This window comes from Triticum urartu, chromosome 7A, assembly GCF_056163025.1.
Source record: "Triticum urartu cultivar PI428250 chromosome 7A, HENAU_Tu73, whole genome shotgun sequence".
NCBI lineage: Eukaryota > Viridiplantae > Streptophyta > Magnoliopsida > Poales > Poaceae > Triticum > Triticum urartu.
The window spans coordinates 101,247,446-101,391,624 of NC_141879.1; the positions used below are offsets into that span (position 1 = coordinate 101,247,446).

The 144,179-nt window shown below is 46.7% G+C and overlaps 5 protein-coding genes across 5 annotated transcripts; 2 read left to right on the plus strand and 3 right to left on the minus strand.

The window, feature by feature from the left end:
* Positions 1-16,914: 16,914 nt before the first annotated feature.
* Positions 16,915-20,410, plus strand: LOC147958269 (alpha/beta-Hydrolases superfamily protein). The gene is made up of 10 exons (XM_087535760.1): positions 16,915-17,337; positions 17,870-18,006; positions 18,098-18,271; positions 18,385-18,621; positions 18,701-18,801; positions 18,885-18,957; positions 19,047-19,115; positions 19,197-19,304; positions 19,836-19,961; positions 20,060-20,410. The coding sequence occupies exons 1-10, from the start codon at positions 17,019-17,021 to the stop codon at positions 20,252-20,254; spliced, it is 1,539 nt and encodes a 512-aa protein (XP_087391886.1). The 5' UTR covers positions 16,915-17,018; the 3' UTR covers positions 20,255-20,410.
* Positions 20,411-23,295: 2,885 nt separating this feature from the next.
* On the minus strand, positions 23,296-24,490 carry LOC147958270 (uncharacterized). The gene has a single exon (XM_087537079.1). The coding sequence runs from the start codon at positions 24,301-24,303 to the stop codon at positions 23,446-23,448; it is 858 nt and encodes a 285-aa protein (XP_087393205.1). The 5' UTR covers positions 24,304-24,490; the 3' UTR covers positions 23,296-23,445.
* Positions 24,491-35,111: 10,621 nt separating this feature from the next.
* Positions 35,112-52,598, plus strand: LOC147958271 (uncharacterized). The gene is made up of 3 exons (XM_087532021.1): positions 35,112-35,999; positions 37,478-37,562; positions 52,540-52,598. Exons 1-3 carry the CDS (start codon positions 35,112-35,114, stop codon positions 52,596-52,598), a joined length of 1,032 nt encoding a protein of 343 aa, XP_087388147.1.
* A 1,185-nt stretch (positions 52,599-53,783) lies between these two features.
* On the minus strand, positions 53,784-54,432 carry LOC147958272 (uncharacterized). Its single transcript, XM_087532022.1, has one exon. It carries the CDS (start codon positions 54,300-54,302, stop codon positions 53,784-53,786), a length of 519 nt encoding a protein of 172 aa, XP_087388148.1. The 5' UTR covers positions 54,303-54,432.
* Positions 54,433-66,609: 12,177 nt separating this feature from the next.
* Positions 66,610-75,771, minus strand: LOC125518269 (uncharacterized). Its single transcript, XM_048683166.2, has 16 exons — positions 75,378-75,771; positions 75,160-75,232; positions 73,702-73,767; positions 73,112-73,177; positions 72,912-72,994; positions 72,658-72,709; positions 72,400-72,465; positions 71,242-71,309; positions 71,118-71,166; positions 70,863-70,947; positions 70,671-70,769; positions 70,500-70,560; positions 69,635-69,686; positions 69,433-69,549; positions 68,520-69,347; positions 66,610-67,568 (listed from the first exon to the last, which is right to left on the minus strand). The coding sequence occupies exons 1-16, from the start codon at positions 75,614-75,616 to the stop codon at positions 66,867-66,869; spliced, it is 2,706 nt and encodes a 901-aa protein (XP_048539123.2). The 5' UTR covers positions 75,617-75,771; the 3' UTR covers positions 66,610-66,866.
* Between the last annotated feature and the right edge of the window lie 68,408 nt (positions 75,772-144,179).

Here is a 144,179-nt window from a genome sequence, read left to right on the forward strand (position 1 = left end):
GAGTATTCTAATAAATTCCAATTCATGTGTGTCTCTCCCAAAAAGTGTGTACAGAAAGGATGATTGTGTTAAACTAAAAAGCAAAGACTCAAATCATACAAGACGCTCCAAGCAAAACACATATCATGTGGTGAATAAAAATATAGCTCCAAGTAAAGTTACCGATGGACGAAGACAAAAGAGGGGAGGCCTTCCAGGGCATCCCCAAGCTTAGGCTTTTTCTTGTCCTTGGATTTTACCTTGGGGTGCCTTGGTCATCCCCAATCTTAGGCTCTTTCCACTCCTTGTTCCATAATCCATCAAATCCTTACCCAAAACTTGAAAACTTCACAACACAAAACTCAAATAGAAAATCTCATGAGCTCCGTTAGTAAAAGAAAACAAACTACCACTTCAAGGTACTGTAATGAACTCATTCTTTATTTATATTGGTGTTAAACCTACTGTATTCCAACTTCTCTATGGTTCATACCCTCCGATACTACTCATAGATTCATCAAAATAAGCAAACAACACATGAAAAACAGAATCTGTCAAAAACAGAACAGTCTGTAGTAATCTGTAGGTTTAGACTACTTATGGAACCCCAAAAATTCTAAAATAAATTTCTGGACATGAGTAATTTATCTATTAATCATCTTCAAAAAGAATTAACTAAATATCACTCTCCAATAAAAATAGCAGCAATTCTCGTGAGCGCTAAAGTTTCTGTTTTTTACAGCAAGATCACAAAGACTTTCCCCAAGTCTTCCCAAAGGTTCTACTTGGCACAAACACTAATTAAAAGCATAAAACCACATCTAAACAGAGGCTAGATGAATTATTTGTTACTAAACAGAATCAAAAAGCAAGGAACAAAAATAAAATTGGGTTGCCTCCCAACAAGCGCTATCGTTTAACGCCCCTAGCTAGGCATAAAAGCAAGGATAGATCTAGGTATTGCCATCTTTGGTAGGCAATCCATAAGTGGCTCTCATAATAGATTCATAAGGTGATTTAATTTTCTTTCTAGGAAAGTGTTCCATGCCTTTCCATAATGGAAATTGGAATCTAATATTCCCTTCTTTCATATCAATAATTGCACCAATCGTTCTAAGGAAAGGTCTACCAAGAATAATAGGACATGAAGGATTGCAATCTGTATCAAGGACAATGAAATATACGGGCACATGATTACTATTTGCAACAATAAGAACATCATTAATTCTTCCCATAGGTTTCTTAATGGTAGAATCCGCAAGATGAAAGTTTAAAGAACAATCATCAAATTCACGAAAACCTAGCAAATCACACAAAGTTTTTCGAATCATGGAAGCACTAGCACCCAAATCACACAAAGCAAAGCATTCATGATCTTTAATTTTAATTTTAATATTATATTCCCACTCATCATAAAGTTTTCCAGGATAGAAACTTCCAATTCAAGTTTTTCTTCATAAGATTGCATCAAAGCATCAACGATATGTTTGGTAAAAGCGTTATTTTGACTATAAGAATGCGGAGAATTTAGCACGGATTGCAACAAGGAAATACAATATATCAAAGGGAACTTATCATAATTAAATTCCTTGAAATCCAAAATAGTGGGTTCATTGCTATCTAAAGTTTTGACCTCTCCAATCCCACTTTTATTAATTTTTGCTTCAAGATCTAAAAACTCCGAATCATTGGGACGCCTTCTAACTAAAGTTTACTCATATCCAGTCCCATCATTATCAAGATTCATATTGCAAAACAAAGATTTAATGTGAGACACATCAAAAACTTTTAGATCTTCATCATTATTATCATGGAAACTAGAAGAACACGCTTTAACAAAGCAATCTTTCTTAGCACGCATCCTAGCGGTTCTTTCTTTGCACTCATCAATGGAAATTCTCATGGCTTTGAGAGACTCATTTATACCATGCTTAGGTGGGATAGATCTAAGTTTCAAAGAATCAACATCAAGAGAAATCCTATCCACGTTCCTAGCCAACTCATCAATCTTAGACAATTTTTCTTCAATCAAAGCATTGAAACTCTTTTGCGAACTAATAAATTCTTTAATATTAGATTCAAAATCAGAGGCTATCTTATTATAATTTCCATAAGAGTTGTTGTAGGAATTACCATAATTATTAGAGGAATTGCTAGGAAACGGCCTAGGATTAAAATTACCTCTATACTCATTATTACCAAAATTATTCCTACCAACAAAATTCACATCCATAGATTCATTATTATTCTCAATCAAAGTAGACAAAGGAACATCATTAGGATCAGAAGAAACACTCTTATTAGCAAACAACTTCATAAGTTCATCCATCTTTCCACTGAAAACGTTAATCTCTTCAATTGCATGCACCTTTTTATTAGTAGATCTTTCAGTGTGCCATTGAGAATAATTAACCATAATATTATCTAGGAGTTTAGTAGCTTCTCCTAAAGTGATTTCCATAAAAGTGCCTCCCGCGGCCGAGTCTAAAATATTTCTAGAAGCAAAATTCAACCCGGCATAAAATTTTTGTATAATCATCCAAAGATTCAAACCATGAGTAGGGCAATTACGGATCATTAATTTGATCATTCCCCAAGATTGTGCAACATGCTCATGATCTAGTTGTTTAAAGTTCATAATATCGTTCCTAAGAGAGATGATCTTAGCGGGAGGAAAATACTTAGAGATAAAAGCATCTTTGCACTTATTCCATGAATCAATACTATTTTTAGGCAAAGACGAAAACCAAGATTTAGCACGATCTCTAAGCGAAAACGGAAATAGCTTCAGTTTAACAATATCATTGTCCACATCTTTCTTATTTTGCATATCACATAAATCAACAAAGTTATTTAGATGGGTGGCAGCATCTTCACTAGGAAGGTCGGTAAATTGATCTTTCGTGACAAGATTCAGCAAAGCAGCATTAATTTCACAACATTCGGCATCGGTAAGAGGAGCAATCGGAGTGCTAATAAAATCATTGTTGTTGGTATTGGAAAAGTCACACAATTTAGTACTATCTTGAGCTATCGTGACAAACAAGCAATCCAACACACAAGCAAACAACAAGCGAGCAAAAAAAGACGAACTAGAAAAGAGAAGGGGAACGGAAAAAGAGGGCGAATAAAATGGCAAGGGTGAAGTGGGGAAGAGGAAAACGAGAGGCAAATGGCAAATAATGTAATGCGAGGGATAAGAGTTTGTGATGGGTACTTGGTATGTCTTGAGTTGTGTGTAGACTCCCCGGCAACGGCTCCAGAGATCCTTCTTGCTACCTCTTGAGCACTGTGTTGGTTTTCCCTTGAAGAGGAAAGGGTGATGCAGCAAAGTAGCGTAAGTATTTCCCTCAATTTTTGAGAACCAAGGTATCAATCCAGTAGGAGGCCACACGCAAGTCCCTCGTACCTACACAAACAAATAAGAACCTCGCAACCAACGGTATAAAGGGGTTTTCAATCCCTTCATGGTCACTTACGAGAGTGAGATATGATAGATATAGTAATGATAAGATAAATATTTTTTGTATTTTTATGATATAGATTGAAAGTAAAGATTGCAAAATAAAATAGGTTGGAAACTTATATGATGGACAATAGACCCGGGGGGCCATAGGTTTCACTAGTGGCTTCTCTCAAGATAGCATAAGTATTACGGTAGGTGAAAAAATTACTGTCAAGCAATTGATAGAATTGAGCATAGTTATGAGAATATCTAGGCGTGATCATGAATATAGGCATCACGTTCGTGACAAGTAGACCGACTCCTGCCTGCATCTACTACTATTACTCCACATATCGACCGTTATCCAGCATGCATCTAGAGTATTAAGTTCATAAGAACAGAGTAACGCATTAGGTAAGATGACATGATGTAGAGGGATAAACTCAAGCAATATGATATAAACCCCATCTTTTTATCCTCGATGGCAACAATATAATATGTGTCGTTTCCCTTTCTGTCACTGGGATCGAGCACCGCAAGATTGAACACAAAGCTAAGCACTTCTCCATTGCAAGAAAGATCAATCTAGTAGGCCAAACCAAACTGATAATTCTAAGAGACTTGCAAAGATAACAATCATGCATAAAAGAATTCAGAGAAGATTCAAATACTGTTCATATATAGACTTGATCATAAACCCACAATTCATTGGATCTTGATAAACACACTGCAAAAAGAGTTACATCAAATAGATCTCCAAGAAGATCGAGGAGAACATTGTATTGAGATCCAAAGAGAAAGAAGAAGCCATCTAGCTACTAGCTATGGACCCGAAGGTCTGAAGTAAACTACTCACACATCATCGGAGGGGCCATGGAGTTGATGTAGAGGCCCTCCGTGATCGATTCCCCCTCCGGCAGAGCTCCGGAAAAGGCCCCAAGATGGGATCTCTTGGGTACAGAAGGTTGTGGCGGTGGAAATATGGTTTTGTGGTGCTCCTGGATGTTTTCGGGTATATGAATATATATATATATAGGAGAAAGAAGTAGGTCGGTGGAGCAACGAGGGGCCCATGAGGGTGAAGGGCGCGCCCCCCTGCCTCGTGGACTCCTCGATTGTTTCTTGACGTCCACTCCAAGTCCCCTGGATCACGTTTGTTCCAAAAATAACTCTCCCGAAGGTTTCATTCCGTTTGGATTCCGTTTGATATTCCTTTTCTGCGAAACACTGAAATAGGCAAAAAAACAGCAATTTGCACTGGGCCTTGGGTTAATAGGTTAGTCCCAAAAATAATATAAAAGTGTAAAGTAAAGCCCATTAACATCCAAAACAGAATATATAATAGCTTGGGACAATAAAAAATTATAGATACATTGGAGACGTATCAGATCACACCATATCTAATAAAGTACGGTTATGACGTTCAGACACACCATTACGCTGTGGTGTTCCAGGTGGCGTGAATTGTGAAAATTATTCCACATTGTTTTAGATGAAGGTCAAACTCGTAACTCAAATATTCGCCTTCACGATCTGATCGTAGAAACTTTATTTTCTTGTTACGATGATTCTCCACTTCACTCTGAAATTCTTTGAACTTTTCAAACGTTTCAGACTTGTGTTTCATTAAGTAGATATACTCATATGTTCTCAAATCATCTGTGAAGGTCAGAAAATAACGATGCCCGCCGCGAGCCTCAACACTCATTGGATCGCATACATCGGTATGTATTATTTTCAATAAGTTATTGGCTTGCTCCATTGTTCCGGAGAACGGAGTCTTAGTCATCTTGCCCATGAGGCATGGTTCATAAGCACCAAATGATTCATAATCAAGTGATTCCAAAAGTCCATCCGCATGGAGTTTATTCATGCGCTTTACACTAATATGACCTAAACGGCAGTGCCACAAATATGTTGCACTATCATTATCAACTTTGCATCTTTTGGCATCAATATTATGAATATGTGTATCACTACCATCGAGATTCAATAAACCATTTACATTGGGTGTATGACCATAGAAGGTTTTATTCATGTAAACAGAACAACAATTATTCTCTGACTTAAATGAATAACCGTATCGCAATAAACATGATCCAATCATATTCATGCTCAACGCAAACACCAAATAACATTTATCTAGGTTCAACACTAATCCCGAAGGTAGAGTGAGTATGTGATGGTGATCTTATCAACCTTGGAATCTCTTCCAACACACATCGTCACTTCGCCCTCAACTAGCCTCTGTTCATTCTGTAACTCCTGTTTTGAGTTACTAATATTAGCAACTAAACCGGTATCAAATACCTAGGGATTACTATGAACACTAGTAAAGTACACATCAATAATCTATATATCAAATATACCTTTGTTCACTTTGCCATCCTTCTTATCCGCCAAAGGTTTGGGGCAGTTCCGCTTCCAGTGACCATTTCCTTTGTAGTAGAAGCACTCAGTTTCAGGCTTGGGTCTACCTTTGGGCTTCTTCATGGGAGTAGCAACTTGCTTGCCATTCTTCTTAAAGTTCCCTTTCTTTCCCTTGCCCTTTTACTTGAAACTAGTGGTCTTGTCAACCATCAACACTTGATGCTTTTCTTGATTTCTACCTTCGCCGATTTCAGCATCGCGAAGAGCTCGGGGAATCATTTTCGTCATCCCTTGCATATTATAGTTCATCACGAAGTTCCAGTAACTTGGTGATGGTGACTAGAGAACTCTGTCAATCACTATCTTATCTGGAAGATTAACTCCCACTTGATTCAAGCGATTGTAGTACTCAGACATTCTGAGCACATGCTCACTGGTTGAGCTATTCTCCTCCATCTTGTAGGCAAAATACTTGTCAGAGGTCTCATACCTCTTAACATGGGCATGAGTCTAAAATATCATTTCCAGCTCTTGGAACATCTCATATGCTCCGTGGCATTCAAAACATTTTTGAAGTCCCGGTTCTAAGCCGTAAAGCATGGTGCACTAAACTACCAAGTAGTCATCATACCGAGCTTGTCAAATGCTCATAACATCTGCATCTGCTCCTGCATTAGGTCTGTCACCTAGCGGTGCATCAAGGACATAATTCTTCTATGCAACAATGAGGATAATCCTCAGATCACGGACCTAGTCCGCATCATTGCTACTATCATCCTTCAACTCATTTTTCTCTAGGAACATATCAAAAATAAACAAGGAGCTATCGCGGAAGCTATTGATCTACAGCATAAATTTGCAAATACTATCAGGACTAAGTTCATGATAAATTAAATTCCAATTAATCATACTCCCTCTGTTCCGAATTACTTGCCGCAGGTATGGATGTATCTAGATGTATTTTAGTTCTAGATACATCCATTTCTACGACGAGTAATTTGGAACGGAGGGAGTATTACTTAAGAACTCCCACTTAGATAGACATCCCTCTAGTCATCTAAATGATCACGTGATCCATATCTACTAAACCATGTCCGATCATCACGTGAGATGAAGTAGTTTTCAATGGTGAACATCACTATGTTGATCATATCTATTATATGATTCATGCTCAACCTTTCTGTCTCAGTGTTCCGAGGCCATATCTGCATATGCTAGGCTCATCAAGTTTAACCAGAGTATTCTGCATGTGCAAAACTGGCTTGCACCATTGTATGTGAACGTAGAGCTTATCACATCCGATCATCACGTGGTGTCTCAGCACGAAGAACTGCCGCAACGGTGCATACTCAGGGAGAACACTTATACCTTGAAATTTAGTGAGGGATCATCTTATAATGCTACCGTCGTACTAAGCAAAATAAGATGCATAAATGATGAACATCACATGCAATCATAATAAGTGAAATGATATGGCCATCATCATCTTGTGCCTTTGATCTCCATCTCCAAAGCACCGTCATGATCACCATCGTCACCGGCTTGACACCTTGATCTCCATCGTAACATCGTTGTCGTCTCGCGAACTATTGCTTCTACGACTACTGCTACCACTTAGAGATAAAGTAAAGCAATTACATGGCGATTGCATTTCATACAATAAAGCGACAACCATATGGCTCCTGCCAGTTGCCGATAACTGTTACAAAACATGATCATCTCAAACAACAATTTATATATCATCACGTCTTGACCATATCACATCACAACAAGCCCTGCAAAAACAAGTTAGACGTCCTCTACTTTGTTGTTGCAAGTTTTACGTGGCTGCTACGAGCTTCTAGCAAGAAGTGTTCTTACCTACGCATCAAAACCACAATGATTTTTCGTCAAGTGTGTTGTTTTAACCTTCAACAAGGATCGGGCGTAGTCAAACTCGATTCAACTAAAGTTGGAGAAACAGACACCCGCTAGTCACCTGTGTGCGAAGCACGTCGGTAGAACCAGTCTCATAAACGCGGTCATGTAATGTTGGTCTGGGCTGCTTCATCCAACAATACCGCCGAATCAAAGTAAGACGTTGCTGGTAAGCAGTATGACTATTATCGCCCACAACTCATTGTGTTCTACTTATGCATATAACATCTACGCATAGACCTGGCTCTGATACCACTGTTGGAGAACGCAGTATTTCAAAAAAATTCCTACGATCACGCAAGATCTATCTAGGAGATGCATAGCAACGAGAGGGGAGAGTGTGTCTACGTACCCTCGTAGACCGAAAGCGGAAGCGTTTATCAACGCGGTTGATGTAGTCGTACACCTTCACGATCTGTCCCGATCAAGTACCGAGCGTACGGCACCTCCGCGTTCAGCACACGTTCAGCTCGATGACGTCCTCGCCTTCTTGATCCAGCAAGAGGGGCGAAGTAGTAGATGAGTTCCGGCAGCACGACGGCGTGGTGACGGTGTTGGTGAAGAACAATCTCCGCAGGGCTTCGCCTAAGCACTACGAAAACTATGACGGAGGATAAACTAGAGGGGACGGGGTTGCCGGCACACGTCTTGGTGTTTCTTGATGTGTCTTGGGTGCTAGCCCTGCCCTTCTATTTATATGTTGAGCCTTGGGGTCGAAACTTGGAGTAAAAGCCTCCACAAAGTCGGTTTCACCCGAAAGGCAAGAGTCCTTCTCGGACTCCAGGGCCAGACGCCAAGGTTCCCGGTGTCAGGACCCAGACGTGGACTCCACAAAAATTCCTTTTGTGCTTTCCAAAAACCTTGTGGGCTTTCCCTTTTGGCCCAACTAAAGTGTTCTCGTACCCAAACATTTCGGGGAACATCCGGAACCCCTTCCGGTGAATTCCGGAACCCTTTCGAAGACCAAACACCATTATCACATATATCAATCTTTATCTCCGGACCATTCCGGAGTTCCTCGTCATCTCCGTGATCTTATCCGGAACTCCAAACAACATTCGATCACCAACATACATAACTCATATAATACTATATCGTCAACGAACGTTAAGCAAGCGGACCCTACGGGTTCGAGAACTATGTAGACATGACCGAGACATTTCTATAGTCAATAACCAATAGCAGAACCTGGATGCCCATATTGGTTTCTACATATTCTACGAAGATCTTTATCGGTTGAACCTTAATGACAACACACATTGTTCCCTCTGTCATCGGTATGTTACTTGCCTGAGATCTATCGTCGGTATCTTCATACCTAGTTCAATCTCGTTACCGGCAAGTCTCTTTACTCGTTCTGTAATGCATCATCCCGTAACTAACTCATTAGTCACATTGCTTGCAAGGCTTATAGTGATGTGCATTATCGAGATGGCCCAAAGATACCTCTCCGATACACGAAGTGACAAATCCTAATCTCAATCTATGCCAACCCAACAAACACCTTCGGAGACACCTGTAGAGCATCTTTATAATCACCCAGTTACGTTGTGACGTTTGATAGCACACAAGGTGTTCCTCCGGTATTCAGGAGTTGCATAATCTCATAGTCAGAAGAACATGTATAAGTCATGAAGAAAGCAATAGCAATAAAACTTAACGATCATTATGCTAAGCTAACGGATGGGTCTTGTCCATCACACATTCTCTAAGGATGTGATCCCGTTCATCAAATGACAACACATGTATATGGTTAGGAAACTTAACCATCTTTGATTAACGAGCTAGTCTAGTAGAGGCATACTAGGGACACTCTGTTTGTCTATGTATTCACATATGTACTAAGTTTCCGGTTAATACAATTCTAGCATGAATAATAAACATTTATCATGATATAAATAAATATAAATAACAACTTTATTATTGCCTCTAGGGCATATATATTTCCTTCAATCCAATGATAATCCTGTTTGGAGCAAGATCTGGAAGCTATGTTGTCCGGCAAAGGTAAAAATCTTCATCTCGCGTACATTGCATAGAACACTCCCATGTCGTGTTACGCTCGCCAATAGACATGTGAAGGTCCCTCCCATCTGCCCAGCATGTTCAAATGGGCTAGAAGACACGAAACACATCTTGTTTCTGTGTCAGAAGGCGAAAGAGGTCTGGGATAAGTTAGGTTTGTATGAGGTGATCAACAGAGCTTGTGTTGTTGACCGGGCGGAAGAGGCAGTTCTTGAATTTTTAATACTTATGCCAGAGGAAGAAATATCTGTTTTGGGATTTCAGAATACACGTGAATTGATCATTATAACAGCTTGGTATTTATGGTGGGATAGATGTAAACTGGTTTATGAAGGAAATTCTCAAGATGCATATCAATCTGCGATGGGGGCCGTGCTATAGCGGAAAATTATGTTAAAGAAAAATCCCCTAAGGCAATCAGTAAGAAAGGGGGTTGGCTTAGACCTCCTATGGGTTTTGTGAAGCTAAACATTGATGCTTCTTTTGACCATGATCTGCTTAGAGGCACGGCGGGGGAAGTCCTGAGAGATGAGAAGGAAGGTTCATTGTTGGCGGAAGTTGGCGACTTGGCTGGTGTGCGGATGTTCTGACGACACAAGCATTGGCACTGAGGTTTGGCCTTACCCTAGCACAGAAGGCGGGGTGCAACCACCTTATTGTTAACTCTGATAATACGGAAGTGATTGACACGATGAAGAACGGAGGCCAATCGGCGGGAGCGGCGACGGCAGTGTTCGATGATTGCTATTTTATGGCTTGCGAATTTACTATTACTAGGTTTAAACATTGTAATAGAGAAGCAAATAAAGGTGCTCATGAAATTGCTAGGCTAGCGAAATTCTCTGCGACTAGGGATTGGTTTGAGGAGCCCATGGTTGATATTGTATCTCTCCTTATTGATAATGTAAATGTTATCTCTAATTAATAAAGCTTAATGTTTTTAAAAAAAAAGGTTGACATTGTTGATGTTCAAACATTGTCACGTGTCAAAGGATCACAGATAAAAACATTTATGTGCCAAAATATTTCAGTTTGTTGGAGATAATGTCGAGCTCGAAGCTTTGGTTACCACCACTACTAAATATGCATCTCCAGCAAAAGAGATGCGTTTGTTTGAGCCTTGGAGGTACAACGTCTGGTGTTCATGCACGTATGCATTGGAGGGTCAAGGAGGATGATGTACACATGCAATGCAAGTGGGTCCAGCCAGGGATTAATTAGCATCCACCAAGCCATGTACTTCCTCCGTTCCTAAATGTAAGTGTTTTTAGAGATTACTCTATGAACTATATACAAAGCAAAATGAGTGAATCTGCATTTTAAAATATGTCTATATATATTTCTATATAGTTTGTAGTGAAATCTCTAAAAAAACTTATATTTAGAAACAAAGGGAGTAAACAACTCCACGCGCAGCCGTCTACTTTTTAGGCCACATGTTCCATGGACCCGAGCAACCCATCCTTATCTTATCTTTTTATACGCCGGATGTACGCCACACATTCCCCGAGCTGTCCCTCTCCTTTTTCCTCTCTCTAGCTTTCTTCACCCTTGATTGAGGGGGTGTTTGGTTCCAAGGACTTTTTTGTGTTGGGATTAGAAAAAGTCCCTAGCAAACCAAACAGGGTGGAATTTTTTTGAGACTTTTACTAAAAGTCCTTAGAAGCACCTACTTGAGAGTCTTTTTCAAAAAGTCCTAGGACTAGAGAACCAAACACCACCTCAGTCTCTCGCCGGCGAGGGATTTCCCCAAGCTTTGCAGCAGCCTGCCATGGATTCGCCTCTTCCAATCTCTGCTATGCAACTAGCGCCACCCCCCAAGTGAACCCGACAAGAGAGCCTCTGCCGCTGCGAGACGGGGCGACCGCTACTGCGACAGCGGCATAGGTGCTTCGACGCTCAACGGCGAAGATGATGCGACAGTCTGCGGCGGAGTTGCTCCGAGTCCACCGGAGTTGCTACAACGGTGGCGTTGTTGCGAGCCGCTATTGCGAGTGGCGCCGGCCGATGATGCTTGTAGGGGTTGCGGATCTGTGAGAGGTGCATGCGCGAGGGGCTGTCAGTGATGATGCAACCACTATTGCAAGGTCGACGGAGCTGCTACGAGCAGTGCTGCGATGGGCGGTCTCGCAGGAGGTGGTGTGGCGAGGAGCCGAGGATGTCGGTGTGCCGCACGCAGATGTTGTGAAGGCGCCGCTGTGCTGCGACAGCAACTCGGAGAGGACGATGTTGCTGCGACGGCGGCTCGAGCTGGCCGGGGATGTTGCCACTGCGCCCCGACAACAGCGATGGATGCTGCGACGGCTACTCGAGCTGCCCGGCGATGTTGCGACAGCGGCTCGGGTTGCTCCGGTGATGCTGCAACGACGGCTGGGTCTGTTTTGGTGATGCTGCGATGACAGCTGGGGCTGCTCCGGCGATGTTGTGACAGCTTCGCCATGCTGCGAGCCCGTGCTAAGAGGCCACCGGAGTTGTCGCGAACTGGTGTTGTCGGATGTGTGTGCGGTGTTCTGCAATTAGAACAAAGAAGAGTGTAGGTTACGTTGAGCTCCCATGTAAGCATTGGGGTTAATTGACCCTAATGAATTTAGGTAATCCTAAATTAGTTTAGCATTAATTACTATTCATTTATTAAAGATGACATCATTGTCATAAGCATGATCCCATCAAACTTTTTTTCTAGCTTCGTTTGCGTTGCGACTTGCATCGAACGGTTGAGAGCATGGTTAATAGCACGGTCAACGATCGGCTATAAGGAGTTGTCATGTCATCTAGAGCTAACATTGTATCCAACATGTACAATAGTACTCCCTCCATTCCAAAATATAGTGCGCCCGCGATTCCCGAGGTCTAACTTTGACCATAAATTTAACCAACGAGACCGACTGCGGCGGGAGAAAAAATTGTATAATTGAAAACTTATTTCGAATACGAATTCGCTGATATAACTTTTGCTTCCGCCGCAATCGGTCTTGATAGTTAAATTTACGGTCAAAGTTGAAACACGAGGATAGAGAAAGCACTACATTGTGGAATGAAGGGAGTAAGTTTTATATGTGTATTACTTTATTAGTAGTCGGCCCATCTTACAATCTCATAAAGCGTCTTGGAGCTCGTGCTAGAGCCGGCTACTAACCAAGAGCCCGCTTCTTTTCTCTCTTCTCTTCTCTTTACTCCAACTAAACAAAGATATAATATACTAGTCCTTATAACCTGCTTACGTTACCTTATTGTACTTGCTCTAAGGCGTCCATATCGTATGGTTCAGAAGACGGATGTTGTTTTGCTTTTCTGCATCCGCATGACGCCTAACAGTCGCCGTCATTAACTCATACACTAGCATGTTTGATATCCAAAAAAGGAGAGATATGGTTATCCAGGGAGCAAGCAACAGATTGAATGGCAAGGAAAGTGCTGATGGTTTCGTTACAGATATAAAGGGTCCATGCTGGTTTAAAAAGGAAGCGATGAAGATTAAATCCCTATTTCTTTTCTTGCCTCACAAGGAAAATATCGATGTGATCAGTGTGGCCAGATCATGGGACTTGCTTTCCCTTTTTACAAACTTGCTTTGCTTATGTGCGACAAGATGGGGGGCCAACGTGATTAGAGTCGAGAGGGTTATTTCAATTTATTTATTTTAATTATTAGTAGCTTCTTCGGTCGGTGCCTAGTTAACTTTTTATTCTATATATAAGTCGGTTATTTATTTCCAATCCAGATCGGTGCAAGTCATGTAAGACTATAAATAGTCGAGTACAGTCAATGTAAAAGAGTACCGTCAACTTAAAAGTCCGCTTATTTTATGATGAGTTAGACATTATGTGTGTTTCGGCCATCGGTCATTATCGAACTTAGAGAATTCTTGTCAAAAACATCTACCAACGTGTGAGTTCCCGCAACGCGACGCGTAGAAGATTACAAGCCGAGCGGTTCATCCACGTCATTCCTTCACACCGAGGGGTTCGCGTGTTGTTTCTGCGGAGTTTGTGAACAACTTCGTAAACCACAACTAGTTCTTATTGTAATGGAGGTTTGTGTCATGAAAGATCGGACCAACAACGGACCGATCCTCATCCCAAGGATTGCTCCACATCAAGTATGGAGTGTTAAACTATCTGGATCTTCTTGATGCGGTTGATCTTTTGCGATTGTGATTTTCAAGCTTCTCGACCAGCTTGGGATGTCGGCAAAATATGACACAGATACTTACTGCAGGCGGAGCTTCATTGGCGGCAATTGTGACCTGCTCAACACAATAACGTCCAACTCAAACCCGAACTATTGACTATTACAGTGGCGTTGCTATATGTATGTGGGCGCCCCACTATTGACTGTTATAGTGGCGTTGATATATGTATGTCGGCGCGGGGCGCGGGGAGGGGGGAGGGGGGCAATTGCCCCCAGCCCTGAGAAAACTAGTAGGGATTCGATGGGATTTTTATTGGCCTCCACTTATGAGAACCAAAGTTCACAGTGATTCAACATAGGGCCTTGAGCACCGATCCAAACGGAAACAACCCCATGATGTAGCCCGTCATAGTGGATGCAGTGTGGCACATCATCATTACACCTCTATCAATTGTGTTTGCTCACATCCCCGTATTTTCATGCCTGTGCGTGTAGTTAGGGGAGAGCGGATCTTTGGCCCCCGAGCGACAGGGCACCAGCATTTTGATTTTCGGTTTGTGATTTTTCTCGTCCTACGCCGAGATGGACGAATTTCGGTCGTTTTTAAAAATTTTGGCCGAAATTAATCTCTCAAATTTGACCAATTTCGGCGGAAGACAGATTTCGCCCTAGGCCGAGATGGCCGAAATTCGGCTGAAATCCGTTTTTTTCGGCCGAAATTCAAAACACAGAAGGGCACTCGTTATCTTGGAAAACCCTATTTGGCACTTAGGTTGCCGAATAGACGCTTGCGCGTATGAGGCGCACTCCCCTCTCCCAGCGATATTCCTAAACGGCCGGCCCATTTAGGGGCACTAAATTTCCGGAAGCTCCCAACTAGTTTTGGGAAGCTTCCAGAAACTTCCAGTTGATTTTCCCTTTTCTTTAATCTATGTGTTTTTGCCCTCTTTTAATTCTGATTTCTCCATGGGTTTTTATTTATCTTTTATTTTATTTTTTGGTTCATTTAAAAAATGTGAATATTTTAAAATTCAAAAATGTTTTAATATTTTTCCACCTTTTCTGAAAAGATAGAATATTTTTTTCAAATGCACGATCTTTTAGAATCCCCAAAGAGTTTTTAAAATTAAAAAAATCATGTATGAATATTTTTTTTTCCAAAGAGGCGCCCCGAAGGTGAGGCTAGGGTTATTGTCAAAAGCGTATGAAAAAAAAGTTGACATCCAAAAAAAAGTTTAGAAGAATGTTAATTATGTATTTGAAATTGTTAAACGTGCATACAAAAAGTATTTTAGATATATAAGAAAAATGTTGAATGTGACTTGAAATAAAGGTAACACGTGTTGAACAAAAAGGAAAATCGATGAAAATCAACAAAAAAATACGAATAAAGCCAATGAAAACAAAAAGGGAAAACAAAGAAAATGAACACAAAAGAATGAACAAGCAAGGAAACCAATGCAAAAGAATGAAACCAAGAGAACAGAGAAATAAACAAAGCAAAAATGATGTAACCAAAATAATAATGAAGAAAGATAGAAAACAAAAAATCAGTGAAAACCAAAATGAATAAAAATTAAATAAAAATCAAACTCAGTGAAAATCGAGAAAGACACGAAGAAAACCAATGAAAACCAAAGAAAACCGAAATAAAATAAAGAAAACCAGTGAAAAATCCAAGGAAAAGAAAAACACTGAAGAAAACCGGAGAAGAAACAAAAGAAAAGAAAGATAAAAAACCCCAGATTTGAACCAGCGAAACGGTCGCTCATGAGTGTCATGTGGCAGTGATAAAAACAAAGATAAACGGGTCGGCCCAGTTCTATGCGAGATAAATATTTCCTTCAGCCTTCAGGTGAGAGAAGCTATGGTCCCGCTATAAGCGAGCATTGGCAGCTCTCGCGTCACCTTTGCCGCGGTGGCGCTCTCGCGTTACTGGGACCGACTATCTAAGTGGTTTTGTGAAGGTTCTGTAGACATGTTTGGACCGAATTCAGAACCTTCCATGTGTTTTTTTTGCTTTTCTTTTGTGTTTCTTTGTTCTTTTTTTTAAAACTGCATGTCAATTTTGTAATACATGTTGAACATTTTGTGTATACACGTGTAATAGTTTTTTATACACATTGAACATTGCTCAAATCCATTATGTTTCTTTAGTTATATATTAAAAAATCAAACAAAATTGAAATATGCGCATCCACAATTTTTAATTGTTTTAATCCTTTTTTATAAACTACGTGAACATAGTTACACTGTAGAAATATTTTTAAAATTAAAAATATTTTCGAAACATGTAAGTTTTTTTAAATGTCACAAACATTTTTAATGATATAAAAAATTTCCAAAGAAATACGCAAAAGTTTTGTATGTTGTATAAAACATTTTTACAAATTTGGCAACCAATTTGTGAACAGTTTTTGAATGGTATGGAACATTTTCTAAATTTATGTGAACATCTTTTACATTGTGTAAACATTTAAAAAAATCATGGACCATTTTTTTTAAACACGTGAACTTTTCACGGAACACATTTTTTTAGTGCTATCAACAATTTTGAAAAGTTGTGCAGTTCTTCTTTTTTTTGCACTGCATGAACATTTTTATGCGAGACAGATGCTCCTCTTGCTGTGGGCGAGACATATCCCCTCTCACCCACTCCGTTATCTTGTTTGCGCATGTGCTCATATGATTTAGAGAAAATTGTCTTTTAAGTCAGAAGGAATCAGAGAAAACTGTCTTGTAGGCCAGAGATACGAGAATGAACAATGGATTTGTGTAGGCCACCGCACATGCTCGGCGAAATGCTGCAACGGGATTTATTTTCTTCGTCTTTTTTTACTGATATAAGTAGTTGTGATGTGTAGTGATATAACAGCCGAAAATGGGTAATTTTATATTGAATTGTAATGCCATGGATATGAGCCGAAATTAGCACATCCTTCCATTTATGGGTACTCAGTTTTAGGCGTAAAAGCAGAAACAATTTTGGCTACACCTAAATCTTCTCTCTTCTAAATTAAAACAGATAGTGCACTCTAGTAGCATCCCACTCGAAACCAACCACCAGAGTCCACGTTTGGGATGGTTGGTCCGTTATCGGGAAAAAAGCAAACGAATCGCGGCCGTTAATTAACGGATCGACGGCCGCGGCATGGCCGTCGTCACATCGTCCCTCCGCTGCGCGACCGCCGCCGCGCTCGCCCTCCACCACCACCACCACCACCAACCGGCCTCCCTCGCCGTCCGCCTCCGCTTCCCGCGCCACCGGATCCCGACGAGCAGGGCCATGTCGTCGTCCTCGCCGGCCGCCGACGCCGCGGCCGCGCCCGCGCCGCACCAGGCCGGGCCGTGGTACGCGGTGCCGGACCTCAGCCTCCGCGACCACCGCTTCGCCGTCCCGCTCGACCACTCCTCCCCCGCCTCCCCCTCCGCGCCATGCATCACCGTCTTCGCCCGCGAGGTCGTCGCAGGTACATCCCGCTTGCTCCCTCCTCGCATCTAACGGCTACCCCCCTCTCCGCTCGCGGTCACGGGGTTAGGGGATAAGATGGCCCTGCACATCCGCTGAGGGATCGATGGGCAGGTTTCGCTCCCTCTTTTTTTTCCAATTCTCTTTCAGAGGCACAATACATCCTGCGATTTTCCTGGAGACCAGGAATCTGTAGTATATAGCTTAGGAAGTACTCCCTCTGTAAACTTTTGCATTGTCCACTGACATACTAGTAGAAGTTTAAAACGCACAATTCAGTAAACTTTTGCTTTGTTTACTGAATCCTCGGTAAGGCGCGGTGGTTGTTTACTGAATCCCGGGATGCTGGGCCAAGGGTATGGATACAATGTCCATGCGTGGAAGAACTAAAATTTAAGTTAATGCAGTGTATCCAACATCATAGGCCTGGAACGCTTCATGCTAATTTCATGTTGAGGGAGCGTGCTTAACTTACTACTGTGCTGTTCTTTTATGTTCTGCATCCACATGACTGTTTAAGTGTATCACTACAGCTGGAAAAGAAGAGACCCTTTTGCCTTATCTGGTGTACCTACAAGGGGGGCCTGGATATGAAAGTCCTCGCCCCACCGAAGCGAGTGGTTGGGTGAAGAAGGCATGCGAAGAATACCGTGTGCTATTGCTCGATCAGGTACATTCCAATTTCTTCGGCAGATGCTCTGTACAATTCGTTTTTGCACCCATCTTGCTCTTACTTTGCTGATATTCTTTTTACTTTTCAGCGAGGAACAGGATTGTCAACACCGTTGACAACATCATCTCTTTCTCAAATAACATCTGCAGCAGAGCAGGTGGAGTATTTGAAGCATTTCAGGGCAGATAACATAGTCAAGGACGCAGAGTTTATTCGCCGGCATCTTGTACCAGATGCCAAGCCTTGGACAATTCTGGGACAGGTATAGTATGTAACGTCATGTGACCTTGATGCACTTGTTTGTCTTGCATTTCTTATTTATTGTTGCTAATGCAATATTGTTATTTATACCGTCTACCATTTCCTCCTTTACAGAGTTATGGTGGATTTTGTGCTGTTACGTATTTGAGTTTTGCTCCAGAGGGCCTGAAAGCTGTCCTTTTAACCGGAGGGCTTCCACCACTAGGAAAGCCCTGCACTGCAGAAACTGTGTACAGAGCCTGCTTTAAGCAGGTTCAGCAGCAAAATGAGAAGTACTATAAGAGGTTTCCTCAAGATGTACAAGTCGTTCATGAAGTTGTGAGATACTTAAGTGAATCTGAAGGTGGAGGAGTAAGTCATTCTCAATATTTTGCGCTTTCTCTCACATGTGAATTTGAAACTTGTATCTTATGCAACATATTTTTATCAGGTTCTTCTTCCATCAGGTGGCAGGTTAACCCCTAAGATGCTGCAGTGCCTTGGACTAGCTGGTTTAGGTTTCAGTGGAGGATTTGAAAGACTGCATTATCTGTAAGACTTTGCATTTTCTTCATTACTTGATAAAATAATGTAACTTTCTGATCTGTGCCACTCCTTGCTATTGTCTGGGACAGACTCGAGAGAGTGTGGGATCCTGTACTGGTTCCTGGTGCAAAAAAGAATATAAGCTATTACTTCTTGAAAGAGGTACTAAGCATCACCAATATAATGTTGATCTTTAAAATTACCATGTTCCATGTCTCTAATGGGTAACCTAACATTATATTTTCCTGCAGTTTGACATGTGGGTAGGTTTTGATCAAAATCCTCTTTATGCTCTCTTGCATGAGTCTATCTACTGTGAGGTAACTTTTGATACCTTTTTTTATCTGTTTAGCTGGTACTGCAACTCTTTTTCTTAAGTCTAGTGTAATTCCTGGATCCAGGGATCCTCATCAAAATGGTCAGCTGACAAGATTTTCAATGAAAATGGAAGTTTGTTTGACCCTATTAAGGCTACAGAAGAAGGCCGTCCTGTGTTTCTTACTGGAGAGGTATGCCCAGATCTTTATGTGAAGCGTCATTCGTTATAGTCATGTTCCTGCTAAATTTGAGCTCTATCATGCGGTGAGAGTAGACTTTGTAGCATTTGGGGCTGTCTGGCAAGTTTGTAACTTGTAACTCTTTAATTAATGAAAAGAGGCAAAGCTTTTGCCTTTGTTTAAAGAAATGATTCCTTACTAAATTAGTAACCCATGATGTGAAAAGATAACATTGCAGGCTGTTTTAAGTCTATGAATTGTCTGTAGTTACCAAAGTCTGGCAATTGGAATTTTCAAAGCTGCATTTTATTTGCTATGATCTTACCAATGTTAACTTAGGTTGACAATGCTCCTTTTAGGAAGGGATGGTATTCAGGGCAAAGGACTCTTCTAGTTTAGCTATTAAAGGGAGTCTGGCACTACCCTTTTCAGTACCTGGGTAACCTTGGGGACACTACTTAGCAGCACCCTATTGCATACTGAGATATTCCTTGCTTATGATTTGTCATGAATTCCTAACATGTGTTTGTTTCCTTAACGCAGATGGTGTTTCCCTGTTTTTTCGATGAGATCAATGCTCTACGGCCCCTAAAGGAGGCTGCACATTTGCTAGCTGAGAAGGAGGACTGGCCTCCGTTGTATGATATCAGCGTGTTGAACAACAACAAGGTTTGATCTTCTTCCCAACAAGATTAGAGCCTCCTCCATGGTATGCATGCTTGTTTCATCTGACGCATGGCGATATATGGCACGCCGATTGCATGCAGGTCCCAGTGGCCGCTGCGGTGTACTATGAGGACATGTACGTCAACTTCAACATCGCCAAGGAGACGGCGTCCCAGATCGCCGGGATCCGGCTGTGGGTGACCAACGAGTACCCGCACTCCGGCCTTCGCGACGGCGGCCCCCACGTCTTTGAGCATCTCATGGGTCTCTTGAAGGGCAAGAGGCCTCTGTTTTAGCCTTTTAGCTCATCCATAACTATGACAATAAAGCCTTCATTTTCTCCTAGTTGAGAAATGAATTACAATATACCCCTGGTTAAATACCTTTGAATGTCTGCACATATATCCTGGGGCACAAATTTTGGCACTCCAGCCATGCTTGCATGCTTAGAATTGCGCTATGTTATGCACAGCTCGTTTGGATCCTTCTGAATTCATGCTCCAGTATAAAGAACTTCAGACAAAGAGGAAGAAGAAAAAGTTTAGAAGCCCAAGAAAGGGTATCTGAATTCTGATGGAGCTGGATTGTTCAACACACCAAAGGTGTACTAGTTCAGACTTCATGTATACATGTATACATCAAGCCCAAGATTGGGTATATGTTTCATATATTCGTAACAAGATCTGAAGACGAGCTGTGATCACAGCAAAGTAAATTGTGAAGGATCATCTGCCAGTTCTGCTTGCACGTTACAGATTTGCTTCGAAGCTTCAGTATACTACAGTTTCAAAGTATCTCAGTGTCAGCCAATTGCACAAGTTTTGCTGTCAAGGACAGGACTCTGTTCTTCTCAGAGGTCGGAGCCGAAGGACAGCTTGCAAATTTGTAGGTGAATAAAAGATTGACTGACGTATACTTTCTCCGTCCGGTGAAGGGTGTACATATATAGTGGGGAGTAACATGGACTAGTAACATGTCCATGTTATTAGTTTATGTTACTACCTTTATAGTGGGGAGTAACATATGTGTGTTACATGAAGCCCTTCATTTATTAGGCTATAGACACATTTTGTCAAAATATGTGTGATGTTACTCATACTAGTAGTAACTAGCTATGTTATTACTTTCATCTTTTTCTTCATTTATTGCATGCCACCTCACCTATTTAACCTAAATATGTGTGATGTTACTACCTATGTTACTCCCACTATGGGTAGTCTAACTTCAAATTTTGTCCATAAAAGAGTGTACTTCTATCTTCCCAATGCACTTTAAAGTGGGAAAAAATACTTCTCTCTCATCACACAGTAATCAAGACCAATAGCAATCTACACATGATCTTCTTAATTTCTGCATGCACTTAGCTCATTGGTGATTGGGTAATTAAAGAGGAGAGAGATGGTGTTTTGCACCTTTCTAATGCATTTTTTTACTCAACTCCATAATTTATCCTAAAATTTCTAGATGTACACTCTTTACCGAACGGAGGGAGTACATGTAAAGAAAATGGATTGGCGTATACACGCATGTAGAGAAAATTTGCAGGAAGGTCACAGTATGTAGAGAAAATGGAGTGCTCCAAGCCCGTTTGCAGGTGAACAAGCACACTATGGGGTTGGAGCATGCCAAATGCACTCTCGACATCGATTCTAACTCCTTGTCTTTGCGAAAGTGGGATTTTTTCTCTGCCATGGCTCAAGGATGGTCTTGACGAAGGTCGTCCATGGTGGATAAATACCATCACAAAGTTAAAAAGCCCATGTTATAGTCATGACCATTGATGGTATAGTTGCACAAAGGAGCTTCTCCCACACACAACCTTGCAAACAATGGAGGAAGCTGTAACACGGTGATGTCGTTGTGACACCCAAGCATCCCAAAGAAATAGTGCCAAATCTAGAGGTCTTGTGATGCAACTGCTTTAAGAATCATGGTGAGCTCATATTCATCCTCATTTGACGAAGACGTATAAGTGTTCGCATCTATCGTGTTTGCTTCAAAGTAACCAACAAAAACGCCAATAAATTTGGCTATGACATTTGGTCGAACACTTTGCAAGGTATGGTGTGTCAGCAGATGGACGGAATTGTGCAGCGGCATCAGCCTCGGACTACGTGATACAGTGCAAGGGGTAGGGACAAAAGTGAGAAAATCGTGGCTCATAGTGTGGTTTTTGGGTGGGTTGGGGGCCTGCGTGGCGGAGGCCCGAATGCCCGCAAACCTCCTCCAACTTTGCTTCCGGTTCGTGGGATTTCAAACGTCCGGCGCCTCGTTTGGTGCACGGTGTTGGATGGCCTAAAGGGTTCGGACCGCGCGGTCCCGACATTTGGAGGTTGTTTTGGTGCATGAAGTTGGAGTTTCCCAAGGAATAGAGATCGAAGTGTTCTTCACTAGCAGTGGCGAAGGTGGGTTAACACCCTCAACTTCTAGGGGCTGTAGAAAAACAATTGGTCGAGAAACTAAAAAGGTTGGGATAGACTGTCTGCGAAAATTGCACTACGAGAAGTTTCAACTTCCTAAGGAGTTGGTTTGCTGAAATATTTAGCACATTTAGGGTTTTATTCAAATCTTCACACTACTTTATTTCGAGCAAAGAGACCCCGCAGTAACGCGCGGGATATCACCTAGTTGCTCTAGTGCATATGAGCAAAGGACCAGGGCAAGGAAATAGCTCCTTCACGGCGTGGTTGTTTATCTGAATCTAATAAGCATGTGTTTGGATTGAAAGAAAGAAAAATACTAATGGTACTGAGATCTGTTTGATAATCCATATGTGCATTTGCCACATTTTGGCATGAAAGCAATCATGCTCTAAATGCCTAAAATGGCATTGTTAATGATAAACGTATCACTTACAATAGGGCTTCACCATTGTACTATAAGTTTGTATCTCCACAATTTGACAATATATAGAAGTTACGTGAACAACAATTGGAAGCTTCCCGTATGCAATTTGTGAATCGAATATGAGTTGTTATTGTTCAGATTATAACATTTGAGATCTGAGTTCTGCATCTTTAAAAGCGTGCCATGCAAACATGGAGGGATAGGTTGTTTGATCAATAATTCTGGGAACTTAAAATCCCTTGGTGATTTTCACTAGTTCAAAAATGATGCGGCATTGTTTCCAGCAATAGCTCTTTGTTATTGGCGTATACTCACTCCATTCCAAAATAAGTGTCTCAAGTAGACGGAGGGGGTATGTTTATGAACATCTTTGGGATGACAATCAGTAGTTAACGAAAGTATGGCGAGGTGTGTTAGCAGCTAAGAGCAATTCTCAGTTTAACACCAAAGGGGAGATAAGGCGAGGCTGAAAAAAAGAAAGGATTGGGAGCTCGAATACCAAACAAACAAATTTGCAAATTTATTACAGATGATCAAAGACCACAGGTCGAGCGTCGCTCGGTCTTTCCAAGAAATTTTCTATTTCTTCTAGCAATACGCTTTGCATATATAAGCATATATATTGCCCTATTGGCCCTTTCTAGAATATTTGAGTAGGTTTTGACTTTTGACGACGATACTCGCGCATAGACGCGGCGAACTTGGCGTCTTCTCGTCTCTCTTTGCACCACAGCTTCATCCAAGTCGTCCCGGACGCGTCGTCGGCCATGGGGGACTTGTCGTTCCATCTCCGCCAGAACGAGGCCTTATACCTGTGCTTCCAGAGCTCGCTGTCATGGTCGGCCACGAGGCGGCCCAGTCCGGCGCAAGTGCTCGCCACCCTAAAGAGGTCCACGCCGTCTGTGAGCCTCGCCAGGATGTCCAGCATGACGTCGACGGGGAGCGACAAGAGGGTATTGCCAGGGCACACGGCGACGAGGGTAGACCGGCATAGCTTCTCGGTGAGCTCCCTCCATAGCGCGGCCACCGGGCGGTCGCCGTCGTCGTCGGTCAGAGCGCGCGCGGTGTCGTCCAGGCCGCCTGACAGGAGCGGCGCCGCGGCGCGTGCGTCCACGCACACCCAGTGCGTGCCCGGCCGTGGGTCTTGGGCAAACCTGGGCACCCACACGTAGAAGACGACGTGCGTGCCGTGCGCGCGCATGTGCAGCGGGACGGCTGCGTCCCGCCGGCGCGGCGCGGCGTACACGAGGGAAAGAGTCGAGGCCGTCCGGCCCGCCCGACGCGGGACCCGCCCGGACTTGAGGACGCTGTCGGCGTGGAACACGAAGCCGGCATCGAGGAAGGCGGCGTGGACGAGGATTATGAGGCGGCCGAGGAGGCGCTCTTTGTCCCAGCGGGCGGCGTCGATCACCCGGTGGAGGGGCGACATCTCTGCCATGGCTGGCTGTGGCGCGCTCGATCGATCGAGGAGTTCTGCGCGACGGCGCGCTGGTTGCATGCATGGAACTGGAGCGGCGGGTGGCTAGGTCAAAGGTGTCTCTTGATCAGGCAAAGTTAGGGGAGCCCTGAAACTTATCGCACCGCGCTCCTGGGCTCACGCGATCAACGAGGACCTGAGCCAGGCCGTCTGGACTTTGGACTGGGCGCCAGGCCGACCCTTTGGACATGTAACCTTTTTTTTTAACGAACCCTCTTGGCACTTTAATTATTGCAAACTTGAGAGCGTTACATCATGCCGTACATGTGGTAATAGAAAATTAGGGAAACATCATCCCACCAGATCATTTTTTTAATCAATGTTGCAGCTTTATTTAACCAAATGCATTCGGAATCGCATCCGAGATTACATCTACAGTCTGGGGTAGCTCCCAACCAAACCTTACACAATTCATCACCGATGCCGACTCCAGCTAATTTATCCACGGCAACATTAGCCGAACAACGAACCCATGACATTTTAAATTAAGAGAAAGATGCAAGGATGAACTTGATTTCCTTTATCCACGGCCCCGCATAGGATCTATCCTTGTGCGGACTCTGCAGCCTGTGTACAACACCTTGAGAATCAAGCTCGACGTGAACCTTGTCAGCGTTGATCTCCCGCGCCACTTGAAGACGGCGTCTGCACGCTGAAATTTTCAATGATTCTGGGTCCACAATGCTGTGAAAAACGTGACAAAGCCTAGCTCGAAACACGCCCATATGGTCTCGAATGACCGCTCCAGCTGTAACACCCCGGATATGATTTACCCAATTTGTACTCCAATTCTTGTCGTTTCCGGCGTTACGTTATTTTATTTTCTCGGATTCGGATTTTTGTCTCCGTGTGTTGTTATCGTTGTCATGCATCTCATAGCATGTCATCATGTGCATTGCATTTGCATACGTGTTCATCTCATGCTTCCGAGCATTTTCCCCGTTGTCCGTTTTGCATTCCGGCGTTTCGTTCTTCTCCGGTGGTCATTTCTACCTTTCTTTTGTGTGTGGGGATTAAACATTTTCGGATTGGACCAAGACTTGCCAAGCGGCCTTGGTTTACTACCGGTAGACCGCCTGTCAAGTTTCGTACCATTTGGACTTCGTTTGATGCTCCAACGGTTAACCGAGGGACCGAAAAGGCCTGGTGTGTGTTGCAGCCCAACACCCCTCCAATTTGGGACAAAACCCACCAAAACCCTCTCCATCACCTAGAGCGTTCGATCACGATCGCGTGGCCGAAAACCGCACCTCATATGGAGTCTCCTAGCTCCTCCTATGCCTATATAAAGACCCCTCCGAAATTCTCCTTCTCCTCCCCCCCCCCCCGAGACCCTAGATCCATTCCATCCGCCGCCGACGGACAAAAAAGCCGCCGACGGACGTGTCCGGTCCGCTCGCCGCCGCCACGTGTCAACGTCCGGTTTGCCGTCGCCCACGCGCCCACATCGCCGTGCCGGCCCGCCGCGGCCCAGGCGGGGCCCTCCCGGCCCGGAGCCGCCGCCGCCCGAGAGCCGCTCGCCCTCCTCGCGTCCGATCGCCGCCTCCGCCGCCCAGGTCGCCGTCCGCCGCCCCGCTCTCCGTTCGCCGGCGGGAGCTCGTCGCCGGCCGCCCCCGCGCCTCCTCGCCTCCCCGCGGTGGCCGGAGCCCTCCCCGCCGCCGGATCCGGCCGGGAGAGGCCGGATCTACCTCTCCCTCGCCTCCCCGCCGCTCCATCGACCTCGCCGGAGCCGCGGCGACCTCGCCGGACTTACCTCGGTTCGCGTGCCGAGGAACCCTAGATCTTGCGCGGTTGACTTTCTCCCTCTCTTTTATATTTTTTTGCATACTTCACAGCATCATAACTCCTCATCTGTAGCTCCGTTTTGGGCATATAGCATATCAAAATGTTCGCCTCAGAGAGCACATCATTTCTTCTCATTGCATCATTTTAATTTTAGTTCATCTTGATGCCCGAAATGCTGTTGGAAGAGTGCTATTTGAGATAATTATCAGATCTGCTGCTCCAATTAGATATTTTTCATTTTTGCCATGATTATTGTGTGCATGATATGCCCCTGAGCTCTACATGTGTTTTGTTATATGCTTTGCCATCTTTCCAGAGATGCAACCCATGTATTTTGTGATGTGTGTGGTGACTAGCACAAGCTTGCAAAGTGGGGTATTCGTTAATGCTGATTTCAGGGACTTAGCATTTCCACTAAGTCCTTGATCTGTTTAACTCATTATGCCATATGTTCATGTTGTTTCCTAGTGATCCGTGCCTTTTTGAGGATGATCAGTAAGGATGATTTGTTAATCTTGTAGTGATCTATCCATCCATGTCTTTGTTTGCAATTATGGAGCACCATAGCTTGAGTCAATCGAGCTCTACTTTTGCTATTTCGTGAATCTGGGCAGATTGTCTACTTAGCGATTTTGCCGAGGATGTTGTAGTTGATCCGTGTATGCTATGTTATTGTTCTTGCCATGTCTAGCTTGTATAATGTGTATTCTTGATGGGTGTATGCTTAGATTGTCATGACTTGCTCTGTAGTGAGTGCATCGAGCTCGTAAACATGCCTACTTGATATCTGATTTTGCATGCTCCAGTTTTCACTAAGTCTGAGAACTGATTATGTTTTTGCCATGTTCACATGCTTGCAAATGTATTCTCTGATCCCTTTTGGCTCAAGGTCACTAAGGGACTTTTGTTAAGCTCTTTCAGTAGCTCCATGCCATGCTTTACTTTGCCATGTTCAGGTCATGTAGCATATAATTTTCATGCTCCAAAGTGTGCTACCTGATCTGAAATTCCAAACAAGTGTTAATTTCACCAAGTCTGAAATCTGTTTACCAAATGCATTTTTGCCATGCTTGTTTGAACCTGTTAATGGATGGATTGGCCGTAGCTCAGTGCTAGTATTTTGTTAAGCATCATGAGTGGATCCCTTCCATGTATTTTGTTGTCATGTTTGGGTGCTGTAGCATGTTCATCTTGTTGCATTTAGATGGCTACTTGCTGTAAATCGCAGACCGGTGTCATATTTGAATTGCTTGCCATTTCCAAACCGTAACTCCGATTCCGGTGATCTTTATATCGTTTTCAAGCGATTTCATCTCCCCTTTCCAGTGGCACACTTGGATTTCCAAGTTGAGGCCAGGTTCATGCATTCCTTGTCAAATCTTGCATATGCATCGCATATCGCATCCCGCATAGCATACCATGTTTGCATCATATTGTTTGAGCTTTGCACGTGGTTGATTGTGTTCCGTTTGCTTGTTTGTCTTGTTTGGGTAGATCCGAGAGATGAGTTCGCTAACGAGGAGCCCGTTGAGTGTGCTTTCGAGGATCCAGTCAACTCTGACAACTTTGCAGGCAAGATGATCATACCCTCGAAATCACTACTATCTTTGCTTTACTAGATGCTCGCTCTTTTGCTATGCCTATGCTACGATGCCTACCACTTTCTTATCATGCCTTCCAAATTTCCATGTCAAACTTCTAACTCACCATGTCCTAGCAAACTGTTGATTGGCTATGTTACCGCTTTGCCCAGCCCCTCTTATAGCGTTGCTAGTTGCAGGTGAAGATTGGAGACCGTTCCTTGTTGGAACATTATTTACTTGTTGGGATATCATTATATTGCCTTGTTATCTCAATGCACCTATATACTTGGTAAAGGGTGGAAGGCTCGGCCTCTCGCCTAGTGTTTTGTTCCACTCTTGCCGCCCTAGTTTCCGTCATATCGGTGTTATGTTCCCGAATTTTGCGTTCCTTACGTGGTTGGGTGATAATGGGAACCCCTTGATAGTTCGCCTTGATTAAAGCTTTTCCAGCAATGCCCAACCTTGGTTTTACCATTTGCCACCTTGCCTCTTTTTCCTTTGAGTTTCCGGAGCCCGAGGGTCATCTTATTTTAAACGCCCCCCCCCCCGGGCCAGTGCTCCTCTGAGTGTTGGTCCAAACAGAGCCACTTGCAGCGCCACCTCGGGGCAACTCGAGGGTTGGTTTTAGTTGTATGTAGTGTTCATTTGAGTGTGCCCTGAGAACGAGATATGTGCAACTCCTATCGGGATTTGTCGGCACATTCGGGCGGTGTTGCTGGATTTGTTTTAACTGGTCGAAGTGTCTTGTAGAACCGGGTTACCGAGTCTGATCGGAATGTCTCGGGAGGAGGTCTATTCCTTCGTTGACCGTGAGAGCTTGTCATGGGCTAAGTTGGGACTCCCCTGCAGGGATTTGAACTTTCGAAAGCCGTGCCCGCGGTTATGGGCAGATGGGAATTTGTTAACGTCCGGTTGTAGATAACTTGAACCTTAACTTAATTAAAATAAATCAACCGTGTGAGTTACCGTGATGGTCTCTTCTCGGCGGAGTCCGGGAAGTGAACACGGTGTTGGAGTAATGCTTGCCGCAGGTTGTTCTCTAGTTATTCGTTCGCGCTTTGCCCTCTCTTCTCGCTCTCTTTTGCGAACAGGTTAGCCACCATATATGCTAGTCGCTTGCCGCAGCTCCACATATATTTTACCTTGCCTTACCTATAAGCTTAAATAGTCTTGATCGCAAGGGTGCGAGATTGCTGAGTCCCTGTGGCTCACAGATTACTTCCAAACCAGATGCAGGGCCTGATGATTCCGTTCCAGATGACGCGCTTGAGCTCAAGTGGGAGTTCGACGAGGACTCACGCCGATATTACATGTCTTTCCCTGATGATCAGTAGTGGCGCCCAGTTGGGGCGATCGGGACCGTGTCGCATGTTGGGTTTATCTTTCATTTTGGCGCCGTAGTCGGGCCATGAGTGTTTGAATGTTGTAATGCTATTTATGTACTTTGATTGACGTGGCGAGTGTAAGCCAACTATGTATCTCCCCTTTTATTATCTATATTACATGGGATGTTGTGAAGATTGCCTAACTTGCGACATTGCTTTCAATGCGGTTATGCCTCTAAGTCCTGCCTCGACACGTGGGAGCTATAGCCGCATCGAGGGCGTTACAAGTTGGTATCAGAGCCTTCCCCGACCTTAGGAGTCCCCATTGCTTGATCGTTTTTAGCAGCCGTTGTTGAGTCTAGAAAAATGTTTTGAGTCATTTAGGAATTATATATCGGAGAGTTTAGGAATTCTTTTTACTCCCCAGTCTCCTCATCGCTCTGGTAAGACATCTTTACGTAGAGTTTTGACTATTCTCTTCTCAAATTTCACTAAAAAAAATTTAGGATCACGTGGGTATCTTGGAATCGTTCCGATGGTTTTGTGACGAGAACATTGTTCTTGGTGCCTCCTGTCTTTAGGGGTTGTGGCAATGTCCCGGGGAGTTGAGCTCCGAGGTGTTGTCGTCACAATTTTATCGTTGCAGTTCTGGAATACCTGAGTTTAGTACGCCGACATCGAATATCTCTTTTATGCAGTTCGTTGGTGAGATAACCTCGACGCCACCCAGTACTAGGGCGGGAGTTCGGGAGTATCGCCATAACTTGTATAACGGATGCTTTTCGAAGGTTGAGGTAGATGGTTTCCGAAGTTTTCTTGGTTATGTGTTGAAGGATGGATACAGCTGGATGTAGGATTTGCTAGATTTGGGTGAGATATTATGCTTCCCCTGTATCCCCAACACCTGATTGCATAACCGGAAAGGTTCGGGAGTTTCATAGGTGGGAATTCTTGTAGCTCTAGTTCTTCTTCCACGGATATTTGGTTTGAGATTGGGATTTCTTACCGAGTATTCGTTCTTGATCCGTACCTTGTTGATTTATTCCTCTACCTAAATTCTAAGTGGCTTCTCAATTTATGGATATGTGACCATTTCAAGTGGAATGCATTCGTTCTTATGTTCGGATGTGAAGACTATATGTTGCAATTTCAACCCATTTGATTCAGCTTCATTTTATCTGTCAATGTGCTAACGGTTGTCACCCTCTTCAGGATGGCTCCCGCTAAGAGAACCAATCAGAATCAGAATCAGGATCCGCCACCACCTCCACCTCCTCCGGAGGCATGGCAAGCTGTGATGGCCGCAACCAATGCAAACACGCAGTTGATCATGCAAATTCTTCAAGAGCGCAATCAAGCGAACCAAGGCAACCAAGGCAACAATCAGAATCACTTTGCTACACTCAACCAGTTCCTTGCTAACGGGCCAAAGACTTTCAGCAATAGTGTTGAGGCAACTGATGCTGACGATTGGCTCGTGGATCTGTGCAAGCATTTCGAGTGCAGTAACGCCAGGCCTGAGGACTTCGTCAAGTTCGCTTCCTTCCAACTCAAAGACCAAGCTGCAAAATGGTTCTAGCAGTACAAGGATTCCAGAGGAGGCCGTGTGATTACCTAGGATGAATTCCGTCAAGATTTCAAAGCTCATCATATCCCTCAGAGCGTGGTTGAAAGCAAGCGTGAGGAATTCCGCAACCTGAAGCAAGGCTCTTTGTCTGTCTATGACTACAACAAGTTGTTTCAGAAGCTCGCCCGCTTTGCTAAGCAGGACGTCCCTGACGAGAAGACCATGATATACCAGTTCAGGGGTGGTCTCAGAGAAGAAATTCAGCTAGCTCTTGTTCTCTTTGAGCCCTTGAGGTACGATGAGTTCTACAACATGGCATTGAAGCAAGAGGCCGCTCAACTGAGGTGTGATGCTTCCAAGAAACGAGTCAGAGATGCTACTCCTTCTTCCTCTACTCAAGTGGCCAAGCAGCAGAAGTATTGGCTTCCTCCTCCTCCGTTCCGTCAGCCGTACCAGCAGAAGAGCAAAGGTGGCAGTGGATCTTCCCACCCACCCAACCCTGGCTTTCAGAACAAGACTTCGTCTCAAGCTCCAAGATCGAGTGCTCCGTATCACCGTCCGCTTTCAGAGGTCACGTGCAACAAGTGCCAACAGAAGGGTCACTATGCCAACAAATGCTTCAATCAGAGGCGTCTCCCTCCTCCTCCTCCTGTGAGATCAGCAAGTACAGTTGTAGTCAAGCATAACCCCAAGCACGCCAAGGTCAACTTGCTGAATGCAGCTCAGGCAGAGGATTCGCCAGATGTCATCATGGGTAACCTTCCTGTTAACGATATTCTAGCTAAAGTTCTTTTTGACACTGGTGCATCGCTTTCTTTTATTTCAACACCATTTGTTGCCAAGCATGATTTTGTGACCGAGAGGATTCCTTTCCCGTTGAAGATTGTGTCTCCGGGCAAGCAAATGACTTCTAACAATTGCATCCAGGATGTCTCTATCATGTTGGGCGATTACAAGTTTCTTTCTTCTCCAGTGGTTCTTGGTAACTTGGATATCGATCTTTATTCTCAGAATGGATTGGCTTACTAAGCACAAGGCGCATCTTGATTGTGCAGCCAGGCAGATTCAATTGACTCATTCGTCTGAGGATGTAATTGTCTTTGCCGCTCGTGATGATACCATCCGTCTATTTTCTCTCAATGAGAAGGGTGAACTGGATGCTATCTCGCAAATTCCAGTCGTTTGCGAATATCAAGACGTCTTTCCAGAAGAGCTTCCAAGAATGCCTCCGCACCAACCAGTTGAATTCGTCATCGATCTTGAGCCTGGCACGGAACCAGTGTGCAAGCGTCCTTAGAAGCTCGGACCTGAAGAGTTGAAGGAGCTGAAGAAGCAACTCGATATTCAAGAGAGAATGGGTCTCATCCGGCCTAGTTCTTCTCCGTGGGGTTGTGGTGTTCTTTTTGTGAAGAAGAAGGATGGAACGGACCGACTTTGTGTTGATTACCGTCCATTGAACAAGAAGACTCAAAGGTGCCCAAGTATTCTCCAAGCTTGATCTCCGTATGGCTTATCACCAGATTCGAATCCGTGAGCAAGATATTCCCAAGACGGCCTTCAGGACAAGCTTTGGTTCATATGAATACACTGTCATGTCTTTTGGCCTCGTCAACGCTCCTCCGACGTTCTCTCGCATGATGAACTTCATCTTCAACGCCTACACCAATGACTTCGTTTTGGTCTATCTCGACGACATTCTGGTCTTTTCGAAGAACAAGGAAGATCATGCCAAGCACTTGTGTTTGGTACTCGATAAGCTCAGGGAACACAAGTTCTACGCCAAGTTCTCCAAGTGTGAATTTTGGCTCGATGAGGTTCTTTATCTTGGTCATATCATCTCTGCCAAGGGCATTGCGGTGAATCCTGAGAAGGTGTCTGCAATTGTAAATTGGGAACCACCTCAGAACGTGAAGCAACTCCGTAGCTTCCTCGGTCTCGCAAGCTACTGTCGAAGATTTGTTGAAAACTTTTCTAAGATCGCGAAGCCTCTCTCAAATCTTCTCCAGAAGCACGTCAAGTACGTTTGGTCTCCGGAATGTGACATCGCTTTCAACACTTTGAAAGAGAAATTGGTCATTGCTCCAGTTCTGACTCCTCCTGATGAATCCAAACCGTACGAGGTCTTTTGCGATGCCTCTCTCCAAGGTCTTGGCGCAGTGTTGATGCAAGAGAAGAAAGTTGTGACTTATACCTCTCGCCAGTTAAAGCCCAATGAGAAGAACTACCCCACTCATGACCTCGAGTTGGCGGCAGTTGTGCATGCTCTTTTGACTTGGAGACATCTCTTATTGGGAAGAAAAGTGGACATTTTCACTGACCACAAGAGTCTCAAGTACATCTTCACTCAGCCTAATCTCAACCTCAGGCAAACTCTATGGGTCGAAATGATTCAAGAGTATAATCCGAGTATCGAGTATACTCTAGGCAAGGCCAATGTGGTCGCTGACGCATTGAGCAGGAAGGCTTATTGCAACAGTCTGATTCTCAAGCATTATCAACCCGAGCTTTGTGAAGCTTTCCGCAAACTTAATCTGCAAGTTGTTCCTCAAGGTTTCCTCGCCAACCTTCAAGTCTCTCCTACCTTGGAAGACCAGATTCGCCAAGCCCGGCTTCTTGATGCTATGGTGAAAAAGGTGAAGATTGGGATTGCCAAGAGTCAACCCAAGTACAAGTGCTACCGCCTTGATGACAAGGATACTCTTTTCTTCGAGAATCATATTGTTGTGCCCAAAGGTGACCTTCGTAAAGTGATCATGAACGAGGCTCACAATTCTCTCCTCTCCATCCACCCTGGGAGCACGAAGATGTATCAGGACCTCAAGCAGGCTTATTGGTGGACTCGAATGAAGCGCGAGATTGCTCAGTTCGTGAATGAATGTGATGTCTGCAGAAGAGTGTCGGGTGGTGGGTGCGACATATGCCAACGGGTGGCTTATCTTTGTGGGAACCAATAAGACATCGCCGGTGCCTGGAAGCGGGATGAGGCGAAGACATGCACGCCGGCGGATCTTACCCAGCTTCGGGGCTCTCCGAGGAGATAACACCCCTACTGCTGCTCTGCGGGATCTCCGCATGCTCACTAGATGAATCGAGTAGCTACACGACGCTCCTTGAGCTGTTTTGGGGGGGGGAAGGAAGAAAGGGCACTGCTAGCCTGCTTCTTCTCCTTGTATGGTGTCTAGAACTAGCAGGGGGTCCAACCCTTTGCATGGGTGCCCCGGGGGGTTTATATAGGCCTACCCCCCGGGGGTACAATGGTAATCCGGCTGGGCGCGGGGCCCAGCCGTCTATGACTGCACTCGCCGGCTTCTGCGCCGACTGCTGGGGCCCGCCAGCTGGTGGGTCCCGCCGGCTACCAACTCCTTGGTCACTGTGGCTTCATCTTGCTGACGTGAGCTTCATCGTGGTAAGCGCGGCTACAGTACCGCCGCCTGCCGGGCGATCGCTGTAGCCTTACCGCGTCTTGTCTCCTTAATGGGGCGTCTTCTTCGAGGGAGGCGGCAAGCCGGCCGCGGGGAGCCGGCTCCGTCTCGGGCCGGCTGGTCGGAAGCGTGGCCGCCTTCGGCCGTCCCTCCGTGCAAAGGGGCCCACCGCCTGTGGGCCGCGCTGGTGGCCCGTCGTGGGTGACGCCAGGGTCAACGTGGCTACAGTGCTGCGCCGGACGGGTCGTGCCTACCTCGTACGGCGCACTGTGCCAAGCGTGCCCCGGGATTCGGGGGTGGCAGGCTCTCCTGTAGCCACGCCCCGTCGCACCACCGTTAGGTGGGTGCAAAATTTGTGGGTACGGTCTTGACTGCTTTATGGCGAGCCGGCTCGAAGGAGTCGGCCTTCTCACAGCCGGCTTCTTGGAGTCGGCCCTTTCATGAGGGCTAAAGTCGGACCGCCTTCCGAAAGCCGGCCTTGATCTCTGCCAGCTAGTGGAAGGCGGCCCCAGGTCTTGGGTTCTCGAGAGCCGGGCAAGCTCGTAATTTTTGCAGAAGGGCCAGGGGAAGCCGGCTAGGCTACCCATGGCTATTTCCTCCGACAGTAGTCCCCGAAGCTGATCGAGCTCCGAGGCGAACAAGGGGACGAGAAGCTTGGTCAGCTTCCTATCCTGAAGGGCCGGCTTCGCGGGCGTACGCCGACTTCTGATAACCCGCGTAAGCGGGAGGAGAGGGGGCCTGCATGCTGACCACGGGCCCTCTCGCGGCCACGTGGCGGCAGGATTCTGCGAGCGCACGCGCACGATGGGACGCCGCCGCAGGCCCGGGCCCGCCACTCGCGAGCCTCGGTCCGGGCACGGATCTCCCGTGGCCCACAGGGCCGCTTGCCTTCTCAAGGCAGTTTCGCCTCGCCATTAAGGATCGGTAATCGTGGGGCGTGGGAAGTGGGCACGATCGACCCCCACGCTTCCCCACGCCACGCCTCCTCGACTCCGTCACGTGAGCCTATAAGTAGGGGGAGGAGAGGGAGCGACAGAGGTTCGCGCGCTCCCTCCCACTCCGTCCCTCCTAGCCCTCGTATCCTTACTCTCGCTGCCGCCGCAGCCTCCTCCTCAACGCCGTCGCGCCTCCGCGCCACCTCGTCGCCATGGCATTGTCAAGCTCTTGGGACGGCTCCAACGTCCATGAAGATCACGTGGAGTTCCTTCGCCAGACCCGGCGCCTGCCCGGCGCCAACCGCGTTCAGGTCCGTCTGGCGCCCGAGAGGGAGATCTCGCCGGCGCCGGAGGAGGGCGAGCGGGTCGTCTTCCGCTCGCACTGCCTGCGCGGCTTCGGCCTCCCGGCGAGCGGGTTTCTTCGTTTCTTCCTCGACTTCTACAACCTCCAGCCGCATCACCTCACGCCCAATGCGGTGATGCTGCTGTCGGCCTTCGTCTCCCTATGCGAAGGCTTCTTGGGGCTGCTCCCCACGCTGGAGCTCTGGGGAGAATTCTTCCAGAGCAAGCTCAGCACGGTCGTCGCCGGCGTGCCCGCCCCCTGCGGAGCCTTCATCGCCATGAGGAGGGCGAGCGAGAACAATCCGTTCCCGCCCATCCCCCTGATCCAGTCGGTGAAGGTCTGGCAGAGATCTTACTTCTATGTGAAGAACGTCGCCGAGCAAGAAGACTACATCAACTTGCCGGCTTACGTAGCCGGCCCGCCGGCTAGGAGGCAGCCCTCGTGGAGCTTCCGATCCCGGTCGTTGTCTCCGGCCGGGAACGCCGCCATCTCCCGGCTTCGGGTGCTCATTCAGTCGGAAGGCCTGCGCGGGGCCGACTTGGTGGCCGCCTTCGTGGAGCGCCGGATCCTTCCTCTCCAGAGCCGGCCCCACATGATGTGTCAGATGAGCGGCCGGTTCGACCCAAGCCGGCTCAGCACATGGGAGATGCCCCACGCGGAGGTGGCGCTTATGGTCAACTACATCGCCAATTGCAAGCTCAGCGGGGACTGGCAGTACGGCAAGGCGCCGTACTCTCGCGCGAATCCTCCACCCGTGGTAAGCTTCTCTCTTTATCCTCTTTTTCGTCGTCAGCCGGCTTCGCGACGGTCGGCTTCTGACCTTCCGGCTCTCTGTGCAGAACCCTCTTCTCCCGCCGCCGGCCAGGGCGGCAGGGATCGAGCGCCAGTACGTCCCCGACCGCACGGTGGATGATGTTGACGACCCGGACTTGGGGGCGGCCGCCATGGAAGACGCCGTCGTGGGGGACAGCGCCGAGACCGGAGGCTCGAAGTTCACCGCGAGCTTCGAGGACTGGCCGGACGACTTTGAAGCCGAAGTCGTTCCGCGCCGCCAGCCGGCGGCCGACCAACAGGGCGCCGGCTCGTCCGTCGCGCCGGCTGCCGGCGGCGCGCAGAAACGTCGGGCCGCTCTAGGCCTCTTCGGCAGTCGGCCGAAGAAGTCCAAGCCCTCCGCCGCGGCGACGAAGCGAGAAGAGGCGGCCGCGAAGGAGGCCCGCTTCCGCAAAGCCGTGAAACAGCCCCAGGCGGTCTCGGCGTAAGTTTTTAACCGCTTGCCGTAGTCTCGTCGTTGTTCTTTTTTCTTCAAATGCACTCTTAGCTTTCTTCGTTTGCTGGACAGGGCGCCGCTTTCTCTCGAGCGGGGCCTAGGCGGCTCCGTCGTGGGGCCGGCTGTAGGTTCTTCGAGCTCCCGCCGCGTGGACCCCCGCGCCGATCTTAGGGAGGCCACGGAGCGGAACGCCCGCGAAGCGCGGGAGGAGCGCGAGGTGGCGGAGAAGGCGGCCGCCCAGGCGGCAAAGGGGCAGGCTGAAGCCATAGCCAAGGCCCAGAAGGAGGCGGCTCCTGCAGAGACGGAGGCGGAAAGCTCGCGCAGCCAGCCTCCGCTGCTCGCCGTTCCCCTCCGAGCCGTGGCCCCCAACACCCTGTTGCCCATGGCGGAGGAGATCATCCAAGACCCGCCGCTGTTGGAGAGGGAGGAGGAGCCCGTGGTCTTGGCCGGGAGAACACCGCCTGCGGCGCCAACCGGGGCGGGCCAAGGCAGTCGATCGCCAGCGGCGCCGGAGGAGCCGGCCGGAGGTGAGCCAGGGAGCCGGGCCGGCCTCAAGGTGCAGCTGGCGACGGGCCGGCGTGCTGAAGGAGGCGCCGCTCCGCCGGAGTTGCGCCGAGCCGCGGGCGCAGGCCAGTCGGCAGGAGATCTGGAGGTGGCCAGCTCCGCCGTGTCCGAGTGGACTCCCATCGGGGGGACCGGCGAGCTAGAAGCAGCGGCTCAAGGGGTCCGGAGCCGGCTACGAGCTCAAGCCACCCTGCTGCAGTAGCTCAACCAAGAGTTCTCGTCGACACGAACCTCTGTCCGGGTAAGTCCTTCGCTCTTGGCTGCTTTGCTTTCTTGATTTCTTCCGTGGGGGCGCGTCAGCGCACCCACTGGGTGTAGTCCCCGAGATTCGGGCCGACTGCTGCGCAGTCGGGTCGGATCTTTCTCGACGGCCACCTTACTTTGCTTTCTTTCTAAACTTTCAGGAATACCACAACCTTCGTGTTGCCGCCTTCGACTCCCAGGCTCGAGAGCTGAGCCGGCGGACCAACGACCTGGCCGACAGCCGAAGTAAGTACTTGGTTTGTTTGTCTCCTGTGGGGGCGCGCCAGCGCACCCACTGGGTGTAGTCCCCGAGATTCGGGCCGACTGCCGCGCAGTCGGGTCGAATCTTTCTTGACGACTCCTTTCTTATTGATTTTTCTTCTTCTTTGTCTTCAGGGGCCAACGCCGACTTGAGGAAGGAGCTTGGCGAAGCGAAGGCCGCCCTTTTCGCCAAAGAGGCCGAGTGCACTGCCTTGGCCCAGGAACGGGATCGCCTGGCCAAGAAGCTGGCCGACCAAGAGGAGAGCCACAAAATGGCCCTTTAGGCGGCGAAGGAGAGCGAAGCCGCCGTGCTGGCGGAGTATGAGATAGCGGCGGCGACCTGGTCCGAGACCCGGCGAGGCCTGGAGGAAGGCTACGGCCGGATTGAAGACTTGATCGACGGTAAGCTGCTTTCCACGGCCTTCCCCCATCCCTTGCCGTCTGGGTTTTTTGACTTATCTTGGACTGCTGCTTGTTGTTTCTTGCAGATTACTTCCCGGGCTACTCCGTCTTCGCTGCCCAAACCATCGAGGCTCATCGCGAAGCGCGCCGTCAAGCGGGGGCCGACATTGCGCCGGATGCAAACCGGACCCTTGAGGAGCAGCTTCTGGCTGTCCAGGCGCGGCTGCAGCCGGCCCACCGGATGCTCCGCCGGCTCCAACGTGCCGGGGCGCAAGTGCTGGCCGCCCTCTGGACTGGCGAGACGATCCCCCGCACCCCGAGCCGAACTGCCGACTGGCTGGAAGTCGCAGTCGGACGCTTCGAGGCTTGGAAGGCGTCAGCGGCCCGCCTCGGAGCCGGGCGGGCGTTGGAATTCGTACGGGCTTGGTACCCAGGACTAAGCCTGGACCAGCTGCGTACTTGGCGGATGGAGGCCGACGCGGAGCTGGAGGAGGTGAGGCCGGCTATCGCCCAGCGAGCTTCAACGATCACCGAGTGCACCGACATCAGCGTTTTCGCACCCGAAATCGATGATGACGGTGTCGCGCAGCCGGAGGAGTGGTTCGGGCTGAACCCGGCGGTGGGCGAGGACTCGGCGGAGGAGATCGCCTCCAGCGACGAGGACGAAGAGGACGAAGACGACGATGGCGGAGACGTCGAGCCGGCTGGTGGAACAACCAGCCGACCTCAGGCCGACCGTGCCTCCAGCAACGAGGCGCGTGGAAGCACGCCCTCTGCGGGAGGCGGCGACCAAGCCGAAGTTCGTCAGCCGGCCGCTCCTTCAGCCGGCGCGACCGTCTCCGCCAACCAGTCGGCCGCTCCGCCAGCCTGACCTGCCGTCTTTATCTTTCCTGCTTTGTTGTCTTTGAACAATCTTTTGTTAAGTTTCGCAGTTCCACCCACTGGGGGTGTATCCAAACTATGTTGAATGCTGGCTTCTTGGAGGTCTTTTTATGTAAATATTATCATGTGCATGTTTGGTTTCCATTCACGTATGCTTGTTTGTCCTTAGGCTTTTCCTTTGCCGCCTTCCCTCTTTGGGGAGGCAAGTACTTGAGCTTTCTTGGATTTAAAGTAAAGTGAATGGAAACCGGCCGACCGGCTGCTCTGGTAGCCGGTCGACGGTGTGGGAGAAACCGGCTTTGTTATATTAGTCCGTTAGTCCCTAGCCGTTTTTCGTGTGGGCGGTCGTTCCTACCTTTGACCCTTGCCAGTCGGACAGCCGATTCTTCGAACTGCGACTTTGGCAAGGGAAGGCTTGAGAGCCGGCACACTACTTGTCTGACTGCAGGTAGGACTTCTAATATAACTTCAGTCGGCCAGTCCCCGAGCCGACTAATCGGACTCGGTGCCGGACAGAATAATTAAATGATACGACAAGCATGATATTTTCATTCCTAAATAAGGGATGGCAGTCCCCGAGCCTTCCTCGGGGAGCCTATTGTCTTGTACTTAATACAAAAGTTGGCGTGATACATACTGCCTTTCAACTGTAAAATCTTCGAAGGAGGTTGGCGTTCCATGGCCGTTCCGACTCCTTGCCGGAGTCGTCTCTCTTGCGTGCCTTCGGCTTCTGCGCGTCGATCAGGTAGTAGGAGTCGTTGCCTAGAGCTCTGCTGATGACGAAGGGGCCTTCCCAAGGGGCTGAGAGCTTGTGCTGGCCGGCTGTTCGCTGAATCAGCCGGAGCACAAGGTCGCCCTCCTGGAAGGATCTTGGCCTGACCTTCCGGCTGTTGTAGCGGCGTAAACCCTACTGGTAAATGGCAGACCGGCTGAGGGCTAACAGCCGGCTTTCTTCCAGCAGGTCGACGCCGTCTTCTCGTGCTTCCTTGGCCTCCGCTTCCGTGTACATGGTTATTCGAGGCGAGTCGAATTCGATGTCAGTTGGGATGACCGCCTCGGCACCGTACACAAGGAAGAAGGGGGTGAAGACGGTTGACTTGTTGGGTGTAGTGCGCAGACTCCAGAGGACAGCCGGCAGCTCATCGAGCCAACAGCCGGCCGAGCGCTCCAGAGGTACAACCAATCGGGGCTTGATGCCGGAGAGGATGAGGCCGTTGGCTCGCTCGACCTGGCCGTTTGACTGCGGATGGGCGACGGACGCTAAGTCCAGCCGGATGCCTTGGGCTGCACAGAAACATGCCAAGGCTCCTTTGGCGAAGTTCGTGCCATTGTCGGTGATGATGCTGTGCGGCACGCCATACCGAGTTGTTATGTCTGCGATGAAGGTCACGGCAGTCGGCCCATTCAGCTTCTTGATCGGCTTTGCTTCAATCCACTTGGTGAACTTGTCCACGGCGACGAGCAGATGCGTCATGCCGCCGCGCGCCGTCTTGAATGGGCCCACCATGTCCAGTCCCCAAACGTCAAAGGGCCAAGTGAGGGGAATGGTCTTGAGTGCCGAGGCCGGCATGTGTTGCTTGGAGCTGAAGAGCTGGCATCCCTTGCAATGCTTGACTAGTTCTTTGGCGTCGTCCAAAGCAGTCGGCCAGAAGAAACCATGGCGGAAGGCTTTGGCGACAAGTGATCTTGAGGCCGCATGGTGGCCGCACTCTCCTTGGTGAATGTCTGCGAGGATTGCAATGCCCTTCTCTTGCTCGACGCATCGCTGGAGGACTCCGGTGACGCTGCGCTTGAGTAGTTCTCTGTTGACGATTGTGTACGCTCCGGCTCGACGCTGGACTTGTCTTGCTTCTGTTTCGTCAGCCGGCAGGTCTTGGTTCACTAAGAAGTTGAGGATGGACTGAGCCCAAGACGGAGCCGCGATTTCTTCTACTGCCAAAGTGGCTACTGTCACTAGGGTGGGCGGGCTGGGCGGTGAGGTGCTGGAGTCGGCCGCCGGCTGTAGTGCTGGTGCAGTCCCCGGGCCAGCTACCGCAGTCCCCGAGCCAGCTGCCGAAGTCCCCGGGCCGGCTACAGGGGTCTTGAGATCGGCTACTTGATTCTTCGAGCCGGAACTGGCCGCATCGGGGTCAGGCGGCACGAAGATGGAATCGGATTCCGGAGACGGCTTGATAGACGGCTTGAGTAGGCGTTGTAGAGCGACGCCGGTTGGAATTGCTTGCCGGGTGGAGCCTATTTGGGCCAAGGCATCGGCTGGCTCGTTGTCGGCTCGAGGTACGTGGAGGAACTCGCACCCTTCAAAGTATCCGCTGAGTTGTTGGACCAGGAAACGGTAGCTCGCCATGTTCGCGTCCTTGGCGTCCCAGTCACCGGATGACTGCTGGACTACCAGGTCCGAGTCGCCATAACATAGGATCCGGCGAATGCCAAGCTCTTTGGCAAGCCGGAGCCCGTGTATGAGCGCCTTGTACTCGGCCACATTGTTGGAGGCGGCGAAATGGATCTGTAGCGCGTATTTGAGCTTGTCGCCTTTGGGAGAGGTAAGGACGATGCCGGCTCCCAAGCTGGTGCGCATCTTGGACCCGTCGAAGTGCATGCGCCAATGGGTGGAGTCCGGAGCCGGCGGCAGGTACTGGGTCTCGGCCCAGTCGACGAGGAAGTCGGCCAGCGCTTGGGACTTGATGGCGGTGCGGGGCTGGTAGAAGATTGTGTAAGGGGCCAGCTCGATTGCCCATTTCGCGACCCGGCCGGATGCATCCCGGCTGCCTATGATCTCGGCTAGCGGGGCAGTGCATACGACCGTGACGGGATGCTCTTGAAAGTAGGGCTTCAGCTTCTTGGCGGTGAAGTACACGCCGTAACACATCTTTTGGTAGTGCGGGTAGTTCTGCTTTGAGGCGGACAGCACCTCGCTCAAATAATACACCGGCCTCTGGACCGGCTGGGCTCGGCCTTCTTCCGGGCGCTGGACTACGATGACGGTGTTGACCACCCGGCTGGTTGCAGCGATATAAAGGAGCATGGGCTCTTTCTCGGTCGGCGCCGCGAGGACAGGCGACGTGGCCAGCATCTTCTTCAACTCGTGGAAAGCTTGGTCGGCCTGGTCGTTCCACTCGAAGTGAGTGCTCTTCTTCATGAGGCGGTAGAGGGGGAGGGCCTTCTCTCCGAGCCGGCTCATGAAGCGGTTCAAGGAGGCCAAGCACCCGGTGAACTTCTGAATGTCTCGAAGCTTGGTGGGGATCGCCATTCTCTCGATGGCCTTGATCTTCGCTGGGTTGCATTCGATGCCGCGTTCGGAGACCAAGAAGCCTAGAAGCTGGCCGGCTGGCACCCCGAACACGCATTTCTCGGGGTTGAGCTTGATTTGGAACCGGCGCAGGTTCTCAAATGTTTCCTTGAGGTCCTCCAGCAAGGTGCCACGCTTCTCCGTCTTCACCATGATGTCGTCCACATAAACGTGGGCATTCCTGCCGAGCTGCTTGAGGAGGCACTTCTGCATGCAACGCTGAAAGGTGGCACCGGCATTTCTCAAGCCGAATGTCATAGTCAGGTAGCAGAAGGCTCCGAACGGCGTGATGAAGGCGGTCTTCAGGCGGTCATCCGGGTCTAGCTTTATCTGGTGGTATCCGGAGTAAGCATCCAAAAAACTCAACAGCTCGCATCCGGCTGTGGAGTCTATCACTTGGTCTATCCTTGGCAGGGCAAAAGGATCTTTGGGGCAGGCCTTGTTGAGACTTGTGTAGTCTATACACATGCGCCACTTGTTATTCTTCTTCAGCACAAGGACCGGGTTGGCGAGCCACTCTGGAAAGAAAACTTCCATGATAAAGCCGGCCGCCAAGAGCCGGGCTATCTCCTCCCCTACAATCCTGCGTTTCTCCTCCGACAGTCGGCGGAGGGGCTGTCTGACTGGCCTTGCGTCTTCTCGAACATGTAGTTTGTGCTCGGCGAATTTCCTCGGAACACCCGGCATGTCCTTGGGGGACCACGCAAAGATATCCCGATTCCCACGGAGGAAATCGGCGAGCTCGCCTTCCTATTTGCTGTTCAGGTTTGCCCCGATGACGGCAAACCTCTCTGGATGCTCGGGGTCAAGGGGTATTTTCTTCGTCTCCTTGGCCGGCTGAAAAGATCCTTGGGCATCATGCTCCTTGGGGTCGGGGGACACGGCCGACTGCTTGCCGGCTATGGCCACGACTCGGTCCAGCATCTTCTTCTCTTCGGCGATCACAAGGGACTCGGCCAGCCGGCTGCTGGCCTCGGCGCACTCAAAGGACTTCTTGTAGTCGCCGGCTACGGTGATGACGCCTTTGGTGCTTGGTATCTTCATCTTGAGGTATGCATAGTGGGGGACTGCCATGAATTTGGCCAAGGCAGGTCGGCCCAGCAATGCATGGTAAGGGCTCTCCAAGTCCACCACTTCAAACCAGATCGCTTCCCGGCGGAAATGCTCCTTGTCCCCAAAAAGTACATCAATCTTGATTTTGCCAATGGGGGCGCAGGACAGGCCGGGTACGATGCCGTGGAACACCGTCCGAGTGGGCGTGAGCTGTTTGGTCTTGACGTTCAGCTCCTCCAGGGTGTCACGATACAGGATGTTGATGCTGCTCCCGCCGTCTATCAACACACGGGAGAAGCGGGCGGCGCGTCTGTCCGTCGCAAGGGTGGCTTCCAAGACCAGAGCGTAAGAGCCGGGAGACGGCATCACCTCCGGATGGTCGGCCCGGCTCCAGCTGATGGGCTTTTCTGACCAATGCATGTGTCCAGCGGGGTCGGCAGCGACCACGTTGACTTCCTGGTGCTCTCGGCGCTTGCTGCGCCGGTCTTCGGGCTGGCTGGTGAAGACGACGTAGGTTGCTTGCTCATCAGGGAACTCGTCGTGCACGGCTCCGACTGCGGGCCGAGCGGCCGGAGGCGGCGGAGGCGGAGGCGGCGGGCCGGCAGGCGGAGGTGGCAAGAGCCCCTCGCCCTTAGAGATTCTGGTGAGCCAGTTGCACTTCCGGGTCGTGTGGTTGGACGGCTTCGCGCCACTGTGGAACTTGCAAGGGGCGTCGAGGGTTTGCTCGTAGGAGAAGGCGGGCTGCCAAGCCGGCCTGCCGCCCTTGGGCTTCTTGGGCGCCGGTCGTTCTTCAGGTAGCGCATCTTCGACCATGGCCACCTGCCGGCTAGCGGGAGGCGGCGCGGGGCCCTTGCGCTTGTTGTCGTTCGAGTTGGGGTGTCGTCCGGGTTCTCCAGCCGGCGTCTTGGGCGCCGGGTTGAGCACCTTCCCGGACGCGTCTACCCGAAGCTCGGTCTTCATCGAGGAGTCGGCGGTGGCGTACTTGTCCGCTATGTCCAGAAGCTCGTTGAGGGTAGCTGGCTCGTCGCAGAGGAGCTTGTGCTTGAGGAGGGTGCCTTCTCGGCATCCGGCTGTGAAGTATTCTATGGCTTGCACCTCGTGCACCCCTTCACAGGAGTTGCGGAGCTCGGCCCAACGCGTGAGGTAATCGCGAGTGGACTCGGCGGGGCCTTGTACGCACAAGGAGAGCTGTCTGGGCTTGGGAGCCCGCTTGTAGGTGCTGGTGAAGTTGCGGATGAAGGCTTCTGTGAAGTCTAGCCAGCTGTTGATGCTACGCGGCCTGAGGCTGTTGATCCAGGTCCGCGCCGTGCCCTGCAGCATGAGGGGCACGTACTTCACGGCGACTCGCCGGTTGCCGTTGGCTATGCTAACTGCGGTGGAGTAGTCGATCAACCAATCTTCCGGCTTCACGGAGCCGTTGTACTTGGGCGTGTCTCTTGGGAGCGAGAACCCTTTGGGAAAGGGCTCGTCGCGGATGCGGGGGCCAAAGCAAGGCGGGCCGACATCGTCTTCTTCTTTCAATGCCAGGGATCGCGCCAGGCGGTCGAGCCGGTGACGGGCGTCGTTCTCGCCGATTCCTTCGCGGCGGCCCAGCCGGCCGCTGAGAGTCGGGTGCGCCACTGGCGGTGAGGCGGGATATCTCTCTCCTCGGGGCAGAGGCGGAGGCGGGTCGCCCCGCCACTCCATGGCTCGGGGATGACCATCCGCGTCCCGCTCGATGGAGATCCGGGTCCGGCTGCGGCTGGTAGCCGGCTCCTTCTCGCGTCGCGCGCAGGTATTGCTCGTAGTCGGCATCCGGGACGTCGCGCCGTGCTCTCGGCGCGGAGGAAGGCTTCCCACGCGAGCGTCGGCTTCGTGCCGCCGCGCTGCGGCATCAATCAACTGCTGGATGCGCCGGGTCATGTGGGGAAGGTCTTCGGCTTCCAGGCCGTCCAGCTCGTCTACGGCCGTCTGGGCGGCACGCAAGTTCTCGAGCGGAGTGGCATAGACCGGGCGGTCGACTCCCAGCGTGTCGGCGATGACGGCGCCGCGTTGCTTGACAAGGCCGGCCCGGCTTGGCCCGCCCGGGGCCGGCGTGCCGAAGGCGGCGCGGTTAGCCTCGCGCCGGTAGGCCTCAGTGAGGCGTCTTACGGAGGCCAGCCTCCGGCCCTCTGCGAGGAGGGCGAGGCGGCGTGCTTCCAGGGCTTCGTCGTCGGCGTCGGCCGGGAGAGGAGCGGACAAGTCATGGGCCACCGCGCGCGAGGCGTCGCGGGCACTCTCGTCGGCCGGGCCGCCGTGGCCGACAACCATCACTTCGGCGGCGACAGCATCGTGGCCGTCGGCTCGAGGAAGCGGGTCGTTGTAGATCGCGACGTTGGTGCGGAAGGCGTCGTAGGAGGCCGTGTCGGAGTCGACAGGCATCGGGTCGGTGGAACCAACCGACTCCAGGTCCGCAGCGGGCTCGCTGGAGACATGGAGCTGGCCGAGAAGGTTGGCGAGGCGGTCAGTGCCCGCATTGGAGGCGAGCTCGTCGGGGAGATCGGCGAGGCCGCTTGCCGCGCAGATGCCGGTGACGCCTTGCAGCGCGTCGTGGCAAGCGCCATCGGGCGTGCCGGGCTGGCTACGCTCGCTGGGGAGGAAGAGGGTTCCCGTCCAGAACAGGTCTCCGGACGACGGTGCGCCTGGCCCCACGGTGGGCGCCAAATGTCGGGTGGTGGGTGCGACATATGCCAACGGGTGGCTTATCTTTGTGGGAACCAGTAAGACATCGCCGGTGCCTGGAAGTGGGATGAGGCGAAGACATGCACGCCGGCAGATCTTACCCAGCTTCAGGGCTCTCCGAGGAGATAACACCCCTACTGCTGCTCTGCGGGATCTCCGCATGCTCACTAGATGAATCGAGTAGCTACACGACGCTCCTTGAGCTGTTTTGGGGGGGAGGAAGAAAGGGCACGGCTAGCCTGCTTCTTCTCCTTGTATGGTGTCTAGAACTAGCAGGGGGTCCAACCCTTTGCATGGGTGCCCCGGGGGGTTTATATAGGCCTACCCCCCGGGGGTACAATGGTAATCCGGCTGGGCGCGGGGCCCAGCCGTCTGTGACTGCACTCGCCGGCTTCTGCGCCGACTGCTGGGGCCCGCCGGCTGGTGGGTCCCGCCGGCTGCCAACTCCTTGGTCACTGTGGCTTCATCTTGCTGACGTGAGCTTCATCGTGGTAAGCGCGGCTACAGTACCGCCGCCTGCCGGGCGATCGCTGTAGCCTTACCGCGTCTTGTCTCCTTAATGGGGCGTCTTCTTCGAGGGAGGCGGCAAGCCGGCCGCGGGGAGCCGGCTCCATCTCGGGCCGGCTGGTCGGAAGCGTGGCCGCCTTCGGCCGTCCCTCCGCGCGAAGGGGCCCACCGCCTGTGGGCCGCGCTGGCGGCCCGTCGTGGGTGACGCCAGGGTCAACGTGGCTACAGTGCTGCGCCGGACGGGTCGTGCATACCTCGTACGGCGCACTGTGCCAAGCGTGCCCCGGGATTCGGAGATGGCAGGCTCTCCTGTAGCCACGCCCCGTCGCACCACCGTTAGGTGGGTGCAAACTTTGTGGGTACGGTCTTGACTGCTTTATGGCGAGCCGGCTCGAAGGAGTCGGCCTTCTCACAGCCGGCTTCTTGGAGTCGGCCCTTTCATGAGGGCTAAAGTCGGAGCGCCTTCCGAAAGCCGGCCTTGATCTCTGCCGGCTAGTGGAAGGCGGCCCCAGGTCTTGGGTTCTCGAGAGCCGGGCAAGCTCGTAATTTTTGCAGAAGGGCCAGGGGAAGCCGGCTAGGCTACCCATGGCTATTTCCTCCGACAAAGAGTGAAGGCAGAACACCAAAGGCCAGCTGGTCTCGTCCAACCTCTTGCCATTCCAGAATGGAAGTTTGACCACATTGAGATGGACTTCGTGACTGGGTTTCCAAAGTCCAAACGTGGCAATGATGCTATATTTGTTGTCATCGACAAACTCACTAAAGTGGCTCATTTTCTGCCTATCAAAGAGTCTATCACTGCAGCTCAATTGGCGGAACTCTATACCTCTCGAATTGTATCTCTGCACGGTATTCCACAAGTGATCTCTTCAAACCGTGGCAGCATCTTTACCTCCAAGTTTTGGGATTCTTTTCAAAAGGCCATGGGCACCAACATCCGCTTCAGCACGGCTTTCCATCCTCAAATTAGTGGTCAAGTCGAGCGTGTCAACCAGATTCTTGAAGATATGCTCAGGGCTTGTGTGATCTCTTTCGGCATGAAGTGGGAGGATTGTCTTCCTTATGCTGAATTCTCCTACAACAACAGTTTTCAAGCAAGTTCGGGCAAGGCCCCATTTGAAATTCTGTATGGCAGAAAGTGTCGTACCCTTCTCAACTGGTCCGAAACCGGTGAACGTCAGCTTTTGGGTAATGACTTAATCACAGAGGCAGAGGAAATGTGCAAAGTCAATCGAGATAACCTCAAAGAAGCCCAATCCCGCCAGAAGAGCTACTATGATAGTAAGCACCGTGATTTGCCTTTCGAGATCGGAGATCATGTTTACCTCCTGTCTCTCCAATGAAAGGTACTCGTCGCTGCGGTATCAAAGGGAAGCTTGCCCCCAGATACGTGGGACCTTTCAAGGTCGTCAGCAAGAGAGGCGATCTCGCCTATCAACTCGAGCTTCCTTCAAACTTTGCAAATGTGCATGACGTGTTCCATGTCTCTCAGCTTTGAAAGTGCTTCAAGACTCCTGACCGCACCGTCAACTTCGAGGACATCGAGCTCCAAGAAGATCTCTCTTATCGTGAGCACCCCGTTGCTATTCTTGAAGAGATTGAACGCAAGACTCGCAACAAGTCAATCAAATTCCTCAAAGTCAAGTGGTCACACCATTCCTACCGTGAAGCTACCTGGGAACGCGAGGATCACCTCCGTTCCGAATACCCGGGATTCTTTCAGTCTTAGATCTCGGGACGAGATCCTTTCGTAGTGGTGTAGTGTTGTAACACCCCGGATATGATTTACCCAATTTGTACTCCAACTCTTGCCGTTTCCGGCGTTAAGTTATTTTATTTTCTCGGGTTCGGGTTTTTGTCTCCGTGTGTTGTTATCGTTGTCATGCATCTCATATCATGTCATCATGTGCATTGCATTTGCATACGTGTTCATCTCATGCTTCCGAGCATTTTCCCCGTTGTCCGTTTTGCATTCCGGCGCTTCGTTCTCCTCCGGTGGTCATTTCTACCTTTCTTTTGTGTGTGGGGATTAAACATTTTCGGATTGGACCAAGACTTGCCAAGCGGCCTTGGTTTACTACCGGTAGACCGCCTGTCAAGTTTCGTACCATTTGGACTTCGTTTGATGCTCCAACGGTTAACCGAGGGACCGAAAAGGCCTGGTGTGTGTTGCAGCCCAACACCCCTCCAATTTGGGACAAAACCCACCAAAACCCTCTCCATCACCTAGAGCGTTCGATCACGATCGCGTGGCCGAAAACCGCACCTCATATGGACTCTCCTAGCTCCTCCTATGCCTATATAAAGACCCCTCCGAAATTCTCCTTCTCCTCCCCCCCCCCCCGAAACCCTAGATCCATTCCATCCGCCGCCGCCAGACAAAAAAGGCGCCGACGGACGTGTCCGGTCCGCCCGCCGCCGCCACATGTCAACGTCCGGTTTGCCGTCGCCCAGGCGCCCACATCGCCGCGCCGGCCCGCCGGGGCCCAGGCGGGGCCCTCCCGGCCCGGAGCCGCCGCCGCCCGAGAGCCGCTCGCCCTCCTCGCGTCTGATCGCCGCCTCCGCCGCCCAGGTCGCCGTTCGATGCCCCGCTCTCCGTTCGCCGGCGGGAGCTCGTCGCCGGCCGCCCCCGCGCCTCCTCGCCTCCCCGCGGTGGCCGGAGCCCTCCCCGCCGCCGGATCCGGCCGGGAGAGGCCGGATCTACCTCTCCCTCGCCTCCCCGCCGCTCCATCGACCTCTCCGGAGCCGCAGCGATCTCGCCGGACTTACCTCGGTTCGCGTGCCGAGGAACCCTAGATCTTGCGCGGTTGACTTTCTCCCTCTCTTCTATATTTTTTTGCATACTTCACAGCATCGTAACTCCTCATCTGTAGCTCCGTTTTGGGCATATAGCATATCAAAATGTTCGCCTCAGAGAGCACATCATTTCTTCTCATTGCATCATTTTAATTTTAGTTCATCTTGATGCCCGAAATGCTGTTGGAAGAGTGCTATTTGAGATAATTGTCAGATCTGCTGCTCCAATTAGATATTTTTCATTTTTGCCATGATTATTGTGTGCATGAGATGCCCCTGAGCTCTACATGTGTTTTGTTATATGCTTTGCCATCTTTCCAGAGATGCAACCCATGTATTTTGTGATGTGTGTGGTGACTAGCACAAGCTTGCAAAGTGGGGTATTCGCTAAAGCTGATTTCAGGGACTTAGCATTTCCACTAAGTCCTTGATCTGTTTAACTCATTATGCCATATGTTCATGTTGTTTCCTAGTGATCCGTGCCTTTTTCAGGATGATCAGTAAGGATGATTTGTTAATCTTGTAGTGATCTATCCATCCATGTCTTTGTTTGCAATTATGGAGCACCATAGCTTGAGTCAATCGAGCTCTACTTTTGCTATTTCGTGAATCTGGGCAGATTGTCTACTTAGCGATTTTGCCGGGGATGTTGTAGTTGATCCGTGTATGCTATGTTATTGTTCTTGCCATGTCTAGCTTGTATAATGTGTATTCTTGATGGGTGTATGCTTAGATTGTCATGACTTACTCTGTAGTGAGTGCATCGAGCTCGTAAACATGCCTACTTGATATCTGATTTTGCATGCTCCAGTTTTCACTAAGTCTGAGAACTGATTATGTTTTTGCCATGTTCACATGCTTGCAAATGTATTCTCTGATCTCTTTTGGCTCAAGTTCACTAAGGGACTTTTGTTAAGCTCTTTCAGTAGCTCCATGCCATGCTTTACTTTGACATGTTCAGGTCCTGTAGCATATAATTTTCATGCTCCAAAGTGTGCTACCTGATCTGAAATTCCAAACAAGTGTTAATTTCACCAAGTCTGAAATCTGTTTACCAAATGCATTTTTGCCATGCTTGTTTGAACCTGTTAATGGATGGATTGGCCGTAGCTCAGTGCTAGTATTTTGTTAAGCATCATGAGTGGATCCCTTCCATGTATTTTGTTGCCATGTTTGGGTGCTGTAGCATGTTCATCTTGTTGCATTTAGATGGCTACTTGCTGTAAATCGCAGACCGGTGTCATATTTGAATTGCTTGCCATTTCCAAACCGTAACTCCGATTCCGGTGATCTTTATATCGTTTTCAAGCGATTTCATCTCCCCTTTCCAGTGGCACACTTGGATTTCCAAGTTGAGGCCAGGTTCATGCATTCCTTGTCAAATCTTGCATATGCATCGCATATCGCATCCCGCATAGCATACCATGTTTGCATCATATTGTTTGAGCTTTGCACGTGGTTGATTGTGTTCCGTTTGCTTGTTTATCTTGTTTGGGTAGATCCGAGAGATGAGTTCGCTAACGAGGAGCCCGTTGAGTGTGCTTTCGAGGATCCAGTCAACTCTGACAACTTTGCAGGCAAGATGATCATACCCTCGAAATCACTACTATCTTTGCTTTACTAGATGCTCGCTCTTTTGCTATGCCTATGCTACGATGCCTACCACTTTCTTATCATGCCTTCTAAATTGCCATGTCAAACCTCTAACTCACCATGTCCTAGCAAACCGTTGATTGGCTATGTTACCGCTTTGCCCAGCCCCTCTTATAGCGTTGCTAGTTGCAGGTGAAGATTGGAGACCGTTCCTTGTTGGAACATTATTTACTTGTTGGGATATCATTATATTTCCTTGTTATCTCAATGCACCTATATACTTGGTAAAGGGTGGAAGGCTCGGCCTCTCGCCTAGTGTTTTGTTCCACTCTTGCCGCCCTAGTTTCCGTCATATCGGTGTTATGTTCCCGAATTTTGCGTTCCTTACGTGGTTGGGTGATAATGGGAACCCCTTGATAGTTCGCCTTGATTAAAGCTTTTCCAGCAATGCCCAACCTTGGTTTTACCATTTGCCACCTTGCCTCTTTTTCCTTTGGGTTTCCGGAGCCCGAGGGTCATCTTATTTTAACCCCCCCCCCCCCGAGCCAGTGCTCCTCTGAGTGTTGGTCCAAACAGAGCCACTTGCAGCGCCACCTCGGGGCAACTCGAGGGTTGGTTTTAGTTGTACGTAGTGTTCATTTGAGTGTGCCCTGAGAACGAGATATGTGCAACTCCTATCGGGATTTGTCGGCACATTCGGGCGGTGTTGCTGGATTTGTTTTAACTGGTCGAAGTGTCTTGTAGAACCGGGTTACCGAGTCTGATCGGAATGTCTCGGGAGGAGGTCTATTCCTTCGTTGACCGTGAGAGCTTGTCATGGGCTAAGTTGGGACTCCCCTGCAGGGATTTGAACTTTCGAAAGCCGTGCCCGCGGTTATGGGCAGATGGGAATTTGTTAACGTCCGGTTGTAGATAACTTGAACCTTAACTTAATTAAAATAAATCAACTGTGTGAGTTACCGTGATGGTCTCTTCTCGGCGGAGTCCGGGAAGTGAACACGGTGTTGGAGTAATGCTTGCCGCAGGTTGTTCTCTAGTTATTCGTTCGCGCTTTGCCCTCTCTTCTCGCTCTCTTTTGCGAACAGGTTAGCCACCATATATGCTAGTCGCTTGCCGCAGCTCCACATATATTTTACCTTGCCTTACCTATAAGCTTAAATAGTCTTGATCGCAAGGGTGCGAGATTGCTGAGTCCCTGTGGCTCACAGATTACTTCCAAACTAGATGCAGGGCCTGATGATTCCGTTCCAGATGACGCGCTTGAGCTCAAGTGGGAGTTCGACGAGGACTCACACCGATATTACGTGTCTTTCCCTGATGATTAGTAGTGGCGCCCAGTTGGGGCGATCGGGACCGTGTCGCATGTTGGGTTTATCTTTCATTTTGGCGCCGTAGTCGGGCCATGAGTGTTTGAATGTTGTAATGCTATTTATGTACTTTGATTGACGTGGCGAGTGTAAGCCAACTATGTATCTCCCCTTTTATTATCTATATTACATGGGATGTTGTGAAGATTGCCTAACTTGCGACATTGCTTTCAATGCGGTTATGCCTCTAAGTCGTGCCTCGACACGTGGGAGCTATAGCCGCATCAAGGGCGTTACACAGCTCCACCCTTGTCTCCTCCTTTTGACACAGCTCCATCAGAGTTAACCTTGAGCCAACCCTCATTAGGGGGCCGCCACTTGCGATAGGGAGGTCAAAATAGCGAAACATATGTATAATGAATTTTTTATCTTGCAGTACAAGTCATCGAGAAGAAAACGGAGTCGGGAAAGTCCAAGAGGGCCCCACAAGCCTAGGTGGCGCGCCGTAGAATGGTCGGTCGTCGCCGCCGCCTCCGTTTGATCTTCACCACGGCGCTAGCTGTCTTGGGGAAGACCTTCTTGGAGAGCACCATGACCGACATGGCCATGCATAGCATCACCACGTCTCTGAGCAGTGGCACGGAGAGCGTGGTCCATGCCCGGGGCAGCAGGCGGCCACTGACGGCAAGAAGGAAATGGTCAGCCGTCAGACCACTGTTCATGTAGTTACGGAGTTGTGGACGGAGGCAGGTATGCGAGGGATGAGGCCCGTGATTTGTACAGGTGATGGTGGCGAAGGTGAGAGACGGCGACCATGAGGAGATCGAGTCGCGAGAAGATAGGATGGGGGAGGGGAAGAGAAGGGACGAGCGGTGGGCGACGGGGTGGAAGACAAAACTGCTTCGTAGACTCCCTGTGAAAGGTTGAGTTGGGAGCGGGGAGAGGAGATCGTGGGTGGGCATCACAAGGGTGAGGGGATCGGGAGCGAGGGGTTGAGAGAAGAAGGGGCGTGGGTCGCGGCTAATTGTTTTAACGGAGAAATCGTGCGAGGGAGCGGGGGAGGTCGAAGGAAAACAAGGGTGTTGGATTTTTGGGCTGCTACGGGCGTGGCCCTCGCGCAATGGTTTTCGTACGAAGGGGACGTGGGGAGGTGGTCGAACCACAATGTTTGATTCTTCTTTAATAGTAGAGATAGGTATGTGTATTAGGTATTAGGTATATAGATATAATAAAAACAAAGAACCCTGGTAAATGTCACGCGGGTGGCACGAACACATGGCTATTCCGACCTTTTTCATGGAAAATTTAGTGACGCGAGGATGGTATCTTTAGTTGTCAAACATGACAACTTTTTTTCGGAGGGCAAAATTCAGTTTTTTGGGGGAGGGGGGGGTCGTTTTTTCCTTTAAGATGGCAAGTGTAGTTGTAAAAAAAATCAGGGCCGGATTGCTTGGTGTCACGCGTGTGGCACTTATTATTTGAATTAAAAATATATACACCAAAGAATAAGTATTGGACGTTTATACCACGGGATTGCCAAAAACTCTTTCCTTTTGCACCACCGCTACATCCAAGTCGTCATATTGGATGAGTTATCGTCGGCCTATGTGCACAGGGGCAAGGCCTTATACCTGTGCTTCCAGAGCTCGCGGTCGTGGTCGTGGTCGGTCACGATGCGCCTCAGTCCGGAATAATCAGGATCTCCAGCAACAAGAAGGAATTATCAGGGCATATGGCAACGAGGGCACTCCGGCACAGCTCCTTGGTGAGCTCCCTCCAGAGTGCACCCACCGTGCAGGCGTCGTCGTCCGTCAGAGCGCGCGCGGTGTCGTCCAGGCTGCGTGACAGAAGCGGCGCTGCAGAGCGCGCGTCCACGCACACCCAGTGCACCTCTGGCCGTCGGTCTTGGGCGGATCTGGGCACGCATACGTAGAAGACGATGTGCATGCCGTGCGCGCGCATGTGCAGCCGGACTGCCGCAACCCGCCGGAGCGACGCGGCGTACACGAGAGACAGATTCGAGGCCGTCGCGCCCGCCCGAGTCGGGACCCGCCCGGACTTGCCGGCGCTGTCGGCGTGGAGGACGAAGCCGGTGTCGAGGAAGGCGGCGTGGACGACGATTATGAGGCGGCCGAGGAGGCGCTCTGCGTCCCAGCGAGCGGCGTCGATTACCCGGTGGAGCGGCGAGATCTCTGCCATGGCTAGCTGTGAGCCTGTGGCGAGCTCGATCGATCGAGGAGTGATGCGTGACGGCGCGCTGGATGCATGGAACGGGAGCGGCGGGTCGTTTTTTTCCCCGAGGGAGGGGAGAGCCCTGAAACTTGTCGCACCGCGCTCCTGGGCTAACACGATCACCCGACGACGGAGGTCAGGCCGTCTGGATTCTGGGCTGGGCGCCGGGCCGACCCTTTCGGTTTTTCTACACCCAGGTACATTGTACACATTTGCTGAAAAAAAAGGTACATTGTACACACTATGAACAGTGAAATCAAAACATAGCAAACAAAATAAAAAAATTTGTGAAATTTGTGGCTTCGAGTATTTTTTTTCTTTTCAAAAAAGAGGATTACCCCATGTCTCTGCATTGAGCGATGCATACAACTATCTTTATTGCATTATTTAACAAGGTCTTGCAAAATAAATACATAGATCAACCCAAAGCCCACCTTCCTGGCGGTTCTAGCCGAGGCCGAACCAAGCTTTCGCTGGCAAATCCACGCCCATCCCTAACTGGACCACCAGATCGACCTCCTCCGTCATCTAGCACGCCCATGGTGACGTCGGCCGTCGGGAAACCATACGACCGGAGCCGCACCGCCACCCCGCATGGGTGAGCCATCGATGGTGAAGGGGCCCTCACCGCTGCGTCGCCGATGCCAGACGACGCACACGTCCAGGACACCCACACTGATCTCCACCGCAACCACATCTCGGAGCCGCGACGGAGGAAGGCCCCACTGCCACCATCACCCCCCTGGGCTTTGCCCCGCGGAGCTCTGGTGACGGCGGCTCGAAGCCCTAAATTGGATCGAGAGGGAGATCGTGAGGGAGGGGCGAGGAAAGGGATGGCGGTGGCTTGAGGAGGGAGAAAATGATTTAACTTCTTGCAAAATTTGATGGCCAAATGACATCAGAGGAGCTTCGTATAAAAACTAACAAAAATTGTGCGTGTGTGCACTGCTGAGCAGAATTTGCACTTTGTTTGTATGGAGCTCATTCGATGTTATTTGGCCACCAAAATTTTCAAACACCTAAACATTCGATCATAATAAAAGGCACAAAGTTTAATAAAGATGTTTTTCAAAATGTTTTCGATTTGTTTTGGTTTTACTGTTTATCAAGGATGCAGTGCACTCGGGTGTAGCCATCACTTTGCCGACACATAATGTGTGGCCCAATGGTAGAGCCTGACTCCAAGCTTGGGCCAAATGGTAGATCTCGATAATAAATAGTACTCCCGCCGTCCCAAAATAGTGTCGCTGGTCTATTTCAATTTTGTACTAAAGCAGCTACACATATTTTCAGACGGAGGGAGTATCTAACATAAGTTGGTTTTAGATTTGGCTCATTATCACATTGATGTCAAATTTGTCATTTTTGTATCTCAAACAATGTTTCTAATTTTATTATGAAATTTTGTAACAACATACATCGGCGTTGTGTTGCGCTAGATTTTTCAGATATTTAAAACATTTTATAGCACTCGGTGCACCGGTAACACCACAAGGTTGTGTGCACCCAATACATTCCCATAAATGTACCCATGGCCGCGTAAAAAAAATGTACCCATGGCTCCCTAGTTGGCATTGCCATTTCTATTCCTCCTTTCTCAATCAATCTTTGAAAAAGTTGCACCCCTACAGCAAATTCGGGTAATTGATTTTGTTCAATGGGGAACCAAGGTCGACGAGCTCGAAGATGGCGGCTAGGAAGAAACTAGAGACGTCCTTCCACTGCCCCTTCTATAACAACTCTGACAATCAAGGGCGGCATCGACCTCAAACTTAGGGTCGCCCAGGCCACATGTGGCATCTACGAGGAGAGCTTCTCCACCAAGGCGCACGCCCTCACCGAGCCCATCAACGTCTACATCAAGTGGATCAACAAGTGCGATGAGGCCAACCAAGGCGTCACTGGTACTAACGGCGGTGTTTGCATTGATCTATGCCTCCATGGTGCCGGGTCTACTGTTGATCAAGTTAGTTTGAAGCTTCTCAGAGGAAGATCAATTGTGTCCGTCCATGTTTTTGCCCTTATTCAGAGATCGATACTAGTGAAATTGTGCGTCAGAGAAAATTTTATTTTCTTGACTTCCAGTCACCAATGATCCGATGTACAAACTCGGTTTGGACAGAGTTGTGTCCTCGTGTGTTGGTGCACTAGAGGCAGTTGCCCGACTGAGTTCACTTCAACTCCAAACCTTCTATAATGTGAAACCACATTGTTTTTTTTTACAATCACCAAGGGAGACGACCCCACTAGAATGTATATTATTCAAAGGGCCATGAAGGCAAGTTTACAAGATTGCGCTGGCGTCTAAGGAGATGTATTGTCGCCGCCTTTAAACCTATGAAATCCACAGAGTGGAATCGGAAACCTATGAGAAAAGAAAACTACATCTTTGATCATTATCTTGTGCATGTGTGCCAAAGTGCTTTCTAACGGCTTCGGTACCTATGATAAAAGATCCACCCTGCAAACGTGTTGAGATTTGTGCTTCCAGTGGCCTACTTTCTTTGTATGGATGTGTGTCGCACTGTCCACTCCCCTTATATCGATTAACATCAAATCACTAAATGTCAATTGGAGTGCAACACTAAAGGACATATGCATGGCTTGGCATGACCGTGGAGTTATCTCTCCTCTCTCTCAAAATCCATTATATTAATTTCCTCTTGGTAATTTAGATGGTTCATAACTTTTATAGTAAAGCTCTATTTCTAAATTTTCGTTATATATTTGGAATCCTAGCGACAATAATTTTAAAACACTACCAATGTTTGGCACATTTGGAATCACTTTTTTATAACTTTATTTCACTGGCTAAAACAACATTTTCACTTTCATGAGATAAATTTGATGTCAAAATATGCACATCACAAAGTAATTTGAAACTTAAAAATGTGATTTCAATTTAGAATATGCATATTCAACTTCAAAACATGCATCTCATATAAATAGACAAAATCATATTTGGCAAACCAACTACAAATATGATATACAAAGGATACGTTTCACTTTCACATTTCATACTTCATGTCATGGACCAGATCAAAAAAAATTCACTTTCAGAATACGCATTTCAATTTCAGAACGTGAATCCATTCCAATCTCAAAAAAGAAATCACTACTACCTAAGAAAGGTGTAAGGTTCCATCTTACGTCAACTTCTCTTCCACCCATCCTTCGTCTGCCCTCCGTCTGTATTACATCCACCATTCCACCCTTTTTTTCATCCGTCCCAATTTTCTTTGGTAGCGGTTTTTATCTAGCCGACCAAATCAGATCAATATTTGTGAACGCAATAAATCTGCAGTCGGTAATCAATCTCTTCTTTGAAAATAGATATTTGCTAACAAAATAAATTCACCTGAAGGAATCAATCACGATCAGTAATTATTTGGTAGCACAGTAAATTCACGGGAAGGAATCAACTACAGTCGGTTATCCTTCCTTTCAGGCCTCTATATCTATCTCTACTATCACGGAAAGGAATCAATCATTCATGGGGAAGTGTACGTTAGACAATATTGGTATTGAATGCTCGTGCAATTAACTAGTCCATATTTTAGTATTGACCATTCATTCTCATGTCAGACAAATATTAACATCCATTCCAATTAAAAATGGTTTCACATCACAAATATAAGTTGAGTTAAAAGCATGGCAGGCCCAACAACTTGTCCGCCCCGTGATGGTCTGGCCCAACAACTTGTAAAAGCGCACTCCGCCACTCAGAAACTATCCCCTGATGTGCAAAAAAACCCAAGCCCAATCCCGAAGCGACATCTGGCGCCACGCTGGCGCAGGCGGGCCGAGGCGGTCGTCGCGCGACTTTGCAGAAACCCCCCTCATGCTGGAATTAATTAACCCGCACTACACAGCTGGGCTGCAAGCTGATTCAGTACGCAAGACTGGCTGTACTAAGACAAAACACTACTCGTAGTTTGTTGGCATAGCACAATAGAGCACAGTAGCAGGTCTTGGGTTTGATACCTAGGCAAAACCATTTTTTTGCTATTTTTAACATATAAAAGTTTGCTGTCAGAATGTGCTTTACATAGAGATATAGACAGGTAAAATGACTGACAAAATTCAGAGATATACACAGGTAAAATTCAGAATGTTCAGAGATGTACATAGAGATATTCAGAGATATACACAGGTAAAATTCAGAATGTTCAGAGATATACATAGAGATATTCAGAAACACATAAGAGCACATATTTTAACCAGCAAAAAGTAGCTCAAACATCATTTAAACAAGTACAACATATAAGAGTTTGCTGCCACAAAATACATCACTAAAGGAAGTTCATTCATGAACTCTTATATTTGCTGCCACAAAATAAAGTTCATTCATGAACTTGCACTCTTCTCACATGAAATTGACAGACTCTTGCAAGGATAATTCAAACATCAGTTGGACCATTCAGATCTGGAATTTGTGTTGGCATGTCTTCTCCAAAAAGCATGTAATACGCACCCATGCCAACATGAAATCCTCCCCTGCCAAAGCCTGAAGATGTGCCAACACCAAATCCTCCCCTGCCAAAGCCTGAAAATGTGCCAACACCAAATTCTCCCCTGCCAAAGCCTGAAGATGTGCCAACACCAAATTCTTGACCCCTGCCAAGGCCTAGAGATGTTGATCTTCCTCTCCCCCTCCTAGCACTTGTTGATCTTCCTCTCCCCCTCCCAGCACCTGTTGATCTTCCTCTCCCAGCACCTCTCTGCCTTTTGTTACCTCTAACAGCTGTTGTAGATCCTTCAGCTTGATCATTTCCTCTTGTTGCCCTTGTAATCCTGCCTATGTTCATTTCAGTTGTAACAGCTCTAGGCTGGGGAATTGCAGCACCAGCAGCTGCAACAAAAGAGGATTGATCTGGCAAGGGGCCATGGTTTCTGTTGGGAGCATTATATGACCTCTGCCTTTGTGCCATGCTGAAAACCATAGACTCTGGTTCTTGGCTAGGATCCAGGATAGGGTTTGCCAAGTGAGGGAATATGTTCTGCACATACAAAATGAATGTGACTTAAGTAAATCAGGGTAATGACACCAACAACTATAATTTATGCACAGTTTGAAGAGAAAAACCTGAAGAAATGATGGATCGTCAAAATTTTCATCCATCTCATGTCCTCCTCCTAGCTGGGCTTCCATGTACTTGTAGTGGCCCCTTCTGTTATGGTCAGCTTTCCCACATATGGAGCAATGCATGCTCACACCTTTTTTGTTCAAATATCTTACTCCACCTTTGAACTTCTCTTCAGGTTTCTTCTTCCTATTTTTCTTGGGCCTCCCAACTTGCTTTGTGAACACTGGTGGGTACACTCTCTCCCCATTTACCTTCTCCCATTGCTTTGGGTCTCTTAGAGGAACAAGGGTATATCCATAGGCCTTCAGGTAGGTTTGCACAGTATAGCACTCATGCACCATGATCTGTGGGTCAATTCTCTCCTCTCTCATGCATGCAATTGCATGTCCACAAGGAATCCCTGAAAGCTGCCATCTCTTACAGTCACAGGTGTGCAAACACAGATCAACAGTGTAGCTGGAGTTCCCAGATTGAACCCTGAATAACTCTTGTCCAGCCCCAGAAACATGGCAGTTAGCTGCATACTCTGTATTTTTTTCAAGTTTCTTCAAGATCTTAGGACAAACCCTGTTCCCTGTCCATTTTTCCACTGCTTCCTTTTGTTTGCTCATCAACCTATGCATTATCTTGTAGAATATATTTTCCAGCATTGAAAGTACTGCCATTTCTCTTGCATCCAAGATGTAACTGTCCAGACAAAAATAAATACCAAGTTAATGAAATGATCAGCAGATAAGCAGATCAAGGTATATCAGATAAGAAAATCAAGTTATAGCAGATAAGTAGGTCAAGTTATACCAGATAAGAAGATCAAGGTATACCTGATAAGCAGGTTAACATGGCTATGATAAGTTATATAGCTTATAACATAGGAGGTGGTGAACTAATACCTGTTAAAAACTTCCGAATTGTTGTTGAGCAAGATGTCACATTTGCTGAAAACACTGAAAAATGCTTTCACCCATGTCTTCACATCCAATCTTTCTGTCCAATGAAATGCAGCAGAGCTATGGTCATCCATCTTCTTGCAGTTCTCTCTCCACTTAACTTCATGTGTAGATCTAGCAAGGGCCCAAAAATCCTGCTTAAGCACTTCTCCTTTGTGCTTCTCACGAAAATTCTGATAAATGTGTCTGACACAAAATTTGTGCTCTGCATCTGGCCAAACTTTCTTAACTGAATTTATTAAACCCTTTTGCTTGTCACTCATGATTGTAAAGGGACCAGTGTTTATTATATTCATATCATCTCTAACAGTGGTTAAAAACCACTCCCAAGAGCTTGTGCACTCCACTTCTACCCAGCTCATGGCAAGAGGGTAAATACAATCATTGGGGTCTATTCCTACAGCACTAAGGAGGACTCCATCTGTTTGGTGTCACATTGAACTCAGAGGTAACTTTCCTTGAAAATGTCCCTAGTGCCATCTTCTGGTCATTTCTGAATTCTTCCATGAAATACTCTGTGAGGAATTTTGCAGTTAGTACCTTCAACTTCCATTTCTTTTGACATTTATGCTCTCCACAATATGCCTTAATAACAAACCCTCCTGTTCTATTGTCATTTCCAGCTTTCAACATCCATGGGCAGCCCCTCTGACATACAACATCCAGCCTTGTCTTCTCATTCTTTACTTTGTTGACTTGGACTCTATTCCTAATGGAGTATGCAGTCAAAGCATGTCTTAATTCCTTTACATCAGAAAATACCATCCCCACTTTGAAGATAGGGGATTTCATATCAACTTTGGCATTGAAGGCCTTGAACTTATACTTCAAATGCTCTTCTTCTTCTCTGGACAGATGCAAGTCTTCATCTTCGAGAACATACTCTGGCTCCACATCTTGCTCCTCCTCCTCAGGTTCTTCAGTCACATCATAATCTATGTTGTCATCAAACAGATCATCATCTCCCTCATCTATCTCATAGTCACTATCACTGAAATCTGAGTCTGTATCTGCTTCTTCTTCCTCAACAGCTTCAATCTGAATATGTTCTCCACTAGAAGCATCTGCTGCAATATCTGACAGAGGTTCTTCCTCAACAGTTGCAGCAATTGTATTGCAGGAAACTGCACCAACAGAAACAGCCCTTGAACTACAACATGTGCCTCCTTTGTAAATTACATCATCTCTGCAAACTTGGATGAAATTTGAGTGATCAATCATGATCTGCAGTACCTTGTGATAGTGACTATATTTCAGCATTTGTTGAACATCACCATCTCCTCTAATGGGAATCATACCATCTGACAAAAAATGATCAGGCCTACACAAATAAATATTGTGCTCACTGACTGGATATCCTAGCCACTTCAAATGATTTTCAATCAGTGAATATGAGAAAGTGTTTGCATTGCAGTAGTCCAGAATCTCAACAGTAGCACTTGTGTATTCAATGTTGCTGCTCGGTCCACAGAAAAAACCATTGTGCTCTATTTCCAGTGTGAAAAAAGAAGTGTCCACTGCCATCCCCATGGCTGCATCACACACTGCATTACAACAACAAGAAACACTCACAAATCAGCATATAATAACAACAACATTAATACAACTGCAGTTTAACAAATCAGCATATAATGACAACAACAGCAGTTTAACATGCTGACAGAAAACAGGGCATGATCAAAACAGGGCAACATCACATCTATGCCTCTTCAAATCACATGGAATAGATTCACGACAACAATTACATACATGCTAAAATAAGTACCAATATTGAACATTCATATTCACAACGCATAAAATCAGTACTTTTCTTATGAAATCCATGAAAATTACAAACTTTTCTGAAGAAATGACGGAAAACTTTTCTGAAAAAGTTTGTAAATTTCGTGGTCTCTCTGAAAAAGCTTGAGGGCGCCAAACCCTAACCAACATCTATCAGAACACGTACAAAACCACACCAAAGCACTAGATGCCGCGCGCCCGCCTATTCATCTGTCCTAGCCCGTTCATCCAACCGATCTTCTAAAACCCTACCAAACCCCTGCCCCAAAAAAAGTACCCCAGAGAGAGGGAAAGATGCAGAATTAGGGGCGTACCGTAATCAGGAGGGAAAGCTCCGGGATCCCGCACATAACCGACGGATTCGGGCGGCTCCATGGCCGTAAAGCTCGCCGGCGACGTCGCCAAGGTGGCTGACGTCATCCGGAACTGCAATTGTCACCACCACGCGAGTTCAGCCGAAAGAGACGAGGGCGGAAAATGGAATAGGAAACGATACGAGCCCCTACTTGTATATTTTCCGCGTGCAGCCCAGCTGTGTAGTGCGGGTTAATTAATTCCAGCACGAGGGGGGTTTCTGCAAAGTCGCGCGACGACCGCCTCGGCCCGCCTGCGCCAGCGTGGCGCCAGATGTCGCTTCGTGATTGGGCTTGGGTTTTTTTGCACATCGGGGTATAGTTTCTGGGTGGCGGAGTGAGCTTTTGCAAGTTGTTGGGCCAGACCATCACGGGGCGGACAAGTTGTTGGGCCTGCCGTGCTTTTAACTCATATAAGTTCCACACCATAGATATCAGTTTCAGAGATCTAAAGTGCACATCACATATGTCTGTTTCACATATCTACATACCAATTTTGATTTAAGAACAACATTTAACATATATCACATAATCAGTTCCAAATCTTCACTTGATTTCAATTTTAGATTTTCACTTCCATTGGATGAATATTTCAGTCTATTCCACAACTGAAATATTTCATTTGATTTCATAGATTTTCACTTCCATTGGATCAATATTTCAATATATTCCACAACCAAAATATTTCGTTACATTTCAATTTTAGGAGCATGGGAGGCTATCCATCTGATGAAGAACTTGGGAGGGGGGGTGTCAAATCATGCAACATAAAACCATAATCATGAAGGACACACACACACACACGCGTGCACATACACACACAGAGTTAAGGGAATTACGCTTACCTCACTATAGGGGTTCCTAGCATTGAAGATGGGCGGCGCGGTGCGGTCGCCATCGTGGTGGATCTTGCCATTGTCATCAATTGGTGTCTGAAGCCCGCTGTGATAGATATGCCCCCCCCCCCAGCCTTAGCAAAAAGTGTGAAGGAAATTTTTTTCAGAGGGTTTAGATGAGGATAAATTTAGTATTTGGCTCCCTCAGGTATGCATGTTTTATCAACCCCCCCCCCCCCTCCCCCCAAACTTCCTCCATAGCTCCGCCAGTGATGGCGGGTGTAGGTCTTTCGTGTCGGCACTGGCTGGATCTGTTTGGCTTAGGCAGAATTTAAGATGGTCCATACCTTTAAACACATGTTCTGTTTTTTAACAAAATTAAATCCCTAGGCACGTACAAGATCGATTTTGTGTATTGTAATTATCAATTTCACACACTGAAATAATCTATTCCACATACTGAAATCATCAATTTCATAAATTGAAAATACCCAATACTGAAATCGGTATCACACATGTAAAATCGGTTTCAGAGAGTGAAAATACCAATTTCACAAATTGAAGAAAACTCGGTTTTACACATGTGAAAGCGAGATGTTTCAATATGCATGTGAAACAAATTTTGTTTGAATGTGTTAAACACATTTATGAGATATGTGAAATAGATTACTTTTTTATATGTAAAACGGAAATGTGAAAAATAGATTTTGCTTTAGTTTGTGAAATAGTGAAAGAAATGAAATCAATTCTTTGTGGAATTCAACTGAAGATATGACTGAAATCCAAACTAGCTTCAAATGTGTTGAAGAATGATCTTGTTTTAAAGGTCTTGTTGTTAGAAATTTAAACATATAAAATTTTTGAAAGCGTAATTTTGAGTGAAAAGATATCAATCGTCTAAAAAAGCACTAAATAAATAAATGCTTTTATGGGGAGAGATACGATGAGAAGTTGCATGTGCCTTCTCTCTCTTCGATACTCCTACTGGCAAAACCTGATACAAAGAGAAAGCATAACATGTATTTCGATGTATAGCAACATGCATCACTAAATTCATTAGTTGTCGAGTTATATGTGCACAGCTGGTACCAATCTCCACCAAGTAATGAGTGGTGAATTTTTTACCCGCACGTAGCAGGGCTGCTAGATTTTCTTTTCATCTATCGTATATGTCCAAGCTAGTTGCAATTACAAGGATGATATGTAAGCCCATATTCTGAGGGGCCTCCACAATTTCAGAACAAAGATTCACAACAAAATCTAACTTGTAGAATTCGATGTATCTCCTTAATCCCAAAAGGTGTAGTGATTGGTGTGCGTGTATTGAAACTAGAACAAAAAAGGACGTATAAAGAACGATGTTAATGGTAGCATACTTATCGGGATTTTGGAGCAACACTACCACATAAACACCTATCCGGACCATCAAAAGTGATTACATGTTTGGGTATGCCTATTGATGTACGCACGTCAAGAAATGGAGCCTTCAAGTATTTGAAGGAGTATGGAGCCGTGTTCAAGGGTGGACGAAGAAAAAATACTCTTCAGAGACAAAGAATTGTCCATTAAATCAATGGCAAAGGCTATTCCCTAACTCAATCGGATGCTTCAAATTGCCTCGGAGTCCATGTTGACAAATTAATGGACTATTGCAGAAACTTTGTTGGGGAAGTAGAACAGGCAAGAGGAAAACGGCAGGGGTTACTTGGGACACCAAGACTAAGCCAAAATACATGGGAGGCTTAGGCTTTCCCCATGTTGAAATTTTCAATTTGGCTTTGTTGGCAAAGCTAATGTGGTGGGTTGTACAAGATCCTCACGCTCTCGCCTCGTATGTTCTGAAGGCGATGTATTTTCTGAAGTCAGATGTCTTAGAAGCAGAGCTGGGAGGGTGGCCCTACCAAATATGAGATATGGTGTTCTCTGATTGCAGGACAAGTTGATTTGAAGCATGGTTTGATCAAACAGATTGTCAATGCAAAAGGAACACGTATATAGGAACACAATTGGCTCCCTCTTGATCACCGGTCCATACCAGGACTGCCCCTCTCCGTTGGTTCTTGAAGGTGTTGAGTGTGCTGGAGCTCTTGCTCCCGAAGCAGATTTGGACGAGGAACATGTTGATATAGTTTCCTGTTTTGTTAAGAGGTGGTGAAGAGTATCACCAGGTGCAACATGTCATCATTTGGAGCCTCCCTCCATAAGGCGGAGATGAGAAGATGAGCTTTCGATCGGTGCTTTCAAGTTGTGACATTGGGAAGAAAATGTGGAAGCACACAACTTAGCTAAAGCCGCAACATCTCTCTCACAGGGGGGCGATAAGTGTAGTTCATGTCTCCACCAAAGATAGCCTTTGTACCCCTGGATATTGTGTTCAAATAAACGAATCTTTATTACACTATAAAATCAGGTCTACTTCGCAATTTGCAGCTACTTAAGCACGCAATCCGTGTGGGAAGAACGAATACAGGCATTCAGCTCTCGTCTCTTATCCCCTTGTTGTAATCCCTCCTCCCTTAGCTCTCTGGTTTTCCTTCCCATTTCTTACTAAAAGCATTGTATTGAATTACCTTCCAAATCGAGAGCACATCCCATCCGGTGTAGATCGTGGTATCATAGACTCAGATCGGTCAAGAAAACGGGTAGGGCATCTTTTCTTCTAGTGCAAGATCCTCCCTGGTATCCTTGGATATTGAACGTGCATAGGAATGCCCCGCAAGCTGGTAGGAACACCAAGGTCTAACACGACGACGATCTCTTGCTTCAAGGACATCACCTCATGGACTCATCGATTCAAGGAACCAAGCAACAAGGCTGCCTCCTGCTTCCTGGCGTGCCATGTAATTTTTTTGCTTGTCTAATTTGTTATCAAACGCTTTGAGTAATATGCACAGGTAAGAAAAAAACTCAACTCCAGCAATGCAGCACGGCACAGTTTTTATTTGACATAATTAGTCTAAAGTTTATCATAACCGGATTAGAGGACCGGTACAGTTCAACAACCGCTAAATGGACTTAACGAGGTGCTGGCTGTTACATCACATCCAATTCAAAGTACTTTGACTCCTTGTCACACAAACGTGCCACAAACAGGCCGGTTTTGTTACTATTTAACAGGACTACGTATGAATAAGAACCCAGGGTGCAACGCGTGTTATGCAGTTCAAACTTTAAGAATGTGAACTACTAACTCTGTGGGCAATTTATCCAAGTGCAAATTCAGATTCAAACTACATGAAATGGGCGCGACCTGCATGCACATCCGAACAGAACAGAATGAATGCCAACGCCCAGAAGAGGTGACATAAAATATTATATACTTCGTTCCATTTCACAACAACAGATGTACGCTAACGCTAAGCAGCACAATCAGTACTCCCTACATTTGCAACCTAACGTAACATAATTAAGGACGCTAATATCTAACCGCAGATCAGAAGTTCACAATTCAGAGCCACCCACAAACGTGGATCCATGTTAGCCTCTCTAAATCCAGAGCCACCCACAACACCTGACGAGTGTATGTTTACCTGCCAGGTGGCCGAGACTGATTTGTCCGCTGACCGCCACCAGGCTGCAGATACCGTTCGATTGCTTGATCGTAAGCAGAGCCTACCAGGCTCCCCCTCATCTGCCCCGTGGGCTGCCAGTTCGGATCCATCTCAATCTCCGGGACATCGGAGTCCTCGAGGAGGGGCGTAGCGGGAGTCGGAGAAGGTGGTAGACCAGGAGACTGCACACGTGGAACAGTGGGTGCTAGGCCAGGAGACTGCACACGTGGAGCAGTAGGTGCTAGGCCAGGAGACTGCACACGCGGAGCAGTAGGTGCTAGGCCAGGAGACTGCACACGCGGAACGGTAGGTGCTAGGCCAGGAGACTGCACACGCGGAGCTGTAGGTGCTAGACCAGGAGACTGCACGCGCGGTTGCACTGGTGGAGTTGACGGTCGGGACAATGCCTGCGTTCTCATTGCCTGGCTCTGCTGGGGAACATAGAGATGGCCTGGTGTGGCCTGACTAACTGGCCCGCCTCGGTTCACCAGTTGGCCTATTAGATTGTCGAACTGTCGCTGGTCATATTGCTGATACTGTTGAGGGTAGGGACCTCCATAGGCATTAGCACCTCTACCCTGTCCTGGGCCTCCTGTCGGCGGTCTCATATGCATGTAGGGATTTGCAGCAAGGCCCATAACCCGACCACGTTGATGGTTTGGCATGTTGCGCATATCCTGCCAGCATTACACAAGTCCATCAAGAAATGTTGTTTATCAAGATAAGTTAAATCCAAGCAAAAATACAGAGAAAAATTGGTTCTACTTGTTGCTAATAAGTTGAAACTGGCTGGCACTGAACTTGCAGTCTACAGTAGTGTTACTCAACAATGTCATTATTGTAGGTGCTTATGCCAACTGACATCCTAATGCAGCTAACAGCTAATTGCCAAAAATAGGTACTATCATACACTAAATACTTTGTGCGGTTGCAAAACACAAGCGAGATAGTATACAATTATGTAATAGGCCTGGATCTTTTCAAATGACTAGGCACCAAAGCGAGATGGTACTTTTCAAATAACTCGGAACCAAACGAGACATTTTTCAACATTCAAACACTATACTCCCTCCTTCCATCTATATAGGGCCTAATACGTTTTTCGAGGCCAACTTTGACTAAATGTTAGAGCAATAATATATATGACATGCAAGTTACACAAAGCATACTGTCAAATTCGTATGTGAAAGGAGATTCCAATGATATAATTTTCACATTATACATCTTATGTATTATTAATCTTATCAATAGTCAAACGTTGTCTTAAAAAACGCATTAGGCCCTATATAGATGGAAGGAGGGAGTACCACTTATGGAGCTCCGGTGACTTATCACTTGGTTTTGCATAAAAGCAAAGTCATTAACTAGTTTTAATGTGAGTAAATATATATTCCTTCTGTAAACAAATATAAGACGTTTTAGATCACTAATCTAAAACGTCTGACAATAAGACGTTTTAGATCACTAATCTAAAACATCTTACATTTAGTGATCTAAAACGTCTTACATTTGTTTACAGAGGGAGTATTTAATATGATATGTACAGTAATTTTATTGCACGATAAAACAATGCAATCCTACACTATGTTGGTAAATATCCCATATGGCCTTCAGAAGAGTAAAGTTACCTGTTGTGTCGACTGTAGATGGAATGGTGAGGAACCATCAGGAGCCCTTGAGAGTGGCCCAACACCATTAACCATCGATGTGATTACACTGTCTGCATTTGTCACATGATGTGCTTGGTAGTTTGAAGAAGGTGAAATGGACTGCGGGGTGGGAGGTGGACAATTCGAGACATTTGCCTGCACCCTTCTAGATGAATTATGTTGTGGCACTGCCAGAGCCTGGACTGCTACAGGCTCTCTCCTGACATTTCTAGTATGATGTGCTGATCGAAGTAAAGAATCTAGCTGTGATTGCATCTGCATAATATTGGGGTATCCTTGTGAAACTTGTTGCATGGCAGATGTTAAATTGGAGGTTTCAGAAGGAGAGATGGCACGTGTGGTAGCAGGTAGCATTTGCAGGATATCTCTAGGGAGAATAGACTCCAAGGTCCCAATTGAACTAGTGCCAGGTCCGCCACTAGATGAAGGTAACGAATTTTGGCCAGAAGTTGAAGTTCCACCTCCTACATACATATCTTCTGACTGAGCGGCTGTGCTTAGAGGGAAATCCGGAAGATAGTCCATGACAGATATATCTTGACTATTCAACACAGGCTTCAAATCTTCCGAGGAAGATGCCGAGCTCATAGGCAGATCACCATCATCATCCTTGTTTATTAGGTCTATAACATCCGAAGGAGTTGCATCAGTTTCTACAGTATTCCCGTTCTGCTGAATTGCATCACCATGTTTATCTGATTTCTCATCATGAACTGAAACAGCTTTCCAAGATCCATCAGGGAATACAAGAACATCCATGATATCATTACCAGTCTCTTGTAAAATCTGAAACAAAAAGGAGATCAATCACATAGGAAAACATAATCAGATGAAAACATGTACAGAACTACAGATACATTATACAACTTGCCTTGGCCATCTCTTGATCAATTCGAATGTCAATGAAATTTGAAGGAGTATTACAACATGGACAGCGCCAGGTTGGTTTCCTCGAGTTAATATCCATATAACTGTCATAATCAAAACACTACACAATACAGGCCATATTATTATTTCTGTCAAGAAGGAAAAGGCTCAACCCATGAATACAAATAAACAGATAGAATCTGTACCTGATGGTGTTTGCATAGCCGCCCTTTAACTGGGGTTTGCACACGCCTAAAACTGCAATAACGAACAAAAAACATTTTCAACTGCAGATCATTAGCATTTTCCATTCAAATAAGCAGAGGTTGAATTTACAAAACCGAATAAACAACAGTCTAGACAGACACATGGAGTATCAGAGTAATCATTACAATGTGAATAAATTGTCCAAATTGAGTTTGTGTAAAATTGCTACATAGTCACATACACATGCATGATAAACAATTGCAGCTTCAACATTGGCAACCAGACACATAACAGAATTAAATTAATTAATGGAGGTTGATGACAAAGAATAGGTTGTATAAAGGTTCTTTGTCGTATTACATGCAAGAGCTTACTTGGGCCCTTGTAATATATTCCCTCCATTCCAAAATATAAGGCGTAAGTTTTTTCAGAAGTCAAACTTGTGCATGTTTGACCAAGTTATAAGAAAATGTATTAATATCTATAATACCAAATTTGCATCATTAGATTCATCATGAAAAGGATTTTCATATTTTATTTATTTAGTATTGTGGACATTTATATTTTGCTCTATAATCTTGGTCAAACATACATATGTTTGACTTGCACGGAAATTTATGCACCTTATATTCAGGAAAAGAGGGAGTATGTATATAACATAACAGGATTGCAGGCGGCTAGGCGCCCAAGTTTTATCAATTTAGAACAAGTGAGTTCAAACATAATACAGCAAAGTACTCCCTCCGTTCCGAATTACTTGTCGCAGGTATGGATGTATCTAGATGTATTTTAGTTCTAGATACATCCATTTCTGCGACAAGTAATTTGGAATGGAGGGGAGTACATGTCATGAACATACAGTACCTTATGGGGCACTTTAGGGAAACTCTTGATGGCCCTTCCAGTAGCATATCTGAATCTGAATCTACATAAAAGTTCGCAATGAGGAATGCAAAAAAAATGTTATTCCAGATTTGAGTCAAGAAATTGTCAAAGCATAACATAAAATTATAAGAACTAAAATTAATGAACTACCAGGAAGATCTGTTGTGACTGGTTGGGCATAGTCACTGAGTTTTGGAGCATCAAAAGACATCAAATTGTTCACAACTGCCACAGCTATGATGTAATTAGCTGCAATATAAAGCTAAATCAGCACATAATAGAATTTGATGTGTGCTTCTGGAGAAGAAAGGGAAACACACAAAACATCATCACCAAACATACCAGTAAAATACCCAACAGCTTGTACAATGTTTGCACCATATTTGAGCATCTTGGTGATATCCGTGGGGAACTGGGGTCCTGTTTCCTGTTAATTATTTGAAATGCGTGAACTAAGCTTGTTTGAGAATTGAAGATTAACCACTGTCCACAGGGTCCACAAGGCTTTGTGATAAAGGCAAAAAAATGGCAGGAAGTGGAAGGCAACGGTTTTTCTTCAAACAAAAAGTAATTTAGTCAAGGAAGTGGGACACTAACCATTGAAACATTAGTCCTCTTGTCCACACCTTTTCCGTTTACTAAAAAGCTGAAACATAAAAACCATAAGGCACATGTCTCTTGGCATAACATATCAAGCATCAAAGCAAAGAAAGTAATGCACCTCACATGCTGGGGGCTTGCGATACATGATGAGACATCTAAATTTTCCTTTTGGACAACAACTAGACACTGCAGAAGGTGAGACAACCAATAAATATACTGGATATAAAATCATGAGACAATGACATTGAAAGACAAAATCAATAAGAGAATTATAATATATACTCCATCCGTTCCAAATTATTTTGAGTTATACTTCTCTCAAGTCATGCTTCCCTTATTCAACCAAGTATATAGAAAAACGTGCTAATATTTTAAAACATCAAGTATATAATAATACAGAAATATATTTTATGATGAATCCAATCAAACTAATTTGGTGTTGTAGATATTGGTATAGTTTTTCATAGACTTGGTCAAACTTAAAGAGGTTTGAGTTGGATTAGAAATACAAATAATTTGAAACGAAGGGAGTAGTCATGAAGTGCTACCGAACTCCCGCAATAGTGTTGTACTATCCGATCACTCAATAAACAACAAGGGCATACAGATCAGAGATTTTGGAATAATTAGCATACAAGCAGAATCTGTGCAACTATTAGTTGTCACTGACAGCTAGAAACTAAACAAGTTGGTCCCAAAATCTTATGGACACTATTCCAGAAGAGGCATCACGGTGAAGTAAACAGGACGGCAGTGGGCAACATGAAGACACACCAAATTTACAAATATTCAGTTGCCCAGTATGAAGCCAAATGCAAGAGACATTAATGCAATACTAACCAATGTGAACAGAACATGATGCTACATAGTGTTATGTGTAGCATTGTAAAAATACCTAAGTGGGTTGCCACTTTGTCAAACTATTGGTCAAGAAACTCAAAAGAAGAACATATAATTAAGTGAATAGTATAATAGCAAAACAAGAAAATCAGTACATGAGCAGTTGAAATAACATTAAACACTTGTTAAGACAAGCCATGCAGAATACTTAAATGGCATCAACACTTGTTTAAATCAGCACATGGGCAGTTTAAATAGCATCAACACTTGTTGATACAGCCAAGTAAAATACTTAAATAGCATCAACACTTGTTTAAATCAGTACATGAGCAGTTTAAATAGCATCAACACTTGTTTAAATCAGTACACAGGCAGTTTAAATAGCATCAACACTGAAATTTAGTAAAATAAATATTTTCCCTGGAATGGTACTTACAATCTTTTCATGTTTAGGTAGATTTCTATGAATAAAGAAGTCGGCCATCAAAATATCATATCCAACCTGTAAGTACAGACAGGTATATCAAAGCCAGGCTACAGTTATGAAACAAAGCTTTGTCGTTTATCAATAGATGTCCTCCCACATGAGAATGTAAGAATGCAAAAAAGTGGGCGCGAGTGATTATAAAAAATTAGAGAACTTTATCAGGAAGAATAGCACATATAAGATATTTTAATTGCACAGATTGACCACCTTTGCTTCCAGCGAAGTGATTAGACGGTCGAACTTCAACTTAGGATAATACCTACAAGCAGGACCACGTCAAAACAAATAAAATGTGTCATGAAGCTAATGAATGACTTCGGTTGATCATATTATAACCAATGGGTTCAAATATATTTATTTAAATTTGTCTTGTGAATACTAACCTAAACAACTGAAAATGGGAAATTGACATTTTAAATTTAATAGCTTAAAATTTTGAAATATACTGACTCCCTCCTTACCTTGGCATTACTGTTGAAATGATTTCAAGCACGGTGCTGTCATTAGCTGGCTCGCTACTGTTCGTGCAGAAGCTGCCAGATAGCTTCATGCCAAGATAAATTATAACTAGGTAAGATGATATGGCCATGCCACCACCCAAGACTACAGACATGCAAAGAACAATGAACATAAAAGAATAAACAAAGCATTTCATACACACCTCATCAGCCATCCTGAGAATATCAATGAAATCTGAAGGCTGAAACCATTTGTTTTTACAAGCATTCTGCAAAACAGCATGTGCATTACCAGATTAACTTTTTAGTGGGAGAGCGCCATATTATGTTTGAAAAACAAGCTCAAGAGACAAATTGTAACCTTGGCGTATAACATAATCAACAGATGCATGAAAATTGTAACCTTGGCATATAACCTAATCAACATATGCATGTAACACTTTGAATCGCTTGAAACGACTCGAAGGTAAATTATACAGTTGAAGAAAACTAACATACATGGGTAGGATCAATGGATAGATGGTAATTGCTTTATAACAAAACATTGGGCAGACCAGCAAAACATTGGGTTGAAGCAAATAACATGTTGATGAATACATATAATCATATATGCAGTCACGGAAGAAAACGTGTTCTTCTCTATAAGTCTGTTTACAATTGACTTTTTCAAATAAACCAACATGAGCGAAACAAGACTATATAAACAGATAATTCCTCATATGTAATTGTGTTCTGGTTTGGGAAAAAGTTTCTAAGTGGTACTAACACATGACTGGCATGAAAGGTAATTTACCTTGCATGATATGATCAGTACCATGACAGAAGATTGTAGAAATGGATCCTTCCTCAGCTCATATACCTGGTAAATGGTGGTAGAGTTAAAATTAATAGCACAGAAGTACGCAAAATATTGACCACAACTTAATTTACCGCATAAACAAATTATCCACCCACAACGAATGGAGAACATAATTCAAGGTCGAAATTCATAAGTGTACAGCTCATATGCTAATTACCTCATACAACAAATCTAGAAAATAACAATGTTAGGATGTGTTCCCCAGAAGAAGAAGAATTAAAGAAGTTCGAAAATACAAAATATATTCACCCATATCCTGAATAGACGGGCAGTTTCGGGTATTGCACAAAACCAAATGATGCCTGGCAAAGACTATATTACCCCCTTGATTAGGTCACTTATTACCAGAGAAGGCATATGAGCAACAGAATCACAAATTTAACATAATTTCCTGTGAAATTAGGAACTAGAATCCTCCGAAGAGTATCCGCTATTATAGTACTTGAAAGGGGAAGTAATGTCACTTCACTTTTTAAGTTAAAATTAGACTATCATATGAGTTTCCTTAACTTTGGTGGTCAACTAGTTATCTCTATGCTATGAAGTTGGTGTACTTGAATTAACAAAGCACACTGCTGAGGCTGTGACCCTTCCAAAGAGATGTTTCAGAGAAAATATACCAAACTACCATTCATTCATTTAGGTTCCACAATTACACAGCTTGCACTCACAACCTATATATATTGTGTTACTCCCATTTGCTTAACATTGCAATGTTAGACAAAAGCAAGCGCATTCGCAGAAGACCAAAGGATAAAAAATGCTAGCTTATACAATGAAAAACTCAATTGCCATTACACCAAATGCGCATTCCACTTCTATAATGGATTAAGTTGATGATAACTTGTAACTGCTGTAGTGAGTCACACGAGCAGTGAATCATAAGTAAGGAAGGAAGGGCGGTTATGGTCTAATAATTGGACTCGCCAGCAGAAACTGCCATGTCCGTTTCACCACTATACGGACCGGCCAAAAGACAACAGAAATTGAGAAGACTGCGCAGAACAAAACAAGTGTTACTCCCATTTGCTAAACATTGCAATTTTAGACAAAAGGAAGCGCATTCGCACAAGGTCCAAGGGTAAAAAAATACCTAGCTTACAATAAAAAAAATTCAACTGCCGTCACACCAAATGTGCATTCCACTTCTACAATACATACACTAAGGTAATCATAATTTGTAACTGCTGTAGTAAGCCACACGAACAAAAATCATAAGTAAGGAAGGAAGGGCGGTTATGGTCTAATAATTGGACTCGCCATCAGAAACTGCCATGTCCGTTTCACCAGTACTATACGTACCGACCAAAAGACAACAGAAATTGAGGAGACTGCGCGGAACAAAACAAGGGGAATTTGTCCGGCCGAGGAAGGGGACAGACGCAATTTTACCTTTCTCAGAGTGTCTGGTATTTCACCCGCGATCTTAGGAATGTCACCGCCCGACAGCGCGTAATCGATCCCCCTGCAAGCACGCACGCGCGCACGGTAGGAAAAAAAAATTAGGCGAAGAGCCACCGCGCCGCGTCGCCGCGACCAAAAACCCTAGGGAGAATTAGGGGGGTAATGCCGGTGGGGGGAGGAGGCGGAGGTGGGGGAAAGGGGCGGACCTGGCGAGGGCGTAGACGAGGTGGGAGAGGTCGGCGGGGGCGAGCGCGTAGGAGCCGCCGCGGAAGTGGCCCCTGATCCGCTCGCCGATGGCCTGGAGGCGGACCGCGTTCATCTCCACCGCCTTCTTCAGCTGCTCCCTGGCCTGCTGCTGCTGCTGCTGCTGCTGGGGCTGGGGCTGCGCCTGCGACTGGGGCGCGGAGGGCTGGGGCTGGGAGGCTAGGGCGGCGCCGCCGGACATGGCCCGGCCTGGCTGGCGGCCGCGTGTCTGTTTCTCCTCGGGGAGCGTGGAGAGGGAGGGGAGGGGAGGCGAGGCGGCGGGGAGGAATGGCGAGTACCCGTAGCGGAACCGCTGCGGGCAGGCGGGTGGGTGGCGCGGTGGGACGGGGGGTGGGAGTGTGCCGTACCCGTATGGATGACGGGGGAGGAGAAGTTTATTTCTACGGGACGTGGGAGAGAGAAAACGTTGGGAATACGCGCGGGGTCTTCGGTGGGGCAGTTGGGAGGCGGAGCGGTGGGGTGTGGGGTCGTGGGGCCCGCGCGTCAGCGAGCGGTTCGTGGGAGGGATTTCGGTCGCCAGCTGGTACGTATATTGGTTTTCCACTTTTCCTTCATATTTTTGGAGGTAGTAGTAGTAGTATCGGTCTTCTCTTTGAGTAGTGCTCACGTTTTATTTTGTTTTGCTTATTTTGAGAGTATCTAGTATATCCGTATATTTGTCGTGCATATCACCTACATATCACCTGCGCATTAATTTCGTTTGACTGGTCGGCTTCGTCACAACTCGCCCCGCATTTACGCAGGCGAGTCCCTCCAGCCCCTTCCCCTCCCCCACCGAAAACCTGCACCACCAAACGACAACAATAACGTGCTCCTCCCTTTATCATCAATAGCCAGTCGTCGCTCCATCTCTTTTCTCCCCTCACCCACCCCCCTTCTCGGCTCGCTCAAGCCCTCTTCTCCCCGGTCGCTTCGTATAAATAATTCATCCCTCGTTTTCATGTGTTCCTCCGTAGGAACGGCTGGCCCACGATAGAATAGGGAACTGGTTATTATGCTTATTACGATTAGCACAGCAGACATTACTTGGAAAAATGCACTTAGATGAGTGTTGTTTACATCTTCTTCTTTTTTGACAATCAAAGGCGTCTCTTTATTTATTGGAAAATATGGTACATCACTGACTAAAAGAGATACAATTGAGGGAGGAGGAACATCTATCCATGTGCTAGAATCATTATACCTAGCAAGCTGGGCAAGTTCATGAGCAATCCTATTTTCCTCTCGGTTCTCATGTTCAAGGGAAACTTCCACAAACTCTCTAGACATGAAGTAGCAAAGATCACTGCCGCATCATGCATGTCACTCTTCATGGCCTCAATCACTTCAGTGCTATCATAACTAATAATCAACCGGTTACATCCCATCCCTGCAACCAGCAAGAGACCATCCGTTAGTGCCACAGATTCAGCTGTCACAACATCATAAACTGCAAAGATTTTTCGAGTTTCTGGCAGCAACAAACCTGCCCATATTATCTCAATGTCGTTTACTTATTCGATTGTCTGGTTGGGATCCTATACATAACATAACACTGGTTGGCGAATTGCCCCATCGATTATGGGGCCACTTCTCTAGCGGCAACATCTCCCACTGGATTTTGCCAACATTTGAGAGAACACCCAACTTCTCTTCCTCACCATGTGTAGCCTCACTGTGTCATCCCCTTAGAGTGTTCCTCCTATTTGCTCCACTTGCTTCCACGCCCTTTTGACCCCTTCACCGTGAGAGGGAGGGAAAGAGAGAAGGGTGGGTAGGTGGAGACGATAGACATATCCTATCGCCTCTGACATGACATTGGCTTGCATTTATTGCCAAATATGCTTTTTAGCCCACTCCATGTATTTATGTGTGTATTTGCGGCTTTATGGTCATGTATCCGTTCATATTCAATCAATCACTTCATCAAACATGCATCTTAAAGCGTTAGTACTCGTAGCGGGACTATTGTGTATAGGTGGGTGGTGTGGTTGCTTTTGGCGGAATGGGGGTTTGGAGGAGTGTGGCGTATGGATGACGAGGAAGAAAAGTTATTCATGGGACATGGGAGAGAAAATGGAAAACGAAAATATATGTGTGGTTCCAGTGTGGTGGCGATGGGCAGTTGAGAGGCGGATGGGTAAGGGGTCGTGGGGCTCGTGCGTCAGCGAGTAGTTCGAGGACGGTTCATGGGGGAGATCTCCTAGATGTCGATTGCTAGCCGGTACGTATATTGGTTTTCCATCTTATCTTCCGGGTATATAGTAGTATCAGTTTTCTCTTTGAGTAGTGCCCTATTTTGCGAGGGAAGTGCTCATGTTTATACAACAACAAAATAGTTAGGAAAAAATTTATGCCCCTCATTCTCACACCCGATCACTCACAAGAACGTGCTCAGGGGACTATGCAGTTGTCAGTACATGTAAGAGGACCCCACGCACGTTGTCATTCCTTCTCTTTCAACTCTCTCTGTCCTAATGTGGGACGTGCACACACTCAAAACCTATGGGAAGCACACACCCTCAAACATATGGCAGGAGCACATATGCATCTTTTTTTTCTACTTTCGTTCGTGCGGAGTTTCCAATATCAATTTTCTTTGTGTAAGATCAAGATTATACAAATGAAATATTTGATCATCCTCTTCTGAATTTAGCTTCATGGTGCTCTTTCCGCTCAAAATTCATTGCATATTAAATTTTGCTATTGCAACTTTTTGACCCATATCTCTACTATTATATGGGAGTTCGTAGGTTCGTGTCACCTCCCATCACCCTCCACGCTTGTTTGTTCTCCCTCCCACAGAAAAACCAAGTGATTCCCTCGACCCTCCATGTTGGTTTTTCCCATCCGCCTACCTTAGTTTTTCCTCCTCACACCTCCCTGTTTGGAATAATCCAAATCAGATCGGTATTTCCTTTCCTTGTCCTACTGAAAACTATGTCCTACATTAAATCAATGAAATCTCACCAAAACTATGTCTTGCATTAAGTCATCGAACCAAATCTTACCAAAACCTCAACTAAATCAAAAACTTTCTCTTCCTTCCCTACCACACCTAAATCAATTCAAATCTTACCAGAACTTCAGCTAAATCAAAACTTTTATTACCTTTCCCTACGCATACTCAACACAAATAAAAGCTTACCAAATTGTAATATGGTGCATGTAAGGTATATATCAGGCACGATTGGTTTTGACACTATGATATGTATATGCCCATGTTGTAACGCATGGGCAATTATCTCTGCTATTAGATGGGAGTTCGTAGGTTCTCCTCACCTCCCGTCACCACTACACGCTTGTCCGTTCTCCCTCCCACAAAAAACCAATTGTTTCCCTCGGCCCTCCATGTTGGTTTTTAATCTAAACCAGATCGATATTTTCTTTTTCTTGTCCCACTGAAAACCATGTCCCGCATTAAATCAATCAAATCTTAGGGTTCCTTTGCCTCTCGCCGGCGTCGCCGCCGATCTGCCTCGTCTCCGGTGGCCTTAGGGTCATGGTGGCACGGTGGATCCCGGCCCTTGCCAGTGGGAGGGCTCCGTTTTTAGATGTTTCTTCAAATTTTGTTAGGGTTTGTGTCCTGCTCAGAAAGAGGAGACGACGGCGGCTCCCTGAAGATGGAATAAGGTCTTCCCCGCCTATCCCCCATTCCGATGGTGTGTCTAGCATCGTCGATGGGCGTGTGAAGGTGTGTCTCAAACGGATCTATCCTTGTTGGATTTGCTCGGATCTGGTCGTAGTTCATCTACGTTTGTGTTTCTTCAGGTTGGATCCTTCCGATCTACGCTACTCTTCATCGTCGGCGGTTGTTGTTCTGTTGTGCTGGTCCTACGGGGCCTTAGCACGACGACTTCTTGACTGTCTACTGCAACAAGTTTTGCCCGGCTCCGGCGAGGGAGGGCGATGACGGCGGCGCGCCTTTGGCTCGCTTCAGTGCTTGTAGTCGTCGCTAGATGGTCTATAGACTAGGATGTAATTTTTATTATTTCTAGTGTTCGTTGTATAGCCATGATTGAAGATTAATAGATTGGAAGTTTGTTGCAAAAAATCAATCAAATCTTACAAAAACCATGCCTTGCATTAAGTCATCATCAAATTAAATATTACTCAAACCTCAACTGAATCAAAAAAACATATTTTCCTTCCCCTGCCATACCTAAATCAAATCAAACATTGACATAACTTTAGTTAAACCAACACTTTTATTACCTTACCCTGCACATAATCGAATCAAATAAAATCTTACCAATTTTTTTTAATATGGTGCATGTAAGGTATATATCATGCACAATTGGTTTTGAAACTTTATAATATGTACATGCCCACGTTGCAACACATGGGCAATTAGCTAGTTAGTATAAAAAATTTGTTAATCAAAAGGAGAAAGAAGCAATTTGGAATATAAAAAATAATTATATAAATTATATATCATAGAAAATGCATAGTAATATAGTGACCATTAGCAAAAGTCTTGTTACATGAGCAGACCTTTGATCGTGAAAAGGTTAATTCCTGGACCCTTTGTTCGATAATTGATCATATAAACTCCATATCATACAAAATATCAGGTTGTAGAGTAATTGTTGGTCAAAGATATGCCATATATGCAACCTTTAGTCATGGGAGGGTTAATCTCTCCTATGGTCACTATGGAATGTCCTGGGTGGGCTATGGTTAACATTTGGACACTATGTTAACCAAATTTAATACGCAACCTACTACGTTCACTATACTTCGTTGGATTTTTTTGTCATCCAACTACCATGTTGTCATGCCGACCACTTGTAGGAGCGTGTTGAGGGGACCGTGCGGCCGTTGGTATGCATAGGAGGGGCCCACACACGTGATCATTCCTTCTCTCCCAACTCTCTCTATCTCTCTCTTTCTCCCTCTCACCTAGTAGTATATGAGACACTACAAAAAAGACACATTCGTGACATTTTGGCCTGAACGAATTTTTTTCCTGTTATGGTTATGACACTTCTGTGGTGATAATTGTGACAAAAACACGTATCATCATAGATGTGGTGGGATCCTACTTCTATGATAAAAAAAATCATGACAGAAAATGGGTTTTTCGTCCTGGGCTGGTCGGGAACGCATCTGCATGACATTCTTTGGGCCGTTCATGACGGAAAAAATCATGGTAGAAGCGAGGGCGAGGAAAATATCGAGGAGTTCCCGGTTACGGTGGGTGGTCGGCGTCGAGCGATGCACTATGGTTTGCGCGGTTATCTCATGTACGTGCGTGTGTGCGAGGCGTTGGCTAACTGAACCCGAGCGATCGCACTAGCTATGTTACTGAATCCGAGCGATCAATCCCTTGACTAGTAACTGAAACCGAGCGATTCATTCGTTGCTGACTGAACCCAAGCGATTCCTTTGCTGCTGCTGCTAACTGAACCCAAGCGATCGATCACTGCTGCTGCTTACTGAAGCCGATGGAACCCCCGTGCAAGACGTAGCCAGCCGATGTTGGGTTGCCTTTCAATGAACAATGACCATTGCTACCATGCACGTGGTACGTAGAACAAGTCGAGACGTGGTGAGTCGAGCCGGTTGGTTGGCTGTGGATGAACAGTTCCCGGTGGGGGTTGGATGAACAGGACCCCGTGGTAGTAGGCCATTGCCGTTGGATGAACAGGACCCCGAGGAGGCCGCCACACCCCAGTCGGTTGGGGTGGATGAACATGACCCCGTGGAGGCTCCATGAACAGTAGCCGGTGGAGGCTAAAGGACGATGGTGGATGAACAATACCCCGTGGAGGCTAGAGCAAGAGGCAGTTGACGGTGGATGAACAGTAGCCCGTGGAGTTCTGTTTTGCGGTACCCCACACCCCTCCCGATGAACAAGACCCCATTTCAACGGTAGGCGCTCCAACGGAAGTCTGTTTCTTCCGTTTTGCGTTACGCCACACCCCTCCCGATCAACATGACCCCGTTTCTACCATAGGCGCCCGAACAGAAGTCTGTTTCCTCTGTTTTGCGGAATGCTAGACACCGAACAGGATCTCGTTTCAACTGTAGGCGGTCGAGCAGAAGTCTGTTTCCTCCGTTCTGCGGTACGCCAGGCCTCGTTTCAGTTGTTCCGTCCAAGCCGATTGGCTCCCAATGAACACGACGCATTTCATTGCCTCCCGATGAACACGACGCAGTTTCTCCATCCTAACCCAGCCGTTTGCCTGCCGATGAATAGGACGTCGTTGCTGCCGTCCGCTGCCTCTTCATGTACATGAGCCCTGTCGTACGTATGCGTGAGAAGGCGTTCGAGACCCCACCCGTATGTATGTATGTATATTGCGGTATTTTTTGGCATGTGGTTGTATGTACGTATATACGGTTTAGACTTGACTGCCTCAACTGCTACGTCGGGGGCTCTACTACTACATGTGACGCCGCTTTCTCAGCCACGGTTCATCATTGCAGAGAGACCGATCGACCAGTATGTATGTACACGTTCGAGACCAGACAGACAATGCTATATACGCTTCGACCGGGTGGGTCCCAGCTATTAGGGAGGATAAGGACACACTTTCTTGCGTGCAAAGATATATCTGTTGGGTCCCAACTGTCAGGAGAAGGAATCATTTTTATTTTGCGAGTAATAAGGAGGCACTTTCTTGTGTTCGAAGATGTAGCTAGTGGGTCCAGCTGTCAGCCTCACCGCCTAAAGTCCTCTTTCGATGGTTATCGTTCGTTGAGCATGTTGACCACGCCGTGTCGAGAGCATCAAGACGGTGGACGACGGCGAGGCCTAGGAAGGGAATGATGCGGAGCCAGAGAAAACGAGGTAGGTGGATGCCCACGCGGAGGGGAGTACGAGGATTCACTGGTTCGGCTGTTGTGTAATGCTGCCGTCGCCAGAGAATAACAGGGGATGTGGGTGAGTAGAGGGAAGGCTTGGCCAATGGTAGTATGGTCGGGCAGTGAGGCGTGCACGGCAGCACCGCCAACCACGAGAGGCTGGAGCAGGCGGTACGGCGGGCGCTGGTTTGGCTGCTGGAGCAAGAAGACCAAAGGTTGAAGACGTAGCACGGCCGTTGATTTAACATCCAACGGTCAGTGCAGCTAGAATCGTTTTGACTAAGTTAACAAAGCCTTGCGTACACGTCAACTTAGTAGACTCACAAGTCAGCCTCCAAATTTGATGGGTCCCAGCTAGTAGGGGAAATCATTTTTTTACTCGTAATAATGTGGCACTTCCTTGCGTGCGAAGATGTTTTCTGCTTTTTTTAATTTCTTCTTTTTTGAGTTAGAATAAAAAGAAAACAATTTAGCATCTTTGGTACGATCTATAATTTCGCAAAACGGATCATAATAAAGCTGGTAGGTCCTAGTTGTCAAGGAGAGGTAACTTTTTTTCCGCGTAATAAAGGAAGCACTTCCTTGCATGTGAAGATATAGCTGGTTGGTCAAACCTGTCAAGGAAAGAAATCATTTTTTTTCACATAATAAGGAGGGACTTGCTTGCGTGCGGCCATGGGCCATGTGGGTCCCTACTGTCAGCCACTCCACGTACATGCGTCTTTCCATGCCTGTCATTTGTTGACAAAGTTGAACACGCCACACCGAGAGAACCAATGCGGTGGACGATGGCGAGGCCTAGGAAAGGAACGACCCGGAGCCGGTAAAGACACATCAGTGGATGCCCACGTGAAGGGGAGTACGAGGGTTCGCCGGTTCGGCTGCGGTGTGAGGCTACCATCCCTGAAAAATAATAGGAGGTGTTGGTGAGTAGAGGAACGGCCTTAACAGCAATGGGAGTAGGGTGGGCCGGTGAGGCCAGTGCCTCAGCACAGCCAGCCACGGGAGGCGGTACCGCCGGTGGTGGTTTGGGCGGCTGAAATATGAATATCCGAGATTGAAGAAGCACCACAACCGTTGGATGGACATCCAACGGCCACTGCTACTAAAATTACGTGTTGACTATAAATTGACAAAGCCTTGCATGCGCGTCAACTTAGTAGGCCCAGAAGTGACCATCACATATGTGGCAGAGAACATATAGCCCATTTGCGATTTGTTATAATGTACAAGCTATTTTTGAATTCTAATGGAATTTACTGCAGCTCGTTTACTGTTTGTTAAATTACAACCCATTTTCTAGCTAGGACAACGGTTAATAATTTCAACCAACCGTTAAAAAAACCAACAAAATTTCCCACATTTTGATGGGATCTAAAATATTTTTTATTTCAAAATTTTGAGTCAGATTAAATATAATTTCAAAATAATTTTGTATTAGGTAAAAGTCCAACAAACTTTTTCCCTCGCAACAAGTAATGAAATAAAAAAAATTAAAATCCAAAAATAGTATTTTTGAAACTAATTACCTATTCAGTGTGTTTTTATATATTTAAAGCCCAATTTTTATAATTACAACCCATTTATTATTTCTTAAAGCCCTTTTCTTGGCAAGCCTAATGTGGAGCGGAGAATAACAAGTTGACATGGGTTGGGTATTCCGCAAAAAAGTATAGCTGAGCTAGCCATTTTCACCTTGTAAAATTAATATCTGGGCTGGATATTTGGTCGACATAAAATAATACCCTAGGCTAGACGGGCCACAGCCCGCCCAGTTGATACCCCACTCCTCTAAACAACAACAAAAACATCGCTCAAGAAAAACTCTGCTGACACCTTAAAAAACAAATACTGGTCAACCTGCTCGGTCCCACCTATCGGCTGCTCCTTGGGCAATTCTCTCGTTTATTGACTATATAGGTTGATAATGGTGTGGGACCGTGATGTCATGAAACTAGGAGGAAGCAAAAAATATTTGTATATAATAAGGAGAGGTGCTACCTCTTGAGCACTTTTCCCTTGAAGAGGAAAGGGTGATGCAGCAAAGTAGCGTAAGTATTTCCATCAGTTTTTGAGAACCAAGGTATCAATCCAGTAGGAGGCCACACGCAAGTCCCTCGTACCTACACAAACAAATAAGAATCTCGCAACCAACGCGATAAAGGGGTTGTCAATCCCTTCACAGTCACTTACGAGAGTGAGATCTGATAGAGATGATAAGATAATATTTTTGGTATTTTTATGATAAAGATTAAAAGTAAAGATTGCAAAATAAAAGGTAATAGAAATAGCTTGTTGACGGAGGATTAATATAATGGAGAATAGACCCGCACTACAAAAAAAGACACATCCGTGACATTTTGGGCCGAACGAAATTTTTTTCTATCATACACATGACACTTCTATGACGATAATTGTGACAAAACCCGGTATCATCATAGATGTGGTGGGCTCCTACTTCTATGACAAAAAAACATGACAAAAAATGGGCTTTTCGTCCTGGGCGGGCCGGAGACGCAGCTGCATGACATTCTTTGGGCCATCCATGACGGAAAAAACCGTGGTAGAAGCGAGGGGGAGGAAAATTTCGGGGAGTTCCCGGTTACGGTGGGAGGTCGGGGGCCGAGCGATGCGTGTTTCTCTCGTACACGTACGCGCGTGTGTGCGAGGCGTTGGCTCTAACTGAACCCGAGCGAGGCGTTGGGCTCTAACTAAACCCGAGCAATTGCACTGCAGGCTACGCGTTACTGAACCCGAGCGACCGATCGATGGCTGTTAACTGAACCCGATCGAGCGATTCCTTGGCTACTGCTGCTAACTGAAGCCGATCGATGGGATGAACAGTGAGCGTTGCAGGGGGGTGGATGAACAGTGAGCGGTGGCGTTGCCTCTGGATGAACAGGACCCCGTGGTGTGGTGGAGGGCTGGATGAACAGTAGACGGTGGAGGGGTGCCCGTGGAGGGGTGGATGAACAGGACCCCGTGGTGTGGAGGGCAGGATGAACAGTAGACGGTGGAGGGGTGCCCGTGGAGGGGTGGTTGAACAGGACCCCGTGGTGTGGAGGGCTGGATGAATAGTAACAGTGGAGGGGTGGTTGAACAATAGCCGGTGGAGTAGCGCGCGGTGGAGGCTGGATGAACAGGAGCCCGTGGAGGCTGGAGGAGGTCGACGGTGGATGAACAGTAGCTCGTGGAGGCTGGAGGGGGTCGACGGTGGAGATGAACAGTATCCCGTGGAGTCCCGTTTTGCGGTACGCCACACCCCTCCCGATGAACAGGACCCCCGTTTCGACCGTAACGCTCCAACACAAGTCCGTTTCCTTCGTTTTGCGGTACGCCACACCCCTCCCGATCAACAGGACCCCCGTTTCGATCGTAGGAGGTCCGTTTCCTCCGTTTTGCGGTACGCCACACCCCTCCCGATCAACAGGACCCCCGTTCGATCGTAGGAGATCCGTTTCCTCCGTTTTGCGGTACGCCACACCCCTCCTGATCAACAGCACCCATGTTTCGATCGTAGGAGGTCTATTTCCTCCGTTGTGCGGTACGCCAGGCCTCGTTTCTATCGCCTCTTCCGTCCAAGCCCTCCCGATGAACACGACCACGCATTCCGTTCCGACCCATGAACACGACGACGACGCTGTTTCTCCGTTCCGACCCAGCCATGTACACGAGCCCTCGCCGTACGTATGCGCGAGTAGGTGTTCGAGACCCCGCTCGTATGTACACATACGTGGCCGTAGTTTCTTTTTTGCACCCTGGCCGCTGTACGTACGTGTACATGCTACGTGCGCGCCTCTACTACGACACGTGCGCACCTCTACATCGACCAGTATGTACGTACACGTTCGTGACCAGAATGTCAATGCTACGTACGCTTCGACCAGGTGGGTCCCGACTGTCAGGCACTTCCTTGCCTGCGAAGATGTAGCTGGTGGGTCCCAGCAGTCAGGGGGCGAATCGTTTTTTTTGCCCGGACGCACTTCCTTGCGTGCGAAGATGTAGCTGGTGGGTCCCAGCAGTCGGGGGGCTGGTGGGTCCCAACAGTCAGGGGGTGAATCGTTTTGGTTTTTTTTGCCTGGACGCACTTCCTTGCGTGCAAAGATGTAGCTTGTGGGTCCCAGCAGTCAGGGGTGCGAATCGTTTTTTTTGCCTGGACGCACTTCCTTGCGTGCGAAGGTGTAGCTGGTGGGTCCTAGCAGTCAGGGGGGAAACATTTTTTTTGTGAAATATGGTGGCCTGTCCGGTGGGTCCCTGCTGTCAGGTGGAGGAATCATTATTTTCCGCGTAATAAGGAGGCACTTCCTTGCTGCCGCCGTGGACCCAGCTGTCAGCCTCTCCACGTACAGTCCACGTCCGATGGAAGTCGTTCCTTGACCACGTTGACTACGCCGTGCCGAGAGCACCAGGGCGGTGGACGACGGTGAGGCCTAGGAAGGGGATGACACGGAGGTAGGGAAGACTCGGCATTTGTTTCCCACGCGGAGGGGAGTACGACTGTACGAGGGTTTACTGATTCGTCTGCCGTCGCCGGAGAATAACAACAGGTGTGGGTGAGTAGAGGGATGGCTAGGCCAGCGATGGGAGTACGGTCGGACGGTGAGGCCTGCGCGGCAGCACAGCCGGCCGCGCGGAGGAGGGAGCAGGCAGTCACGCCGGCGCTTGTTTGAGCGGCTGGAGCAGAAAGAGCAGAGATTGAAGAAGCACAACGGCCGTTGGATGGACATCCAACAGTCAGTGCTTGTGCGTCAACCTTTTTTTAGGAAAGCCTCAAATCTGTGGAAAACAGCATACAGCCCATCTGCCATTATTTCTAATAATTTACAGCCCATTTGCTAATTCTTAAGGTTTTCTTTGGAGCCCATATTCTTTTTGTTAGCATTACGCCCATATTGTGGCAACGGTTAAAAAATTATACGAAATTTTGCATATTCCGGTGCGGTCTGAACTGTTTTTAATCCCGAAATTTCGACTCACATTCAAACTGATTTTAAAAATAAATGTATATCAATATAAAATCCAACAAATTCTCCACGCATAAAAATTAATGTCATTTAAAATCTTGAAATGAAAAAAAGATATTTGAAACTAATTGCCGGTTTGATGTGTTTTAAAAATGTACAACCCATTTCTCATTACCGATGGGCCATTTTCTCGTCCAGCCGAATGAAAGCTCTCCTCGTCTTGAAAGATTTGCAGCCCAACAGGCATGACAAAGCGACTTACTTGGCAAATCACAAAAAAACTGGGCTGTGGCCGTGGACCCAGCTGTCAGCCTCTCCACGTACAGTACTCTTCCGATGGAAGTCGTTCCTTGACCACGCCGCGCGGAGAGCACCACGGTGGTGGACGACGGCGAGGCCTAGGAAGGGGACGACGCGGCAGTGGAAGCCCGCGCGGAGAGGACTACGAGTGTTCACTGGTTCGGCTGCAGTGTGAGGCTGCCGTCGCCGCAGGGCCTGGCCGGCGGTGGGAATAGTAGGGGACGGTGAGGCCTCTGCGGCAGCACAGCCGGCCATGGGAGGCAGGAGCATGCGGCACGATCGGCGCTGCTTTGGGCGGCTGGAGCAAGAAGACCAGAGGTTGAAGAAGCACTACGGCCATTGGATGGACATCGTACGGTCACTGGAGTTAGAATCGTTCATATTGACTAAGTTGACAAACCCTTCGTCCCCGTCAACTTAGTAGGCCCACAAGTCAGCCTCCCAGCAAGGTGGGTCCCAGCTAGTCGGGGGAGTATTCATTTTTTTTGTGCGTAATAAGGAGGCACTTCCGGTGGGTTCGAGCTGACAGCGGGAGGAACATTTTTTTCGCGAAATACGGTGGCCCGTCCGATGGGTCCCAGCAGTCAGGGGGAAATGATTTTTTCGCAAAATAATGATGGCCCGTCCGGTGGGGCCCCGCTGTCAGGTGGAGGAATAATTATTTTCCGCGTAATAAGGAGGCACTTCCTTGCAGCTGCCGTGGACCCGGCTGTCAGCCTCTCCACGTACAGTACTCTTCCGATGGAAGTCGGTCGTTGACCACATTGACCACGCCGCGCCGAGAGCACCATGACGGTGGACGACGGCGAGGCCTAGGAAGGGGACGACGCGAAGCCGTGCAAGACGCGGCAGTGGATGCCCACACGGAGAGGAGTACGAGCCTTCACTGGTTCGGCTGCGGTGTGAGGCTGCCGTCACTGCAGAATAACAGGGCGTGTGGGTGAGTGGAGGGATGGCCTGGCCAGTGGTGGGAGTAGTATGGGGGCGGTGATGCCTCCGTGGTAGCACACCTGGCCACGGGATACAGGAGCAGGCGGCACGACCGGCGCTGCTTTGGGCGGCTGGAGCAAGAAGAACAGAGGTTGAAGAAGCACTATGGCCGTTGGATGGACATAATACGGTCACTAGAGTATTGACTAAGTTGACAAAGCTCTCTGTCCCTGTCAACTTAGTAGGCCCACAAGTCAGCCCAACAATATGGTGGGTCCCAGCTAGCAGGGGGTATTCATTTTTATGGCCATAATAAGGAGGCACTTCCTTGCGTGTGAAGATATAGCTGGTGGGTCCGACCTGTCAGCGGGGGGAACGTTTTTTTCGTGAAATACAGAGGCTCTTCCTGTGGGTCCTAGCTGTCAGGTGGATGAATCATTATTTTGCGCGTAATAAGGAGGCATTTCCTTGCGTGCGGCCGTGGACCCAGTTGTCAGCCTCTCCACGTACAGTCCACTTCCGATGGATGTCGTTCATTGACCACGTTGACCAGGCCACACCGAGAGCACCAGGGCGATGGACGACAGTGAGGCCTAGGAAGGGAACGACACGGAGCCAGGGAATACTCGGCAGTTGTTTCCCATGCGGAGGGGAGTACGACTGTACGAGGGTTTACTGGTTCGTCTGCCGTCGCCGGAGAATAACAGCAGGTGTGAGTGAGTAGAGGGATGGCTAGGCCAGTGATGGGAGTACGGTCGGGCGGTGAGGCCTGCGCGGCAGCACAGCCGGCCGCGCGGAGGAGGGAGCAGGCAGTCCCGCCGGTGCTTGTTTGAGCGGCTTGAGCATGAAGAGCAGAGATTGAAGAAGCACGACAGCCAATGGATGGACATCCAACAGTCACTGCTCTCGTGTGTTGACTAAGTTGACAGGGCGTTGCGTGTGCGTCAACCTTTTTTTTATGAAAGCATACGCGTCAACCTGTAGTAGGCGCACAAGTCAGCCTCAAATATGTGGAAAACATCATACAACCCATCTGCCATTATTTCTAATAATGTACAGCCCATTTGCTAATTCTTAAGAATTTTTTTGGAGCCCATCTTCTTTTTGTTAGCATCACACCCATATTGTGGCCACGGTTAAAAAGTATACGAAATTTTGCATATTTCGGTGCGGTCAACTGTTTTTAATCCAGAAATATCGATTCACATTCAAACTATTTTGAAAAATAATTTATATAAATATAAAATCCAAATAATTGTCCACGCATAAAAATCAGTGGAATTTAAGATCTTGTAATGAAAAAAAATGAAACTAATTCCCGGTTTGATGTGTTTTAAAAATGTACAGCCCATTTCTGGGCAAACCGAATAAAACTCTCCTCGTCTTGAAAGATTTGCAGCCCAGCAGGGCCGATAAAGCAAGTAGGCCTTGTTTTTTCAGCAAGAAAAAAAACACAACTAGGCTCATGATGTGGTAAACATAAATAAAACCCTGGCTAGACGGGCCACAGCCCCCGCACAGCCCTGTTGTTGAAGGAAATATGCCCTAGAGGCAATAATAAAGTTATTATTTATTTCCTTATATCATGATAAATGTTTATTATTCATGCTAGAATTGTATTAACCGGAAACATAATACATGTGTGAATACATAGACAAACAGAGTGTCACTAGTATGCCTCTACTTGACTAGCTCATTAATCAAAGATGGTTATGTTTCCTAACCATGGACAAAGAGTTGTCATTTGATTACGGGATCACATCATTAGTTGAATGATCTGATTGACATGACCCATTCCATTAGCTTAGCACCCGATCGTTTAGTATGTTGCTATTGCTTTCTTCATGACTTATACATGTTCCTAGGACTATGAGATTATGAAACTCCCGTTTGCCGGAGGAACACTTTGTGTGCTACCAAACGTCACAACGTAACTGGGTGATTATAAAGGAGCTCTAAAGGTGTCTCCAAAGGTACATGTTGGGTTGGCGTATTTCGAGATTAGGATTTGTCACTCCGATTGTCGGAGAGGTATCTCTGGGCCCTCTCGGTAATGCACATCATTGAAGCCTTGCAAGCATTGCAACTAATGAGTTAGTTGCGGGATGATGTATTACGGAACGAGTAAAGAGACTTGCCGGTAACGAGATTGAACTAGGTATGGGATACCGACGATCGAATCTCGGGCAAGTAACATACCGATGACAAAGGGAACAACGTATGTTGTTATGCGGTCTGACCGATAAAAGATCTTCATAGAATATGTAGGAGCCAATATGAGCATCCAGGTTCCGCTATTGGTTATTGACCGGAGACGTGTCTCGGTCATGTCTACATTGTTCTCGAACCCGTAGGGTCCGCACGCTTAAGGTTACGATGACAGTTATATTATGAGTTTATGCATTTTGATGTACCAAAGTTTGTTCGGAGTCCTGGATGTGATCACAGACATGACGAGGAGTCTCGAAATGGTCGAGACATAAAGATTGATATATTGGAGGCCTATGTTTGGATATCGGAAGTGTTCCGGGTGAAATCGGGATTTTACCGGAGTACCGGGAGGTTACCGGAACCCCCCGGGAGGTATATGGGCCTTAGTGGGCCTTAGTGGAAGAGAGGAGAGGTGGCCAGAGATGGGCCGCGCGCCCCTCCCCACCTTGGTCCGAATAGGACAAGGAGAGGGGGCCGGCCCCCCCTTCCTCCTCTCTCTCCTCTTTCCCACCTCCGCGAATCCTATTCCAACTAGGAAGGGGGGGAGTCCTACTCCCGGAGGGAGTAGGACTCCTCCTGGCGCGCCTCCCCTTGGCCGGCCGCCCCCCCTTTGAGCCTTTATATACAGAGGCAAGGGGCACCCCTAGAGACACAAGTTGATCCACGTGATCATATTCTTAGCCGTGTGCGGTGCCCCCTTCCACCATAGTCCTCGATAATATTGTAGCGGTGCTTAGGCGAAGCCCTGCGACGGTAGTACATCAAGATCGTCACCATGCTGTTGTGCTGACAGAACTCTTCCCCGACACTTTGCTGGATCGGAGTCCGGGGATCGTCATCGAGCTGAACGTGTGCTAGAACTCGGAGGTGCCGTAGTTTCGGTACTTGATCGGTCGGGCCGTGAAGACGTACGACTACATCAACCAAGTTAACACTTCCGTTGTTGATCTACAAGGGTACGTAGATCACACTCTCCCCTCTCGTTGCTATGCATCACCATGATCTTGCGTGTGCGTAGGAATTTTTTTGAAATTACTACGAAACCCAACAGTGGCATCCGAGCCTAGGTTTTATGTGTTGATGTTATATGCACGAGTAGAACACAAGTGAGTTGTGGGCGATATAATTCATACTGCTTACCAGCATGTCATACTTTGGTTCGGCGGTATTGTTGGACGAAGCGGCCCGGACCGACATTACGCGTACGCTTACGCGAGACCGGTTCTCCCGACGTGCTTTGCACAAAGGTGGCTAGCGGGTGACAGTTTCTCCAACTTTAGTTGAACCGAGTGTGGCTACGCCCGGTCCTTGCGAAGGTTAAAACAACACCAACTTGACAAACTATCGTTGTGGTTTTGATGCGTAGGTGAGATTGGTTCTTGCTTAAGCCCGTAGCAGCCACGTAAAACTTGCAACAACAAAGTAGAGGACGTCTAACTTGTTTTTGCAGGGCATGTTGTGATGTGATATGGTCAAGACATGATGCTAAATTTTATTGTATGAGATGATCATGTTTTGTAACCGAGTTATCGGCAACTGGCAGGAGCCATATGGTTGTTGCTTTATTGTATGCAATGCAATCGCGCTGTAATGCTTTACTTTATCACTAAGCGGGAGCGATAGTCGTGGAAGCATAAGATTGGCGAGACGACAACGATGCTACGATGGAGATCAAGGTGTCGCGCTGGTGACGATGGTGATCACGACGGTGCTTCGGAGATGGAGATCACAAGCACAAGATGATGATGGCCATATCATATCACTTATATTGATTGCATGTGATGTTTATCTTTTATGCATCTTATCTTGCTTTGATTGACGGTAGCATTATAAGATGATCTCTCACTAATTATCAAGAAGTGTTCTCCTTGAGTATGCACCGTTGCAAAAGTTCTTCGTGCTGAGACACCACGTGATGATCGGGTGTGATAGGCTCTACGTTCAAATACAACGGATGCAAAACAGTTGCACACGCAGAATACTCAGGTTATACTTGACGAGCCAAGCATATACAGATATGGCCTCGGAACACGGAGATCGAAAGGTCGAGCGTGAATCATATAGTAGATATGATCAACATAGTGATGTTCACCAATGAAACTACTCCATCTCACGTGATGATCGGACATGGTTTAGTTGATTTGGATCACGTAATCACTTAGAGGATTAGAGGGATGTCTATCTAAGTGGGAGTTCTTTAAGTAATATGATTAATTGAACCTAAATTTATCATGAACTTAGTACCTGATAGTATCTTGCTTATGTATGTTTGATTGTAGATAGATGGCCCGTGCTGTTGTTCCGTTGAATTTTAATGCGTTCCTTGAGAAAGCAAAGTTGAAAGATGATGGTAGCAATTACACGGACTGGGTCCGTAACTTGAGGATTATCCTCATTGCTGCACAGAAGAATTACGTCCTGGAAGCACCGCTGGGTGCCAGGCCTGCTGCTGGAGCAACACCAGATGTTATGAACGTCTGGCAGAGCAAAGCTGATGACTACTCGATAGTTCAATGTGCCATGCTTTACGGCTTAGAACCGGGACTTCAACGACGTTTTGAACGTCATGGGGCATATGAGATGTTCCAGGAGTTGAAGTTAATATTTCAAGCAAATGCCCGGATTGAGAGATATGAAGTCTCCAATAAGTTCTATAGCTGCAAGATGGAGGAGAATAGTTCTGTCAGTGAGCATATACTCAAGATGTCTAGGTATTGTAATCACTTGATTCAACTGGGAGTTAATCTTCCGGATGATAGCGTCATTGACAGAATTCTCCAATCACTTCCACCAAGCTACAAGAGCTTCGTGATGAACTATAATATGCAAGGGATGAATAAGACTATTCCCGAGCTCTTCGCAATGCTGAAAGCTGCGGAGGTAGAAATCAAGAAGGAGCATCAAGTGTTGATGGTCAACAAGACCACTAGTTTCAAGAAAAAGGGCAAAGGGAACAAGAAGGGGAACTTCAAGACGAACAGCAAGCAAGTTGCTGCTCGAGAGAAGAAACCCAAGTCTGGACCTAAGCCTGAAACTGAGTGCTTCTACTGCAAGCAGACTGGTCACTGGAAGCGGAACTGCCCCAAGTATTTGGCGGATAAGAAGGATGGCAAGGTGAACAAAGGTATATGTGATATACATGTTATTGATGTGTACCTTACTAATGCTCGCAGTAGCACCTGGGTATTTGATACTGGTTCTGTTGCTAATATTTGCAACTCGAAACAGGGACTACGGATTAAGCGAAGATTGGCTAAGGACGAGGTGACGATGCGCGTGGGAAACGGTTCCAAAGTCGATGTGATCGCGGTCGGCACGCTACCTCTACATCTACCTTCGGGATTAATATTAGACCTAAATAATTGTTATTTGGTGCCAGCGTTAAGCAAGAACATTATATCTGGATCTTGTTTGATGCGAGACGGTTATTCATTTAAATCAGAGAATAATGGTTGTTCTATTTATATGAGTAATATCTTTTATGGTCATGCACCCTTGAAGAGTGGTCTATTCTTATTGAATCTCGATAGTAGTAACACACATATTCATAATGTTGAAGCCAAAAGATGCAGAGTTGATAATGATAGTGCAACTTATTTGTGGCACTGCCGTTTAGGTCATATCGGTGTAAAGCGCATGAAGAAACTCCATACTGATGGACTTTTGGAACCACTTGATTATGAATCACTTGGTACTTGCGAACCGTGCCTCATGGGCAAGATGACTAAAATGCCGTTCTCCGGTACTATGGAGAGAGCAACAGATTTGTTGGAAATCATACATACAGATGTATGTGGTCCGATGAATGTTGAGGCTCGTGGCGGATATCGTTATTTTCTCACCTTCACAGATGACTTAAGCAGATATGGGTATATCTACTTAATGAAACATAAGTCTGAAACGTTTGAAAAGTTCAAAGAATTTCAGAGTGAAGTTGAAAATCATCGTAACAAGAAAATAAAGTTTCTACGATCTAATCGTGGAGGAGAATATTTGAGTTACGAGTTTGGTGTACATTTGAAACAATGCGGAATAGTTTCGCAACTCACGCCACCCGGAACACCACAACGTAATGGTGTGTCCGAACGTCGTAATCGTACTTTACTAGATATGGTGCGATCTATGATGCCTCTTACTGATTTACCGCTATCGTTTTGGGGTTATGCTTTGGAGACGGTCGCATTCACGTTAAATAGGGCACCATCAAAATACGTTGAGACGACGCCTTATGAACTATGGTTTGGCAAGAAACCAAAGTTGTCGTTTCTGAAAGTGTGGGGCTGCGATGCTTATGTGAAAAAGCTTCAACCTGATAAGCTCGAACCCAAATCGGAGAAATGTGTCTTCATAGGATATCCAAAGGAGACTATTGGATACGCCTTCTATCACAGATCCGAAGGCAAGACTTTTGTTGCTAAGTTCGGAAACTTTCTGGAGAAGGAGTTTCTCTCGAAAGAAGTGAGTGGGAGGAAAGTAGAACTTGATGAGGTAACTGTACCTGATCCCTTATTGGAAAGTAGTGCATCACAGAAACCTGTTTCTGTGACACCTACACCAATTAGTGAGGAAGCTAATGATAATGATCATGAAACTTCAGAACAAGATACTACTGAACCTCATAGATCAACCAGAGTGAGATCCGTGCCAGAGTGGTACGGTAATCCTATTCTGGAAGTCATGCTACTAGATCATGATGAACCTACGAACTATGAAGAAGCGATGGTGAGCCCAGATTCCGCAAAATGGCTTGAAGCCATGAAATCTGAGATGGGATCCATGTATGAGAACAAAGTATGGACTTTGGTTGACTTGCCCAATGATCGGCAAGCGATTGAGAATAAATGGATCTTCAAGAAGAAGACTGACGCTGACGGTAATATTACTGTCTACAAAGATCGACTTGTCGCAAAAGGTTTTCGGCAAGTTCAAGGGATTGACTACGATGAGACCTTCTCACCCGTAGCGATGCTTAAGTCTGTCCGAATCATGTTAGCAATTGCCGCATTTTATGATTATGAAATTTGGCAGATGGATGTCAAAATTGCATTCCTGAATGGATTTCTGGAAGAAGAGTTGTATATGATGCAACCAGAAGGTTTTGTCAATCCAAAGGGAGCTAACAAAGTATACAAGCTCCAGCGATCCATTTATGGACTGGTGCAAGCCTCTCGGAGTTGGAATAAACGCTTTGATAGTGTGATCAAAGCATTTGGTTTTATACAGACTTTCGGAGAAGCCTGTATTTACAAGAAAGTGAGTGGGAGCTCTGTAGCATTTCTGATATTATATGTGGATGACATATTACTGATTGGAAATGATATAGAATTTCTGGATAGCATAAAGGGATACTTGAATAAGAGTTTTTCAATGAAAGACCTCGGTGGAGCTGCTTACATATTAGGCATTAAGATCTATAGATATAGATCAAGACGCTTAATTGGACTTTCACAAAGCACATACCTTGACATAGTTTTGAAGGAGTTCAAAATGGATCAAGAAAAGAAAGGGTTCTTGCCTGTGTTACAAGGTGTGAAGTTGAGTCAGACTCAATGCCCGACCACTGCAGAAGATAGAGAGAAAATGAAAGATGTTCCCTATGCTTCAGCCATAGGCTCTATCATGTATGCAATGCTGTGTACTAGACCTGATGTGTGCCTTGCTATAAGTCTAGCAGGGAGGTACCAAAGTAATCCAGGAGTGGATCCCTGGACAGCGGTCAAGAACATCCTGAAGTACCTTAAAAGGACTAAGGATATGTTTCTCGTATATGGAGGTGACAAAGAGCTCATCGTAAACGGTTACGTTGATGCAAGCTTTGACACTGATCCCGACGATTCTAAATCGCAAACCGGATACGTGTTTACATTAAACGGTGGAGCTGTCAGTTGGTGCAGTTCTAAACAAAGCGTCGTGGCGGGATCTACATGTGAAGCGGAGTACATAGCTGCTTCGGAAGCAGCAAACGAAGGAGTCTGGATGAAGGAGTTCATATCCGATCTAGGTGTCATACCTAGTGCTTCGGGTCCAATGAAAATCTTTTGTGACAATACTGGTGCAATTGCCTTGGCAAAGGAATCCAGATTTCACAAGAGAACCAAGCACATCAAGAGACGCTTCAATTCCATCCGGGATCTAGTCCAGGTGGGAGACATAGAGATTTGCAAGATACATACGGATCTGAATGTAGCAGACCCGTTGACTAAGCCTCTTCCACGAGCAAAACATGATCAGCACCAAGGCTCCATGGGTGTTAGAATCATTACAGTATAATCTAGATTATTGACTCTAGTGCAAGTGGGAGACTGAAGGAAATATGCCCTAGAGGCAATAATAAAGTTATTATTTATTTCCTTATATCATGATAAATGTTTATTATTCATGCTAGAATTGTATTAACCGGAAACATAATACATGTGTGAATACATAGACAAACAGAGTGTCACTAGTATGCCTCTACTTGACTAGCTCATTAATCAAAGATGGTTATGTTTCCTAACCATGGACAAAGAGTTGTCATTTGATTAACGGGATCACATCATTAGTTGAATGATCTGATTGACATGACCCATTCCATTAGCTTAGCACCCGATCGTTTAGTATGTTGCTATTGCTTTCTTCATGACTTATACATGTTCCTATGACTATGAGATTATGAAACTCCCGTTTGCCGGAGGAACACTTTGTGTGCTACCAAACGTCACAACGTAACTGGGTGATTATAAAGGAGCTCTAAAGGTGTCTCCAAAGGTACATGTTGGGTTGGCGTATTTCGAGATTAGGATTTGTCACTCCGATTGTCGGAGAGGTATCTCTGGGCCCTCTCGGTAATGCACATCACTGAAGCCTTGCAAGCATTGCAACTAATGAGTTAGTTGCGGGATGATGTATTATGGAACGAGTAAAGAGACTTGCCGGTAACGAGATTGAACTAGGTATGGGATACCGACGATCGAATCTCGGGCAAGTAACATACCGATGACAAAGGGAACAACGTATGTTGTTATGCGGTCTAACCGATAAAAGATCTTCATAGAATATGTAGGAGCCAATATGAGCATCCAGGTTCCGCTATTGGTTATTGACCGGAGACGTGTCTCGGTCATGTCTACATTGTTCTCGAACCCGTAGGGTCCGCACGCTTAAGGTTACGATGACAGTTATATTATGAGTTTATGCATTTTGATGTACCAAAGTTTGTTCGGAGTCCCGGATGTGATCACGGACATGACGAAGAGTCTCGAAATGGTCGAGACATAAAGATTGATATATTGGAGGCCTATGTTTGGATATCAGAAGTGTTCCGGGTGAAATCGGGATTTTATCGGAGTACCAGGAGGTTACCGGAACCCCCGGGAGGTATATGGGCCTTAGTGGGCCTTAGTGGAAGAGAGGAGAGGTGGCCAGAGATGGGCCGCGCGCCCCTCCCCCCTTGGTCCGAATAGGACAAGGAGAGGGGGCCGGCCCCCCTTCCTCCTCTCTCTCCTCTTTCCCACCTCCGCGAATCCTATTCCAACTAGGAAAGGGGGGGAGTCCTACTCCCAGAGGGAGTAGGACTCCTCCTGGCGCGCCTCCCCTTGGCCGGCCGCCCCCCCTTTGAGCCTTTATATACGGAGGCAAGGGGCACCCCTAGAGACACAATTTGATCCACGTGATCATATTCTTAGCCGTGTGCGGTGCCCCCTTCCACCATAGTCCTCGATAATATTGTAGCGGTGCTTAGGCGAAGCCCTGCGACGGTAGTACATCAAGATTGTCACCATGCCGTTGTGCTGACGGAACTCTTCCCCGACACTTTGCTGGATCGGAGTCCGGGGATCGTCATCGAGATGAACGTGTGCTAGAACTCGGAGGTGCCGTAGTTTCGGTACTTGATCGATCGGGCCGTGAAGACGTACGACTACATCAACCAAGTTAACACTTCCGTTGTCGATCTACAAGGGTACGTAGATCAGACTCTCCCCTCTCGTTGCTATGCATCACCATGATCTTGCGTGTGCGTAGGAATTTTTTTGAAATTACTACGAAACCCAACAGTTGTTACCCTGATCCGTCGCTAAAACTAGTATAAATAACAACTACTTGTTCCTCAAAAAAAAACTGTGCGACTTGCTGGGTCCCTGGTGTCAGCCGCTCGTAGTGTAATTCTCTCGTTTATTGACTACGTTGACAATGGCGTGAGCCCCAGATGTCCAGCCTTTCCTATGAAAATTTAGAGCCCATTTGATGTGCTAGTTCGAAATAAGTTTGTGGGTGCTGGTGGGGGCTAATCACTTGGCTTCTGTAATGCACAGTGAGCTCAAGCAGCCGGCGAGAGTGATGTTATTTCCCTTGGTTTGGATTTGTTACAATATTTCACTCTAAATTAAACAAATGGCAAGCCATTTGCCTTGTTTCAAAGAAAATATGACAGTCACAGCCGAGTTGAAAAGGGCAGGAACATCTAACTCCAGCTTACAAACTGTACAAAAGCACGAGGGTTAATTGTTCATCAGGTTTACAAAAAAAACCAGATTGAAAAGGGCAATAACATCTAACTCCAACACTGTTTTCGGTAGTCACAGTTAAATGGATCGGTCAGGTCCATAGAATGAACATCCTGGGTCGTAAAATTTACTGGATTATGACCACAATATGTTGTAAATAGAAGCCCGGCACGTTCAGAAGCTCTTTTGCCCACCTGAAACTCCTTTTTTTTCTCTTCGACATACCCATCCGTCAAAACCATGCTGCTGATAAACTTAAGCCTGATGGACAATAGTAACCTCGCATTCAGCAGGAAGAATGTGACAAATCTTGTGTTTGCACGGTTGGCTACATATCGTTCTAGCGTTATTGTCTTCAATCGAATCTCATGAGAAGTGATAAAATCCCGATGCTTACGAATCCACCGATTGGTTATAACTTCCTTACCCCGTCTTGTTGCCTAAATAGACATGAAGATTGAAAACAGTTAAGGTCCAAAAGAAGAGTGTCGAAAGAGCAACAGCTGAACGGTTAATTCTAGTATACTATATGCGGGCTTCCAATGTGTGTGAAATTATCACCTTTATATACAACTTCTCCAGACATGGAAAGCATTGCAGCAAGCCAATAATCTTGTTCAGATCAAAACTATTCATTTGGATATATAAGATCTTGACAGAATCCAGCACCATTGATAGGCCATCCATGGAGAAACTCTTCATTGAGCATAGAACATAATATTAGTACAAAATGTGTACTCCAAGATGATATATAAATTATGCACAGAAATTTAAAATGCAGCTTATGGTTACAAGTGTAGATGATAATATAAAGTACCTGAAGAACTGTGGAGCCAAACACCATATTGAAATAAGCACAGAGATCATGTATTACACCCAAGGTCTCCAGTTTAGGCGCAGAGAGGACGGTTATTTGCAACGATGAATAACTAGAATCAAGGACCAACCTTTGAAGTGAAGGGGCATCTTGGATGATGAGCTGCCTTTCGTCAAAAGAAATTCCAATTCTTACAAGGTTAGGCGACTTTATTTGGAGACAACCGATTCTAACTGTGAAAACAAGCACCAAGCACTCCAGCGCAGGGCAACTGGAGTGGATGATGTTGTGCAATGAGGCCTCTGATATACGAACCCGCACAAGTGAAAGTTTCTTGAGAAATGGGAGTCGAAGGTTTAGTACCAGATTGTCTGGTAGGTAGCACTGCGCAAAGGTGGCGGTGTGGAGAGAGGACGAAAACCCCGAGATGGACATCGGTGCTGAGGGAACAAGTTCATGGCGTTCGGTATGTGGTATGTGATTTCCAGGGGAATAGTAGAACTCAAGCAGCTGTAGTTCTGTGAATTCAGGGGATTCCAGCCAGGCGTCCACCGTGCAGGGCATGGTATGCTTGCTCAGGTAGCATGACGGGATGCAGAGGCTTTGAACGGAGCCTTGGTGGGAGGAGATGATGGCTCTGGGGATTTCAAAATCATTGAAGAGAGATAGCTGACGGCAGTCGAGATTAAGGGGAACGGCGCGCCATAGAGGGCACCACCGAATTGAGAGGATTTGGGTGCGGCAGCAATCCTTGGTGGGGAGAAACGAGATGATCTCCCCAAGGATGGCGTCCGGGAGATCGCTGATGCGGTCCACCCGAGATTCTACGGGTTCCTGGGATCCGGTGGGGCGGGGTCGCCGCTTCTCCCCGCGCTGCCGGGTGCGGGATCTACAACAGGCGTCGCCGCTGGCGGGAGCCTCATCTTCTTGGCGCTGGGGTCAGCCGACTCCATTTTCCTCGAGGGCGTCGCGCTCACGGATTTGAGCAGAGTAACGAATGACGAGCCTAGTTGTAGTGCGAGCGAAGAAGAAGGGGAGCTGGGGGTTTTCTGTAGGAGTGAGGAAGAAGGGGAGCTGGGGTTTTCTGTAGGAGCGAGGAGGAAGAAGAGCACCCAGGTTTTTTTGGGGGGTGGGTGTGCTGGGTGTGGGTAGCGCATCTCATTCAGTAAATATATGGGCTTTTGAATTGATTTTACTATTTACTAGTGTGGATGGGCTGTTTTGTCTTGGGACCCGAGAAACAATTACTACTAGTGCAGTGGAGACACTCTACAGCTAGCCAGAAAAACAATTACTACTAGTACAGTGGAGACACTCTACCGCTTCTGGCTCCTCCTAGGTCATTGAAACGTCTCCCTCTACTGAATGCCGTTATACTTTTGTTCACCGACATGCGGGCCATGCAGCGTGCGGGCCCAAATGCCATCCACCAAATTAGAAGGCAGTATGTAGGCGGAGAGTCACCCCGGTCGTAGCGCGGCAGTAACGAGCCGTCGTATTACAAAACCCCACCTCCCCGCAGTCTAAGTTTGATGGATGAAACAACCATCATTTCACTCTTTGCTGAATCCCCTTCTCCCTCACCGTCTTCAAGAAAGGCAACACTTGCATCTGCCACTATTCTTCTCTCCGAACGAAGGGAAGGTAAGCGGATCTGTGATGTTGGTATATTTTCGTTCAGAGGAAAAAAAAAGAACTTTTGCAAAGCAATAACCGATCCTCACTCTCTTTTTGTTTCATTGTCATTGCGATTGTGTTTTCCTTTTAGTGGTCTCCTAGTATTCGTCAGTTTCATGATGGACCAAGGAGAACTAGGCAAAGATCTGCCGATATTGGAGCAGACGCGGGAGGCTGATCCCCACGAGACAGAGAGCTCCAAGAAGATGGAGGCAACCACCAAGGCGACCCCAGATACTGAGATGGTCAACGCCCCGTTTGAGGTTACAGCCCCCGTGGCACTGCAGGAGCAGTTTTCCCCCTTCGAGGATGTGTCCCCCCTCCCCGCTGAGCTGCCCAAGGTGATTTCCTTCTTTGCCGATCTCGATTGTGGTTTTTCATCTAAGTATGTGGTGATTTTTTTAGAAAAGTAAGTATGTGGTGATTAATAATGCAAAATTTTATTAGCTTCGATGCCATGGTATACGTAGTGGTTTAAATAACTTGTGTTTCTTATACTGAAAAGTAATTCAGAATTTGTTTCTGTTTCAATTAGAGCCCTGATGCAGACAAGGATTGTGTGGTTGTACATGTCACTCGCTATGAGGCGGACGACCTGAATATACGCACTGGGAAAACAGAGTTCTTAGGTTGTTGGATCCTAGAAGCCATTTGCGGTTATACCAATGAAGAGTTGTATTCCAGCCTCACTGTTGTCAGGCGTGTTGTCCAGGGTGTACTGAAGCACAAGAAGTTCAAAGCTACTCCTTCGTTTGTGAGGAATACTGTTCTTGTCAAGCTTACACAGGAAGATGACGTGGCATGCCTCCACAAACAAGTTTATCAGTGGCAAGGCCACAAGGTTGTCTTCATGAAGGTTCACAGGATTGAGCTGCTGCGGGACGTCCTCGATGATGTTCATGGCAAGGTCCGTCTTGTGTCCAACCCAAATTAGATCGAGGCATGAAATAGTTGCCCTAGCTACTGTTTAATAGTAGTTTGGATTGTGTCTAATTATCCAAACCTTGCCTGTTATCGACCCCTTTGGGGATAGTACTCTGTTTGAATCCGTCTATGGGAACTGTTGCTACTTTTGTGTGCCCGTGAATCATGTGAGAACCATCGTAATTGTTTCCGAAACAGATGCGTCCTCACTAGTTTTTTCATGAATATGGCATGGTAAGACATAAGTTGTCACGGTTTATCATACGAGCAGTGTGTTTTGATGAAATAGAGCACTCGTTCGAGAACCGTGCGCCAACGTATACATAAGTACTTGTAAACACTATTGGTGCTACCCCACTTGTAAGCAGTTGTGCAAAACACGGCACATTGGCTCAACTCGCTTCAACACTAGGCTATCGACCAGCTAACAATCAACAATCTGCTGTCTAACATATAAGCAACTATGTATCTTGTTACAGTGGTTCATGCAGTTAATTGAGGCCACAATGTAATAAATTCCAAACGTTCACACGCTAGTCCAGCGCTCATGTGGAACACTCACATTAAACTCGTCTTCATAAAAAACTTGAAAAGCATAAGTTCAACAATTTTATACATCTCAATGATTCATAGAACATATCAAACATATACTAGTTCACAGCAAAAGACAAAGTTGTGAGAAGGTTTACAAATCAGGAAAAAACAAGCAGGGCTTCTCTCTGAGCAAAGGGCCTCCCGACAGGCTTAAAATTTCCTGGAGTTCACTCTGGTTTTTTCTTGTTGCCACCATTCAGGGTTAGGTTCTCTCATTCCAGAATAACCAATTATAATTGTGGTCTCAGCTGGAATGCTGAACTGAACCATGCAGTGTACTGACCAGGTGAAATTCTTGTGCATTCCACTAAATTTAAGCACCGCTATTTGCAGAAATAAGTAGACCACAATGCCTCTTGTCCGCGCACCTATCCAAAAAACCGCCGTGCAGCCGTGCCAGCTAGTCCTCGGTCCATGGATGAACTGGTAGAAAGTGCATTCCGGACTAGGATGCAGTTGTTTTCGCTCGTCCCTACACTGCAATCAGGAAGTAAAACGTACAAATCAGCTTCTTTTAGATTGTGTTGGTCATTCTACCTTAGTTACTACCAATGTAGGGATACCTTGAAGACGGGAGGTTAGACGATGGCAATGAGGGATAGCCATCTCATTTTGCGCAGTTGTACTAAAACTGAGGTGTGTGCTTTTGATTGCGCGGATAGAAACGATATGGAGACAGACATCCCGAAACGATATGGAGACAGACATCCCTGTTTGCGTAAATAAGAACTACGGTTATTTAAACAGTGACAGATATTACTACTTTCCCCCGTTTCCTCTTAGAACCAAGTCCTAGATTCATGCTACAGCTTTTCCCACTTTCTTCCCTGTTTGAACCAACGCTTTGAGTCGACTGTATGAAATAGCTTTACTTCTAATAATAGTAGAAGTCTAGGTGGCTTTGGAACAGCGGACGAAAGTAGAAAAGGATCCACACGAAGGGAGCTGGGGCAGTAGAGCAAGGCAGGTTTCGAAGGAATATATACCTGAGGGTCGTCGGCATGTCGCAAAGACGGTGTCGGGAGGCCGCATCTTGGCCACAATACCACAGGGAGGAAGAAGGGATCGGAGGCCCTCCCGAGCCGGCGCTCTCTCAGAGAGAAAGGCACGGTCGCCGATCGGGACGCGCGGGCAGCCGTTGGTCTCCTCCCTTGCCGCCGACGACAGCGTGAACGATGCACCTACACCCCTACCCCGGTCGAGGTTGTCCGGCCGGATTTGTGACCAGCCGTGAGCTGAGAGAGAGTGTGGCCACCTATGTGTTGCTTAGATCTGGAGAGCATGAGAGAGTGAACGAGAGGAACCCTAGTAAAGCAAGCGCTTAGGCTCTTGCTTTTATATATAGTGGAGTGATTTTGTTGTACCACCTTCAAAAAAATGCGCTCCTACGTGTACCCGCGAGTGGGTGTGAGAGAACTAGTGCGTTCGTGCACCGCTTCTCTTCGTGAGAGTACAATATACTATGCCCAAAGAACGTTCGCCGCAAGAGTAATAGTACAAGTGTGTGACGTGTGAGCTAAAATAAAATGTGCGCGCCGTCTTTTGTTTTTTAGAAGCTCTGAGGGTAGGGTGTGAAGAGCACATATGTGCGTGACGTCTACCTGCAGATAGACGGTGGGTGCGACGTGCGAGTCTACGAGAGGACTCGGAGAGTCGTGACTCGTGAGGGTGCGTGTGCGTGAGAGAGAGAGGGGCACGTATCAATACAATGCATGTGTCCGTAAATCATTATCCGACAAACGTTCGCCACAAGCCTTTTCCCAACGAATGCCGTAAGAACCGTTAGATCGACATCCGACAGTGTCAGTTTTGCCATGTCATTTAACAGAACAGCCACTCCTCCTACACACAAATCTTCCACGTGAGTGTTAGCAACTGCCGTATGCTCCATCCGTTCCGAAATGCAGTGCATATAGCTTTATTGAAAATTTGAACCTCGCAAACTTTTACCGAGTTTTCGTGTACCAAATTGCACATGTAGAATACCATGTATATGTCATTTCATTCATCTTCGAGAGGTAACTATAAAGTTGGGTGAGGAGTCTACAAAGAAAGACCATTGTATCACCCGCAGCAATTTCAAGCATCCTTTAGTGTCGAGGAATATCATATGAACTCTATATGATATGATTTTTATAGGATTTTTTCCTTTAGAGCCAATTGGTTCATAGGAATATATTCATATACTCCACATTTCAAAGGAAATAAACATGATATCATTTCTATAGCTTTAGAGCCACTTGGTTCATATGAATGGATTCCTACACTCCCCTAATTTCAAAGGAAAATAAACATTAGCATATATTCAATAGAAAAGTTCCTATGATATGAACCAAATTACATCTCTTTTCTAATCCCTCCTCATAGGAATTGAGATACATGTCATCTCTAGATTCAATAGAAAAGTTCCTATGATTTGAACCAAATGACATCTCTTTTCCAATCCCTACTCATAGGAATTGAGATGCTCCATGTCATCTCTTTCCCTACAACTTCCATGTATACATCTTCTATTCCTAAATAGATAGTACAACCCACTAGTAGCTTTTTTCCAGAACATGCAACTATGATACAAGAACTATATAGTGTGTCAATAACTTTGAAAGATGGTCGCTGGATGAAGCTAACCCGACAGTGCAGAGATAGGCAAATCCGAGCACTACTGGCCGTTGGATATCATCAACATTCCACCAGATCTGCCACATGTACAATTTAGAAGACTCCATGGTTGAACTTAAGCATAATGCACAAACCTCAAAACACAAGCACTTCTCCTTTGTTCTAGAATCTTCTGTATCATAATTGATTATTTTTTTCTAAATGAATTGCCATTATTTTTTTTACTTTATGATTTACTCCCTCCGTTCCAAAATAGATGACCCAACTTTGCACTAACTCAAAGTTAGTGCAAAGTTGGGTCATTTATTTTGGAACGGAGGGAGTACAATGCACAACCCCTTGAATCTTAACATTTTTATAAAACTTATTGATTTTGAATGAGATGAACTATAAGAACTAAACGAACATCTACATCATGCATATATGACTCAAAGCTTTACATGCTATAGTGTGTATTTATTCATAATTTGGTTTCGAAATCTCATACGTTCAATACATGTGTACTCCCTCCGTCCGCGAATAAGTGTACTTCTAGCCTTTGTTCTAAGTCAAAGTTTTAAAATTTTGACCAAATATATACAAAAGAGTAGTAACATATATGACATAAAATTGATATATTATGAAATTACAATTCAAAATGAATCTAGTGATACTAATTTAGTGTCATAAATGCTGCTACTTTTCCCTATAAAGTTGGTCAAAGTTTTAAAACTTTGACTTAAGACAAAAGCTAGAAGTACACTTATTCATGGACGGAGGGAGTACCTTACTAGTAGTTTTGAGTAGAGTAGCAAATTTCACGCGGCCCCGGGTATATCAAAATGCAGGGCCCATGCATCATTGCCTTTCGGTCGAACCTACCTCCACAATTTTTTGTACATACTATATCTCCACTGGTCCCCAAACCCAAAATGCTACCTCGTTCCCGTAAAACCAAGCGGCCCACACATATTTAATGTGTCGGCTTGAACCCGTTTACTACGACGTGGCCCCGCACGCCGTAGTACTCCTACAAACCCTACCGCCGCACTCACCATCGGTTTTCTTCAAGAGGACGAGGGAGAAGCCGATTTGTAGTGGAGGCGCTTTCAGAAAAAAGGATCTGCAGTGGAGACCCCTACCCTAGGGTGCCCTAGGTAGCTGCTGCACGCATCATTGTTTTCTCTTTTCTTTATGCTCTTACGCCCTAGAGTGAAATGATGGTTGCTTCGTCCGTCCAGCTTAATGCGGGAAAGGTGGGGCTTTGTGATTTGACCCCTCGCCGCTCATTTTCTACTACTGCGGCGCTACGACCGGGGTGCCTCCAATTCCAACCGCTGCTCCGAACTGTAATTTGGTGCATCGCACGTGGAACAAGACGGTGGATGAGCCACATGTCGGCCAAAGGGGTCCTGTTAAGTGAGTCGCCATTTCGTGTGCGGACTGACCCTGCTTGAGTTGCTACGCCAACACGACAGGAGCAGCCTACCACTTGGTTTTGCTCCTTGGTGAATCCCGACTATATTTATCTAAAAAGATACGTGCTAAACTACCCTCTCCGTCTCAGTTTTTTTATTTTTAGGCGTCTCGGTTTATAGGGCTTGCACGTAGTTCTAGGTCATCCATTTGACTAACTAAATAGGAGTTACTATGTCACAAAAAGTATATCATTGGATTCTTAAGCGGATGTAGTTGTTTTTAAAAGTCGAGGGCGGGGCTTTTCCTGCGCGGTAGGCGGCGGGGCAGTTCCGCCTAGTTGGTTCGACAGAGACGCGAGAAGACGAGGGAGTAGCTGCTGCAAACGTAGGGCTGTGTAATTTGACAGCGAGTTACTGCTGGCAGGTGGGGCCCCGTGATTTGACTTGCCATTATCATTTTAACTGCGGCGCTACGACCGGCGTGAGTCTCCCAAATTCCTGACCACCTCCATACAGGTGCCTCTCCCAATGCTCCACCATGTAGTAGAGGCTGGCTCTTGCATGAGACCCCACTTCTCCACTTTTTCCTTGCCTCTCTTTCCTCCACATATGCAAAAATGCCATGTAAAGCGCACTATTGTACTTACTTTTACTTGCTCCTACAGGTGCTTAAGCTTGCCACATAGGCATAAAGTCTGATGTGGCAAGTTAATCAAGAAGAGAGAGACTAGTTTGGTGACCCAAGGAAGAAACGGTGCTAAGCGCGTGTACCTAGGTGAAAAGACAATTTTGAGTCTATAGCTAATTAAATGAAGCAAACTTAGCAACACCATTTCATTGGAATAGGTCACTCCTTGGCAAATGCAATAAACACACGCGCTTACTAGCACCGTTTATTCCTTGAGTACAAAGAAAGAGATAGAGAGGAGTAACAAAAAATACACTTATAGCCAACCTTGTTGTAGTATGAGTGACTAAGTGATGACTATGTATGACATGCCAACATCAGATAGCCTAACTCACCGTGTTAAATCTCCAAGGGCGCGACCGCACGAGCGACGCAACGGTCGTGGTAGGCGCAACCATGATACGGGCTGCTGGCAGCCCTTGGATCTAAGATCAAACGGTCGCATGCTAAGTTGCCGAAAATTTGCAGAATAACCCTCCAGGATAGGATATTCACCCATAGGTCTAGAATCACGCCATGCAACTGTTCAATCTCAGATCCAAGGGCTCTCGGAAGCCCGTATCATGGGAGAATGGAAAGCCACTACCCTACCGTTCGCACGCTGGCAGTTCGCTCCTACTCGTCCCCGCACGTCCTTCAATACTACGGTGGTTCGCTCCTAGTCGTCCCGTCCATTCACATTATGGCAGTTCCACTAATCCTAACCCTCCTCCCAAATCCATGGCATCCAAATCTCCATGATCGGCGGTGAGTACAAGGTTAGAACCATCACCGGCGATGAGTTCGACGTCATCTACACCCGTTCTTCCGCGACGGTGAAAGGATGCCTTTCTCACTTCAGACGCATGTTCGAAAACTCAGATGATGAGTGGGTCGCTGGGCTAGATGTTGAGTACACCACAGTCCTGGGACGAGAGAAGGATCTAAAGGATGAAAAGAGGAAGAAGCCCGCCGTGATCCAGGTTTGTGTGCATGACTTATGCTTGGTCTACCACATATGCCAGGCCGACGTTGAGTGCCAGGATTTTAAGGACTTCCTCGGGAGCAACCTAGTCAAATTCGTTACTGCAGACTTTGGTAACGACAAAGAAATCCTGGGTCAGATAGGCCTCGTTGTAGGCAACCCCTTCGACCTCCAGAAGAATCGGCTGGTGCCCTCTCGTCAGCCTTCAATGCTGACCCTGGCAGGAGCCATGGTTCATCCTTCGTACGGTAAACTGGTGAAACCTCCATACACGTTTCATTGTCATGCATGGCAGCGGAATGTACTAGATATAGACCACATCCACTACGCTGCAATGGATGGCTACCTTTGCTTCAATATCTACAAGGGTTGGATGAAGAGCAACAGCCAAGTGTGCGGTTCAAGCAAAGAAGTATCGGCCTAGAGGAATAGGGACAAGGACGAAGTCGAGGACGTGGACGAGGACTCCGAGTAAGGTGGCAGTGTCGTTGCTCATGGTGGTTCTAAACTTCTAATGCAGTGTCTACCGGATTAGTTGCATAGTTTAATTTCAGGTGTGCTTAGTTTAATTTGAGGGGTGTGTTGTGCTGACCCCCAGCAGAACTATGTTATGTTTCTTCTCATTACTTTAACTCTTCAGTATGTACATACTACTAGTATTTCTTCAATTGAATTTAGCACCCCAATTAAGCACGTACTAGCTTTTTTAATAGTACTATATGCATAATTTGGCGACGAGCGCTCTCTATATGTACCACCTTTCTTTTAATTTCAAGTTTTGCTCCATGGCGCAATCCATCGATAGTACTACTATACAAGAGTATACATTTTTTAAAAGGCTAGAGTACTGTTCATCACATATATAGCCAGTTAAATTCTCAACCTAGAATGACGTGCATGCCATGTAGTAAACCGATACGGAGGAAGTATAATAAAAATGAGGTGATTTTACCGAGCGATTGGCGGGGGAGCATGGCCTGTCATGCGGTCCCACGTGTCATGATGTACCAAGGCAATGCGTGTGTCCCTCTTGAGGCAGAAGCCATACTAGTACGTTGTTTGAGATGATGGCGAACCGAAGTGTGAAATAAGGGTTGCTTCGTCCGTCTGGGAAAGTGTGGCATTGTGATTTGACGTCTCATTGCTCATTACTACTACTAGGCCAGTACGAGTGGGGTGCGTCCCCCCTGCTGTTCTCCACTGTTATTTGGTGCTTGACACGTCGACCCGGTTGCTATATGTCCCACATGTCGGCGACAGGAAGTACATAATTTATGAAAGGGAGCGTCGACGGAGGAGTATACTACTACACAATTCATGAAAGGGAGTGACTTAGTTTTGGAAAAAATCTGTTTTTACGGAGTACGTACCCACTAGGGTTTATAGGGCTCATCTAAAAAACATTCGTTTTTCCGTTTGATGAGTCTCAATTCTACTCCCTCCGTCCCAAAATATAAGAACGTTTTTAACACTAACATAGTATCAAAAACGTTCTTATATTCTGGGACAGAGGGAGTACTATACTAGTAGTAGTACCATTACATGTTGGATTTCGAGGTGCGTTAGATCACTCGACGCAAGCAATGTCAAGAGGAAACTAACCAATGCATGTACAAGTTCATGGAAATTTAGTGGTCATTCATGCATTCGTTCTAATTAATGCCTCGGTAAACACAACTTCTTGAGAAAAACGAGCGTACTTATTACTTGTGCAAACTACGAAATTAATTCGACCACTCACCGTCTACCTTGGTTGGAGAGATTTTGAAATTGAGCCATAAACTAGAAAGGAGGGAGTAGTAACTTTTGTCTCGATTACTATTTGTGGCCTTGTATAGATGCAAAATGTATTTTTATAGAGTGGCCTTGTATAAGTAAATGGAGGGAGTACTAACCAAAGTACGTAGTAGGGACGAGGAGTAAGCGGAGGGAGTAGTAAAAATTTCTCCTCGGGCTGCGAGCCACCGCGCGCGTGGGCGAGGGAGCGGGCGTAAGGCGTGCTAAGCAAGCTTCACCTCATCCTGCGAGCCACCGCGCCCGTGGGCGAGGGAGACGGCGTACTAAGCAAGCTTCTCCTTGTTCTGCGAGTTGACGGGACACATCAAAAGTACTCCGGTGTATAGAGCCTTGTCTCCAAGGTAGGACCCACATGGTTTGCCTCTTTTTTTAATTTAACATAATGCGTCAAGTCGCAATTTGTTTGTTCACCCGTGGTAGACGATCCTCCCTCCACCAAGTGGACAGCCAGTATACGTGCCAAATTACCACGTGGGCTGCCTTTTTCGTACATAAATGAGCTCCATCGTGTACCCGTGCGGGTGTGGTTGGGAAAGAGACGGGAGTACGTGCGCCGTGTGATGGGGAACGTAGTAATTTCAAAAAATTTCCTACGCACACACTGTTGGAAATATGCCCTAGAGGCAATAATAAAATGGTTATTATTATATTTCTTTGTTCATGATAATTGTATATTATTCATGCTATAATTGTGCTATCCGGAAATCATAATACATGTGTGAATACATAGACCACAACACGTCCCTAGTGAGCCTCTAGTTGACTAGCTCGTTGATCAAAAGATAGTCATGGTTTCCTGACTATGGACATTGGATGTCATTGATAACGGGATCACATCATTAGGAGAATCATGTGATGGACAAGACCCAATCCTAAGCATAGCTCAAAGATCGTGTAGTTCGTTTGCTGTAGATTTTCTGAATGTCAAGTATCATTTCCTTAGACCATGAGATTGTGCAACTCCCGGATACCGTAGGAGTGCCTTGGGTGTGCCAAACGTCACAACGTAACTGGGTGACTATAAAGGTACATTATAGGTATCTCCGAAAGTGTCTGCTGGGTTGGCACGAATCGAGACTGGGATTTGTCACTCCGTATGACGGAGAGGTATCTCTGGGCCCACTCGGTAATGCATCATCATAATGAGCTCAATGTGACCAAGTGGTTGATCATGGGATCATGCATTACGGTACGAGTAAAGTGACTTGCCGGTAACGAGATTGAACGAGGTATTGGGATACCGACGATTGAGTCTCGGGCAAGTAACGTACCGATTGACAAAGGGAATTGTATACGGATTGATTGAATCCTCGACATCGTGGTTCATCCGATGAGATCATCGTGGAGCATATGGGAGCCAACATGGGTATCCAGATCCCGCTGTTGGTTATTGACCGGAGAGGCGTCTCGGTCATGTTTGCATGTCTCCCGAACCCGTAGGGTCTACACACTTAAGGTTCGGTGACGCTAGGGTTGTAGAGATATTAGTATGCAGTAAGCCAAAAGTTGTTCGGAGTCCCGGATGAGATCCCAGAAGTCACGAGGAGTTCAGGAATGGTCCGGAGGTAAAGATTTATATATAGGAAGTCCGGTTTCGGCCATCAGGAAGGTTTCGGGGGTCACCGGTATTGTACCGGGACCACCGGAAGGGTCCCGGGGGTCCACCGGGTGGGTCCACCCATCCCGGAGGGCCCCATGGGCTGAGTTGGGTGGGGAACCAGCCCCTAGTGGGCTGGTGCACCCCCCTTGGGCCTCCCCTGCGCCTAGGGTTGGGAAACCCTAGGGGTGGGGGCGCCCCCCACTTGGCTTGGGGGGGAAGCCACCGCTTGGCCGCCGCCCCCTTGGAGATCCATCTCCCTAGGGCCGGCGCCCCCCCAAGGCCCCTATATAAAGAGGGGGGGGGGAGGGAGGGCAGCCGCACCCCTTGCTCTTGGTGCCTCCCTCTCCCTCCGTTACACCTCTCCTTCCCGCTTGCGCTTGGCGAAGCCCTGCCGGGATCCTGCTGCATCCACCACCACGCCGTCGTGCTGCTGGATCTTCATCAACCTCTCCTTCCCCCTTACTGGATCAAGAAGGAGGAGACGTCTCCCAATCGTACATGTGTTGAACGCGGAGGTGTTGTTCGTTCGGCACTTGGTCATCGGTGATTTGGATCACGTCGAGTACGACTCCATCAACCCCGTTCTCTTGAACGCTTCCGCACGCAATCTACAAGGTTATGTAGATGCACTCCTCTCTCCCTCGTTGCTAGATGACTCCATAGATTGATCTTGGTGATGCGTAGAAAATTTTAAAATTCTGCTACGTTCCCCAACAGTGGCATCATGAGCTAGGTCTATGCGTAGTTATTATGCACGAGTAGAACACAAAGTAGTTGTGGGCGTCGATATTGTCAATTTGCTTGCCGTTACTAGTCTTATCTTGATTCGGCGGCATTGTGGGATGAAGCGGCCCGGACCGACCTTACACGTACGCTTACGTGAGACTGGTTCCACCGATTGACATGCACTAGTTGCATAAGGTGGCTGGCGGGTGTCTGTCTCTCCCACTTTAGTCGGATCGGATTCGATGAACAGGGTCCTTATGAAGGGTAAATAGAAATTGGCAATTCACGTTGTGGTTTTGGCGTAGGTAAGAAACGTTCTTGCTAGAAACCTTTAGCAGCCACGTAAAAACTTGCAACAACAATTAGAGGACGTCTAACTTGTTTTTGCAGCAAGTGTTTTGTGATGTGATATGGCCAAAGGATGTGATGAACGATATATGTGATGTATGAGATGATCATGTTCTTGTAATAGGAATCACGACTTGCATGTCGATGAGTATGACAACCGGCAGGAGCCATAGGAGTTGTCTTTATTTATTTATGACCTGCGTGTCAACATAAACGTCATGTAATTACTTTACTTTATTGCTAAAGCGTTAGCCTTAGTAGTAATAGATGACGAGACAACTTCAAGAAGACACGATGATGGAGATCATGGTGTCATGCCGGTGACAACGATGATCATGAAGCCCCGAAGATGGAGATCAAAAGGAGCAAATGATATTGGCCATATCATGTCACTATTTGATTGCATGTGATGTTTATCATGTTTTACATCTTATTTGCTTAGAACGACGGTAGCTTAAATAAGATGATCCCTCGTAATAATTTCAAGAAAGTGTCCCCCCTAACTGTGCACCGTTGCGAAGGTTCGTTGTTTCGAAGCACCACGTGATGATCGGGTGTGATAGATTCTAACGTTCGAATACAACGGGTGTAAGCCAGATTTACACACGCAGTACACTTAGGTTGACTTGACGAGCCTAGCATGTACAGACATGGCCTCGGAACACAGAAGACTGAAAGGTCGAGCATGAGTCGTATAGAAGATACGATCAACATGAAGATGTTCACCGATGTTGGCTAGTCCGTCTCACGTGATGATCGGACACGGCCTAGTTAACTCGGATCATGTTTCACTTAGATGACTGGAGGGATGTCTATCTGAGTGGGAGTTCATTGAATAATTTGATTAGATGAACTTAATTATCATGAACTTAGTCTAAAATCTTTACAATATGTCTTGTAGATCAAATGGCCCACGTTGTCCTCAACTTCCACGCGTTCCTAGAGAAAACCAAGCTGAAAGATGATGGCAGCAACTATACGGACTGGGTCCGGAATCTGAGGATCATCCTCATAGCTGCCAAGAAAGATTATGTCCTAGAAGCACCGTTAGGTGACGCACCTGTCCCAGAGAACCAAGACGTTATGAACTCTTGGCAGTCACGTGCTGATGATTACTCCCTCGTTCAGTGCGGCATGCTTTACAGTTTAGAACCTTGGCTCCAAAAGCGTTTTGAGAGACACGGAGCATATGAGATGTTCGAAGAGCTGAAAATGGTTTTTCAAGCTCATGCCCGGGTCGAGAGATATGAAGTCTCCGACAAGTTCTTCAGCTGTAAGATGGAGGAAAATAGTTCTGTTAGTGAGCACATACTCAGAATGTCTGGGTTGCATAACCGCTTGACTCAGCTGGGAGTTAATCTCCTGGATGACGCGGTCATTGACAGAATCCTTCAGTCGCTTCCACCGAGCTACAAAAGCTTTGTGATGAACTTCAATATGCAAGGGATGGAAAAGACCATTCCTGAGGTGTATTCAATGCTGAAATCAGCAGAGGTGGAAATCAAAAAGGAACATCAAGTGTTGATGGTGAATAAAACCACTAAGTTCAAGAAAGGCAAGGGTAAAAAGAACTTCAAGAAGGACGGCAAGGGAGTTGCCGCGCCCGGTAAGCAAGCTGCCGGGAAGAAGCCAAAGAATGGACCCAAGCCCGAGACTGAGTGTTTTTATTGCAAGGGAAGTGGTCACTGGAAGCGGAACTGCCCCAAATACTTAGCGGACAAGAAGGCCGGCAACACTAAAGGTATATGTGATATACATGTAATTGATGTGTACCTTACCAGTACTCATAGTAGCTCCTGGGTATTTGATACCAGTGCGGTTGCTTACATTTGTAATTCAAAGCAGGAGCTGTGGAATAAACGGAGACTAGCGAAGGACGAGGTGACGATGCGCGTCGGGAATGGTTCCAAGGTCGATGTGATCGCCGTCGGCACGCTGCCTCTACATTTACCTACGGGATTAGTTTTAAACCTCAATAATTGTTATTTAGTGCCAGCTTTGAGCATGAACATTATATCAGGATCTCGTTTAATTCGAGATGGCTACTCATTTAAATCCGAGAATAATGGTTGTTCTATTTATATGAGAGATATGTTTTATGGTCATGCTCCGTTGGTGAATGGTTTATTCTTAATGAATCTCGAGCGTAATGTTACACATATTCATAGTGTGAATACCAAAAGATGTAAGGTTGACAATGATAGTCCCACATACTTGTGGCACTGCCGCCTTGGTCACATAGGTGTCAAATGCATGAAGAAGCTCCATGCAGATGGACTTTTAGAGTCTCTTGATTACGAATCATTTGACACGTGCGAACCATGCCTCATGGGTAAAATGACCAAGACTCCGTTGTCAGGAACAATGGAGCGAGCAACCAACTTATTGGAAATCATACATACTGATGTGTGCGGTCCAATGAGTGTTGAGGCTCGCGGTGGCTATCGTTATGTTATCACCCTCACTGATGACTTGAGTAGATATGGGTATGTCTACTTAATGAAACACAAGTTTGAGACTTTTGAAAAGTTCAAGGAATTTCAGAGTGAGGTTGAGAATCAACATGACAGGAAAATCAAGTTCTTGCGATCAGATCGTGGGGGAGAATACTTGAGTCACAAATTTGGCACACACTTAAGAAAATGTGGAATAGTTTCACAACTCACGCCGCCTGGAACACCTCAACGTAATGGTGTGTCCGAACGTCATAATCGCACTCTATTAGATATGGTGCGATCTATGATGTCTCTTACAGATTTACCGCTGTCATTTTAGGGCTATGCTTTAGAGACTGCCGCATTCACTTTAAATAGGGCTCCGTCGAAATCCGTTGAGACGACACCATATGAATTATGGTTTGGGAAGAAACCTAAGCTATCGTTTCTAAAAGTTTGGGGATGCGATGCTTATGTCAAGAAACTTCAACCTGAAAAGCTCGAACCCAAATCGGAAAAATGCGTCTTCATAGGATACCCTAAAGAAACTATTGGGTATACCTTCTATCTCAGATCCGAAGGCAAGATCTTTGTTGCCAAGAATGGGTCCTTTCTAGAGAAAGAGTTTCTCTCGAAAGAAATAAGTGGGGGGAAAATAGAACTTGATGAAGTATTACCTCTTGAACCGGTAAGTGGCGCAGCTCAAGAAAATGTTCCTGAGGTGCCTGCACCGACTAGAGAGGAAGTTGATGATGTTGATCATGAAACTTCAGATCAAGTTGCTACTGAACTTCGTAGGTCCACGAGGACACGTTCCGCACCAGAGTGGTACGGCAACCCTGTCTTGGAAATAATGTTGTTAGACAACGGTGAACCTTCGAACTATGAAGAAGCGATGGCGGGCCTGGATTCCGACAAATGGCTGGAAGCCATGAAATCCGAGATAGGATCCATGTATGAAAACGAAGTATGGACTTTGACTGACTTGCCTGATGATCGGCGTAGAAAATAAATGGATCTTTAAGAAGAAGAAAGACGCGGATGGTAATGTGACCATCTATAAAGCTCGGCTTGTCGCTAAGGGTTATCGACAAGTTCAAGGGGTTGACTATGATGAGACTTTCTCACCCGTAGCGAAGCTGAAGTCCGTCCGAATCATGTTAGCAATTGCCGCATACTATGATTATGAGATATGGCAAATGGACGTCAAAACGGCATTCCTTAATGGTTTCCTTAAGGAAGAATTGTATATGATGCAGCCAGAAGGTTTTGTCGATCCTAAGAATGCTGACAAGGTGTGCAAGCTCCAACGCTCGATTTATGGGCTAGTGCAAGCATCTCGGAGTTGGAACATTCGTTTTGATGAGATGATCAAAGCGTTTGGGTTTACACAGACTTGTGGAGAAGCCTGCATTTACAAGAAAGTGAGTGGGAGCTCTGTAGCATTTCTCATATTGTATGTGGATGACATACTGTTGATGGGAAATGATATAGAATTCTTGGAAAGCATAAAGGCCTACTTGAACAAGTGTTTTTCAATGAAGGATCCTGGAGAAGCTGCTTATATATTAGGCATCAAGATCTATAGAGATAGATCAAGACGCCTCATTGGTCTTTCACAGAGTATGTACCTTGACAAGATATTGAAGAAGTTCAAAATGGATCAGTCAAAGAAGGGGTTCTTGCCTGTATTGCCAGGTACGAGATTGAGCACGGCTCAATGCCCGACCACGGCAGAAGATAGAGAAAAGATGAGTGTCGTCCCCTATACCTCGGCCATAGGGTCTATCATGTATGCTATGCTGTGTACCAGACCTGATGTAAACCTTGCCGTAAGTTTGGTAGGAAGGTACCAAAGTAATCCCGGCATGGAACACTGGACAACGGTCAAGAATATCCTGAAGTACCTGAAAAGGACTAAGGACATGTTTCTCGTTTATGGAGGTGACGAAGAGCTCGTCGTAAAGGGTTATGTCGATGCTAGCTTCGACACAGATCTGGATGACTCTAAGTCACAAACCGGATACGTGTATATTTTGAATGGTCGGGCAGTAAGCTGGTGCAGTTGCAAGCAAAGCATTGTGGCGGGATCTACATGTGAAGCAGAGTACATGGCAGCCTCGGAGGCAGCACAAGAAGCAGTCTGGGTGAAGGAGTTCATTGTCGACCTAGGAGTCATACCCAATGCGTCGGGCCCGATGACTCTCTTTTGTGACAACACTAGAGCTATTGCCCTTGCCAAGGAGCCCAGGTTTCACAGGAAGACCAGGCATATCAACCGTCGCTTCAACTCCATTCGTGAAAGTGTTCAAAATGGAGACATAGAGATTTGTAAAGTACATACGGACCTGAATGTGGCAGATCCATTGACTAAACCTCTCCCTAGAGCAAAACATGATCAACACCAGAACTGCATGGGTATTCGATTCATCACAATGTAACTAGAATATTGACTCTAGTGCAAGTGGGAGACTATTGGAAATATGCCCTAGAGGCAATAATAAAATGGTTATTATTATATTTCTTTGTTCATGATAATTTTCTATTGTTCATGCTATAATTTTGCTATCTGGAAATCGTAATACATGTGTGAATACATAGACCACAACACGTCCCTAGTGAGCCTCTAGTTGACTAGCTCGTTGATCAAAAGATAGTCATGGTTTCCTGACTATGGACATTGGATGTCATTGATAACGGGATCACATCATTAGGAGAATGATGTGATGGATAAGACCCAATCCTAAGCATAGCTCAAAGATCGTGTAGTTCGTTTGCTGTAGCTTTTCTGAATGTCAAGTATCATTTCCTTAGACCATGAGATTGTGCAACTCCCGGATACCGTAGGAGTGCCTTGGGTGTGCCAAATGTCACAACGTAACTGGGTGACTATAAAGGTACATTACAGGTATCTCCAAAAGTGTCTATTGGGTTGGCACGAATCGAGACTGGGATTTGTCACTCCGTATGACGGAGAGGTATCTCTGGGCCCACTCGGTAATGCATCATCATAATGAGCTCAATGTGACCAAGTGGTTGATCATGAGATCATGCATTACGGTATGAGTAAAGTGACTTTCCGGTAACGAGATTGAACAAGGTATTGGGATACCGGCGATCAAGTCTTGGGCAAGTAACGTACCGATTGACAAAGGGAATTGTATACAGATTGATTGAATCCTCGACATTGTGGTTCATCCGATGAGATCATCGTGGAGCATGTGGGAGCCAACATGGGTATCCAGATCCCGCTGTTGGTTATTGACCGGAGAGGCGTCTCGGTCATGTTTGCATGTCTCCCGAACCCGTAGGGTCTACACACTTAAGGTTCGGTGACGCTAGGGTTGTAGAGATATTAGTATGCAGTAACCCGAAAGTTGTTCGGAGTTCCGGATGAGATCCCGAACGTCACGAGGAGTTCCGGAATGGTCCGAAGGTAAAGATTTATATATAGGAAGTCCGGTTTCGGCCATCGGGAAGGTTTCAGGGGTTACCCGTATTGTACCGGGACCACCGGAAGGGTCCCGGGGGTCCACCGGGTGGGGCCACCCATCCCGGAGGGCCCCATGGGCTGAGTTGGGTGGGGACCCAGCCCCTAGTGGGCTGGTGCGCCCCCCTTGGGCCTCCCCTGCGCCTAGGGTTGGGAAACCCTAGGGGTGGGGGCGCCCCCCACTTGGCTTGGGGGGGAAGCCACCCCTTGGCCGCCGCCCCCTTGGAGATCCATCTCCCTAGGGCCGGCGCCCCCCAAGGCCCCTATATAAAGAGGGGGGAGGGAGGGAAGCCGCACCAATTGCTCTTGGCGCCTCCCTCTCCCTCTGTTACACCTGTCCTCCCCGCTTGCGCTTGGCGAAGCCCTGCCGGGATCCTGCTGCATCCACCACAACGCCGTCGTGCTGCTGGATCTTCATCAACCTCTCCTTTCCCCTTGCTGGATCAAGAAGGAGGAGACGTCTCCCAATCGTACGTGTGTTGAACACGAAGGTGCTGTCAGTTCGGCACTTGGTCATCGGTGATTTGGATCACGTCGAGTACGACTCCATCAACCCCGTTCTCTTGAACGCTTCCGCACGCGATCTATAAGGGTATGTAGATGCACTCCTCTCTCCCTCGTTGCTAGATGACTCCATAGATTGATCTTGGTGATGCGTAGAAAATTTTAAAATTCTGCTACGTTCCCCAACACACGCTAGATCATGGTGATGCATAGCAACAAGAGGGGAGAGTGTTGTCTATGTACCCTCGTAGACCGACAACGGAAGCATTGACACAACATAGAGGAAGTAGTCGTACGTCTTCCCGATCCGACCGTTCCAAGTACCGAACGTACGACACCTCCGAGTTCTGCACACGTTCAACTCGGTGACGTACCTCGATCTCTGATCCAGCAAAACATTGAGGGAGAGTTTCGTCAGCACGACGGCGTGATGACGGTGATGATGTTCTACCGATGCAGGGCTTTGCCTAAGCACTGCTATGATATGACCGAGGTGGAATATGGTGGAAGGGGGCACCGCACACGGCTAAGGAACGATCACGAAGATCAACTTGTGTGTCATGGGGTGACCCCTTGCCCCCGTATATAAAGGAGGGAGAGGGGAGGTGCGGCCGGCCCTATGGGTGCGCCTGGAGGAGTCCTACTCCCACCGGGAGTAGGACTCCCCCCTGTTGCCTTGTTGGAAAAGGAAGGGGAAGGGAGAAAGAGGAAAGGGGGGCGCCGCCCCCCCTTCCTTGTCCTATTCGGACTAAGGGGGGAGGGGGCGCGCGGCCTGCCCTGGCCGGCCCTCCCCTTCTCCCTTATGGCCCATGTAGGCCCAATAACCCCCGGGGGGTTCCGGTAACCCCCCGGTACTCCGATAAAATCCCGATTTCACCCGGAACGTTTCCGATATCCAAATATAGGCTTCCAATATATCAATCTTTATGTCTCGACCATTTCGAGACTCCTCGTCATGTCCGCGATCACATCCGGGACTCCGAACAACCTTCGGTACATCAAAACACAAAAACCCTAATTACGATCGTCACCGAACTTTAAGCGTGCGGACCCTACGGGTTCGAGAATGTAGACATGACCGAGACACGTCTCCGATCAATAACCAATAGCGGAACCTGGATGCTCATATTGGCTCCTACATATTCTACGAAGATCTTTATCGGTCAGACCGCATAACAACATACGTTGTTCCTTTGTCATCGGTGTGTTACTTACCCGAGATTCGATCGTCGGTATCTTAATACCTAGTTCAATCTCATTATCGGCAAGTCTCTTTACTCATTCCGTAATACATCATCCCGCAACTAACTTATTAGTTGCAATGCTTGCAAGGCTTGAGTGATGTGCATTACCGAGAGGACCCAGAGATACCTCTCCGATAATTGGAGTGACAAACCCTAATCTTGAAATACGCCAACCCAACAAGTACCTTCGGAGACACCTGTAGAGCACCTTTATAATCACCCAATTACATTGTGACGTTTGGTAGCACACAAAGTGTTCCTCCGGTAAACGGGAGTTGTATAATCTCATAGTCATAGGAACATGTATAAGTTATGAAGAAAGCAATAGCAACAAACTAAACGATCAAGTGCTAAGCTAACGGAATGGGTCAAGTCAATCACATCATTCTCCTAATGATGTGATCCCGTTAATCAAATGACAACTCATGTCTATGGTTAGGAAACATAACCATCTTTGATCAACGAGCTAGTCAAGTAGAGGCATACCAGTGACACTCTGTTTGTCTATGTATTCACACATGTATTATGTTTCCGGTTAATACAATTCTAGCATGAATAATAAACATTTATCATGATATAAGGAAATAAATAATAACTTTATTATTGCCTCTAGGGCATATTTCCTTCATCGTGCGTGCACCTCTTCTCTTCGTGCACGCCCCCCACCTATGTGGGTGTGTGTGAGAGAGATACAAACCTAGACATAATGCGCCGTCCATCCCCATGCCTCCGCCCAGTCCGACCACCAGTCACCACCACGCCCCACTCCTCCTCGCCTTATCTCTCATCTTTCTCCCTCCATTTTTATATACAAGGGGCCACTATCAAAATTACAATTTGCAGATATACAAGGCCACTAACACTAATTGATGCAATATTAATGGTGTTTACCTCGTGGTACTAGCAAAGGAGGACATTAATTATCCCTTGCATGCATGCGGGAGTTTGTAAAAAATGCATCTTGATGTTCCGTGCAATGCACGGGCATCTTGCTAGTCCATGAGAACAACACATGGAAAAATTCCACAGCGAATGAGGGATTTGAATCTATTGGGAGGGGCTGTTTGGATCACATATACCTTTGTTCACATTGCCATCCTTCTTATCCGCCAAATACTTGGGGCAGTTCCGCTTCTAGTGTCCAGTCTGCTTGCAGTAGAAGCACTCAGTTTCAGGTTTAGGTCCAGATTTGGGTTTCTTCTCCTGAGCAGTAACTTGCTTACTGTTCTTCTTGAAGTTCCCCTTCTTCTTCCCTTTGCCCTTTTTCTTGAAACTGGCGTTCTTGTTGACCATCAACACTTGATGCTCCTTCTTGATTTCTACCTCCGTAGCATTTAGCATTGCAAAGAGCTCGGGAATTGTCTTATCCATCCCTTGCATGTTATAGTTCATCACGAAGCTCTTGTAGCTTGGTGGCAGTGATTGAAGAACTCTGTCAATGACACTATCAATAGGAAGATTAACTCCCAGTTGAGTCAAGTGATTATGATACCCAGACATTTTGAGTATATGTTCACTGACAGAACTATTCTCCTCCATCTTGCAGCTATAGAATTTATTGGAGACTTCATATCTCTCAATCCGGGCATTTGCTTGAAATATTAACTTCAACTCCTGGAACATCTCATATGCTTCATGACGTTCAAAACGTCGTTGAAGTCCCGATTCTAAGCCGTAAAGCATGGCACACTGAACTATCGAGTAGTCATCAGCTTTGCTCTGCCAGACGTTCATAACATCTGGTGTTGCTCCAGCAGCAGGCCTGGCACCTAGCGGTGCTTCCAGGACGTAATTCTTCTATGCAGTAATGAGGATAATCCTCAAGTTACGGACCCAGTCCGTGTAATTGCTACCATCATCTTTCAACTTTGCTTTCTCAAGGAACGCATTAAAATTCAACGGAACAACAACACGGGCCATCTATCTACAATCAAACATAGACAAGCAAGATACTATCAGGTACTAAGTTCATGATAAATTTAAATTCAATTAATCATATTACTTAAGAACTCCCACTTAGAAAGACATCTCTCTAATCTTCTAAGGGATCATGTGATCCAAATCAACTAAACCATAACCGATCATCACGTGAAATGGAGTAGCTTTCAATGGTGAACATCAATATGTTGATCATATCTACTATATGATTCATGCTCGACCTTTCGGTCTCAGTGTTCCAAGGCCATATCTGCATATGCTAGGCTCGTCAAGTTTAACCCGAGTATTCTGCGTGTGCAAAACTGGCTTGCACCCGTTGTAGATGGACGTAGAGCTTATCACACCCGATCATCACATGGTGTCTGGGCACAACGAACTTTGGCAACGGTGCATACTCAAGGAGAACACTTTTATCTTGAAATTTAGTGAGAGATCATCTTATAACGTTACCGTCAATCATAGCAAGATAAGATGCATAAAAGATAAACATCACATGCAATCAATATAAGTGATATGATATGGCCATCATCATCTTGTGCTTGTGATCTCCATCTCCGAAGCACCGTCATGATCACCATCGTCAACGGCGCGACACCTTGATCACCATCGTAGCATCGTTGTCGTCTCGCCAATCTTATGCTTCCACGACTATCACTACCGCTTAGTGATAAAGTAAAGCATTACAGTGCAATTGCATTGCATACAATAAAGCGACAACCATATGGCTCCTGCCAGTTGCCGATAACTCGGTTACAAAACATGATCATCTCATACAATAAAATTTAGCATCATGTCTTGACCATATCACATCACAACATGCCCTGCAAAAACAAGTTAGACGTCCTCTACTTTGTTGTTGCAAGTTTTACGTGGCTGCTACGGGCTTAGCAAGAACCGTTCTTACCTATGCATCAAAACCACAAGGATAGTTTGTCAAGTTGGTGCTATTTAAACCTTCGCAAGGATCGGGCGTAGCCACACTTGGTTCAACTAAAGTTGGAGAAACTGACACCCGCCAGCCACCTGTGTGCAAAGCACGTCGGTAGAACCAGTCTCGCGTAAGCGTACGCGTAATGTCGGTCCGGGCCGGTTCATCCAACAATACCGCCGAACCAAAGTATGACATGCTGGTAAGCAGTATGACTTATATCGCCCACAACTCACTTGTGTTCTACTGGTGCACAACAGCAACGCATAAAACCTAGGCTCGGATGCCACTGTTGGGGAACGTAGTAATTTCAAAAAAAATCCTACGCACATGCAAGATCATGGTGATGCATAGCAACGAGAGGGGATAGTGTTGTCTACGTACCCTCGTAGACCGGCAACGGAAGCGTTGACACAACGTAGAGGAAGTAGTCATACGTCTTCCCGATCCGACCGATCCAAGTACCGAACGTACGACACGTCCGAGTTCTGCACACGTTCAACTCGGTGACGTCCCTCGAGCTCCGATCCAGCAAAACGTTGAGGGAGAGTTTCGTCAGCACGACGGCGTGATGATGGTGATGATGTTCTACCGACGCAGGGCTTCGCCTAAGCACTGCTACGATATGACCGAGGTGGAATATGGTGGAAGGGGGCACCGCACACGGCTAAGGAACGATCACGAAGATCAACTTGTGTGTCATGGGGTGCCCCCTTGCCCCCGTATATAAAGGAGGGAGAGGGGAGGTGCGGCCGGCCCTATGGGTGCGCCTGGAGGAGTCCTACTCCCACCGGGAGTAGGACTCCCCCCTGTTGCCTTGTTGGAAAAGGAAGGGGGAAGGGAGAAAGAGGAAAGGGGGGCGCCGCCCCCCCTTCCTTGTCCTATTCGGACTAAGGGGGGAGGGGGCGCGTGGCCTGCCCTGGCCGGCCCTCCTCTTCTCCCTTATGGCCCATGTAGGCCCAATAACCCCCGGGGGGTTCCGGTAACCCCCCGGTACTCCGGTAAAATCCCGATTTCACCCGGAATGTTTCCGATATCCAAATATAGGCTTCCAATATATCAATCTTTATGTCTCGACCATTTCGCAGACTCCTCGTCATGTCCGTGATCACATCTGGGACTTCGAACAACCTCAAAAACCCTAATTACGATCATCACCGAACTTTAAGCGTGCGGACCCTACGGGTTCGAGAACTATGTAGACATGACCGAGACACGTCTCCGGTCAATAACTAATAGCGGAACCTGGATGCTCATATTGGCTCCTACATATTCTACGAAGATCTTTATCGGTCAGACCGCATAACAACATACGTTGTTCCCTTTGTCATCGGTATGTTACTTGCCCGAGATTCGATCGTCGGTATCTTAATACCTAGTTCAATATCGTTACCGGCAAGTCTCTTTACTCATTCCGTAATACATCATCCCGCAACTAACTTATTAGTTGCAATGCTTGCAAGGCTTGAGTGATGTGCATTACCGAGAGGGCCCAGAGATACCTCTCCGATAATTGGAGTGACAAACCCTAATCTTGAAATACGCCAACCCAACAAGTACCTTCGGAGACACCTGTAGAGCACCTTTATAATCACCCAATTACGTTGTGATGTTTGGTAGCACACAAAGTGTTCCTCCGGTAAACGGGAGTTGTATAATCTCATAGTCATAGGAACATGTATAAGTTATGAAGAAAGCAATAGCAACAAACTAAACGATCAAGTGCTAAGCTAACTGAATGGGTCAAGTCAATCAGATCATTCTCCTAATGATGTGATCCCGTTAATCAAATGACAACTCATGTCTATGGTTAGGAAACATAACCATCTTTGATCAACGAGCTAGTCAATAGAGGCATACTAGTGACACTCTGTTTGTCTATGTATTCACACATGTATCATGTTTCCGGTTAATACAATTCTATCATGAATAATAAACATTTATCATGATATAAGGAAATAAATAATAACTTTATTATTGCCTCTAGGGCATATTTCCATCACCATGCGTGCACCTCTTCTCTTCGTGCACGTCCCCCACCTACGTGGGTGTGTGTGAGAGAGATACAAACCTAGACATAATGCGCCATCCGTCCCCATGCCTCCGCCCAGTCCGACCACCAGTCACCACCACGCCCCACTCCTCCTCGCCTTATCTCTCATCTTTCTCCCTCCATTTTTATATACAAGGGGCCACTATCAAAATTACAATTTGCAGATATACAAGGCCACTAACACTAATTGATGCAATATTAATGGTGTTTACCTCGTGGTACTAGCAAAGGAGGACATTAATTATCCCTTGCATGCATGCGGGAGTTTGTAAAAAATGCATCTTGATGTTCCGTGCAATGCATGGGCATCTTGCTAGTCCATGAAAACAACACATGGAAAAATTCCACGGCAAACGAGGGATTTGAATCTGTTGGGAGGGGCTGTTTGGATCTTGCCCGGGGTAGCCAAAATATTGGCGACTACTTCGCCATGGCCGGCACCGACTTGAGTTCATCCTAACATTGCCCTCTTCTGTGGAGCCCATGCGGGGTCGACGAAGGTCCTCGCAACAAAAGGATCCGGCAAGACACCTGCTGTGTACGCCAGCGTCGCCTCCGCGGTGGCCTTCATGGGACCCAAGCGGCGGCGACCTCCCGTGTTCTACTTCTCCTCGATGATGGCGGCGGACGCGGAGGCGCTGGCCACCGACTCGCCGCTCTCCGCGCACCCGGCTTTTGTCGCTGCTTGCATGGCGCGGCCGCCGACATGGGAGTCTCGGCCACAGAAACGAGAGACACGGTACGAGGCGGCGGCGCGGACGGCAGCAACGACGCCCGTGCACCGCTCCTCGTCGAGCTGGTCTGGAGCGGCGAGTTGCTGAACCGCGCGCCAGCTTGGGGCGGCAACTGGCTCCGTCGGGCGAGGGGAGGGAGGTGGATCAGCAAGCTGCATAGCTCGTATCCAGCGGGCTACCCAGCCGGCTTGGATGCGGAATAACTACTCTTCGTAAGCCATTGTAAGAGTGGACAAAATGGTGGAGGAGATAGGGGAGCGGCGGAGGTGTGCGATTCTTGGCCGGCGTTTGGCCTCATTTAAATAGGAGATTAAATAGACAGCGGACGGGAGGAGCTCGGCCGGCGTTGCGTTTAACACCGGCCCGGTCATGAACGAACGTGTGTCCAGAGTGGGTTTCTCGGCTTCCACACGGGCGGGTTTCATGGAGGCATTTGAATGCGGCACGGAGGCGTGTTCAGCCGGGCGTGCCGCGAGTGGCGCCCTCGACTCTGACCTAGGACACCGCGCCGTTCTTCCACTGACGTGTGGGCTCTTTGGGTGCATGGCCTGCATGTCAGTGACCCAATGCAGGCAGCGCACAGCAGAGGAACCTTTGGTGGGCCAGGGCAGTTAGAAGTGGGCATTTCATAAACCGATGATTGTTCATTGAGTGTGACGACATCTTTTTCATGTAGATAAGCCTACTATGTTGATAGCCCGTTCGATACGTTGTGATTCATAGACCGCTGCAAACATCAATGTTCTGCTTATCACAGATAAGATTGATTAATACCCGTAACAATCCATGTCCTTAAAAAAGGGTGCATGCACGTATAGGTTGAACGTGTGTCTTGCGTCGTGTGCTGTGTGCATGCAGGCGTGCGAGTGTTGCGTGTGTGCAAGTGTACGTTTCAGTGCTGCATGCATGGGTGCGTACGTGCGTGTGTTTGTGAGTGCATGTGTACGTGTCAGTGTTGCACGCCAGCATGCGTGCGTGTGTACGTGTCAGTGTTGCACACCTACATGCGTGCGTGTCTTGCGTGCGTGCATGTGTACATGCGGGGTGAGGCTACACGTCAGTCGACTGAATTTTTCATCTCTGGTCATTAGATTTTCCAGCCCTTGGATACGAAATCATGGGCCTCTAGTTTTTCATCAAACTCCACCCCCCGGAGCCGCTAGCCACCACCGGCCGAACCGCCAGCCCCCGCCGCCCTCCCAAAACCACTCCCCACCGCCGGTCCGCCGCCGCACCGGCCATCCCTCTAGCCCCCCCCCACCGAGCTTTTTCTCCGGGGATCCCCACCCCACCGCCCAATGAACGCCCCCAACCGCCGGTGACTGCCAACCAGAGGTCTCACGACTTCGAATACCCGCTGACCACTAATTTATTACCATTTCTGTCCTTCATATACGCGCTGATGGGTGGGCCCTATGGTAATGTGCGCTGCTGAGTGTGGACCGTTTGACTGGTTAATTGATCGTGTTATCAACAAATTACAGAGTTGTATGGTGAGCCAGTGACCGTATGATCACCCTAAAATGTACTCCTATTTTATTAACACAGTACAGACTCAAACTACCATTTCTTTCTTTCATATACGGGCTGACAGGTGGGCCCCATGGTTACGCACCCCGATGGTGCAATACTAGTTGCGCCGCGTGGAACGTTTGACTGGTCAATTGATTGTGTCATCAACAAAATACGGAGTTACGGGTGAGCCAGTGACCGTATAATCATGATATGTATTTGTTTAACACGGTACAGACGCAGGGGCTCATATATACGCGTAACACTCACCGCTATAAGCGCACACACGCGAACCCGACCCCTATGAGCACCTTCGAGAGAGTGGGCCAGCATATATGATCTTGAGATTTTACGAAGTCACCATAGGTGCCTCGTAGTCAAGTGGAAAGTCTCCTCCCACTGAACGTACGTTGCTAGAAAATACTAAAATTAACACAAGATAAATGCGAGCACCGGGACTTTAACCTTAGTGGGCTCGAGAAACCACTGTCCTCTAACCATCCAAGCACATGTTGGTTAGCACGACAAAATGTATGCGGTGACCGTGATGAGCTTATTCTGAAGTCCAGTGACCATATCGTGCTTTCGCTTCAAATACAATGACCGTAAGTGTCGTCAACAAAATACGAAGCACACATCAAATGCAAAGTCCGTCAGTGTCATCAACAAAATATGGAACCTTTTGTGAGCTAGATACCGTTGTACTATTGTATATGCTTATTCTCTTAGTGGCCGATTGCGTGTGTGGTGTGGTGGGCACATCATTTCTAGTTGTGGTGGGTCAACATGAAGACTCATGGGTCGGTTCCATCTTGCGCCACATATAGGTTGGACCGAGACGTGTTATACGAAGACCCATGTGGAGGACTCGGCGTACAACACGAAGCTACCAGAGTCGCGGAGGACTCTATCCCCACTGGTGATAAGCCGACTATATATGATTTGTAACCCTAGGCCCTTAGTATGTTATACAAGCTTGGGGGCTAGTTCGTCGATAGTATCCACACACGCACAATGCCTGGTATTCACGTGTACTTTGTACACACCCCTATCACTAATATACAGTACCAGGAGTAGGCTCTTTCTTCAACTGCAATTGAATTCTAGCATGTGCATGTGTTTATTTCATATTATCGATCCATAGAGTGAGAGTGGTTTGAAATACAGGCAATGGATGCTTTTGCAATTCATATATAAACATTAATTAGTGCACTCCATGTTGTTAGTGTGAAGAACTTTATACATTTGTCACTTGCATGGATACATTCCAAATTGCTAGCTACGAAATAGAATACATGTCGAATTCAACATAAAGGGGGTTTCGAAGATTCAAATTCATAGGAAGTGCATTCATCAATTTGAACCTGAGATAATGGCATTTGTAAATCAGATGTAGAAGGGGGCATCAATCTTTGTTGTGAGTTTGAACATGCTATATATATATTCATACGCATATCTAACTTTTTTTTGCAACCAAGGAGATTATATCTGGAACCATGCATGAACTGAGGTAAGTTGCATATTTTTTAATATATACTCGTGTACAATGTATATTCAAATGTACGCCCTCCATTCTAAAATAATCGTAGCTTTAGGATTTTCAAGAGTAAAGATTTGTGAAGTTTGACAAATCCTGAAAGTTCAATTCAAGAGAACCGAAAACGTTAATGCTTCTGCTCCCAAATATTGAACGAAGCGTCAAATAGGCCTCTGGTCACCCGAAACCGCACGAGACTAATGTTTTGGTGGTAGGAAATTACTGTCCTGACTCTGGCCCGTGTAGCCTATCGGCCCGATGTCCAAAAGTCTAAACCGGGGTAGGTTTGTAACTTCACCAAGACGCCAGAGAAGCATTCATACGCCGTGGACGCCTACCCATGCGCTCGGCCAAAATCTATCCCGCCCACATTTGGGACACCTGACATGACTGTCCTACCCCCAACCCACAATATGTCCAAAATTTTAGATGGGGGAAAAGTTTGTAACTTTCCCCAAATTTCAAACAAGCGCGTCTCAAACTGAAACATTGTTCCCCCTTAGTTCCCCGCCTCCCTCTGTTTCCCCATTCGTACTCCATGGGCGCGAAAACGCCCTCTCCACCAGCCACGAAACCCCAGTCTCCTCCGTCCTCCACCCCACAGCGGCCAATCCACCGCTGCCCTCTTCCATCACGCTGGAGCCGGTACCTCGACGTCGTCGTCCAACGCAACCGCAACCACAACGCCCTCAAGGACTTAGCAGCTGAAGCCGAGGCAGAGCTGCCTCCACGACACCGACGCCGATGTGCGCCATACCAGAACTACTCCGACCACGCCGTCCTGCGCCTCACTGCTGTGGCTCCACTGTCGCAACCGTCCACCGCACCGGAGCTATTACCGCTACGCCGTTGTTCGCCGCCTCGGATCTGCTTCCCCGCCGCCGACAGACGGTCACCGCACCACACTCAACAACTTGGCCATGGGTTCGTACAAGGCTGCACCGTCCTCCACAACTTCTGGTTTCCGGCGAACAACAAGATGATCGTCAGAAAAACAGAAGGAGGACACATCACTGCCAGAAGAAAGAGGTACTCCTCTTCCCATATTCGTGCAAATCTTACGTCTCCGCTCACACCGTATTCATCCCACGAAAGAAACTAGTTGAGCGCTTCTTACTGCATCTTCTTCGTGATACTAAATGCACAAGGTTTCCTCCCTTTTACTATTTCACCTTTGCTAGAGGTCAGTAGCCCGCCTGGATTTCAATTCAGGGTCAGTCGAACCGCAATTAAAAGAAGCAGCACACGCTTAGGCGCGCGGAGCACCTAGTCCGCCTGCTCCCCGGGGAAGCGGGGTGTGGGGCGCAGGAGCTGCTTGCGCCCGATCTAGAGGTCGGCGGGGCTTGAATGGATGGCCGGGGGCGGTGCCAAGCACGGCGGTGCGGTGAGGTCGAGGGGAGGGCGCAGGCAGGGGAGGAATACTGGGCCGGTGGTCGCTGGTGTTTCAAGGAAGATCGTCAACACTAACTGGCTGGAGGTAGATGAAGGCGATCTGCCCGTTCTTTGTACATCGGACGGTGCAGAAAAAATGGACTGACCTATTTGCTTTCAGTCGACTGTTATTTTCATAGAATCCTGTAGTAATTTAGTGTGCCATGTATGTTGTAGAGCTATCATATGTCTCCCGTCATTTATTTCTCACCGACCTGCTATCTGCTACCTTTACACTGTACTAATTGTGCACACACTTCACCCATACTCACACTATTGTTTTTTTATGCATGGATATTTCAGACTCTGACGCAGTGTTGATGAATGTAGAAAAGAAAAGACAGAAGTCGCTCCAGTGTAATTCGAAGATAAGCACTAAGTGTTCCAGCGCTCTAACGGGTGCAGTGTCAGCAGTTGGAGACAATAAACGTAGCTCTGCAGTTGATGATCTCAATTGCCACACACAACCATCCCAGGTGCTTGCTTTAACTTCGCGCTGTCAAATGTGGTTGCATGTTGCATATGGTGTCTAGCTTGTATTGCTTCCAATTTGGTTAAATTGCATCTGCTTACTTTACACATTATACCTTTGATAATGACATGCCTTCCTGTTTTCGATACATACTACATATGTCTATTAACCATGTTCGTACATCAAACTAATGCTCTTTTGTATCCCTCGTCAATCACTTATGATGAGACAGTCACCCGGGTGGGTTACTGTGAGACCCCATACTCGTTTAAAGAGTGCAGTGTCATCCTCCCCACATGATTCTCAAGAAACAGCAAGGCTAAATGAAGATAGTCAACGTAGCTCTCTAGTTGATCACCGCAATTCCCCCACACCACCATCGCAGGTGCTTGCTCTTACTTGGCAGTGTGATATGTGGTTGCATGTTGCATACGGTGTCTAGCTTGTAATGCTTCTAATTAGGGTAAATTGCATCTGCTTAGTTTACACACTATACCTGTGAATATGACATGCCTTCCTATTTTTGGTACACACTACATCTATGTGTTAACCTTGTTCTTACATGAAACTACCTCTCTTCTGTATCCTGCATCAATCACTTACGATGAGTAACCTTTATTCGTTGCATATTGCATATTATTTCTAGCCTGTTGCCATGTATTGCTACTAATTTGGTCAAATACATTTGTTAGGGCACCCTTTTAATTTGGCAGAGTGATATTGGTTTCATCTTTAATATGGTTTCTAGCTTGCATCGATTCTAACAAGTTCAAGCACCTTGTGCTTAGTTTACACTTTATACATCATACATGTCAATATGTCACACCGTCCTGTTTTTCGTACATATTCCATCCTCCTATCATGCGGCTGCCTTACATGAAAGTAGTGTTCGTCAGTATCATGCATCAATGAGTTCTGAAGAGCAAATTTTATTCCTTTTTCTTGTGGGTTTGACTCGACAAGGCAAAATCAAGAAAGAGGAAGGAAAATAGTAAGGAAGGTGATGATGGTGGTCATCTGCAGCAACGTAAACGGAGCATCTGAACCGATTCTCCTTGTATTGATAGTGCATTACAAGGTCCAAGTCTCCGCTCCCCTACTCCACCATCCAAGGTGCTTGCTCTAACTTGGCAGTGTGATATCTGGTTGCATGTTGCATATGGTGTCTAGCTCGTATTGCTCGTAATTAGTGTAAACTGCATCTGCTTAGCTTACACATGATACATGTGAATATGACACGCTTTCCTGTTTTTGGTACATACTATATCTGTCTATCACACCATGTTCTTACATGAAACTACTCTTCTTGTGTATCCTGCATTAGTCACTTGTGATGGGACACCTTTAAGTTGGCAGTGTGATATTAGTTTGCGTCTTGAATATGATTTCTAGCATGTATTGCTTCTAGTTTGATGAACGCCACCTATGACGAGACAGTTTTAACTTGGCAGAGTGATATTGATTGCACCTTCCATATGGTGTCTTGCAGTGTTTCTAATCCCTTTTTCTTATCGGTTTGACTTCACAATGCAAAATCATTACAACTGAAGGAAATTAGTCCGCCAGTGGATGATGGTGGTCCTTCGGAGCAACTCAAACAGGGGGTCTCTACAGATTCTACTCCGCCATCCTCCCAACAAGATTCGCAAGACAACACAAGGCTGGACAGTCAATGTAGCTGTGTAGATGATGACTCCCCTACTCCACCATCACAGGTGCTTGCTCTAACTTGTTACTATTATATGTGGTTGCATGTTGCGTATGATGTCTAGCTTGTATTGCTTCTAACTTGAATTGCATCTACTTACTTTACACATAATGCCTGTGAATATGACACGTGTTCCTGTTTCTAGAACATACATGTACATGACGAGCACATCTCCCCTACTCCACCATCACCGCTGCTTGCTCTTACTTGGAACTGTTATACGTGGTTGCGTTTTCCGTATGATGTCTAGTTTGTATTGCTTCTGATTATGTTGAATTGCATCTGCTTAGCTTACAACTTATACCTGCAACGATTACTTACCCATAAGACACACTATCGTACGTGTGAATATGAAACACTGTCTTTTTTTGTATATATTCCATCCTCCTATCCTGCGCTTGCCTTACATCAAAGTAGTGTTCGTCTGTATCATGCATCAACCAGTTATGCTGAGGTAATTTTATTCATCTTCTTGTGGTTTTGACTTCATAAGGCAATATCAGAAAATAGGAAGGAAAAGAGTAAGTTAGGGGATGTTGGTGGTCCTCCGCACCAACACACACAGAGACTCTCTAGATTTGCCACTGCTACTGCTAATGAAGTTGAAGTCCCAAGTCTACATGATGAGTTCATCTCCCGTACTCCACCATCGCAGGTGCTTGCTCTAAGTTGACAGTGTGATAATTGGTTTCATGTTGATATGTTGTCTAGCATGTATTTCTTCTATTTTGATTAAATTGCACCTGCTGAGTTTATACGTTATACATGTGCATATGACATGGCTTTCTGTGTCTAGAATACACTGCATCTATCTATAATACCATGTTCTTACATCAAAGTACTGCCGTTGTGTATCCCGCATCAGTCACTCATGATTGGACGCTTTTAACATGGCAGTTTGATAGTGGTTGCATCTTGCATTGATTTCTACGTTGTACTGTTTCTAATTTTTCGAATTGCCACTTATGACAAGACACTTTTAACTTGGCAGAGTAATATTGGTTGCATCTTTCATATGGTGTCTAGCTTGCATTACTTCTATTTTCTTGAAAATCCTTCTGCTTAGTTTGCACATCGTAGCTGTGAATATGGCATGCCGTCCTGTTTTTCTTACATATTCCATCCTCATACGGTTGTCTTACATCAAAGTATTGCTTGTCTGTATCATGCATCAATGAGTTCTGAAGAGTGATTTTATTCTTTTGTGTTGTGGGTACAGCTTGACATGGCAAAGTCAAAAAAGAGCAAGGAAAATAATATAGTAGGGAGTGTTGTTACTCGTCCGGTGAAACGGAAAAGGTTTTGTCGTCGAGATTCTGCTGGTACTTATAGTGCAGTAGAAGGTCCAAGTCCACCGGCTAAATCTACAAACACAGTATCACCTGCTCCACCAGCTGCAGCATTCGCTTCAACTGTACCAGCATCTCAACCAGATACTCGTTCGTTTGCTCCGGAACTGGCCAGTTCCCAAGCTGCCTTCACACCTAACACTACTTCCGAAGCACTGATGACACAACAAGACTTGGCAAGATCAGAGGAACCTCATGAGCATCAACACCAAGACGGTACCTGACCGAGTCAAGTTGCAGTTGCATGCTCCTTTATATGTACTCTCACAGTTTGATGCACACTAACACTTTCCATATTCGTTGTTGAACTAGCACCACAGCGCAAGCGGAAACAGACATCAGGGATAATGCTTGACAGATTAACAAAATCTAAAGGAGGAAGAATGGAGATCCATTTTGAGGCATGTTTAAAAAGGCCACGTGATGCTACAAAGTCAACCAAGTTAGTATCAGAGGCAGCCGTTGTCGTTAGGTGTCATGCACGTATCCTCCCAACGTGGATCCAGTACAAGAATGAAAAAGACAATACCCAGTTTAACACCTTCCTTGACCATTTATCCGTAAGTAATGTTATTCATCGCAATTAGTAATATTGTCTTGCTCTGTCCCATACTTTCTAGCTTCCTCCTAATAAGACTCACATTCTTTTTTCAACAGATGAGGTTCAAGTTGGATCCGAAAGATGATGCAACTAGACAAGCATGCACTCATGTTTTTCAGTCTGCTCTGCGACAGTATCGGTACCACCTTAGAAAATCTCACTTTGAAGGCAAGGCTAACAATGAAATCGCCCAAACATCTCCAGTGGAATATATTACAGATGAAGACTGGACAGCCCTCGTTAAACACTGGTCTGATCCAAAGTATCAGGTAGGCTATATGTATTTGATCAAACCACATATTGAACTTGTATTTATGTATGTGCCTTACAAGTGTATATTCTTCTAGGCTAACTGTTTGAAGAACAAAACCAACCGTTCTAAAGTGAAATTCCAACAGACCACAGGATCTCGTAGCTATATTGCACACCGCGAGGTTCTTGTAAATAGCTGCTACTTCCTTCTTTTTTTGTGCCATATTATCGTATCTATATTGACTTGTTCCAAATACAGAGGAAATCCCGTGCGGACCAAAAAGAACCTGAACCGAATGCAGTGCAAATCTTCAAGGATTGCCACACCAGCAAGATGAAGGGCATGAGCACACCAGTTCAAGCTGCTGTTGTAAGTCCTTACTCCTGCTGCCTTGAACTGATTGGTACTGTGATGTGTTCATTTAACTACTTGGTTTGCAGCCAATGTCAGTTACTCTGTTCACTTTTATTCACAGTTGTCTTAACGTATCATTTCACCTTACATGGTTTAAAAGAGATGAAGGATATTCTTTTGGTCTTGATCTGTAATCTAGTTGTTATGTTCACGTGCGCACACAATGATAAAATAGCCTATTTGTTTTATATCTGTTTGCCCATGATATAAATGATGTCATACTATGTTCATCCTACTTTAAATCATGTCTCTTTATCCTTAGATGTCAACGAATGTGAGGAAATAGACAATACAGTAGGCATGCTACATGGACATATGTTCCGAAAGTGATTTTATTATGTAGTTGGCACTACAATACATGCTAATGTATTACAGTAGTTCACCAAAATAAGTTATGTATAAACGTTTAACCTACTTTGTTTGTTTTTGTCTCATTAGTAACTTATCTGGTACACTAATCTACAAGTTCAAACTTTTAGGAAGCTATGGAACAAATCATTGAACAGCCACAACCACCTGAAGGTGACGAGGCTACTACAGGCACAATGTCACCTCTTGTTGCAGTGCGTCAGTATCTCTCCACTAACAGTGCAAAAAGCACCTTCCTGCGTAATTCTGGGTTGGTTGTCAAGGTAACCTCGTCCAAATCGCCTACTGAACAAAATGTTCCTGCTAGACAGAGTGATATATCTGTGCTCCAGACACAAGTCCAATCCCTAATGGACGTTGTTTCGGAAACAAGAATAGTGGTTGAGAAATGTCGTCAAGATATGAATGGTTTTGAAACCAGACTATCAGACATTCGCTTTGTTGTTCAAGAGCAATGGCGGAAAAAGGTGGAGATCGTGCTGCTCCATCAGATTCTACAGCCTGAAACATTAGCACTCAGGTCAAATGATCTGTGCTTCTATACATCTGATGGTGCTTTTATCTGGAAGGACTGTAAACTTTATGCCAACATGCCTTTTGTTGTATGGTTGGAATTTATTTTGTTATGATACAACATTTATGATGCTGCCTCAGGCTGTAGTAATTACGACGCTATTTTTGTATAGTGTAGGTTTATCTTAGTAATGTAATTGGCCGAAAGCTTCGTAGGATCCCAACAAGCCAACATTCGTCGGGCCCATTCCAATTGGGCTAAAAACGATTATGGGCCGAAATTGGCATGTAGCCCACTAAAAATATCTGGGCCTAAATCAGCATAAGTTTTCATATTTTTCTGGTAGGCCTGTGCCCATAGTGGGCCTTTAACAGGCCTAAACATAATCTGGGCCCTCAAGTAAAAATAGGCCGTTTACAGGTGTAAATATCTCGAGCCCATAAAATACATGGGCCTTTAATAGACCGAAAGTGAGATTGGGCCCTGATTGTGCCAAATAACCCACTGGACTTTAACGGGCCGAAATTCGGACGGGCCGTAAAAGCGCCGACCTAATACACGTGCCTTTAACAGGCCGGAACTTCGGTCGGGCTAGATTATCGTCATTTCTATATGGGCTGTTAATGGGCCCGATATGACGTTGGGCCACATATGGCCCATGGTTTACGTCCGGCTTTAACAGGCCGAAAATGACAACATGCCGAAAGTGGCCCAAAGCTATAGTGGGCCTCTAATAGGCCGAATGTCAGACATGGCCGAATATGACCCAAATCCTTCACGATCGTTTATGGGCCGAAAGTTTTGATGGCCTGTAAATGGGCCCAAATGAAACCGGACTTTTAACAGGTCGGAAATACACCGGGCCGTAATTCGGACCAATTACTTAGCGGACTATTAACGGGCCAGAAGTGACCATGGGTCGCGTTGATGACAAGTTTAGGACAGGCCGTTGACGGGCCGATTTGATAGAGAATGTTGGGCCTTTAGCTGGGCTGACCCATTATGGTCGGCAGAATCTTGTGGGCCTTTAGCTGGCCCGACCCATTATGGCCCGCAAAATCTTGTGGGCCTTTAGCTGGGCCGGCCCATTATGGTCTGCAAAATCGCGTGGGCCTTTAGCTGGGCCAGCCCATTATGGTCCGCTAAATTTTGTGGGCCTTTAGCTGGGCCGGCCCATTATGGTCCGCTAAATCTTATGGGCCTTCGGTTGGGCCGGCCCACTTAATCTTTGTGGGCCACTTTTGGGCTGGTCCACGTGTCAACATATCATAGGCCCATCTCGCCCGTTGGATCCGTCAGCCAATGAGACTTTTACACGTGGAAAATCGGCATTGGTCGTGGCTATTAACGGGTTATCGGATCCAAAATCCGACCCGATAGCTTAACGGCGTTTCGTTACGGTGGATGCCACGTGTCAGTCACCCTTGACGAAAGCACTTCTGTGATGCACGATTTATCGTCATGGAAGTGGACATTTCCATGATGATAATTTTGGCAATGTCATGGAACACTTCTACGATAGCACATGTATGACTATCTTGATTCTGTCATAAATTTGTCATGGATGTACATGCATGACAGAAAACGCGACCTACTGTGACAAACACGTATCATCACGGAAGTGTATTTTTTTTGTAGTGCCGGGGGCCATAGGTTTCACTAGTGGCTTCTCTCAAGATAGCATAAGTATTACGGTGGGTGAACAAATTACTGTCGAGCAATTGATAGAAAAGCGAATAATTATGAGAATATCTAGGCATGATCATGTATATAGGCATCACGTCCGTGACAAGTAGACCGACTCCTACCTGCATCTACTACTATTACTCCACACATCGACCCCATATTTTTAAGGACAGAGTAACGCGTTAAGTTCATAAGAACAGAGTAACGCGTTAGGTAAGAGTATTAAGTTCATAAGAACAGAGTAACGCGTTAGGTAAGATGACATGATGTAGAGGGATAAACTCAAGCAATATAACATAAACCCCATATTTTTATCCTCGATGGCAACAATACAATACATGTCGTTTCCCTTTCTGTCACTGGGATCGAGCACCGCAAGATTGAACCCAAAGCTAAGCACTTCTCCCACTGCAAGAAAGATCAATCTAGTAGGCCAAACCAAACTGATAATTCGAAGAGACTTGCAAAGATAACCAATCATACATAAAAGATTTTAGAGAAGAATCAAATATTGCTCATAGATAGACTTGATCATAAACCCACAATTCATCGGATCTCAGCAAACACACCGCAAAAAGAGTTACATCGAATATATCTCCAAGAAGATCGAGGAGAACTTTGTATTTAGATACAAAGAGAGAGAAGAAGCCATCTAGCTAATAGCTATGGACCCGAAGGTCTGAAGTAAACTACTCACACATCATCGGAGGGGCCATGGAGTTGACGTGCACTACTAGAAATCCCCATATTTCCGACAGTGAAATTTAATAACCGACGGGCCGTCAATTATTTCAGTAATAACCGACGGTAGTTTCAATCGCCGATGGTTATTGCCAACTCACAAGTATTACTACTAATAGCTGACGGTATACTAGATTGCCCGACGGTGAAAATCCCACACTCAGGTATCCAATTTAATGCCCGACGGTTCACTGTAATGCCCGACGGTTTTTGCTATACCCTCGGGGATTACCTGTAATGCCCGACGGTGAAATTTAATAGCCGAAGGTGAAAACAAAACTCTCACCTATGAGTGGAAATGGCCGACGGTACTTATGTGACTCTTGGTTATTTGAGAAAATACCCAACGGGGGATAGCAATAACCGACGGTTAACCCTTACTCTCAGTGATATGTTTCAACGAACGACGTCATTTAACACATTTGGAATCACCGATGTTATATTCCAAATAATTCCTGTATCAGAAAATTTCCAAGAATTAGGGCCTCACACCGAAACATATCTGGAATCGGTAGCATCACACCTAGCGCCCATGCTCCAGTCGCCACTACCGGCAGGCGTCACCGGGCAAAGGTCACGTACGCGGCAGTGGCGGCGTGACCATTTCCTTATCCTGCTTGGGGTTGGGCTGTGTGCGCGGCCACTGCAGTGGGTGCCCCGACGAGATTCTTGCGCTTGCGTAGTGAGGTGGCGCTGGGGGCCGATGCTAGCCTGGCATGCGGCTACCACATGGCTACAGGTGCAGCAGTTCTGGTCTCCACAGAGCATGATCGATGCATCGGACGCATGGTTGCGGCTTGGAACCATGTTTGTTCTTGGCTGCGGGCGGTGCTCCTTTTGTTCCTTAAAGTCATGGCACTCGATAGGTCATAGCGGATCGTGTTGCGTCCGGCGGCTCTGCATCTGGACGACCGTTGGTGGCTCTCGGGCCTCATGGTCAAGGTTGGCCGCCTGTGGTCTCCGCGAGGTGCCGATGGTTGCTGCGGATCTCGGGGCTTCTTCGTCGGTGGCAGCTTTGATGGTGGTGGTGGTTGGTGGGCTTGCTGGAACTGGTGCGGGATGATGTGCGGTTGAGGTGGTGTGGGAGCTTGGGTGAAGAACCTGTCTTGACTTTGTGTTGTGCCTAGTGATGGCGACGACTATGACCATCATTTACCTTCTTGTAGGCATAACCGTTTTGCTGTCACACGCCTCCCACGCGGATCGGGTCATCACGACCTCTCTGGGCGAAACACCTGATCTTGTGTGACTGTGGAGACACCTTGGTGTCATATTCCTCCCGAGCGCTTCGTCTTTGGAGTTCGGCATTGGCAAGCAGGACCGGTGGATGACGAGATTGTGGCGTCCAGGCTTCTGTGGCAACGATGATGGTGGGAGCGATGCCAACGACACAGTAATGTTTGCGGTAGTCGGCTCTTCTCCGATTTATCCGCGGGATTGCCTCGATTTTGTTTGTCGCTGTGAAGTCAAAGTTACGGCGGTCCATGTGGCGTGCCTGGTTTGTCCTTTGTAGTTTTCCGTCAAGTTTGGATTTGCGTTGTCTGGTTGCCACAATTACAATTTATGAGAAACCTAAAAATAATTACTTTTGATTTTTTTACCACTGAATACATGTTGTATGTACAGTATTTTTATATAAATTCTTTTATCAGGTAGGACCAAGAACCACCATTTCACCTCCCGATATTATTTCCCTCTTGCCACTTACCAAATTTTACGGCCTATTTCCCTCTTGCCACTTACCAAATTTTACAGCCCATCTTCTATAGGCCACATGCCCACCTCCTCCCATCCCTCACCCCTTTTCGCTCTGAAACCTCCCACGCTGCATCTTCTCTTCTTGCTTCCTCGCCACCATGCGCCAACCCCGCCGTCACCCGTCGATCCGGCTGTGGCGCTGCGCACTTCCACCCTCGTTGCCCTCCCTGGTCCAGCAACGTCACCTGCTCCCTTTAACTCCCATCTCAGTCTTCGTGGCCCTCAGATCTAGCAGCCCTCGGCCACAACGCTGCCGGATCTGGTTAGCTTGGCCTCGTCGCCCCAACCAATAGGTGCTCTGTAAGACCCGGATCGGTGGTTACTCGATTTATCGCTCAATTTCTCTCTGAATCTTGGGAATTTGTTCGGAGAAGGAAGATACAAGGGAATCGCAAGGAAAGATACCCCTCTTTCCGTACAGTAGCTAGGGTTCTACCTAATTCTAGTGATGCGAATATTCGTGGTGCCCGAACAAGCCTCGGTGCCCAGCATATAAACCCTGCCAGCTCGATCAAGATAACTACTGTTTTAACGGTTAGTTTACAGTAACTGGGTGAACTGAAGTGATTCCATCTGAACCGTTGATTTGCTTCGAATCGTTTCCCTCGCATCTTGGCCGTCCGTTATCTGAATCTCTTTGTTCTGTCGTTCTCTTCTTTAGTACTTGCGCGGTGCAGGTCCTGACAATGCCGCCGCCTTGACGACCGCCTTGTCCTCGAGGCGAAACAATTTATGGTCCGGAAATGTCTTGTTGAGAAATGTTGCATCTTCCCACGTGGCGTTATCTGGTGCAAGGCTCTCCCACTGTACTAAACACTGCCTAACTAGTGACTTGTTGCGTTGAATGACTCTGCTATCCAGCACCGCTACTAGAATTGTTTTGATGTATCCGTCAGGGGTGACCAACGGAACATGGGGTAATGGCACTGCTCGATGACCGATATGTTTCTTCAACTGACTGATGTGAAATACTAGATGTATATCTGTGCCTTCTGGTAACTGAAGTTTGTAAGAAACTGCCCCAATCCTCTCCCGAATCTTGTACGGTCCATAGAATTTGGATCGCAATTTGAGAGATCCCCTGAGTCCAAATGCGTTTTGTCTATATGGCCGAATCTTCAAATATACCATATCTCCCACTTCTAGTTGTCTCTCTATCCTCTTTTGATCTGCAAAGTATTTTATCCTGCCTTGAGCATGTTCCAGATTAGCTTTAAACCTCTGTATCATGTGTTCTCGGGCAGTAATTGTTACTGCTGCTTCTGAAGAAAGTGAAGAATCTATAGCAAATTCTGCAACCTATGGAGGTTTATATCCATATAAAGCTTCAAATGGAGTGCATTTCAATGAAGTGTGATAGCTTGTATCATACCACAGCTCAGCAAGTGGCAACCACTTCATCCACCTCTTTGGTTCTTGAAAAACCATTCCTCTCAAGTATGCTTCCAAGCATTGGTTCACTCTTTCAGACTGTCCATCTGTTTGAGGGTGAGATGCAGTACTGAACCTGATTTGAACTCCAAATGCTTTGAACAACTCCTGATAGAGAGCACTCGTGAAAATTGGATCTCTATCAGACACAATGCACGCAGGCAGACCATGAAGTTTGATGACATTATCCATCACAGTGTCAAATACTGTCTGAACTGAATATGGATGGGCTAGTGGTAGAAAATGTGAATATTTAGTGAACCTATCTACCACCACTAGAATGAACTCTTTGCCTTGAGAATTTGGCAGGGCTGTGATGAAATCCATGGTGATATGAGCCCATGCCATGTCAGGAACAGGTAGTGGTTGTAACAACCCTGGAGGGTGTATATGTTCCACTTTGTTTAAGTGGCACACAGGACACTGAGTAACAAACATTTCTACATCCTTTTTCATGTTGGGCCAATAGAACACTTTCTTGATCCTGTGGTATGTTGCTTTAATACCAGAATGACCTCCTAGAGCAGAGGAGTGAAATGTTTGTAGTAGGTGTTGTCTGAATTCAGTTGTAGCTCCCACATACAACCTGTTCTTGTACTTCAACAAGCCTTGGTGAGTGGAAAATTTTGGTGGGTCCTCATTGTCTGTGGCCACCTTCTTGAGAATGTTGTCAGTGTCTGGATCTCCATGATAACTTTTCCTTAAATCCTCAGTCCAAGTTGGGACGATCATAGTAACATTATTGCACTGAATGGAGTGTGTATTGTCCCTTCTGGACAGAGCATCTGCTACTGTGTTCTCCTTCCCCCTTTTGTATTCAATAGTGTAATCATACTCCAATAGTTTCAGTAACAGTTTATGCTGTACTCCTTCAGTTAGTCTCTATGTTGCCATGTACTTCAGAGCCTCCTGATCTGTTTTGATGATCAATTTGTTGCCCCACACATAGTGTCTCCACTTCCTTAAAGCTTCTAAAATAGCCATTGCTTCCTTTTCATATATAGATAGTGTAGCAGACTTGGGCCCCAGACTCTTACTAAGAAAAGCAATAGGTTTGCTCTTTTGCATGAGTACTGCACCAATCCCTTTTGCACAAGCATCTGCTTCAATTGTGAAAGGCATAGTAAAATCTGGGAGTGTCAAAACAGGACAACTGATCATTGCAGTTTTCAGAGTCTAAAAAGCTGTGTTTTGGTCAGGACCCCACTGAAATGCATCCTTTCTTAACATGTCATGCAGTGGCCTGCAGATTTGTCCATAATTCTTGACAAATCTCCTATAATATCGAGTCAAACCTAAAAATCCTCTGAGTTGTTTCACATTTTCAGGTGTGGGCCACTCCACTACTACTTGTATCTTACCAGGATCAGTAGCTACTCCTTTCTCTGAAATAATATGTCCCAAGTAAGCTACCTGATTTGTTGCAAATGTGCATTTGGATAACTTGACATACAACTCATGTTTCTTCAAAACAGCAAAAGTTCTTTCTAGATGTATGTAATGTTCTTCCATAGATTTGCTGAACACTAACATATCATCAAAGAAAAATAGAATAATCTTTTCTGTTTTAGGCTCATTTATCTCTTCACACACTGTGTTCATCAGTCCTTGGAATGTACCAGGCCCACATGCTAATCCAAAAGGGACTACTTTGTATTCATAGTGTCCCATGTGTGTTCTGAGAGTTGTTTTTGGAATGTCCTCTATGTTCATTCTAATTTGATGGTATCCAGACCTGAGATCCAGTTTTGAAAACACTCTAGCTCCATGTAATTCATCTAGTAGATCTTCAATTATGGGCATAGGAAACTTGT

Coding starts and splice junctions, on each gene's coding strand:
- LOC147958269 (XM_087535760.1), top strand. CDS start 17,019: ATGGCCGTCGTCACATCGTCCCTCCGCTGCGCGACCGCCGCCGCGCTC. Junction 18,007..18,097: donor GTGTGCTATTGCTCGATCAG/GTACATTCCAAT, acceptor TTTACTTTTCAG/CGAGGAACAGGATTGTCAAC. Junction 18,272..18,384: donor CTTGGACAATTCTGGGACAG/GTATAGTATGTA, acceptor CCTCCTTTACAG/AGTTATGGTGGATTTTGTGC.
- LOC125518269 (XM_048683166.2), bottom strand. CDS start 75,616: ATGTCCGGCGGCGCCGCCCTAGCCTCCCAGCCCCAGCCCTCCGCGCCC. Junction 70,770..70,862: donor AGCTGTTGGGTATTTTACTG/GTATGTTTGGTG, acceptor TTTATATTGCAG/CTAATTACATCATAGCTGTG. Junction 69,550..69,634: donor GGCTATGCAAACACCATCAG/GTACAGATTCTA, acceptor TGTATTGTGTAG/TGTTTTGATTATGACAGTTA.
- LOC147958272 (XM_087532022.1), bottom strand. CDS start 54,302: ATGGCAGAGATCTCGCCGCTCCACCGGGTAATCGACGCCGCTCGCTGG.
- LOC147958270 (XM_087537079.1), bottom strand. CDS start 24,303: ATGCAACCAGCGCGCCGTCGCGCAGAACTCCTCGATCGATCGAGCGCG.
- LOC147958271 (XM_087532021.1), top strand. CDS start 35,112: ATGGCATTGTCAAGCTCTTGGGACGGCTCCAACGTCCATGAAGATCAC. Junction 36,000..37,477: donor GCGCGAATCCTCCACCCGTG/GTAAGCTTCTCT, acceptor CTAAACTTTCAG/GAATACCACAACCTTCGTGT. Junction 37,563..52,539: donor CGACCTGGCCGACAGCCGAA/GTAAGTACTTGG, acceptor TTTATCTTGCAG/TACAAGTCATCGAGAAGAAA.